Source organism: Lytechinus pictus, chromosome 3, assembly GCF_037042905.1.
Source record: "Lytechinus pictus isolate F3 Inbred chromosome 3, Lp3.0, whole genome shotgun sequence".
NCBI classification, from domain to species: Eukaryota; Metazoa; Echinodermata; class Echinoidea; order Temnopleuroida; family Toxopneustidae; genus Lytechinus; species Lytechinus pictus.
The window spans coordinates 48,535,576-48,679,754 of NC_087247.1; the positions used below are offsets into that span (position 1 = coordinate 48,535,576).

Here is a 144,179-nt window from a genome sequence, read left to right on the forward strand (position 1 = left end):
TTTGTTATTCTTTGTCCGATTTTGATTAAATTTTCAGAGTTTCGTTTGTCAGATTTTTCTCTATCTGTTCAAATCATATTATCCTCAGCCTGGAGTATCCGTTTAAATGCTGAATAAGCACCTCATTTTATTCATAGTGGACCTATATATTTTGAAGTAAAAAAGTAACTCTGGCGTTTATAAAGTTTTTTTTTATTTGATGGTGTCTAGAGATTACCGTTGTCTTTATTTAGACCCTGATGACGATACTTGGTACGAGTATATTGATTATTTCTGCCAAATTGGTGCGTCTTTCATTGTTAAGAAATCTACGTCTAAGTTTATTGATTTAAGTCGTATATCTGCACAATAATGCAGAGCCATAAATTATATACGGTGAATTCATAGACATTGTAGACAAGAGTATAGAGTGAGCAGACATCCATTCCCGGGGAGGAAATGTTATGTTTGGGGTTATTAGTAACAAATTACGAAAATACAGACTTCTCGGGTTTGAGATATGTGGATATAACTCATTGGGAAATTTTAATCAGGAGAAAAGTTTGCAAAACACAATGGAATCCTGTAATATCTAGAGAAATCTTCAGGATCTTCAATGATGTTCTTCTTGATGATATTGACGTATGGCGTCATGACTGTGAACGGCTGGGGAGCGGTAAGGCTTTAGACAGGATAGATTCTGATTCCACATTGCTTCATTCAAGAATTTTTAGACAATTGTATGTCCAATATATTCTGAAGTGACAATATGAATATAAACTACGAAATACATTTGATTTGATCTCATTTCATTGCTCATCTCTAATATTCACTGTAAACAAAAACTGAGTTATTCGACACAGATGCTAAAGTATGCATTCGACTGTAAAATTATTCTACCATAATAGACCCTATACATTTGGCTTTATCTTTCAGAATAATGGAAAATCTAGAATATAGTTTATCAAATTGAAAATGTGTTTAATGAGGCAAACGAAAAATGAAAGTAAAATGAGCTATTCAGGTTTTCTTAATAATCGTATAACCATGAACCCCTTTGTGATTTATGACTTAAAAACTCAAATTTCTTACCACTTGATCCTCTGGGAATCAAGATTATTTTGTATAAACTTCATACATTTTAAGCATTTTGTTGATCCCATATTGAAGAAATATATGTTTATCAAAATTATTCTTCCTCGTCTCCAAATAATTTAATCCAATTCAATCTAGTTCAATCTAAAGTTTATTAAAGCATGAGTCGTAGCCCAACGACCGAATCGGTCATGTATGAACTAATAGACTCATTACATATTTAAAACATAAAAATTATCTACATTAGATACTGAAGTAAAAAATATGCAGTTAATAAGATAAAATTACTAAAGAAACAGCAAAGAACTACATATGAAAATCAGAATGAAGGAGGGGTCGAAATTGAAAAATAGAAATAATGATCAGAGGTCCTTAACACAAAGCTTAGCAATGATCGAAGAACCATTTTCTAATACTGATCATGCTGATCGCATTGACTACAATGTACAATCAATCGTGAAAATTCAGCTTACGATTGATTGCTAACCTTTGTGTACGGGACCCAGATTATGAAAGTCACAAAAAAGTTTGGAAAAGCTTTAACAATATATAGATATTAAGCACTGTAAGATAAAAGTGTTTTTTTTTCTTCCTTATTTAAGCTTGAAAATGCAAGAGTAATTACGATATTGCTTTACAAAGTGTATCTGGACTCCTAAAATTGCCTCGTATTAATAGGTGTCTCTATAATTTGTATTTCAGACATGTTCTCAGGGACCACCGGGACCACCTGGGCCTCCAGGACCATCAGGACCTGCAGGTAGTCCAGGCGATGGGGAACTCCTAGAATATAACAACTGGAAACAGTGTGCCTGGTACTCTAATAACGGAAATGATTATGACACTATTTACGTGAGTAGAATCGTTAGAGCGCTCTTGGTGAATGTAAACATGGTAAAGGTGGAAAGTTAGAGTAGTAGTAGCAGCAGTAGTAGTAGTAGTATAGTAGTAGTAGTAGTACTACTACTAGTAGTAGTACTACTACTAGTAGTACTACTACTACAGTACTACTACTAGTAGTAGTACTACTACTAGTAGTACTACTACTACTACTACTAGTAGTAGTAGTCTGGTAGCAAAAGAAGTAGCAGTAGTTTAATAGCAGGAACAATATTACTACTATTATTATAATCATTATCATCATTATCATTATCACTATTATTATCATTATCAGCATCATCATAATTATCATCATCACGAGTAAGTCTAAAAGCTATCCTGTAAAACCTCTTCACTTTATGAAATTATTGGAATTCAAGCCTTATTTCAAACAAATAGAACTTTGTTATTTCTTGACCGTTTTCTGTGATTTAACGATCAAATTAAAGAGCAGGTATTGAACTTTAAAGAAATGTGATTTTCTTTTTGAAACTCAGATACCGCCCGCCAAGTGACTTTTTGGTTTCCTTTCTTCAAATTGTTTTTGCTCACTCATGCATGAATAAGGAATAATCTAAGTTATTTCAAATGACAGGTCATTTGTCTATTGTATTTGTGATTAAAGCATGATAAATCATCTATAAATCTCGGTTTCGTTTTTTGTGGGACGCACTATATATTCAAGGATTAAACAACCGATATTCATGCTGTGTTTTCATCTGAATAAAAGAGATGGAAGCCTATAAAAGGAATTTGATACCGGTTCTAAAGATACCTAATACGGATATTTAAACATAATTATAAAGTGATATAATATAATTATTTTCTTTCTCGATTTCGGTGTGGTATCACTTACAGACCTGTACTTTTACGAAGAGGCACAGTGACTCTGCTCTCTGGGTCTACTATGGAGGCAACCTTCGTCTTTATGGATGTAGTGGATGCTGTAAAAGATGGTATTTTACTTTCAATGATAATGAATGTTCACCTACACCTATTGATGGTGTGGTCTACCAAGCCAATACGAACAACATGAATCTGCACAGGCACAGAAGTATTTCAGGTAAAGTTGAGCCAGGAATTGGCGTACAAATGTTGCCTTGGGGTCATTGCCCCGCCCCAAAAAAACTTTTTTGAAAGAGAAGATTTAAAAAACGAAAATGAAAGGGCAAAGGGTTAAATATGAGATTTTTGTATATTATGTTGAATCCTGTCATAAGATTAGGTTTTCGCTCCATCGCGCCTATTTCTAAAAAACAAATCACCGTACGTAATGCTCTACCACCGATTTTTAAAAGTCATTATGCCATCAAAAACATTCATAGGTGGGTTATGGTCTTTAAGATTTTCTTCTGTGAATCACATGGTCAAGGATTCGAATCCTGACGCAAAACTTGTTTCCTTTTTATATGGCATTAATCTAATTAATCTGGATGGGTGAATGTATTCCGACAATAATATTTTCTTTATGGGTGTTGTTATAATCATGGAAAGGATATGTGTCGTATCTGATGTGTTGCAAGTAGACACTTAGCGTTTACACACAAAAGAAGTACGAAAAAACACGATTATATCATAATTGACGTCGATTATGGAAACGCTTTTGTCTTTATATAAACTCAGGATATTGTCACACGGTCGGAGCTGGATCAGTAAATGTGAAATTTTTGGTAGGAGACTGCCCGGGATATGGTAACTACGATGCATCCACAGGGTGGAACAGTGCATCACGAATCATCATCAAGGAGGTCCCTAAATCATCATATGGATACTAGCTTGATCGAAACATTCGAAACAATTGAGCATAAACAGCCTAATCAAGATGACGTACCTATATTCAAGGAGCATCAGTCTCAGGCATGATTTATGGCAGGAATGTGGACGCATCTCTTACACTCCAGTATTTGGCATGCTTGAGGAGGTCCCAAAATTGATTTTTTTTTTTGCGTGGACCGGAGAAATTCATGAAATAAAAACTGAATTAAAAAAATTAAAAAGGGGTCCTAGTGATGATTAATAAAGTTACCGAAATTTGCAGTAGACATGGTAACAGATGGAGTTATTCCGTTCTTTTTATGTAACAACATGTACAATGTAAATTGAGAGGGGTGGTAAATGAAAGTCTTAATAATTTTATCAGAGATACTTAGGTGAGTGTTACAAAATATGTCATTGCACTTGCCCTGAACATTTATATCCTCCCATATAAAACATTAGATGGGCTGATGATGTCACCTATTTAGTAAATATGTCATATTTATATATATGTCATATTTAGTAAATAAATGTCCTTTTCTTATGTTATTACATAAAATCATAATTATTTCATATGACATGTCTCCCTTATAATAAAATACGTTACAACAATCAATATTTAATGCATTTAATCAGAGTTGTCAATCCATTTTTAAAGTTCTTAGAAATTTGAATAATAAAATACAAAAGAACAAGTAGGGATATGACAATGCAGTTTTCTCAATGAATTTTCATGAAACCGTTTCACCGAAATAATGCAAATTTTTTAAATGTCATAACTTCATTATTCCTTGTCCAATTTTCAGGAAATTTTCTGTGTTGCGTTTGTCTGATGTTTTTTTATCTGTTCAAATCATATCATGTTCAGCCTGGAGTACCCCTTCAAAGTGATTGAAAAAGTTGAGTTTTTTTTATTGTTTATCATTATATGATTATTTGCTGATTACGTTTTAAATGTCGAAATTGACGAAGAGTTTCAATGAATTAACTCCGATTCGGTTATATTATGGCCAATCTCATTTTCTTTGTAAATATTCACACTATAATTCATGTAGCATGTATATTCCAATATATTTACAAATAGGCCTTAAGACATTGTCGCATAACAATTCAACTGAACACCCACTATGCAGTCACGTGATCATAGATGTATCGATTTAAGGATTAACCATTCGTCTTCGTTTTACACGTATTCCTTCCAACACCAAAATGTCGTATTCTTCCACGTTTCGTATCGATTTCTACACAAAATTACAATATGTGTCCCCTGCTATCACGCTCATCCCAACAATCATTATGTGGTAATAATGCACAAATAAAATGTTGGGTAACATACTGTCCACTGTGTTGGGTATTAATGTATGATGATAAAATATATATACTGGACAATTAATACCCAATTGAGCAAATTTATTACACAGTTATTAGTTTTTATTACCCAATTTGGGCAGATTTTAACCAATAGTTGTGTGGACAGTATGTTGCCCAGGAATGGTTAAAAGTTGATTTAAGAGTGTGTGATTCGGACAGACTTGTAGGCCCTAGTGTATGTTTTATTAATATACCAAAATGGCTAATCATTATGTTCATCCCAATGCCTAGAAAAGTCTTGAATGAATATAAAATTATAAAAAAAATTCAACACTTCTTGATCAAATTCTATATAGTAAATAAATATATGGATTGTTGATTTTATTGCTTGCATTCTGAAATTAATTTCATATTACACACAATGTTAGATTTGGTGTATAATTGATTAAAAGTCAGAAACATATACACCCATGAAACAAAAGTTTGATTGTTTTTATTGTTATTTGTATGACATTATTCATTCACTTTTATAATGTTAACATATTTTGATTTTTTTTCGATAAGAGTATACATTTATCCCAGATCCTTGGACACGCACATTGATCGAACTTGCTATAGTCACATTACGGAGGGGAAATATTTTATTCATAAATAGAACCAATATGATAATCTTTTTCATGGGTACATTACGAAGCATAATCTCATCAAATAATTACTTGTAACGTGCATGCTTTAAATTGCTTTTGGTAATCTATATACTATACCATTTTGCTTTTTCTTCTCCCCCTTTTTAAGGGGGGGGGGTGGTAATGTACGTTTTGGCCCAATTTTTTTTAAAGGGGGCGACTGCATATCCCCCTTCCCTTACCGGTGCTTCTGATTATATCTTTCATAGGATACTTCACTAAATCTACATGACCATTATACCCAAAAATTCATGTATTGTTAAATTGAACTTGATTTTTTAATTGTTTGTATATAAGTATATGTTGCGGTGACTTAATACCACGATCTGAGGTAAAATAAAAAATATATACCGAAAGGTTAATACTATTTTAGTCACAAAAAAATATATATTCAGTGAAAAATCTAAATACATTCGACAACCAGCTATTATTCTACTCATATTAAGATATTTCTAGATAGTGAAAAAAAAATCGTATCATACTTGATTATAATCATGGTATTAACTTAATAAAAATCAACATGACCGTATTGTAAGAAAAATTATTTAAGTCAAGAAACAAATACCGGTAAAAACTTGACAAAATTATTGACAGTAATCAGAGTTCTATATAATCCTTTTCTCTCCCAAAAATCTGATCATAAAGTACCACAAGAGAATCAATGATAAGCATATCTAATGAATAAAAAAAATCATTATCCATCCTCAGCTACTCTGACTTGAATAATTGAGGATAAATTTTGCGGTTTCCTTCAGCAAGAAATTTAAACACATTGTGCTTCACTCAACTCAGGTGAGATGAATGGGTACTCGGTAGGAAGAAATTTCTCGAATGCCAGAGCGCCTTTAGGCAGCACGGCAATAGCCGGGGGTAATAACAATAATAATATTATTGTAGTGCGCAGTTGAGTATATACATATATGTATACCCGTTAGAGTAAAAAAAAAAACTTGACACATCACAAATCCCCTCCTTAAGAAAGAATATGCCATGAACGCATAATCATTATATATGGCTGGAATGAGCACCTTCTCCCTAATAATTTAATACCATATCTATGTGGTATGTCTTCACGCTTGGATAATCCGTAGGTATTCTTTGCAGCGATGTAAATTTTGATTTGTGCCAAAGTAAGGCATAACTTGCAATGAATGAACCCCATATGCCAATGATGTCACCATGCTACATGTGTTAGTAAACACATTTGCAAATCCCCTTTCAATGAAATTAACATGAGGATTGATAGTAAAAAGTGTTTATTAAACCATTTCAATATGAATTACTGAAAATGTGTTTTGAAATGGATTTTAATGCATGCCTTGTAGGATTATGACATTATTGACACCTGGATTCATTCATTGCAGCTATGCCTTACTTTGGTGCAAATACATCACTGCAAAGAATACCTCCTGATCATCCAAGCGTTAACACATACCACATAATTATAGTATCAAATTATTTGGGAGAACATTCTCTTTCAGACCATATATAATGATTATGTGATTGTGACATGTTTTTTTCCTTAAATTTGGGATTTATAAGGTGTCAAGTATTTTAAACAATTTTCACAATTGTTTTCTCTTTTATCATTTGGTATTCACCGAAAAGATATGCTTAACTCCAGGAACATTTTGAATGGTATAGTTGAATTATTAAAGATAAAATGTAAGAATAAAAATGAAAAAAAGAGACATTAAACCTTTGACCAGTTAGTTTTGAAAATATGAAAATGCTCAACTATTTCACCACTAGCGTAGTTTAGTTTGCTTCTGAGGTGATGTTTGTTGTTTATTTATCAATTAATATTGAAAAATTCTTCATTAAAAACTAATAAAATATTATGAGACGCACAGAGCCCTAAAAACACAAAATGGCAAAAATCCTCATTCGACATCACCTCAGAAGCAAACTAAACTACGCTAGTGGTGAAATAGTTGAGCATTTTCATATTTTCAAAACTAACCGGTCAAAGGTTTAATGTCTCTTTTTTTCATTTTTATTCTTACATTTTATCTTTAATAATTCAACTATACCATTCAAAATGTTCCTGGAGTTAAGCATATCTTTTCGGTGAATACCAAACTGGCTCCATGGAAGACCAGCAGCAATGCATTATTGCAGCTGAATATGGACTACCAGCCGTATAATTTACTTTATTTTTTACCTTTTATTATTGTATCTTAATATTGACCTCATCATATCATGTTATATGTATTTGTATGTACTTTGTATCTGTTATTTTATATACGGAAATAAAACAAACAAACAACCAAACTTAAACGGACAGTACACGCCTGAGTACTTTCTGAAACAATTTTTCATCTTTAAAATAAAGTCAGTGTGAAGCCTGATAATTACCCTTTATTTTGATACTAAATGTTTACTGTGTTTGAAAAGTATAAGTGAATTAAATGACTGTAAAAAAAATCAGTTCTGATTACAGGTGTACCCAAAGTTTTGAATGGTACTCTATATATATAAACCCCTCAAAAAAAGTTTGGAAATCTGTGTTTGGCCATTAATTTCTCTCAACTCCCAATTTTACACAATACATATTTCACATCATTCAAACGATCATTTAATTTTCTTTAAAATGATACCATGCTTGTTATGATCATGCCATCACGAAAAGAGCAGGATTCAAAAGTGTTGGATGAGGTCTGAATTGAAAAGCTGCAAAACGAGCAAAAAAAGTTTGGAAATCTGAGTTTGGCCATTAATTTCTTCCAGCTCCCAAATTTACACAATGCATATTTGATATCATTCAATAGATCATTTAATTTTCTTTACAATGATACCATGCTTGTTATGATCATGCCATCAAGAAAAGAGCAGGATTCAAAAGTGTTGGATGAGGTCTGAATTGAAAAGCTGCAAAACGAGCAGAAATAGTCATGAAGGGTCAATACAGAACATGATTCTTTTGTTGTCAATCGAGATGAAAATCCATTCAAATCAAGACTTCTGTAGTGATGGTTCTGTGAGATAACATGGTTTGAGTCTTAGTTTGAAATACCCATGCATTTTTGTTTATTTGTTATGTGTTTGCTTATGCAGAGGTGTGTTTGATTTCATGTTAATGTTGATGTTAATGTGCATGAAAACAATTAAAACAAACCGTTAAGAAACTAACTCATCACCACTGAAAAAAGAACAGTAACTTTCAATATTGTGTCATTTTGAAACTTTTGAAATTTGACCTTGCCCCACATTTCAAGGCACTGCACCTCCATGTGGACCATAATCATATCATGTAGGGTACCATTTTAAAGAAAATTAAATGTTCTACTTATTGATATCAATTACACATTGATATTTACTAAAAACCAATGAGGAATCATCTATCAAATTAAAAAGAAACCGCTGAGAACCTCACTCATCTCCACGGAAAAAAGAACAGTGACTTTCAATATTGTGTCATTTTGAAACTTTTGAATTTTGACCTTACCCCACATTTCAAGGCACTGCACCTCCATGTGAACCATATTTATATCATGTAGGGTATCATTTTTAAGAAAAATAAATGTTCTATTCATTTATATTCATTAAACATTGATATTTACTAAAACCGAGGAGGGATTATCGATCAAAGTCAGATTTCCAAACTTTTTTTGAGGAGTTTATATACAATGTATATATTGGTGTTGAAACAACACCGATGTTTTTCGCATCTGTCGATGTACTGATAAAAAAACGTGGAATTACTAGGATAAAAGGGACGATAGAAAACTATTTTGTTTAAGAAAGCCTGTGCCCCTGATCAATTTATGATCCACAAATGCCTAAACATTTTTAAAATTATTTTTTTTACGTCTACTTTAACATTATTTTTTCTACGTCTACGTGCGTTTTGAATTGTGACCGATCGTGACTGTAAAGATAGGCATTACGTACCCAGTGGGGGAGTCCCTAAGACCACATGTAACTTAGCAACCCGTTTCGCTGTCCTAACAAACTGCAAAAGTGAGGTCTAATAAGAGCGCAACATATCTAATGATATCTTCGGAAGGAATATCATTCTTGTACAAGTTTTTTTCTTCGTAACTTCGTTAAGGCATATTTAATTTCAAGATACTCATGAATAGCGTTCGTCTTTGTATTGGATACACGACACGTGTACACTGTCCATCCGCCCATAAGACACCGTGCTAATTGATATCACAGTCGACACGTTGGCTTTGGATGCATACACATTGCTGTTGTTACTTGGAATAATAATTGTCTACACCAGTAAGTATCGCATTACCTGCGTAAATATGCCTAATGTTTCTTATTTGTGTACATAGTTAAGAGAATCTCTCCAATATGGCACTTGATGTATGGCAGGGCAAACAGAGAAGGTGAAAGGATGACTATTAGAAATACAAAACATTTGTTTAGCATATCCCGGCAGGATTGTGGAGCGTTATAATGTCCTTAATTGTATTTAAACCCCTTCTTCACGCAAAACCGTTACCACCCCATAAACAAACTTTCGAGCATGTCTTTACCATATTAACTTTTATTCATAATTAGACAAGACCCGTGTAATTAATTTACTGTCAATCTTTATTCGTATGTTCTGTAGCTGCTGCAGTATCACCTATCATTGGGGCATGGTTTTGTAAAGAAAAATACCTCACCCACTAACTAACCAATTGGACACTGCATGACCAGTTTCAAACTTAATATGGCAGCAGTATGAAAAGAAATAGTAATACTAGTATTTGGTCATAGTTTTCTTTATTTGAAAATTAAATAATGATTAACTATTTAGTAATTGCAAGAAAAACACTGATTACAGGGGAGGTTGAGAGTGTAAAATAATTTAATCCTTATTGTCCCCCGAGCTTGCGGAGCTATGTTGAAAGCGAAACATTGCAAAATCGTAATTGTAATCATGGGTTGCTATAAACACATAGGTATTTATAATGTTATCTTGTAAATATCAAAGATCAATTCTTATGTGCTGGGTATACAGTATGTATATTGAAATCTCAGCAAGAGAGGCTGAAATAGATCGTTATCAATACCACCCGCCAAGTTCGATGAAATGTGAAATTGGTTAACAAATACACGTACCTACATCGGTACAGTATGATGGTGATTTACCTTGAATAGACACTGTTATAGTCAATTATTTGTATTTTTTCATGCATCACAAAAAAATGCACCTGATCATCGATTACACCATTGACGTACAGATGGTGCAATCGGGGGGGGGGGGGGGCATGGACCCCAACTGTTTTACGAAAAAAGAAAAGAAACGAAGGAATAGGAAAGGGAAAAGGATGAAAATTCTTTAAAATATTATATAGCATGTTATGTTATATATGTATATATATATATATATATATATATTATGAAGGTCAATGCACCACTGGAGTACACCGTACTATATCATGTGTATGGGGCTATTGCAAGAAGTTTAGGAATACAACATATAACAAAGTATATATAGGTCGGCATGTAGGCCAACATCTTTACATTTTTTCTTCAAGAAGGGAATCCATAGACTATGAACCTATAATTTCATCATGACTTCAGAGGTTGTAGACAAATCTAATCCCTTCTCATTCCCGGGCTCATCCCTTATGAAATTTTAAAAAGGTATATTGATATTGTACGGAAATGGGATTTATAGCTCAGGCCCTCAGATGAAATGGGGAAGCAAACTACTTTCCTTTAAACATATTCTTACCGAATGAAATTATCATAGATTTTTTAAATCCAGCTTTTATCTTTTGTGTGTGTGTGTCATTTAGGACATGATGTCAGGACCAAGGAACCGAGCGTTAACGGCTAGGTGCCGCTCTCGAAATTCAACATACAAGGCGGATATTATTGCATCTCAAAAGCAGTATCTACGTCAATGGAATGACGTTGGACTAAAACCAGTTAAGAATGAGATAGAATACGCATTGAGGCAAACAACTGTAGATCACGAGAAGGCAATTAACACCATTAAAGAAGTCAAAGATAAAGCATTTGAGTTGTTGAAATTATTTTTCAGACCATTAGAGGATGCCATCTCAGATAAAAACCGGAAGATTCGTAAGAGTTTGAAGGAAAAGAAGCAAAAGATCGAAAATTACCAAAACCGATTGAAATCCTTCATCCAGCAAATAGAAGAAGGGAAACATTCTTCAGACTTTGACAAAAATAAGTTTGTAGAGAGAGCAGAGCAGTTGAAGTTGGATACAGGTCAACTAGCCATCAAAGAATCTGTTATCTGTGTATCAGGGGTTGAGATCAACATGGTGCAGACGGAGGTCGACAGGTTTCAACAACAGATCCAACAGTTCCTGAAACAGTTCAATCTAGATGACATGTTCGGAGTGGAAGACACTAAGCAGGAGTTCAAAGCTCGTATCACCACTCCTCCAGAGTTATCTTCCTCTCCTGAGCAATCTCTGCCTACGATATCCACTAACAACTTGGAGCTTACTCCACATCCACCCATACATGCTGCGAGAGCGAGGAGTGCCTATTCAATTAACCGACATTCCCAAGTGCCATCGTCTATAACCACTCTGAAATCGATAGAAACAGTGGAAGATTGCCGTTCCAGAAGATCTGACCGGTCTCCACTTCACAGATCTTTGCCATCTGATGCAACAAATGCGGTTAATGGTGGAAAGGTTAAACCAACCATTTCTGTTTCTCCTCGAAAAGCGGTTGCTAACGATGATCAAAAAACGGGGAGGAGACTAGACCATCCCTACAGCGTAGATGTGCTCAATAATGGTAACAAAGTTGTTGTAGAAACAGATGCATTGAAGATCATCGACAGAGATTCAAATGAGATTGTGCAGATTATAACTTTGTACAAACGTGACGAGGCCAAGGCAACTGGGTGTTGCGACCTCACCGTCTTAAAGAATGACAATGTCATCGTATGCGATTCTCAACGAAAGAAACTGCTACTTGTAAGACCAGGCTCTGACGAGTATGAAGTTTTCATGGAGTTTGAGAGAAGAGCGGTTCCGCGAGCTATAACAAATGATGGGGAAATCCTTTACATCTGTCTGTGTATGGAGTCAGGGGATGGTGTCTTGCAGAAGATTGACATTGATTCGAAACGTAAAGTTGGACGCTTACCATTTCCAAGACCCCAAATGACTACAGCAAGTCCAAAGTATGTAGCAATCAATAGTTGTCAGGAGATCCTTGCTAGTGACGCCTTGAATGGAATCATGTGGTTCGTTGATAGGGAGAGCAATGTTCACAGATTTACCAATGCCTGCATCCCTGGCCTTGCAAGGCCTACTGGAATGTGTTGGTTGAGTCCAACTCGGTTCGTTGTAGCTGTCCAGGATGTTCATCATCATCGACTTCTTGTTGTTGACATTACTGATATCAATCACATCCGTGTCATCAATACTTTCGGATGCAGAGGCAACCAACCTAACGAGTTCAACTCTCCTGAAGGAATGATCACGTATCAGGGCTATGGTCATGATCAACTCCTTGTTTGTGATTTGATGAATTCTCGACTTAACCATATTCCCCTATCTTACCTGGAAGACTCATCAATTGTTTAATGTGTCAACCAAAAAGCCCATGTTTGGCAACTAGGGTGTTACTGTATCTCTGCCCAAACAGTGTGAATCTTCCATTTTCTCCTTATATCCACAAATTTCTGGAAATAAATCTGATATCTATTCTGGATTTGAACTGACACATACATGGCATATATAATTGCAAATGTCAATATGCCTTCATCTTTCTCTCTTTAATCATGTTAATGTTTAGTTCTGAGTTTAAGTCTATAATTTTCGGGTGTTTATTCTGGAGTTTATTGTGCTTCGTTCTGTATACTTTTTGTATATCGTGCTTATCTTTTGGTCTATGGCAGAATGCGTTGGACTCTGCTCATGAATTGATCGAGAAAAGACGGCAATACTCATATCATGCTATTGAAGTATATAGACCCAGTTGGTCCGACCTGTCAAATAAGAATGAGTAATGACAAATTGATCTTATTGTTTGTAAAGCATCGATACTAGTTTTGCTTCGTAAAGCTGTCCGTAAGAATGGAATCAAAAGAGGCTTGTCATTATACTTTTAATGATAAATGTCATTAGATAAAATTAAAATATGCATGTATTCTGTTTACATGAACAATAAAACTTTGCTTTAATTTCAATGAGGTTGTTTCAAACTAAAATTGAATTATAATAAACTTTCAAACTCTCGGACTCGTACTTTGGCAATTCATATATTCCAGAAGTTGTTCATCAAGTGTTATGTACAATTGATTACGGAAGGCTTTATAAAAACCCTCCATGTTTAATTTCATATAAAATCGAGCGATAGATGCATGATTGAAGGCTCAATGTAGCGTTACTCCTCTAATAAGGCCTAGTATGCAAATATGTAAAATCTAACATCTTCCCAAAAAGAAAGAAGGGCATATTTTACCACTAAAATGATAAACATATAATAGAAATAAGAAATAAAGATTGCAGGCGAATAATCACGTTTGTTCCTAAGTTATACGAATAAAATTGGAGTAAATTCATTTCCGGTAGAATAACTGTTTTTTCTCGTACTATTTTCATCCTTTTTAGTTGCACACAAACAATTCAATTCTCGTTGTGGTGTCTGTTATGTTTCTTGATATTATATATATTTGCGATGGCTAATAATAAAGACAAATGGCTCGTAGTAAAGACAAATTATATTTATTTTTTCAACTGGAAATATTTTTGTTTTAGCGAATAAATGCAAATTTAATACTTCCATGACAACGGTATAATTGCAAAAAGATATGAAGAGTATATTTACAACAGATATATTTATTCAATACCAATTGGACGCCACTTATTTCAATCCTTTGCTGCATTCGCACTTATTTTTTAAATGTCAGATATTCATAGTGGTAAGGAGTGACACCATACAGGGCCCTGGAAACGATTTCTTTACTGGGGGTGCGTATGTGAATTTGACAAGCAAAACAAAAAAGTTTCACTATCAAATTGAAGGTCATTTTAGTCCCGATAAAAAAGGGTTTCACTGAAAAATGAAGGTCACATTGCTCGAGAACTTTGACAAGCAAATAAAAAGGGGGGTTCACTAAAAAACGTAGGTCATTTTGGTAACATTTATCAATTTTTTCACATCTACCAGAATTCCAGGGGGTGCTGCCTATGGAGAATAATATATGCAGCATCCCGCTTCCTAGGGCCATGATACAGTATAGTGCAGATAAGCATTACGATGCAACGCGATTTAATCATAATGTAAAATCGAACAAATAAAATCTGTTTGCAATTCTCTCTATTTTTTTTCCAATTTCTATTATAAGAAATCTGCTGAAAACTTCTGTTTTCATTATGACAAAGGAAAGGTGAGCAAAATGCATAACGGGTTTGTCTGCTATGGAGTTAGCAATTAAAATGACCAGTATACAGAGAAAAAATATTATAGGATGCACAGGCATGCAATTTGATACTTTGATATAAGATTTAAACTCTTTCCTCCGATATGGGCAGAAAAGGTCTACTTTCATCTAAACTAATGCCATTCCATCTAATAACCAGTTGGTTCAATAGCCATTTAGTCCGTTAAATTGTGCAAAATGAATGAAAATTAAATGGATATTAGACCGACTGGTTATGAGACGAAATGGTCATAGACGAAATGGTGATTAGACGAAGTGATGATTAGACCGAATGATTGTTAGACAAAACGTTGATGGACGGAATGGCATTAGACTAAATGAAAGTAGACCATGTGTGGACGAGTTGGTAGTAGACGAATTGACAATTTACCTTTTCATTCACAAAGTGTGTTTATCTGAAGTTATGGTATTATATTGCCTCGACATTGGACCCTTTGATCCATTATAAAAACCACATTGCTTTGATTTAATGAATAAAGACATCGGCGCACTAGGGTTGTAACATGTATGTGCGAGGTAATGCATTTATACAAGTGTTTGTTTGTGTGGGGGTGGGGCGGAGTTAGGGGCATGTGTATCAATCTGTTGTCTAGTTTGTGGTTACATTATGCTTCCGATGATAGCCTGATTGAGATATTACGACGGGACAATGAGCGAGCGATAAAAAGGCGTTATATTATTACGAAATATATTTTACAATCATGTATATAAACTGTATATTTAATTTTGGTGGACATTGTCCCGTATTATTAGTTGCAATTAATTTGATCAATTACAAATACGTGAAACCAGCGACCCCATGCTTGTCCGTCCAAGGAGTTTTCTTAATCATTGTTAATATATACTTTTGCACACATCAGATGGGCAAGGAAAATAAACATTTTTTCGGTGGTCGAAATGGGATATTTCTTCATAAAACACGCTGCACATGCATACTGAGTAATAATGCACATATAATAAATCAATATTTCTAAATTTGTTTGACTTCTGAAATAGTTTTTCGTCTACCGTCCTGTTTTATCAGGTATGTTTGTACGAGAGAGCGGAGGGAGCGAGGTAAAAATGGAGACTTCAGATGAACAAGCATCATTTAAAACTGTCCTGTTAAAAGTATCGATCATTGTCGGCTCAGTTGATAGAGCGTCCACCTCATTAATAGGTAGGTCGGGAATTCAAGCCCTGGCCGATGCGTCATACCAAAAGACGTTAAAAATTGAAGTTTCTGCTGCCCTGTTTGGCGTTCAAGTCACGATTTAAGGGATAGAGCAACGTCGATTAGGCGCTGCTCAGTGGCTGCCAGACCTACGATCAATTAGGTAAATTGAATTTTCGGACGATTTCTATGTCTGGCTTCTATTTTGAACAATAAAGTATGTGTTTTTTTCAATCACACGTGAATATGTGATATATCCTTATAGTTTCTCTTGTTTCGAAGTGTAGATGGGAGTTTCATGACGCGCCTATTGTCAATTTCCAGTAATGTGTTTATATTATCCTCATCATCATCCTCATCGCTTTCAGCTACTACCATTACTACTACTACTACTACTACTACTACTAGTAGAAGTAGTAGTAGTAGTAGTAGTAGGGGTAGTAGTAGTAGTATTAGTCTACTACTACTACTACTACTACTACTACTACTACTGCTACTACTACTACTACTACTATTACTACTACTACTACTACTACTTCTACTACTACTACTACTACTACTACTACTAACCCTACTACTACTACTTCTACTACTACTACTACTACTACCACTACTCTATTACTACTACTACTACTACTACTACTGCAACTACTACTATACTACTACTACTACTACTACTACTACTACTACTACTACTACTAATACTACTATACTACTACTACTATACTACTACTACTACTACTACTACTACTACTACTACTACTACTACTACTACCCCTACTACTACTACTATTACTACTATATACTACTCTATTACTACTATACTACTACTACTACTATACTACTACTACTACTTCTACTACGACTACACTAATACTTCTGTTATCAACAGTTCATGTCATTATGCCATTTTATATTATATACATTATTGTTATCATCATCATCATCTTCTTCTTCATCATCATTATATGATTCTTCTTCTTTCATAATCACTGCTGCTTTTATCATTAATAAGAATACCAATAGTGGTTTTCGAAGCGGTGTCCTGGAACATATTTCGAGGTATCGATCTGCAGACAGCACTAAACAGTTCCTTCATTTTGTCGGAGATGGCAGTATCACGATACTTTCAAACGTGATGGTGCCATGAGCCTAATTACATCAGGACGGCTAAAGATATTCGTTCGACCCAACCCATTCGAATTGTTTAAATTTGATATTGCTGATTGACAAAAGTGTATGAATATGATTTAAAATCTAACACTGATTCTAGAAATGGTAACTACTGAACTTTCTTTGCCCAAATTGGGAAGATATATCAATGATTTCGAACTATTTTTTGACTGGCGGAAGAATTGGGGCTATTTTACTGTTTCAGTTGATGAATTTGATCCCATCATAGTTATCTTCATAAATGGCGATTTATTTTTAAAATGAGCTGGCTAAGACTGGTCAAATATGGAATGTCAGATATATATCCTATCCAAAGGTAGTAAACATTCGACCCTCTAATTTCACATTTATTTTTTATGAATTTTTCTTAAGTGCCATTTTAACACACACGTTTATGGGGAATGTTTTACGCGCGTGAGACCTATAAGTTTTCAGAATTATTCTGCATCAAGAGAAATACATTGGAGAATGAAAATATTTTGTCCCATGCAGGGGCGTCGATCCATTTTTCAGATTGGGGGGGGGGCAAAATCATGAATCAACTTTCCAAAGGCGCTCGATCACACAAAACAAACAGACTCAAACACACACACATATGCCTATATGTATATATATATAGATTATTATATATATATAGATATATATATATATACACACACACACACATCTCACCAACAAATTAAATTTTAAAAAATGTAAAAAATAATAGATGCGAGCGCGAAGCGCGAGCTGAAAATTTTGATATTTTTATCTTTAAAAAAAAAGAGTTTAATTGACGTTTTTAATAAAGAAATATATCCAACAAAAGATTATTGCAAATCGAAGTGGGAGTTCTTTTGAGGTATAGAACTGAAAACGGGACATTCTATTCACCTATTCAATCATGAAAAGTATGGGTTTTTGCTACAGAAATGATGCGAGCGCGAAGCGCGAGCTGAAATCTTTTTATATTCTAATCTGAAAACCGGACATTTTGAGCACGATTTTAGATGAAGAACGAGTTTCTGTTTTCTGATTTCTGTGTAACATTACAATCTTATTTTATTTTTTGCACATGCGGAATTATTGGGGGGGGGGGGGCAAAACGATATGTTTGCCCCCCAATATTTTCATTGGTGGGGCGGTTGCCCCCCCCCCTGCCCCCCCCCCCCCCCATGATCGACGCCTCTGGCCGGACTCCCATGATTGTTGCTTATAGAATGGTGAAAGAGTGGGGTATTTTTTAGAGTGACCGAATCGGTTTTTTAAACAATCTACCAACTGACACTGCGTTTGGTTGAGTCAGCATACGCAGAATAATTCTGCACACTTCGCTAATTTTATCTACACATGGCTGCCAGGGAGGACACCCAGCAAATCATTCTCTGAATAAAATAAAAGTTCGAACGCATTTTATAGTATTAAATCGTTCAATCAGTATGAGTCATTCACTTAGCTCCCGATAGGGGGGCAAATGGTTGACTGACCAATAATAAAAGCAAAGAAGTATTCCAAGAAGGTGAAATTAGCAAAGACGTTAAACATTCAGAATAGTAATACAAACATTAATAAATCACAACCATAACAGTAATATAATATATGAATCAATTTAAAACATTTCTTTTATTTCAAAGTTTTAACTTTAAAATCAGTGCGGCATTTACACATATTCTTATATATACAAACAATTATTGCAGTGCAAAAATAAAGAAAATATGTACAAGTGAATGCTAGTTTTACTAAAATCTAAGGCCAATATTTTTTAGTAAGACACTACATGACTATATTTAATATATTCTCTGAAAACTTACAGGCACCTATCGGTGATACAGAATTTTCCCATCCCACATCAAAATTACTTCAAATGACAGGTCCGAATGATAACATGACTTAAAGGTCAAGACCATCACACAAAAAGAAAGATTCAGTTGAATAAAATATAACAGACAGAAGATAATAATCATTAAGCATTATGCTGAAATTATCATAAATTTCACAATTTCATCGTAAAATTTGAAAGTTATGACATTTTCAATTTCGCTTATTTTCATAAAACATTTGTATGTTATCATTCAACACATGAAATATTTCAGAATTCCTTCAAATGATGTGTTAATTCCTAGTACATGTAGAACTTTGAAGTCAACGCTACAGTCAGCTTATCGAGAGTCAATGAAGAGCTTCATGATTACCAAAGCTATGGAGTGACAGTCATCATTTGCTCATTACATGCAGACCCAGATGTGCATCATGTTCTGTGGAAAAAAGCTATACATGTAAATTAAAAACTTAATTACTTTTTTTCGTGATTTTAGATCGATCTTTATGATTTTTCTAAGAATATTTTTATCCATTTTTTTTTTCAAACTATGCTCAATTGAGTCAGTAGCGGATGGGGGGGGGGGCATCTGGCCCGTGCCCACTTTTTGATAGCTAGCAATAAACAAATTTGTTTTATTCGGAAAATAGGGGCCTAAGTGAAGACCCATCTTTTTTTTTGCTTGTCAAAATTTTCCTGACGTAAAATTATTAACATTCGGGAATTAAAACATTTTTGCCCACCCCCCCTGGAAAATCCTACATCCGCCCGTGCTTTGAGTCTTCTTAATGTATTAAATTCAAATTATTGTCATAGTGACTTGCCAAAAATGGTCATAAAGATCCCGCGAAATCCAACACAATTCCAGAATAGAAATGCATATGAACCTGATCACATTAATTTTGATAAGATCGACCCCAATCTAAGTTGTATTTACGATGTTATCTTCATGATAATTTACTATATCTTAGATCAACTGATTAAAATGATTAGCATGATTAGATTCTCATTAATAAAACTGACCACATGACTCGCAAATCTAGAAGAAATTTGTTCTATCTATTCTATAAATTTGACTAAATAAAAATAAAACATACTGTAGTCAAAGAGATCAGGTTGGATAAAGAGATCAAGTTGGATTAGATAATAATGCGAAGTTTCCCATTACTGTATAATCACAGCTCTTTGTTTACATTGCTTCATGAAAATTGTGATATGAAAACATGGACAAACCATGTTGCAAGCTTCTGACCATAATTGGGATCCTATAATGTATAGGTTTCTTTGTGCTTATCAAAATATCGAATCCTTTAACAATCTATCCTTACTTTTATATCACAAATTCTGATATCACAGAATCAAATGAGAAGCAAGATAACTTCACTAAAATGTGTGATGTCAGAATTTCTATGTTACATAGAACGAACAGCTAAATATTTTCATAATTCACGAAATTACAAAATGGAATAATGATTGCTTGCCAAAAAGGATTAAAAAATCTAGAAAATGCCACTTATTGGGTCAGTATGAATCACGTTAAAAGTGGGGAAGATGATCCTATAATTCAATTTCAAACTACAGGTATTTCATGTTTCTGGTCCAATAGTGCAATAATTCAGTAACTGACATATATAGGGGGTAGGCTCTTTACACAACAGAGTGAAAAACGTAACCTTTTTATATCAAAATAATAATAGAATACAAAAGTAAACAAGTGGAACGCCTCTGGCAGTCTCGCCTGCATTACGCAATTTAATATAGCAGCAGTGCTAACTTTGAAAACTACTATAAAATAATCATTCACAAAAACATCATTCATATAATGACATAATACCACGTTCATTGACCATAAATTACATTTGAACGGAGACTTAAGACTGTCAACTACACCCATGTCCACATTTCATTCACTCTATCCATAAACTTTCAAAGTTATGATGGCACTTCAACAATTACAACAACATGGCCTAAGTTTATTGACCTTAACTGACCTTTGACTTGGTTTTGTGACCTGAAACTCACAGGGGATGTTCAGTGATGCTTGATTACTCTTATATTCCAAGTTTTATGAACTAGATCCATAAACTTTCAGAGTTAGGATGGTAATTCAACAAATACCCCCAACACGGCCAAAGTTCATTGACCTTTAATGACCTTTGACCATGGTCATGTGACCTGAAACTCGTACAGGATGTTCAGTGATACTTGATTACTCTTATGTCCAAGTTTTATGAACTAGATCCATAAACTTTCAGAGTTAGGATGGTAATTTAACAAATACCCCCAACACGGCCAAAGTTCATTGACCTTAAATGACCATTGACCATGGTCATGTGACCTGAAACTCGCAGAGGATATTCAGTGGTACTTGATTAACCTAATGTCCAAGTTTCATAAACTAGATCCATAAATTTTCAAAGTTATGATGGTAATTCAACAAATACCCCCAACTTGGCCAAAGTTCATTGACCCTAAATGACCTTTGACCTTGGTCATGTGACCTGAAATTCAAGCAGGATGTTCACTAATACTTGATTAACCTTATGTCCAAGTTTCATGGACTAGATCCATATATTTTCAAAGTTATGATAGTAATTCAACAAATACCCCCAACTTGACCAAAATTCATTGACCCTAAATGACCTTTGACCTTGGTCACGTGACCTGAAACTAGAGCAGGATGTTCACTAAGACTTGATCAACCTTATGCCCAAGTTTCATGAACTAGGTCCATATACTTTCTAAGTTATGATGTCATTTCAAAAACTTAACCTTCGGTTAAGATTTTGAAAATAATTTTCCCAACATGGTCTAAGTTCATTGACCCTAAATGACCTTTGACCTTGGTCATGTGACCTGAAACTCGAGCAGGATGTTCAGTAATACTTGATTAACCTTATGTCCAAGTTTCATGAACTAGGTCCATATACTTTCTAAGTCATGATGTCATTTCAAAAACTTAACCTTAGGTTAAGATTTGATGTTGACGCCGCCGCCGCCGCCACCGTCGCCGTCGGAAAAGCGGCGCCCATAGTCTCGCTCTGCTATATGCAGGCGAGACAAAAACCCAAACAACTCTGGGTCATAACTAGATCACTTATTTGCTTCATGAAACAAAAAAAAGTTTTGTCAACCATAGTCGACCCTTCATTCAACTCATTACCACCTTTCTTTTTTTTTTTTTTTGGGGGGGGGTTAATTAGACAAACAAATAAACAAATTAGGCCTAATATGGACCGCGAATAACCACATAACATGTAGCATCTCTTCTGGAGTTGTATTTGCAATTATCTACCTGTAAATCTAACTGAATACGTGAATATCAAGATTGTCTATAATCATATTGCTTATTTCAAAAGAAGCCCACTGGTGTTTCTATACACTTCTAATTCACTGGTAAAAGCGAAAACCATTTTGTTTAAAAGCCCGCTGATCTACAAACATGACAACCAGTCTACATGTTCTGCACGTAAGCATAAAGTGATAGAAATCTATTATACAAATAAGGAGCAAAAGTGAAATTCAAAACGACCTATTTACAGAAATTATAACCAATTTTGACAGTATTTTGTGTTTCACAAATTTATGGCTCATCTGACCATTTGTATAATACAGTGGTGATTATCAGAACGACTTATCCGACATACATAATTATGGACATTTTTTAAGAAATTGCATTTAAAAAGTTGATATATAAATATTCCAGAAAATTTCATGGAAAATGCGAATGTCCATAAGAAACCCGTATGAAATCAAAGTACATTTTCATCATATCCCTTTTTCATTATTGAATTCTTACTCTTGATTGTCGATTAGCGGCTATAACACCAGTAATTTTTATAACGAATGATGAAAATTAAACTTCAACAAAAGTAACAGTGTACAGTTACATCCATTTTAAGCTAACTTGATATAACCATATTTTGAGAATAGCATGTTGTTTAAACCCGTCACTTAAACAAGTTGTTTTAACTTTTAAACGACTTGTTTAAAACTTTAAACAAGATTTGTTAGAATAACAGGCTTAAACAATGTGGTTAAAAATATTGAATAGCGTTTTTACAGTGTACAATGTGATTCAATAGGTCTTATGTATAATACCTGTTTTCAGATGGTAGAGAAAAGCTTAACTTTACACCTAAACATATATGGCTGGTCATCATATTATACCCAAACAATATGCGATTAAAAAATTATTTATAAACCAATCATTAAAAAAATCTTAACATATACGGTCACTCAATAAAAAATACGATCAACGAACTATATCATGTTTAAACCCAGTAAATAAATCTTTACAAATCAATGGATAAAAGATATATTTTAAATATTTATTTCTTCTGCCCCTGGTTAAGACCATAGAGATCTATAATAGCAGTCATTAGTGGTAAATTACTGGAATTTGAAAAAACAATAAACAAATCGATAGCTTAATGAAAGGAACAATTAAATTAACGAATTGAAAAAATAACGTGATTAAGTTTGTTTGGTAATTGTCTTCGAAAATTCGTGAATTATCTTCCAGATTACCACCCACTGCAAGGTCTAGGTGTTAACCTAACCTTAATGATTCGTTAATGAGAATCTGACGAGTATACATTAGCTGGACGAATATTCTAATTTAACATAACTTCAATAAACCTTTATTATAGACAGATAAACAGCTGCTGTGAAATGTGATTAATGATGCAAGAATGTTTTCTTTTTTGTTTCTGTAACATCGCACACACACACACATAATTTGAAGCAATACCCGATTATTGCCGCGAAATGTGCCTCAATGATGAGATGAAGTTCGATGAATTTCTTTGAAAATCCTTTATAAGGCATATAATATCAATTCATATACATTATCAAAAAGCCACAATATCGCAGTAAATAAAACAAATCTTAAATTTAATGTTGTATGTATTATAATAATAAGATTAAGAACATTCGAGGGCCCCGTCGGGCAGTGGCTTATCTAGGAAAAGCGGCGCCCGGGGCAAATGCTAAAATCGCGCCCTTTTCAAAGTCAAGCGAAGCGAGCTGAAAATTATTTCTATTTAGACCTGAAATCGGGACATTTAAAGGAGGAATAAATAATCCTACGATACGTTTCTAACCAAGCAATTAGTGCAAGTACGATCAGTGAGCTGAAATTTTTGATATACTTACATGAAAGGGGAAAATTTTAGGGACTATTGTGGAAATTCATAAATAGGATACGTCCACTAAAAGTAGCGCCCGGGACACGTGTCCCCCTTGCACCCGTTAGATACGCCACTGCCGTCGGATAAATCTTAACATTGGCAGTAACATTGTGTTAAATAGTAAATGTAGTGCAACGGGACCCTGGTCCCACCATACAAACTAAATAGTCTTGTTTTGCAAATGAGTTGATGTGAATCGAGTTGAAACGTAAGGTACTAACATGAATGTTATCTCATACTAATGTACCTTGATCATGGATTGACACTTCTCTGGTCAGACTCTTTGAGCGTCGCATAGGTTGAGTGTAGTGTCCTCCACGGCTATGGGAAGGCAAGTCTGACTTAGTGATTACATGGATTCTGTCGTTTTCAATGTCTGTGATGAGGACTTGACCAGAGGAATCAAGTACCATGCCCTGCAGAGAGATAAACTCTCTCCGTCGGATCACGTGAACCAATGCCATGTCCAGGATATTGACGAGGAGGACTTCCTGGCTGATTCCTTCTACTATGAGGGCGTGGTGGTCGTCCAGCCAGCAGACGCCACGGGGAACAGCGTCATAGTGTGCTGTCGAACAGCGGACACCGTTCCTTGTAATGAACTTCATGGGCAGTCTGCTGATTTCACCAGTGCGCAGAACTAGGTAAAGGCATCGGTTGATGATGTCACTTACAAGAATGTGACCGTTGGGACTGACTGTGATGGACTGTGGACACACCTCGGAGATAGCAGGTGACCGATCTGTTGTGAGATTGTCCAGGTCAATACTACTACAGTGTTTCCCTGTGTGGGTATACACTTGAATACATGCGTTGCCAGCATCACAGACATACATGCAAGCTCCGTCGCTGGTGATGCCGCGAGGAACCATATCGTGTGGCATCCATATCTGTTGAGGTGCACCATAATTGTTGAATTTTTGGAGGAAGATCATCTTTTTAAGACTTGAATCCGTGACGGCGATATCTCCATTAGGAAGTACGGTGAGGTCAAATAGAGCGTGCATTTTGGCTTCGTCGATGTGACCTCTGAATGGTCTGATATTCCTCTTCATCCGGAGAGTTCGGGGATGGGTGAGTCTGATTATACCACTTTTGCGCTCTGCTATCATTAATTCATCATTGGTTGTGATAGCGATTCCGCAGGGCGAATGCAAGGTTGAAGCTGTGACAGCTCTGGGAGGCTTCTGGGGTCCAGGTTGGCCTTGTATCGACGGTGTCCCTGAACTAAAGCTGTTACCAGAACCTGTGGATTTAGTACTATCTGACCGTCTAGGAGCAGATTCAGTCGTTTGTAGTTGAGGAACGACTAGTGGCTCTTCATCTGACTTAGATCTGCGCATTATTCTATTAGCATAGGGAGGAGGGTCACCAAACAAGCTCCTCTTCGCTGAGGTCGTAGGACTGGTGAGTGGTCTTTTCGAAGTGCCAGACGTGGTTGAATTCAAGTCATTTTTCTTTTCGTCATTTACACGATGGTTGTTACTACGTACCATCTGTAGGAAACTATCTACGACAGTACGAACAGGGTCACTTAGCTTCTTGCTATCCACCTTGGGCAGACAAGCTGCTTCTATTGCATCCGGATACGGTTCACTCTTACTTCTCAGTCGATTCAAGGATGGTCTGTTGTGCTTTCCACTCTCCATAGTTCCGATCCTGGGACGATGAGAACGTTTCATTCCATGGACTCGAACGATGTCTCCAAGAGTGGAATCAATCTGCCTCATATGATCTTTATTTTCTGATACATCAATATCATTCCACATGAGATGGGAGTGTTCTGTTGCTATTCTCCTACCACCTCGATTATGTTCGGCGGCATCTCGCAAGAATTCATTTAGGTCCATTATCTCCAAGTCCGTGTAGGATTTCCGCGAGGCTTTTGTGTAAAAGGATTCGATCTTGGCCTTTTCCTTAAGGATCATACTTTGAGCGTTGTCAAAGTATCTAATGGCGACGCCACTACTTTTCTCAATCCCGCTGATGTGTTTCTCCCGCTCTTTTTGAGCATGAGCGATAATACGGTCATACAGCTCATTCACCAACTTGGCCTTTTCTTTCATCTGCTGCTCGGTACCTTTTTTCAATGACGTGATGCTTTGGAGAAGCGGAGTGTGGACAACATCAACAAGGTGTTTCAGATTTTTCACTTCCCTTTTGACAATACCTTGCATTTCTTCAACTTTATTCTTCCTGTTCATGACTTCCTTGAATTTCGGAGATTTAATATCAGTCATGACGTCAACTAGGGCATAGTTGGTGTTGAATCCGTCGACTCCATTGTCTGGGAGTTTATGAACAGTGCTGCAGATGGGGCATGTTATGGTCATGTATCCATCAGCCATCTTTTCAAGACAACTTCGGCAGAATGTGTGGAGACACGGAAGTGCCTTAGGGATACCATACTGCTCGTAGCAGATCGGGCAAGAGAGTGTGTTGTCAAGGTCGTTGTCCATCTTTCCAACAGTGACACCATTTAATCTGCGAAAAAAAAGAGAAAACGATATTATGTACTCATAACGTGGAACGGTTCATTCAACATCAATTGTACTTGTTTAAAACACGATATTTTCCCCAAATGTAGGACTACACTACGTCAGAGAAATCATACAAAGAGAGAAATCATACAAAACATGAACGCGAAATGTTGAGATCAAAAATTATTTGGATTATGACTGGCTATTGGTGCTGTTAAAAAACCATACCAAAAATACACGCATTTGATGATGAGACTTAGCTTTGCGCGAAAAGCTTCTTCATGAAATGGTAGACAGAAAGAAATTGAAAAGAAGAAAAATCGACACTATTGAATGATGTCAGAGTTCAACAGGTAAACCTTTACACACAAAGTATTATGGAAAATGAGTCATAAGACCCCATAAATTGTAGGCATGCATTTGTATGCACAGATGGTGGGTAACTGACAACCCATATACATGTAGTTATAATTGTTTCCATTTTTATGGCCAAGGTAATGTAAAGGCTTTGGTTAACATTGATTTGACTTTAAAAATAAATGATCTGCAACAAGCCATCAACAATGAAATTGAAAAATTCATTCTGTGAGTATAGAGAAATAATTATCATTTGGTAGCGCGTCCAGACGCCATAAAATTTTGCTCATAATCAGCTTCCTGCATGATGGGCAAAATCGTCTGCATTACATGTATGCCGTTTAAAATGTTGTAACAAGAGAGAAATCATACAAGATCGTTCCATTAAGTAGGTTACGACTTAATTTCGCCACTTTTATCCCGCAAACGAGAATAGTGACTGCAAAAGTAATAATTAAAAATCACTCGATGGCCAAGTAATTGGTTGAAATATACTGAGGGTCTACTCAAGTAAATTTGCATATTACTTAGGCTAATACCGAGTGATAGAAACACTTCACTTTATCGAGAAACACCAATATGTAAAACATTATTAAATACAAAAACAAAGAAAAATTCAAATCAAATGCCACTGTGCGTGATAATTTGAGACATCTACCTCGGAACACGGTTTAACCATGTAATAGGTCCATGGTTTAACAGTGCAATCTTCCTCTCAGCATTCTCTGGGTGATAAGCAGATGATTCTGAAGTCCAATTTTCAGATCGGTGATTTATGAGTGAAACCATGACGGGACACTGACTTCCAAAATAAATAAACTACCGTGCATTTGTCAAAATTTTACAAGGAATACTCGTGTGATATCCGATGAAATCCACAATACAAACTGTTGAAATCAAGAGACAAACTGACTGTATGTATCCAAATGATTGGCGATGGATGATTTGAATTGATTACAATGCAGAGTACTATGGAGCTTCATATTACAGTTACTGCCCACGCCTGTATAGTAATAATAAGCCACACTGGCAGCAAAACACGGTGATGACTCATAAAAAAGTCTCTTCCCAACGCCAATATAGAATACATCTAACTCAAATGAACGGCTTTCCTCACGTGGAAAATGGATATGAAACATTCAATGAAGCTTTTTCCCGCTTTTCATTATTAAAAGAAGGGCGTCACCCACTCCTGTTTTGACAACGTGAGGAGAAAGCGATATTGAACAGAAGTACAATACTGATCGTGCTCATGTACGTAGAGTTGCCCTTCTGCTATACACTTCAAATACGGAAAACAAAATTACGAAATGGAAGTTGTGTATGGGGAGTAGTCTTGGCATTTCAAAAAGCACATCCCAATGATCAATGAATATGTGAGGAGATCATTAAAAACAGCAGTGAGGAAAAGAGAGAGAAAATAATGAAGGAATTTTGCTAATTAAAGAAAATCGAGATAAAGATGTAAAATACAGTGATAGGGTGGAAGTGAGGGGATAATGGGAGAAAAAATAAGAGATAGATAGATAATTAGATATACAGATAGAAAGATAGATACATACATACATGTATGTACAGGTTAATAGATAGATATAGAGAGGGGGATATGTTAAAAGAGAGAGAGAGAGGGATGGGTAGGAGATTGTAAAAGATAAAAAATATGACGTTATGTAAGAAAAATTCTGATATACAGTGGGTAAAAAGAAAAGAAAATCAAATTTTCGAGAATATTTTGAATAGCATATTTCAAACTTACCACTTTAATGAAGAAGCAACTTTTTTAATCGATACCCTACTTGTACCTCTTATACCACTCCCGATTCAACTCACGTTAAAGACGTGATAAGGTACGAATTTTATTTTTCCAAGTATTGGCCATTTGGGCCGAGATAAAATTTCCACCGATGCCTCAGCTGAGTGATTTCGTTTTCATTTGACACGATTATACAATGCGTATCAAAAAAGTTTACACTAAGAAATAATGCTTTAAAATTATTTATTTGCAATACCCTGAAGCTTTTTCCACATTCAATCATTGGTACATGTACAGATCTCTTTAATTAAATGACGATATAACTGTCGAAAAATCTTTCCGCTTGAGTGAGCACCACTTAATTTTGAAAAGTTCGTGAAAAATGATTTGCGCAGAACTTGAAAATAGTTATGTAAATAAAAGTAGACGTTAATCATAAACAAGTGGAATGCCTCTGGCCGTCTCACCTGCATCACGCGATTCAATATAGCAGCAGTGCTGATTTTGAAAACTACTATAACTCGCACAAGATGTTCAGTGATACTTGGTTACTCTTATTTCCACGTTTTATGAACTAGACCAATACACTTATAGAGATATGATGGCAATTAAAAAAATACCCCCAACGTGGCCAAAGTTCTTTGACCTTACATGACCTTTGACCTTGATCATGTGACCTGAAACTCGCACAGGATATTCAGTGATACTTGATTACTATTATGTCCAAGTTTTATGAACTAGACCAACACACTTTCAAATTTATGGCTGTAATTCAACAAATACCCCAATTTGGCCAAAGTTCATTGACCCTAAATGACCTTTGACCTTGATCATGTGACCTGAAACTTGCACAGGATGTTCAGTAATACTTGATTACTATTATGTCCAAGTTTCATGAATCAGATCCATAAACTTTCAAAGTTATGATGGTAATTCAACAGATACCCCCCAATTCGGCCAAAGTTCATTGACCCTAAATGACCTTTGACCTTGGTCATGTGACGTGAAACTCATGCAGGATGTTCAGTGATACTTGATTAACCTTATGTATAAGTTTCATGAACTAGGTCCATATATTTTCTAAGTTATGATGACATTTCAAAAACTTAACCTTAGGTTAAGATTTTGATGTTGATTCCCCCAACATGGTCTAAGTTCATTGACCCTAAATGACCTTTGACCTTAGTCATGTGACATGAAACTCAGGCAGGATGTTCAGTAATACTTGATTAACCTTATGGCCAAGTTTCATGAACTAGGTCCATATACTTTCTAAGTTATGCTGTCATTTCAAAAACTTAACCTCAGGTTAAGATTTGGTGTTGACGCCGCCGCCGCCGTCGCCGCCGCCGCCGCCGCCGCCGTCGCCGCCGCCGCCGCCGCCGCCGTCGGAAAAGCGGCGCCTATAGTCTCACTCTGCTATGCAGATGAGACAAAAACACATGACTTAAGCTCGGAAGATTGATTTGAAGATATGTTTTACCTTTTTAACTTGTTTCCTTGCCAAAACACTTCATAGCGCCCCCCCCCCCCCCCCCCCCTTCCCCACACACCGAGGCCATCATGATGATATCTGCTTTACACCATGTACACGGAGCTGTGATTCACATGAAATGGCTAATGCTTGATTTTAGGTTTCTTAATCATTGTCAACCTTGGGAAAAGTGTGGAGAAACAAGTATCAAATGAAATATGAAATGTGGTCCCACGTTAAATGATAAAACTAATAGTGAAAGAATGCTGGCGATGTCTGAAATAGACTTTGTTTGCAATCATTTGTGTCCTCAGATCCAGATGGCATAAAAAGGGTAAAGGTTTTGCTTACGTAGGGTTAAAATGTTAATTTGGGTGGTTCAAAGTGTAAAGTTTTTGTGATACGCACTGTAGTTTGGATTAGCCCTTTATATTGTTGGCTATGTGAAGCGAGGCTGAAGAGGTAGCTTACATCACTTCATCCATTTTACCAACATTTAGGAAAATAGAATCTGTATCTCTTGTCTTCAAAATGAATTATTGAGCCATGCGTGCTGACAGTGGTACAAGTAAGGTAGTAATAACAAGATAAGGAGTTGTTCTTTTATATTCTGATAAATGTATATCGAAATATTTTTAAATATTTCGATATACATCAGAATTATCCCTATAAATTTGGATTACCTTTATTTGGATACGCACCGTAGACTTGTTTATTCAGTGATGCGGACTTACGAACCCGGGGGGGGGGGGGGGGGGGAGGCGGGGGAGGTACACGGCCTCTTTGATATAAGTTTGTCTAACCTAAGTCCACCCAAACAAAAAGTTGATTTGAATAAAAAAGAAAATTCCAAAAAGCATAAAGCTGAGAATTTCATCAAAATCGGGTGTAAAATAAGTTATTACATTTGAAAGTTTCGCTTAATTTTACAAAACAGTTATATGCACATCCTGGTCGGTGTGAAAATGAGAATGATGACGTCATCTACTCCCTATTTCTTTTCTATTTCATTATATGAAATAGGAAACATTCTAATTTCTCCTCATTGTCAAGTGAAACAAAGATTAATTCCTCCCTGAACATGTGAAATTGGCACTGTTATACTACTATATGTTTCAGTCAGGTTGATCCTTATTGTCAAATCTGTAAAAATGAAATATTGTATACACTGTAATTCAAAAAAAAAAAAAAAAAAAAAAAGAGTGGGCGAGAGACATTATCGACTGTATCATTTGCATGTCACTGAGTTGTGCATATATAACTGTTTTGTGAAAAACTATAAGCGAAACTTTAAAATGTCACAACTTTCCTATTTTACATCCGATTTTGGTGAAATTTTTAGCTTTATGCTAGTTTTATTTTTCTCTATTTATTCAAATTAACATTTTTCTGGGGTAGACTTGACCTTTAAAAATCCAAGGGGAGAATCAGTCTAAGGAGAAAGGGTAAAATAAAAGGAAGAATAGAAAAGTTTTATCAAAATTTGTTTTTAAATTATATATGGAGGGTTGGAAAGCCTTGTTGTATTTTCTATGGGAAATCTCAAATTGACAAATGTGCTTCGAGTGGCTGATATTTTTTCGGACAACTATCGTAGAGGAAATCACAAAAAGTCATTTTAGAGAGTGGTGTACATCAGGAAAATAAATCGAAAATATCAGTAAAATACAGTATCTTCTTTGGATAATTGACAATCTATACAACTGTTCGACTCATTTGTTTACTTTTATGTATACTATTTGAGAAGAGAAAAATCTAAACCAGGGTTTAGATTTGTTCAAAATACTATCACCCTTTTCCGGTTTAATTCCACTCATCACATGTCAACATCTCGATGAAGACTGTGTTTTTCTGATGACATCCAATACTTCACAATGTTATTCGAAAACCAAACGAAAAACAAGAAATGAAGACATGATCATGGTATTATTTGTTTATCACAATCAAGATAATTATGATTGTGGTTTCATGCAGCATCCGCTAAACTTTTGTCCATTATAGTTCACCCTGGTATAGTCATGATGAATGAAAATGTTTATTTATATGGTTTATTTCATTCACACCGGGCTGTCTTCAAGAACAAACACAATTCACAAGAATGGTGGACGCTCGATGAGTCATGATCCAAACAATACACTGCGGTTTGCATTGATAGGGTCTGATGGGATAGTGTACCCGTCAGAAGTGCCAATATTCAACAGATATGTCATGATTTAATGTTTGAGCTTTTATGAACTGTTACAAAGTTATTAAGGTTAAAGGGGGGAATCAAACGCCGTTGAAAACACTTACATACCCTCAGTCATGAATATGCAATAGGTGGGCTGATGATGTCCCCACTTTTCCTTTTTTCTTATTCTGTTATATAAAATCATGAGAATTTTCATACTTCTCTGTATAACATGTCTCCCTTGTAATGAAATGAGTTTCAGCAATGATTATGTTACACAGTAAATCAGCAGTCACTCCTATTTCTACATTCTTGGAGAAAAAATTCAAATCAACACAATCCATAAATTATAATAAAATACAAAATGTAAAGTACGGATATGACATAAGTTTGCTCATTGCATATTCATGAGCACACTACTGTTATAACGAAATAATGAATTTGAAATGGCCATAACTTTGTCATTCCCTATTATTCCTTATCCGATTTGAATGATTTTTTTATCGTTTTATTTTGTCTGATCTTTCTCTTTCTGTTCAAATCACATGATCCTTAGTCTGGAGTAACCCTTAGAGTTGTGGCAAGGATATCCATCTTCCCCAAGTTTGCTGTTTCAGAATATATTATACCATTATCATTATGATTTTCACTTTACCTTGTGTGTAACAAAAAATATAAAAATAAAAAATAAACTTTAAATACACTTTTGAAAATAAACACAGACTCGAAAAATTCACAACTTTGTATGTTATAATGACTTCATAGTGGTTTACAATGCTGCTTAAAACATATATTTGCATTGCATACATTAGCCGCCCCCCCCCCCCCAGATCGACGCATCAAACATGAATAATTTTCATACGTATGGACCATGTCCATACGTATGGAAATTATTCATGCTTGAGTGAGTATTGCTCATTTCAAAGGGTATACTGTATTATGAAAAATCAGGTCGTGCAGGAATTTGTGAGAATCGAGTCCTTTTGAGAAAAAAGGGTTCTGATAGTTTCATGATCAATTACGATAAGTCTGGGTTTGATTTTTTTTATTGATCAAGATTATATATGCAACAATGACCATGAACTGCATTTAATATCGTAGCATTGCATTTTCCACGGGTAGATTCAGTTGTGTATTTATTTTGTCATATGAAAGTGAAGTCCAGAAGCTATCCATACCATATAAACCATTCTTTCCAGAATCACGTAATTTGCTATTTGCATGGCAGCAACTTCGAAACTACAGTAAAGGGTTTTTAAATAACGTGAATACTAAATAACATCGTGGTAGATTCGAATGAAAGTTGATTCTATTTCATTAAAATGTAAGAATTCAAGGATTCAGCCGAATATTTGGAGGTAAATAATTTAACATTGCTTTTGCATTGAAATGAAGAAGTATTAAAAAAGGCAAATTGTCATGAAGACAAATTATTAATGTTAATAAAACGTTGCTCTATTTCAGGCGAATTTCGAATATGCCTCCCAAGGGGGGGGGGGGGGGTGTACGTGCCCCCCGGATCCGTCAGTGATCCCGACCACTTTACCCAAAGCACAATAATTTAGCACACTATAATGTTAAATAGAATGCTTATTCAAGTTATTGTACTTATATCCGTTTTTTTTAATAGTAAGTATGGGGAAGTTTAGCGGGGGGGGGGGGGTAATCATGGGAGGCTCAAATACATGTATAATCATCATACTACGTGTAGGGTGTACATGTTATGGCCCTAGTGCTTTTTTTTGGGGGGGGGAGTGGTACATGTATGCGTATATAAACATTAAAAGAATGTGCATACATGGAGAAAATCTAAATATTGGCATTGATCACACTTTGGTAAAAAAAATATAACAAATAAAACAATGAGACCCCTGTACAATTACAATACCGGGATTGATACACAATATGTACACTCTTGAAAAGGGTGCACGGCCAAAAGATAATAAATGTTTTTTATGTTCAAAAGAGCACTTGGTCGAAATCAGTCCAAGTCTTAACTGATAAATAATCGGTCAATCTTTCCAAATAATTGTGGCTGGACATGCATATATTTACGAACTTATTGTATATAATCATTTTACCAATGTATTTAATATCATAGTGGCAGAGCAGGCATGACCGCGCTCGCAGCAACGTGCGAGAGGAATAAGATCAGATTGTGATAAAGTCACAATCCTGAAGAAACCGACTCATTAATAAATAGAACAAAATAATTTAGTCTGCATGACAAATATAACAGATAAAGCAAAGGCAACAATATTAACTCAAGTCAGCTCGGGATATCAGTCGACCTTGATCTGTATAATATTTGCCAAATACATAACATAATGTATGCACGTAACATTTTACACCCAGACCAGACAAACCACCACAACCAACCAAGCACCACAAAGCGTGTATACCAGCAGTAGATACCGCACCCACCTGCTGTAGAGGCTGTAAACTACATTCCAAGCCAACCACTGTACGCGCGAAAAGCCACTAAAATTTTTACATGTAGATGTATCTTCCACGCGTACAACAATAAAAGTAGACTGGAAAGTACTACCCACGAACGCGACAAAAAGCGATGACACAGAGTTTACTTACAACCTTGTTTATATTGGTATGTTAATTAGCTAGGGTGTGCATGACTTACCGTTTCAACTGCTGCAAAATACTGGTAGGAAAGAAGGTTGCTGCTGTACGAGTGAAAAAGCGTCAATTTCAATATCTCAAGCGAAAGTCCAGATTGTGATATAGCTTTCCTAAATTCCAGCCTTCCTTGTTACCCGATTATTTATCTTCATAATAGCAGGGGGTAGACAATGATCCGTGATTTTGTCATTCAATAACGCATCTTGCGCTTCGATGATCATGAAAAGTCACTCGCATACCGCAGACGAAAAATGATAAAAAGGGAGAGAAGAGTAAACAGGATTTTGAGCCTTTAACCATGGATAGGTCCTTAATTTGGGTTTGCAGTCAAAGGTCATGCCGTATCGCTGCTGGTTCAAAACAGGCTGTGATTGGTTAAATATTAGCTCATTGCCTGGGAATTCGATGACAGCATTGAGAGCTGCAACACGTGGATGCTCAACTCTTATCAATTTACATCTCGTTAATGTTCCATGATACTAGTCCAGAATCAGCTTATACAAAGCACAAGTTGTGGATTTGAACGAATTTCTGATTAAATTGTCATAAGCGTTTTCATGAATATTCTGTGGTAAACGTGGCTGTCATGGTGTTTGTAGCCTGTTGTTTATTTGTATTTACTTTGTGTGCCTCACATCACTGCACTGTTCATAAACATGGGAAACCACAACTATAACAATATTAAAAACACACTGAGACCACCCTCTCCCCGAAACAACTTTACTTTATATTGTAAAATTTACGTACTTTTTCAACGATTGCATTATGGTTGTTCGTTGGCTTTAAAAGTGTTAATGAGCTGTAAAAGGAACTAGGAAAAGAATATATGAATTTAGATTAGAAAACTGTGATATCAAGGGTTTACATTGCAAGTATTTTGCTCGCTTATATACTTTGCTACCTGGAATTATCATTCCCTGTAAGTATTTTGTCATTAAACTAACTTTGCAATGGGCTCAGTCGCCAAATGATGTCACTTTGTTGTTCTGGCTGTTGTAGGTTTTCATCTGCTTCTTGCTAAAATGCTGCTCCCCAAGATGACCGGTAATCATTCAATGCTAAAAATGAAATCAGGACAGCCCTTTGAGGGTTAGAAGAAACTAAAAATGTTTTCAGGGTTTAAATCATACAATTTCAAAATGTCTGTCGCATTTTGTTCCCTCGCCACGGGTGTCGATCCCGGATAGGGATAATAATGAAAATAATAATAATAATAATAATGATAACATTAAATAATAACATTCATAATTATAATTATTATGATAATGATCAAAATCATAAACTGTAATAAATAATAAAAAATAATAGTAATAAAGATAACAATGACTATCATGATGATGGTAGCCGTCCTACGCATACATTCGTAATTCCGAAGCTTCGTTATTCCGAAGGTTCGGATATTCCGAAGGTTCGTTATTCCGAAGGTTCGTATTTCCAAAGGTTCGTAATTCCGAAGGTTCGTTAGTCCGAAAACGAAATGAGGTTCGTAATTCCGAAGGTTCGTTAGTCCGAAAACAAAGTGAGGTTCGTAATTCCGAAGGTTCGTTAATCCGAAAAAGAAATGAGGTTCGTAATTCCGAAGGTTCGTTTGTCCGAAAACTAAATGATTAACTAACCTTATTTCGTTTTCGGACTAACGAACCTTCGGAACAATGAACCTTATTTCGTTTTCGGATAAACGAACCTTGAACCTTATTTCGTTTTCGGATTAACGAACCTTCGGAACATCGAACCTTATTTCGTTTTCGGATTATCGAACCTTCGGAATAACGAACCTTCGGAATAACGCCACAAATGTTCGGATTAACGAACCCTTTTACGTTTTCGGATTAACGAACATCGAGGTATAGGCAATTTGCGTGTTTCGGAATTACGAACCTTCGGAATAAAGAACCTTCGGAATTACGAAGCTTCGGAATTACGAAGTGTAACCGTGGTCCTAGAGTTACAAAAAAGGTTGAGAAGCGCTGTGCACACATGGTAACCATTGATATTGCTCTTCTCATAATTTTTATGTTTATTTGCTATTGAATGGAACAATTCATTTCGGAAATTGTTACAAACAGAAGGATGGAGAAGAAAAGTTCAAGAATTGAATAGAATAACATATTCATGTTTTTATATGTGACATTATCTTTTTTGTTTAATTTACCACTCCCTGCAAATAATCGCATGGTGTGGTTTTACCACCATTTTTAATGTTTATTCAGTAAAATAAGTGGAGAACATACAAAATAAATTCAGAAGCGTGTATAAAAGGGAAATACCCATGGAAACCAATAAAAGTCCTCAAATGGCTAGTTTTCATATTATTTTTTTTCAAAAAGTTCTGCTTGCGCTTTGCATATAGGTCTAGTCCTTGAAGTCTTGTTTTGTTGTAGAAATACATTATACGCTTAAACTTCGATTTTAAGGACTACCCTCCCCGAGTCCCAACTGTACAGACAAAGGTCTTGGGGCATAGACCACGAAAAGTTTTCAATACCAAATTATTAAGGGAAAGGAAAATATCATGTAAAAATCTATCAAAAATTAGATTTTGTACGAAAATGACATTTTTTGCTCGCAGATTTAAAAAAAATTCAAAGTCTGCCCTTTACACCATGTCTGGCCGACAAGAAAATTTAGACTCGTAAAGCCATATAGACCCCACCCCTGAAACTAAAAGGAAAAAAACCCTCAGTCACAGAGGATTATGAACACCGATCGACACCCACGTCCCTCGCACTCACTCCTTCCAGAATCCCATCTCCATCACAATACTTTCTAAAGAGATTCAAAATCTGGATAGTTTGATCCTTATGATAACTTTCCGAGTTTTCTCTGCCTCCTTTAACTTAAGAACTTTAGGAAGTGACACATATCGATGGAAACGAATCTTTTAGTTTTGTTTGTACTTACATTTAACCCTAGTAAAATATAGAAAGGGTGAAATAATTGATATTCAATCGCAATAATCTTTAACATGCAATTAATTTCTGAATATCCTGCATGGTTAAAAATACCAAAGATTTTTTTATACAAAATACATTAAAATGAAATGGCGAAGTGCAGGCTAAAAGTTGTGGATGAAGTGATCTTAAAATGGGTAGTTTTAAGGACTTTTTGAAGAAATTTATGAACATGACACGTATTACGTATTTCTATAAATTAATAATGCGAGCTCTAAGCGGAAGCTGGAATTTATGGATAGATAGACATTGTGAACATGTCTCATTAAACAAAATTGTAGCGCAATACGTGAGCCCGGGGGGGGGGGCAGTCAAATGTATTGCTGTACTCATGCGTGACTGAATTATTTCCAAGCACCCCCGAAACGAGTTTTTCTCTGTGTGCAAAATAACGTACCCCTAAACAAGTTTTTTTCCGCGGGCTTCATTTACACATTTTGGCCCCTAAACAAGTTGTCGCCAGAATATACCCCTAAACAAGTTTTGTCTCGGGACCGAACTCTTTTCAGAAACGAGGAGGAAAAAGCCCCGGGGAAAAGGCTTGGGGGGAAAAAGCATACCCTAAACACGTTTGGCTAGTCTTAAAAAAAGCTCTGTAAAAAAATACCCTGAATACGTTTGACCCCGCGATTGACCCTTGACCAGTCTTTAAAAAACACTTTTTTTTTTTAAATCGGTTTTTTATCGATACCCTTTAAATGCACCCGCGGCCCGCGTCCAAAATCTTTAAACGCATTTTTTGGTCACGCGTGTGTACAGCAATATATTTGACTGCCCCCCCCCCCACCGGGTGCGCGAGCTGAAATTTGTAATTGACCCGAAAAGGGGTAAATCCAGGGATGGATCCAGGATTTTCCAAAAGGGGGGACAAGTAAAAAAAATGGTTTTCAACAAAAAATAAGGACATTTCGTCCACGAAAAAAAATCGATAAGTAAAAAAAATATATATAAGAAAGGGGTCTTCACTTTCAGGGGGGTGGCACACTTTTATATTACAAATTTTAATTGTACCTCTCAAGGGGGGGGGGGGGCACGGGCCGGCTTTGCCCCCCCCCCCCCCGGATCCGCCAGTGGGTAAATGTTCATGTTTTAAAGGTATAGCCTACATACTATTTGTTCAAAATTACAGCATGAACCAGTCCCTTATGTAAACCTATTCTACAACATTGTGTATTTCTGTTTAAAACCATGGAGCTAAACACATTATGCAAGCAGCAATACCCCAAAATATGCAGGGTAATAAATCTTGAATAGATCTACTGACCACCTAATTACAAAAATCTTATAATATCTGGACATTTTTTTCAACTACACGCATATATATATATATATATATATATATTACTATACAAATATGCAAGCGCAAAGCGAGAGCTTAAAATTTGTGAGATGCTGATCTGAAAAGGGGACAGCGCTGTTTCCTCCAGACAGCCCCAATCTGGGATAAGGCAGGCTGGGTCTATAGAGTAAAGACTCCGTAACAAATCCTAGGTCAATGGGCCTTTAATTTTGTTAGACCCTTTTTCTTTTTGTCTTACTGTATTACTTTCAAATTGTCCTATTGGCTTGGGAGATCCAACATTATTTTATTAAACGCTTTATCATACGCATTAGACTCCCAACAACTATCTTCTGAACTGTAATACATAGTGCATTGTACTGGCCCTCTGCATGGCATGGGCAGTACCGGGGGCTGTAAATCTAGAATAATATCCCCTTGACTGTCATCACAACCGAAAAGAAATTAAATGAAATACTTATTTTTTTCATTATTATTATTATTATTATTATTTTTTTTTTTTTTTGGGGGGGGGGGCTAGTGTCCCTCAAGACCCAAGCCCCCATGCTTATGCCAGTGGCAATATGCCTCCGTGCCCCCCACCCTAAGTTTCTGGCCACTGCTCTTCTTTCTTTCTTTGTCTCTGCCTTTCTTTTCTAGTCTCCCATCCCCATCTCTCCACCCCAATGTCTATCGAGCTTCTGACGTGCATGGGGCGGGGGTGTGAGGGGTATTAAAATATACGGTAGATCTTCTTGGGGATTTTTTTAAAAAGGAATTGACATTGAACAAAATAGTGAGCAAACAAGAAAGTGGGGAAGGGGGGGGGGGTAGGGGTACGGGGATGGGGCAAACTCACTATGGGTGGGGCTAAGCATAGGTCCGTCCATGAAGTGATCAGGGAACTCTAGCTCTATGTATATGTACCTGTAGGATGGGGGGTCGGGTGTCCGGACACTTTATATTTTTACCTTACCTTACCTTACCGCAAATACTGGAAGAATGCTGAATTAGCAGTCGAGCTTCCAGGTCTATCTTCTAATTTTGTCAGCTTCCTTTTGAAGCCTTCTTTTTTGTCTTTGGATTACACTAAAAAAATATGAATTCAATAGTTGTAATCATCTTCCATTTTGTTCTCTATAATATTTCCTTACATTTTGTACTAAAAATTGATGAAACTTCGCTTGTAAATTTTTCCAAATGACTTTCTCAAATTGATCGTCCGGACACACAACCTGTCCGGACATCGACACACAACAACTGGGTATATTTTATGTATATCTCTATGTCAGGGAATCGCACGAAGACATCATGTCGGCGACTACTGGAACAATCCCTCGACCGAGGTAAATAATGATATTGAGTAATTAATTAATTGCATTTACGAAGGTCACTTTCTGTAAGATGTTACGATGAGTGATATATTCTAATAATTTTATTTAAAAGTGGAATAAATAGTGAGAACGTGCTGTGAATTAATGTTACTTGAAGTGAACGTTAGTACTTAGTTCAGTCCCATATGTACTATTTCGTGTGGGACTTGACAATCATAGACATAGACATTAGTCACCTAGTAATAATAGTATGGGCACTTGTTCACTGCAACCACCCTGCCTGTGGGGAATCTACAGGTTGGACTATGGCATGCCAATGCTGTACAGAGCACACACTTCAAACAATGATTAAAATATCCCTTTTGTGACCAAAATTACTTATTTCCGTACAGTTGCAATTTATTTTTCATTGGATTAGGCTACCACAGGATAACCACTCTAGGCGACACCCCAATACTATACTTACCCGTGCTAATAAACTGGGACTCCACTTACGCGCATTTGGGCCGCCCTAGCTTAGAACTAAGCTTTGTTTTACTAAAAAATAAATCTTGTAATGATTCAATAAATGTTACTTAATAAATTAGTACTGTTAAATCGGTACTCACCGGTTCTTTTCTTGAATTTTCTGGCAATTTCCCACGCTTCTGGCTTCAATTCTGCGGCTGTTCCTGTCGCGGTAGACAGCTACATATGCAACTTTATTTATAAATAGAGCGCCCCTTACGATAGTTGTTAAGAACGCGGCCAAATTGTTAGGTTTTTTGCACTGTGTCCAAGGCGTTTTTATTTTGTTTGATTTTTTATTTTTAATAAATATTTTGTTAAATAGCAATTTTTACGTCAAATATTAAATTCATATCACAAAATATTTTTAATTGTAGAAATATATATAATATCATGCAATTATTCATTCTATATATATTTTATAATAAAATTTATAATTATTGCGGTCTTTAAAAAAGGATAGTCGATTGATCAGGTGATGACCACACGTATCACGTGATCTGAAAATCAGCTTCATACCGCTTTGATCGCACTCGACGGTGACCGGACTGACTGCCAAAAAAAGATCGAAAAATGACTCAAATGTAAGTTTCCCTTTATTTTATTAAATTCAAATTAGGAATAGGAATATATTTAATGGGCAATCTTTTAATAAATGATAAACAAACGAGGACAAAACTCATATTTTGGGAGTAATATCATACTTGGGTGCAGGAAACAGTACGTTTAGAAGTTCTAACCTGTTTTTAACGCATTGTCGCCTATGAGGTCCATACATGTTAATGTTTGGACCTCATTGGTACTAGGAGTGAGGATAACCACTTGCACGGCACTTGCAATTTGCAATGCCTTTCGGGCTATATATTTTAAATTAGCAATATATATGGATTTAAGATCAGATAAGCTTTGGATATGAAACTTACAAAACGATATGAAGCCAATTTCAATTCCTCTCTGTCTTTCTGGTACTTTATATCGATGATTTTTCTTGATGTCGAAGCAGGCATGGCCCCGATTCGCTGGTTCTCTCTATACGCACAGAGAGGGCGCGCGATATTATTTAATAAACTTGCTTGTTTACGTCGTTTACGTCAGATCAGCTGTACTGCTGGCTGCGTTCTAGGTGCTCCGCATTTTTTTCGCTGTTCAGCGTTATTTTATGATGTAGCGCCATCAGCGATTATACGTGACATGCAACCTGTTGATTTTTGGTACAATTTCCTATTATGCGCCGGCGACTTGAATCTAGACTGTTCGATAGGAAAAATTCGCATTTTGATTGTTGTTTGCGTAATTTCCACCGCAGTATGAAGGATGATTAAGGACGGATCGAACGAAGTATCGTGGTTGAGATTTGGAGGTAAGCGATAAAAACACTTTTATAAATAATTTCCAATTCCTTTTTACAATGAACTTAAATCATACGATCAAGATTAACATAGTGGAAAAATATTGAAAGGTTTGGCGTGTTTTAGTCCCTCACATTCGTGTGATGAATTAAAACGTCAAAATGCACTATGAAATCACATGCGTTATGCGAGGTTAGTATACTAACCTCGCATGTTGTGTGAGTGACATTAGTCGGCCATATACATGTATATGATGGGGTGTCCAAACTTCGCGCACTTTTCAAAAATATTCATCAGGCTTAAATTTTTTCACAAAATATTCATAATTTATACAAAACCAATTCAAGAAATAGTAACTACATTGACGGCAAGATCGTAAACTATAAAATCATGGACGAAAATGTAAAGTAGGTCAACGCCATTCGCTGGTATCGCGATCTCAAAATTCTATTCCGATCGGCGAATGCGCGCTGTGCTGGAAAACCGTTCAGAAAAAGTGTGACCTAACTTCGCGGACCAAAGTTTTTGTGGACATTTAAACAAAAACTCAAGCTCAAAAAGTGAAATATTTATATCAGATTGATGGCAAAATGCTATAGAATCGGTTAGTACCACATTTAACTCACATTTTTGATGATTTCTGCTTGCAAAATGGTGATATCGTGATGCTTGTTGAGAATATCAGATTTCTTCAAAATGGGCGCTAACGGTGACAAATTTGCCGATCTTTTGCCAATATTTTCATGAATACTGAACTCATCCTAAAGAAACTTACACCAAAGGGTAATTTTAGGTCGCTTTTCACGTCGATTACGTAAGATTTTAAGGATATTGGCTAGTTTTTTAGATAATGACCGTCCGCGAAGTATGGACACGCGCGAAGTTTGGACTCACTGCCATACTAACCAGGCCAAGAAGAGAGCCCAGAAGCACTCCTAGTAGGATGGGGGGTCGGGTGTCCGGGCACTTTATATTTTAGAAGCCTTCATTTTTGTCTTTGGATTACACTAAAAATATGAATTCAATAGTTGTAATCATCTTCTATTTTGTTCTCAATAATATTTCCTAACATTTTGTACTAAAAATTAATGAAACTTTGCTTGTAAATTTTTCCAAATGACTTTCTAAAATTGATCGTCCGGACACACAACCTGTCCGGACACACAACAACTGGGTATACCAATAATGAATAAAATTTAAAAAAGTAAACTTGTCTTACATTTGAGTCCTATTCCCAGTTTTTCTTGGCATTCCGTCCGGTCACCGTCGAGTGCAATCGAAGCGCTTAAAGTAAACTTAAGCGGTACGAACACTCATCCTAGTATGATGAACGAGGTTATAATTATATAGCCAATAGGCAATATAACCGCGTTCTCGGGTGTATACCGTAGGATGGACAAAAAAACATCGACTATTTTCCTCCCCATCCCTCACCCCAAATATCACAACCTTATCGAACTAGATCAAGTGTGATACTTGACATAACTTTATATTAGAAATATCTAATTGCTGAAAATAATATGAAAAATGAATAAAAACTCACAGATTTTTCCACCTCCGGTGACCGTCACTACTCTTGGTTCGTTGAATGGTGTTTGATCGTGACAAATTGAAAAAGAAAAAAATATCACAAAGCCATAGAGGTTCATCCACCCGGATGGATGAAACACTACTCGTGATGCATTCTGGTAAACATGTCTCGATAGCCTGGCTTGACAGATTGGCAATTTTGTTTCGTCTAGATAAACATGATTAAAGAATAAAAAAGTCAAAATGGCTATTTTTTTTGCTTATCTATAATATTTCTAGTACTATATCCAGAGCATCATTTGTCTGTTTTCCTCTTCCCTTACCCTTTCTTTTTTTCTTCCGAGCGTAATTGAGTTTCTTTTGATTTTTTATTTCTTCCTTTTTTTCTCAGTCTTTGTTCTTTGTTTCTTTTATTCTTTATTTCTTTAGGGGGAACTCTCCCCTCCTGAAATTTAAGGGGTATTGTATGTGTACCCCCCTCCACCGCCTGTAACAACAATAATTCTTGTGTAAGAAAAATAGTGAACAAAATATTGAGTGTCAGGTGAGAAAAAGTCTACAGTCGCTGGATCACGGAGCTTCCTATTATGCTTCACCGGAAATGGGTAGGAGCTTATTTTATCCGGCTCTGTGGTCGCCACTGTTCAGTGGCTAGCTTTCTTTTATTCAGCACAAGAGGGCGTGTTGAGGTACTTACGTAAGAGACTATGGGCCAGACGAGAATAATGAAAAATTTCTTGATGATTTTACGGGATTTTTAAACCAATCTTTACTTCAAGGACGATATTTCACTCATTTGACATTGGAATCCTGTTTAAGTAGAACCGAAATCTACGTTTGGGTCAACACAAGAATTGGTAAGTCAGACTCTTTTACTTCGCGCGTTCCTACGTAGAAATGACAGTGTTAACGGCACTGGTCTCAGATCAGTCCCACCCCGTACCTTTCCCTGTATGGTGAATGGTCGGAGTGAACCAGTGGGTACGAAGCTGATTTTCAGATCACGTGATACGCGTAGCCCGTAGTCGTACTCGATACTCGTCACCTGATTGGTTGTTATCCTTCTTCAACATGTTCAAAAACGTCAATAATTATAAATATTATTATAAAATATATATAGAATAAAATATTGTATGATATTTGATACATCTCTACAATTAAAAAATACTCTGTGCTGTGATATTAATTTCATACTTGATGTAATAAGTGCTATTTAGCAAAATATTTATGAAAAATTAAAAAATTAAACAAAAAAAAAAGGCCTTGAACACAGTGCAGAAAACCCAACGATTTGGCCGCGTTGTTAAAAACTATCGTAAGGGGCGCTCTATTTATAGATAAGTAAGAATGTGCAGCTGTCTACCGCGACAAGGCTAGTCGCAAGAGTTGGGACAAAACCGTGGGAAATTTACAGAAAATACAAGAAAAGAACCGGTGAGTACGGATTAAACATTATTAATTTATTTAGTAGAGTACTTTTAATTAGTACAGTACCGTAAAACAATTTCATGATATTAATGCTTACTTACTAAGCTAGAGCGGCCTAAATGCACGTGAGTGGAGTCTCAGTTTCTCAACACAGGTAAGTATATGGGTGTTGCCTAGAGTGGTTAGATCTAGTCTGATCTAAACTGTGTCGGTGCGCGGCCGTGGGTTGGTGTGCGTCCATTAAGCATACTCAGCACTATACCACTGAAATCACCAACACACTCTAGACATGTAGTTGTACACTACACATTCACTAACTCACAGACTACACTACAAAATCATGTGGCGACATGGGCAAAGTCTCAAGATTTTGCCCATGTCGCCGGATGATTTTGTAGTGTATTTTTCAAGCTCCGTCAGTGCAGCTTGAGCAATTGCTTCATCGCGCTTTTTAATCATGTTTATGCACCCGAGAGAGAACCTAATGGTGTACAGTAGCCTACATGTACATGTTTTCTTCATAGTAGGTGCAAACCAAATGTAAAATACATAAGTTTATTAAAAAGAAACAAGTTAGTTTGACGCAATGTCTAAGGAAAAGATGTTATATGAAAGTAGCGGTAATTTGTACTTCCACTCCTTTGCCTTCGAGTCCTGCCTTTTATGTGAGTTTAGTTCTCACCAGCATGACATGGCTATTGTTGAAACTGCTAGCAATTGCTTTCTGAAGGCAAGAAAATGGGTTATGCATACGAAATAAAGCAATTGCCGAGGCATGATCTTTTGCTTGGATAGCACTTGCTTGTGCTTAAAGCAATTGCTTACCAGCAATTGCCACTTTTTTTGCATCTGACCCAATGTCTCTAAACTGAAGTACATCAGATCTGTTTATATAGCAGACCTAGTAATGTCCTACAGTGTGTGGAGAAAATGAGAATCGATGGAATTCTTGTGGCTTCACTTCCTACATAAAAATTGCTGTATGTTGGATTCAACATGAATATATATTGAGTGTTACATTAAAAAAAAAAATTATTTTGAATTTTTTTTTTAGTATTAAGATTGGAGCAGGAGCGGTAGTGTGTGTCGAAGCAGAACTGAGAGGAGATATTACTATTGGTGAGCACTGCAACATACAATATACCTTAGTGTTTATAATTTTGAACCTTATACTAAGTATGTTAATGGAAAAATTGGGGAAAATCTAAACAGTTATTAAAACGTATATCTTCCTGAAGAATTAATAAATAGAAAGTTTTGGATGGGCATCATGACATACTTACTTCAATATTATAAAAAATAGAGGAATATTTGTACAGCACTGTTCATCATTTTATTATATTTTTCGATACTAGTTCTTATGTGTAAATTGTATTTGCACCTTTTGGGCTGCCATTACTTAATATGATTTCCTGTTGAAATTTGATAGCAACCTCATCCAGTTTATTCAACACCAGCCAAAGATAAACTGAAGATGCCTATCAACCCCCCCCCCCCAAAAAAAAAAAAAAAAAATCCTCCATATTTATAGTGCAATTCAATGCCTCGATGGCTTAATACTGAATTGCTATTCATATATTGAAGAAATAGCATGCAATTTTCCTGCTTCCTTATCTTCTGATCACTGGAATCACTCACTTTACTGGCTACAATTTTAACCACTTCTTATTATCCAGTTATAGTTTTCATTACAAAGTCCTTGTAATTGATTAAACCCTAAGTGTTGATGAGAGAATAACATTTTTTTATATTGAGTAAATAGATCAATCCTTTCATATTTTATGGGGTTTATTTTTTATTGTTTTTACTGTCCAGGTCCAAGAACTGTTATTCATCCCCGAGCCAGGATAATTGCAGAAGCAGGCCCTATTGTGATAGGAGAGAGCAATTTAGTAGAAGACCAAGTAGTCATCATCAATAGGTGAATCATCTTTTTGAAAAAAGAAATGGAAGAAAGTACTGTCCTGTATCTCCAAAAAGGGTTTACGAAAGTATTTTTGTAATGAATTGTAAAATGTGTCTTTGAAAATAAAATAATCATAGGACCGTTTTGAAGGTGAATCCAAATATGTTCATGTGATAAGCTATTGTAATTGTTTTGAATGCAAATGGAGGGGGGTCATTGCAGAAATATAAATATTGATTACAAAATTACAGAATAACAAAAAGAATAGAAACATATTAACCTTCACATTGAGATGTAGGAGAAGAAGTTTGAATAGATGAACATTCAGTTTTATGAGTTAACCCTCTTCATCTTTTGGGTGTCATCTTTTCCTCATGTTCTATCCACACAAAAAAGAAATTAAAAGTGACACTGAAATAAAACAGCTTAATGCAAGCCTGAAGAAATGTTCATGTGGCAAGCTATTGTAATTATAAAGGTGTAAAAGTGATCTCTGAACTTTTCTGAAGTTGCTACAGGTATGAATGGTTTTAAGAAGTCTATAGTAAGGAATCGCAAGAGAAGAAAATCACCAAATGGCTGTAAACATACAGTGGTACTCAAAAGTTAGTGAACCCCACCTGAAATGAGCATAATTAAAGTGATCAAATTCTGCTCTGTTTTAGATATTTAATAGTGAAGTCAGGTGATAAAATATTACATTCAATAAAGTTTGTTTCTCTGGGCTTGCCTAGAATTGTTGTTGTCTACATTCAACACTCAGCATGAAGGAGTGTATTTTGTGGTGGGGTTCACTAATTTTTGGACACGACTGTATACATGTATACAATGTAGTATCAGTTCCATTAATACATTTGATCAATCTTTTTCTTTGTTTTGCATTTTTTCATCAATCATTACATTTATTTCTGTAGTGGTTACAGTGCAGGTTCATACCCAGTGGGTGAGGGCATTAAGGGGCAGCACCCTCCACAGATAATTCAACAGTTACACAACCTTTTCTTTTCTGATTCATGAATTAATACACTTTTCCCCTACATCCTTTCAGTAGCCCACTTTGTCCACATACCACAACCATGATGATACAAACATTTCTCATCAGCAAGTATCGAGCTTCAGGAATAATCTTCTTTTTTATTTTTTTATAAATTAATATACATGTGCTTGAAAGTGTCTGCATTTCACAGGGGAGCACATTCCCTCCCCATTACCTGCGCCTTACATTTCCAAATGTCTTCCACTACTTTGCCCCTCACTAATTATCTGATGATTTTTTTTGCAAGCATATTCCTTGAATATGAAGATACAAGAGTAAACTTGGTGTATTAGTGTGATATAAGCCATTTCTGTTCTTTTAAGTTGTGTGAAAGGGTTAATAATATCCCTCCATTACTCCCTTCCCTGTGCAGCCATCTTCTCCTTTTCTTTGGGCATTCAATATAACTTTTTTTTATTAAAAAAAAAAGTCGATCAGTCTATTAGTTACACAAAACAAACATTGAATTGGTGTACTGGTAGCCTATGCTGCATCTTCCACTTGGTCAAAACTCCTGCACTTCATGTATGAGGGTAAAAGGTTTCTTTCAAGTCACTTAAATTCGTTCCATGACATTTGCTCTGCTGTAAATTCCACTCACTATTGAAAATCATCAAATTCAACCCAGGATTTAACAATATACCCTATCTTAAACCTAACATAAAACCCTATTGTAACCCCAACCCTAACCCTACATGTTAGACAAAATAAAGCCTGGAGCAATTTTAGCCCGAGCAAATGTTGTGTCACCCTTAAATCACACAAAATTAAATTGAATGAGAGTCAATAAAGAAAGCATAGAGAGCAGTTCTTTTGCATGAAACTTTATAGAGAAAATCAAAGCTTTGCTCTTCATGCTTAAAGGGGTACTTGAGGCTGAAAATAAATATGAATTGAACAGATAAAAGAAAAATAAGACAAACTAAACACTGAAAATTTTGTCAAAATCAAACAAGGAATAGCAACATTATGATGTTATAAAGATTTTCATAATTTCAGTAAAACAGTTCTATTCATGTGTTCATGAAAAGTCAATGATCAATTGATGATGCCACATCCCCACTTGTTCTTTTTTTTTGTATGAAATTATGTTTATTCAGATTTGTCCTCCAAGGAAAAAAAATGGATTGACAACTGAGTTAATGCATCAGATATTCATTGCTGCAACTTATTTTTCTTATAAGGGAGACATATCATACACACATGTATGAAAATATGACATAATTATGATTTCATGTAATGATGTCATCAGCCCACCTAATGAATGTTCATGACAAGGTGCGTATAACTTTTTTCACTAAAAAAATTTAGTTCAATAACTTTATTTGTTAAAGGATTTTATGAGATTTGTACATTTTGCCTAGTGAATAATTATTTTCAGCCCGGAGTACCCCTAAAAGTGGAGAGAACACAACATCCATCCCTGCATATCCCTAGGCATTTTGCACACTTAGCATGCTCACTTCTTCCCCCTCAAAAGTAATATCCTCATAATGAACATGTTGAGTGAATAAGTACTGTGATAAGTACTTTCAATGTTTTTTTTTCATTGTTGGCATTATTATTATCAATGCAATCATCATCTTTGTTTGTCGTCTTCAGAAAGCAGCCAGGGCAAGAGGCACCTGTCACCATGACGATAGGAGCAAACAATGTCTTTGAAGTCGGCTCACGTATCCTTCTCAATCTTAAAGAATTTTTTGAATTCTGCCATTTAATCCTACCTCCCTGTAATTAACGATATCAAACCTCGTTGAGAACAATGAAATTAACCCTTTTTCTCACTAGATTGTTCATTCCATTTAATAGTTTTTGTAATGGTTATTTTCTCTGTTGAAACAGATAATATTATCAAAAGATGGTACATGGGTTTGCATGATTATGAGATCTGAACCACCACCCTCTGTAGATTTATTTTGTTTCAATATTTCAATTACAAAGAATGTGAAATCAACAATGATACCTATACATGTACTTCAAATAATAGAAAAAACCTGAGAAAATATAATTATTTTCAAGTAAAATAATGCATGAGCTGACTCCAGCTGACTATCTTTAATACGTCATATATCAACATATATCAATATTGCTAGTATTATCTTGGTATGTTTGACATAAATTAATTAATAAATGTTTACTTTCCTTAATGCCTACATTTATTTTAACAGGGTGTGAAGCTATCCGTGTTGGTAACAATAATGTTGTAGAATCAAAAGGTATGTTACAGACATTTTTTGCATTTTTTTCATTTGATAGAGGGAGACATTTAACCAGTAAGAGCTGCATGTTAGATGTGAAGTAGTGTGGAAAAAGAGTAAATGAAAAATTCACAGAAATTAAAAGGCAGAAATACACTACCACTCTGACAGATGATTAAAGTACCTCTTTGTTTTTTTTTGTTTTTTGCCATATGCTTGTACAGTATCTTTAAACACGTAATTCTGTATTGAAAAAAAAAACCTGGGTTTAAATTGTATTAAATTGAAATAGTCTTTACAAAAATTTAATGGTAGCCATTGGCTGATTTTATTGATAATTTTTTTTTAACTTATAAAGTAAATGATTACAGAAATGACATGTAAAGAGTTATCAAGAAAGGAAATTTGTGATCAATGTTTATTTTTTAATCATCATCGTCATTGGCATTGCAGTGTGAATCCCACAATTTACCACTGATTAGAGTACCAGAATGACAGTAAAAAAAACATGTGAATGTTAGAGTAGAGTTAAAGTAATGTTAGAATACAACTATGTGTATAATAGCCAGAGCTAATAAAGGTGGTTATCAATCCATGATTTGAAATTCTGGTGTATACAGTTATCATGAATGTGTAGAGACTTAATACTTTAGTGCATACACTAGATGGGCCAATAATGAATGCAAACTTTGTCAGAGGGTACTTCACTAATAAATGGTTTGAGATCAATCATCATCTTCATCACCAATCTTTCAATTAATGTGAATAAACTGTGAGCTGATTTGAATTTCTGTAATCTCAAACCATCTCTCGTCCCCTATGAAAGCACTCAATTTTATTCAAAATTTGAAAAGGATTGTCTGTAGGAAAGCAAGACACATTTCAATTTATACCACCAACTTTCAAGGAAGATATACTTTCTTCATATATAATTACTTTGTACGCCTTTGTCCAGTTCTTTAACATTTTATTGAGCATTTGTTTATTTAAAAACAAATTATTTATTACAATTATTATTATTACTAATTATGCTACAGGGTAGGTCCAAGATATCGCGCACCTTACGTATGGGACATTTAGAGATTTTCAACCCCTGAAAAATTTGTTTAAAGCATTTGTATTTTTCTGTGTTATTATACATTAAATACCTATGAAAAGAATACATTTTATTTTATAAGTGAATTTGTTAAGAACCATTTAAAGAGTATAAAAAAAAATCAGTGCATTTGGGCCTTCATGAAGATGAACTTAAACTAACCGTTTTATGCATTTCCCATTCACTTTGTATGTGATGTCTCATACGTGAGGCAATTTTCCCATACTTGAGCACTTTTGAATTAGTTATAAAATAAAACTAATTAAATTTCGACACCTAGTTTTGTTTTTTCAGAAGCCAATGGTAATATAAAATTAGAACTTCATAAAATATGATTGGTCAATGTTTGATATTCAAAGAAAGAAAAAAAAATAATATCCTTATGTAATGGACACATGTTTCAAGGAAACCGCATAATTTGCATAATTAATGAGCTGATCCTATCTTATCATATTGCAAATTATACCAGACCTTAGTGGGTCCATATCCATAAAGGAATTATAAATTAGAAAATATTTTTAACTGATTTTAGGTGAATATTTCTAAAGTGTCCCATACGCTAGGTGCTATTTCAAATTATGCAAATGAGGCATCCATTTTTGCATAAATATGCATAGTTACATGTACACATTACTGAAAATATAATTTTTTAACACTTTGACTACAATATCATATGTAGCAATTGTTTTAACATGAAGTCAAGATGTGTTTTTGTTTACCTTGGACTTGCCCTACATAATCACCATGGTTACCACTATCATTATCATCAATACCACTGACACTACCCATACTTATCTACATGTACCTTCATCATCTTTTATACTTAAATCATCATCATCACCATTATCTTTACCGCCACCATACCACCATTATTATCATCACCATTACCACCGCCATCATCATCGTCATCAACGTCATCATCATCATAATCATCATTGTTGCTCTACTAAATAAACAAGCCTTTTGTTTATGGGTCAATATTTCACCAGGTGTTCAGATTTCTTCCATGAATAGTTTAGTTTACTTTAATTCTCTTATTTACAAGTTTGAATTTTTTCATGTGTAACACAAACATTGGCTAAAACATATATATGCAAAACTGATGGTGTGCATGTAACCTTCTCAGCTAATACAGTTTGTACAGAGACTCTGTTTCCCAAAACTTGATATTGGTAACAAACATGATGTCAAATTGCTCTTGAAAACTCAAATACCAACATATCAGTTGATTCAATAATAGCATGTAACTTGCCATTAATAATACAATTTCTTGAAACTTCAATCTGTTGCTTTTATGAGAACCCACACACTTGTGTTATATTTTGCAGCTTTTATTGGGAGAGATACAGAGATGAGCAACGGCTGTGTTATAGGAGCTTTCTGCAATATCACCAGCCATGAGAGACTACCAGAACACACTGTTATCTTTGGTGATGACTGCAGAAGAAGATTACAGGCTGATAAACCACAGGTATGATGGGTATGGTAGATGAATATTAGATAGGATGATACATTTAAGGACGTTCCACAGTTATGTTTGTGCGCATTATGATCTGCGCATAGTTTACACTCTGCGCGCTGACGTCACAATGGATGAACAGGTGATTAATTAGCTGCAGGTTTGAGCTGATTTTTCTCATCTTCTGCACTTTAACTGCAGATCCGATGTGTTATTTCATGAAACTAAAAAATGGAATTGTTCCATGGACCATTAAAAAAAAATTCTCTACAATTTCAAAATACTTTACTCCGCAGTGCTGCCAAGAATCACGAATATTACCCCGAGTTTGAATAAATGGTAGAGTGGTTTTTATTTTTTCTTCACATAGATACAAAGCATTCGGCGCATTTTTGGTGTTTTAAAAAGCACATTTGCTCTAATAAAAATGCTGATAGTTTAAAAACAAGCACATGAACCCCTATTTTTTAATGTTTGTACCTCTTAGGTATACCTTCCTCTACAACTCTGCAAATTTTGGTGAAAATGACATGGATTTTGAATAAAGTGCATCATATATTGTACGTTTGTAGTTTGTTACTGAAATTTCACATTTTTTAGAATGGGATTTTGTTATCTTTTACGCCATTTTTAAGAACTGGCAGTGCTGTTAAACTTAAAATTGCAAACAAATAGCACTATAAATAGATTCTCCATGCTAACGATACAATTATTAATTCTCTTGCGAAATTTGATGACTTTTTCATGTATTTTGACTGAGTAATAGAGGTTTAAACTCATTGTAGTAATCTTGGGCGGTCTAAAAATGCCAAATTCTTTTGAATGCGCAATTCTTAAGAACATCATTTTGGGTGAACTTTGAAGCTCTTTAGCAAAAAATCAAGCACATGGACCTATGTTAATTTTTGCATATTTCGAATATTAACGTTCTAAAGTATCTATGAGCAAAGTTTTGTGAAAATGACATGGATTTCACTTTAACTGTGGAACGTCCTTAATCGGTTTAAAAGGAATAGGATTTGGAGAGGCAGGAAATTGAGATTTAGGAAATTGAAGAATTTAAAAGAAAAACAATAATCCTTTTCTTCATCTTCAAAATTGGGTCTCATACATATTTCCTTTAATATTAATTTGGGAGAATGGTGAAAGAAAATCTTTAATTCTCAAATTTGTAGCATTTCTTTTTTACCCCTATAGAATTAGACATGTGCTGAAAGTAGAAAGTGACTGTATGGAAATATATAGATTGCAATGCTAACATTTTCCTTTTTTTCTTTTTTATATTTTGAATCTTATTTGTATGTGTGCGAGCTTTGGGGAGCAATTTGACAATCACAATTGTCTTTCAGATCATTGACAAAATGAATTCAGATCATTGACAAAATAAAATGGTGGGAAAGCTACAACATCAGTATCTTGTATATATGCCAGGTTTTGACAATTCAGTTCACTGTATGGTTTAAATCATGGTGAAATCATGGTTCTATCAGACCGTACAAGATCTTGATGTCATGACAATTGTGTCAATATTCAGGGATGCCACTTTTCCGTATTTATACAGAATTCCGGCTTTTTTCCTGCTATCTGTCTTATTTCCGTATTTCCGACTTTTCCTGTTTTCTGTGTATTAAAAAATTGGAAAGTCCTCCTCTTTTCCCCCCTATCTCTCTCGATTGCGATGCATGTCAATCGACCGAGTAAGAGATATTTCCCCGAGATATTTGCTTTTATATACTTACATAATTTATAAACGCGCGCACTGCCTACTACGTTCATTGAGTTATGCTTTTATCAAGGCTTTCTGATTAGAATTCTCGATATCCTGGCCAATCAATGCGAGCGACAAGTTCCGAACGCACGCACATTGACAAGCGCAAAGCAGCGGCACGAATCGCGATATAATAGCGACTGGTAAATACGTCTGGAAAAATAATGACGTCATCCAAGATGGCAACTTACGATGACCAACGAAGGAATCGAGGATGGCTAAGTTTTGATCATCATTTGAAAGGAATTAGCGGTAACTGCGGTCTAAGGTACGATGTTTCTGAATTTTATATATTTTCTCGTAAGTTTGGATGTAATTATTTTTTTATAATGTGACATTTTATGTACCAAAAACGATCCGAAAATCGGGTTTCCGCCGAATGTTAGATCTAACCTTACTGCTGCATGCTGATACAGAACCCAGGGAGCTCCGGCCCGGAAAGTGAGCCGGAGCTCCTTTGGTTACGTATCAGAGCGGGCCGGAGCTCCCTGGGTTAGCTGATACGTTGTCTTTATGTACGGGCCAACAACTCTTCAGTCTATGTATTGGTGAGTGGAGCCAACACGGTTCAGCTGAACAACCAAAATACAGAGACTGAAGCTTTTGGTCTAGCGTTCTATGAGAAACACACAACAACTAACTACTGTCAGTTTTTCAAACCTAATTGACTTCAAAGTCATCGATCACAACGAGGTAAGAAGCCACTTGGTCCTCCCCCCCCCCCCCCCCCCCCGCCCCTAAATTTGAGGTGGGGGCGGACCCCCCCTCCTAATTTTTTTATTTTTTATTTTTTATTTTTTGCTTGTCCAATTTTTTACCATGTCCATCCCAAAATTTAAGGTGGACCCCCCTAAATTTTCTTTTTCTTGGACACTGTCCCGGCCCGCGATAAGTTTCAGTATTTTTGGAGGACACCTAGTGGCATCCCTGAATATTAGAATGTTTTTGATGGAATAATTTCAATGATCAATATGGTTTAAATTGCCAAACATGGTTGCATCAGATTACATGCATTCATACTTTTCACAGTGACATTCTTGCGATCAACCTCGGACATGATGAAAACCATCCTCTGTTCGTCTACAGGTCCCATGACCTCACACTCCTTCACTCATAGCCCAGATTGGACCTTGTTGTTTGGAAGTGCCCTTTCCCAAAGCTAACATAGAGGGCACATGTCTCCCAATCTCTAATCAGCGCCAATCCACTCATCTTCCCTCCCCAACAAGGTCCAGTACAAAACTTTGCTGAACCAGAAAAGCTAGGCATCAATCAAACAAGTTACACGGTAGGGGGTCAGGTGCCCTAGTCTCACACACCAAACAAGACACATTTTTACCCAAAACAACTTCACCTCAAACAGGGTGAAAAATGCAACAACTTGTTGGGGAGGGAAGATGAGTGGATTGGCGCTGATTAGAGATTGGGAGACATGTGCCCTCTATGTTAGCTTTGGGAAAGGGCACTTCCAAACAACAAGGTCCAATCTGGACTTCTTCACTCAGTGTTCATGCACAAAAGTGGTCAAATGCTAAAGTCACACCAGTGAAACACCCAAATTTACCATTGATAACTACATAATATCTTTGATTTGTCTGGAGTCTGTTTGCTGGGCGTGATCATTGCATTAGGTTGCTCTAAATGTGAAGGGCCAAAAATAAACCAAAACAAAGAAATTCCATGATCACCTTCAAATGGGTATATTGGAATTGTGCTTTACGTGTCGTTCTGCAATAGGAGGTTAGCATTAATATAACATGAAACCGATTTGTGTACCTTTGCAAGTTGCAAAAATGATTCCAGTTAAACATGTAGGTAGAAACTACCAGTGCTGTAAGACTTTCCAACTCTAATAGGGGCTTGTGCTTCAGTTAGAACTGTGGTCAAAAGCAGCAAATATTTTCAAGCCTGTTTTCTGAACTTTAAACTGTGTTTTAACTAAAGGAGAGCTAATTGTGAAAAAAATATCTACTTGTATGTTAGGCCATCAAAGTATTCAAAACTTTCTGGATATGATATCTTCAGTAGTTTCCTTTGCTATTTAAGAATTGAACAAGATCCTATTAAACTTAAAAAAAACACAGTTTAATTACATGTTTAACGTATTTAGCATAGAATTAGAACAAGGCTTACATTGTAAGTTGAAACAGAGTTTAGAATACAGGCCTCTGACTTGAAAATGAAATAATTGCCCTATTTGTATACAAAGCCCCTTGCTATTTTTGTTCACTTTGCTCTGGCTGTGTCATGAACATGAACTTGATATTATTGGTGATCATAGTGACCAAATTCTTAGTATTGAAATAATGTTACAATCATGGAAATGTTCAGGACTTGGACCATGGTGCAGACGAAGACGTGGTCAAAGACTCATACTCAAATGGATTGATTATTGGTGATTGAATGGGTTTGTACCACCTGCAGAGAGCAAGGACACTCTGACATTAAAATCATCACTGAAACTTGGCTAAAATTGTATTAAATATGATTAAAATACACAGTTAAATCAACATTTCTTACAAACAAGTGTAGTTAATTATAGAGGATCTCTATTATAAACAGTTAAAGTTATCCTGAAAGTCATTGGAATTGTCTCAATATTAAAGGTTACTTTTGCTTTGCCTGAAGTGATCAAAGCTCAACTGATATCCCAGCATTCAAGTCAAAAGTGCACAAAGATAAAGATGTAACCCATTTCTGCTAGCTGCTAGTGCCTGATTGAAACTTTGATCATTAAGTGGGTCTCCATGCAAAGACTAGTATGGTGCACATTCAGACCCTTCACTTGAGGGTTTGCACAGCAGACTAGCTAGCTGCTGCCAGTAGAGGCAATACAATGAATTACATTATACTGGCTCATCGTACCTAAATACCAGCCACATGCGTTGCTTGATTTTGATTTCCCTCTCTATCTTTGACCTTGTTTATACACTTTTATTCTTAACAATTTCCCCAGACTTGTCTCCTTAATAATAATAATATCTCATATTTACCCAGGATAGCCACTTCAGCTCTTATGAAGCATTGGGCCATGCATAACACAATATTTTATTATTACCCATCTAATATGTTGAGTGCCTAGCTAAATAGCAGAAGGTGATGTTCCTATTTTCAAAAGTCTTCAAATGACTTGGCCAAGGATAGAACCCATGGCCTCCCATGCACGAGGCAGGTGTTCTACCACTGAGCTGCAATATGCTCTACTCAATATGATATTCAAATGTCAATTTATTTTAAATTTACTTTTAAATACGTTTTACATTTTTGCAGTATTATAGTTATTGTACACATGGAAGTGAAGGGTTTTCTTAATTTTTGCTATACTTGTTGATTTTTTTAACGCGTCTGTCAATCTTTTTTGTAAATATCAAATGTAAATTCTAGCTGTGATAACGATGTCAAAATAAGTTATATTTTTTATACATTAACATATTCAACTACTTTGTTTTGTAATAAACATGTGTATGTAATAAATAGTTCTCTACCTATATATAAGAATGATGAAGAATATTTATTTCTCTTTCTTAGTAAAGAAGAAAGCTTGCTGACATTAAGGCCTGGAAAAGAATATTAGCAAGAGATTTGTAGTCTTATTCTAGGTAATAAATCTTTCAAAAAAGCACCCGGGAAACTAGAGTTACAGGTAGCTTGATGTATCTTGTTATCCTGACTAATCTATTTGTGATTAATTACTTATAAAACCCTGGGTTTGGTTTTAGGAAGCAAACAACAGGATATTTAAGCACTTTTTTTCACCACTTATAATGTTTTTATGAAAACCAAAGTGTCTGTATATGAATGATTTAGATGTGAGTTGGCTTACAAGGGCTATATTTCTTTTTTTGTAGGAATTTATGATATGCCGTCAAACAATATTTTAATGTCAGCCATTGCAGAGGAACAACAGTACTGTACTTTGTTCAATACTGCCATCTTGTGGTCATTATGTGTACATTGAATAACCACTTTTCACTATGAAATATTCACTGTTCATATCACATGTTGTGTGAAAGTCTAAGAGGTTTGCCTAGTCTGTATACTGTTCACCAAATAATCTTCCTCTCTTTAATTTCTTTCCCCACATCATATTTCAAAAATTTGATAATGTGTCAAAATGTTAGAGGCATTTTGCATTTTACTGTTTGATTACTTAAGGCCGAAGATAATTAGACAACTGCCATATATCTATATATTTTTCTGGTTTTCCTGAACAAAGTGATGAAAGTCTAATAATCCCCCTTTTTGTGTATCATATCATAGTCAGTATCATTTTGATTGTGGTAATGTAGAATCTAACACTGACAAGTCAAAATATGAATGAAATTAAAAAGAATCAAACAGATGATAAGATTAGATCTAAATATGATTATTGATGAAAATTGGTAACAAAATGGAATTCACAATTTCATCCAAATGTTTCAAGGGTCCCTAGAAAATTAGACTTCAGCACATTCATGCTTTACTCTGATTCTTTTGTAACATTTAGAGTATGTTTTTCTGTTTTGAAGATGATGTGAATATAATAATGAGTATGGAGTATGAATGAATATTTTGCTCAGTGTTGTATTCCTTATCTGATATTTCTATGTAGATCCATTGTTTGTTCAATATTTTTTTTTACATGTCCCTCAGATATTAAATATATTAGTATGAGAATCTTCTTTAATATAAAGTATCTGTTCTTTCTACAATACTAACATTGCAAAGGAGTCTTTTGATATAAAGTAAGTTAAAATGCTTGTAGAATGTCTATATTTCAAAACTCCTCAATACAGAAATTTGCAGGATTGCATTTCCTTAGAAGCAGATCGACTGAAATATCTACAGAAATAGCGGTAATATTCATTTTGATAGTTTAAGGGTGCGAGTCTCTCATTTGATTCTCATTATGCATTCAAATGGAAAGTGAAGTTGTGAAATGCAACTATGCGTCAATGATTTGAGTTGATTGTGGTAAGGCAACTTGATGTTATGAAAGAATTCTTTTTTAACTGTGCCAGATGTAAATGAACATCAAAGCAATAAAAATGGTTGGATTTGAAGTACACATGGCTGAAGCGATGCAATCTTTATATTTCTTTCCATGACCTTGCATGAGTGAACATGCCTTGTAGAGTGGTGGGTTTTATCCTGTAGGCCTGTGCATTGTGGATTTGCAGACATTATATTTTTACCCTATTAATAATATTCTGTATGAGTGCTGAGAAAAAAAATTCTTCGTTTATTTCCTTCCTTTTACCTTTAATACCAGTTCATGTTTCTGTTAAGTTTATGAGAGGATAAAAACACCAAAGCTTAATGACTTACACGTCCATTAATAGATGTTTGATAAAAGAATTATTGCATGAGAAATATATTTTGATTTGTTTTTCTCATATGGGATATAAGTTAATAGATTTTAATTCCAATATCTTGAAGAGACTTTAGTTTGCTTCTTTTTGCAATATTTTTGAGAGATTGTGATATGTAGAACCCCCCCCCCCCAAAAAAAAAAAGAGATTATTTGAAAAAAAATGGCTTTTGATTATGAAGGCAAGAAAACTATAGGGAATCATCAAAACTATGTAACTGAAATGTATTATTGTTTATGTTATTTGATGTTTTTTTCTTCTTTCTTTAATTTATTTTCTTATAGAGTGTTGTCATTAGCACTCTCCAGATTGGAAATTATGAACTATAAAATACATTATATGAAAATTGCTTGTTCTTGAATGAAAGGCTGTGACTCCTTGTGAGATCATTTTCCAACTTGGCATATGCATCCAATCTGATTCACAAGACAATGATCTGATCTGGTCACAAGGTCAAAGATCAAAAGTCATACCTCATGGTCTCAGAAAATTATACTTTCAGATTTAACAGTTGGGTTTAAATTAAACTTGGTTTATAAATGCATATGAGAGTGATGATCTGATTAGACTTTAGAGTATGAAATTTTATAGATGTCAAAACTTGAGCTTGCCATACATTTCAGATCTGGCAATAACAGAAGCAGAGAGTTTGAATGCTTGCAGTTCAGAATCCATTCCTTCATTTTGCTTTTATGGCCAAAATTCCACATACTTTTAAAACTTCACTTCCCTTCACTGTGTATAAAATAATCTTTAAATTTATTTTATTTGATCCCTTCTCCATACATTCCCCTTCATTTGATAGTCCTCTTTATGTAGGTAGTCAATAATTGAACAGACCCCTCCCCCTGTCACTTTGGTTATTTGTGTTTGAAGGGTGCAATCACCCAAGTTCAGTTTCCCCCAGATAAATTTTACTTGAATGAATGATTACATTTATGACTTTGAGCATGATAGAGACTTTTGTAATATGATTGAGTTTGATAGTAAAATCATTCTGCTATGACTTGAATTCTTACAAGCAAATGAAATGTGATACAATATTCTCTAACAGAAATCTTTGCGCACCAAAGTATTTTAGAAACATCTCTGTAGGAGCAGAGCTATTATTGCCAATGCAAGTCATGAGAATATATATTATGAAAATAGACTAAAAAACATCCCCTCTCCTGTCAGTATGGGGCTAATTTATGCTTTTGAATAATGAGGTATGAAGAGTTGCTGTTACAGTTTTATTTCCAAGTTATGTCTCGTAGGCTGAATAATGAAGCCTTTCAGGGGAGATTGCAAGAAACCCGATTACATCTCGACAGCTAATGAGAGGATTTCAAATTCTTCATAGCATGTAATGTTCATCTACATTCTAAATGAACAGTTTCCACAGACTGCTTTTATGTGTGTGCTGTGTATGTTTGTACATATATGTGATAATTAGCTGTAAGAAATTATAGAGTTATTGATTGTTATTTCAGTGGTTGAACATTAAACCCCTCTTTGGTAAATAATCGTAAATCCCCCAGCCCCCACCCCAATGATCTATTCAGTTGTTTTATTTATTTTATATGAACATATGCCCTAATCAATGAATGTAAAAAACAAAAAAACAGAACACAATCACTACACTTTATGATAAGCTATAATTTGGTCACATTGTTGAATCTCTACCAAAGCTTTAAACTTGCTTTTTAGCACTGAATATTATTATTTTGTGAAGTCAAGCAACCTTCAATGTTTATCAACATTTTGATTTCAATCAAAATTTCTGCTCATTTACTTCATTTTATTATTTTTTCTTTATCATCCAGTAAAACTGCACTTCAAATTTCAAAGATTTACATGTAAAATAAACCCATATTTTCTGTGAATAGTGACCAGCCGAACTTTGGTTTTATTTTGAATCCATATGATTTATTTTTAAATCTAAGAGTTCATGTATTTCAATTCATATCTTTTCTAAATTCAAATTCACAAGGTTTGAATCTAAATAAAATGTTCAGCAAGTCACTATTAATATATTTAGGCCTAACCTAAATGACTTGGAATGTAATATGTTGTGTTGAATATGATTTTGTAGTTAAATATTTCTTTTTTTTTTCTTAAAATGATTTTTAGTATTCTTGTACTACTTCATTAATCTCCATTTATTTTCACTATCTAAAAAAACGTCCACAAAATTGCAATTTCAAAAATGTACCAAATGTAAATATATTTCCATTATTCCCTATAGCGAATCATGTAGACATTACTTCAAAACCATGAATAAGGCATTGTCATTACATCCAGGTTTCCTTTTCATAGAATAGAATCCACAACAAAATGAGTACATTGTCTTGTCAAGGAAAATCACATGTAGCTGTTTGTCAAACTGACAATGAAGCTTAACTGATTAAACAGAGATGGGTATTTGTTCTTTTCTTTTACATACTATATTTCCTGGTGCTTGGTTTTTTGTTCTTCTAGGGCTCGGTAGTGAGAGTACTTTATATGAGGCATGAGGAGTGTCACACATCTTCATTGTAAATTTGACAAATTATGTCATTCACTTCCTCATTTGCAGATTCTCAAGAGCAAATGAAGTAGGTGTGTAACATGCAATGCACTAATAATGTTCATTGTAGGTCTCAAACAAAGAAAACACCAGCATCCTTGTATGTAACATGCCAAGTTTGTCCATCTCATTTTCCATTCTTGTGAAAGCTGGAAAACAGCTCATACTTCATCATCAACATCATTGTTTTTCCAGTTTTATGTAGAAAATATTTTCCTCATATCTTCCTTTTTACTGGCCTTTTCTGTATTTTCATTTTTATTTTCTTTTGACAATTTAATTTAGGTTAAAATAGCCACATTTTAATAGTTAATGACTTCAGTATTACAGATTTAGGATAGAGATAAGGAATCCCTCAATTACTTTAATTCGAATTACTTAATGATCCTGTTATTTATTATCAGTTGATAACTTCACTTGCTTCTTGTTTGGTATGACCTTTATGATCATTTCAAATTCATACTTTTTTGATCTAATAAGAGAAAATTATGTTGCCCCAGTGAATTTTCAAAATGTCAGTAAAAGACAATTTAAAAAATCTTCTATGTCTTCACACAAGTCTTGGACACACATTAGATGTAGATGATGCTTAATTATATTTTCCATCAAGCTTCAGAGTGACCTTCTTACAAGGGATATTGTGTGCCATCATCTGCACATAATACAAATTTGACATTGTAATAGTGTTGAAAAGGCCAGCTTTGAATGATTAGTAGCTTAAGATGCAGGAGAGTAATCTTCTTTTTGTGGTATGAAACCATGAACTTTACCTATTAAACTATGGCTTCATAAGTCCTCCTCATAATACGATACATACTGTATACTAAACTGCAAATAGACAAAGAATCCCTTATTGAAATAATTGACAAAACACTGTCATCAAGCAGGAAATAATATTAATTTCCTTAAAGAAATAACTGTCCACAGTGCCCATTTTTGTCTCACCTGCATAGCAGAGTGAGACTATAGGCGCCGCTTTTCCGACGGCGGCGGCGGCGTCAACACCAAATCTTAACCTGAGGTTAAGTTTTTGAAATGACAGCATAACTTAGAAAGTATATGGACCTAGTTCATGAAACTTGGCCATAAGGTTAATCAAGTATTACTAAACATCCTGCCTGAGTTTCATGTCACATGACCAAGGTCAAAGGTCATTTAGGGTCAATGAACTTAGACCATGTTGGGGGAATCAACATCAAAATCTTAACCTAAGGTTAAGTTTTTGAAATGTCATCATAACTTAGAAAATATATGGACCTAGTTCATGAAACTTATACATAAGGTTAATCAAGTATCACTGAACATCCTGCATGAGTTTCACGTCACATGACCAAGGTCAAAGGTCATTTAGGGTCAATGAACTTTGGCCGAATTGGGGGTATCTGTTGAATTACCATCATAACTTTGAATGTTTATGGATCTGATTCATGAAACTTGGACATAATAGTAATCAAGTATTACTGAACATCCTGTGCAAGTTTCAGGTCACATGATCAAGGTCAAAGGTCATTTAGGGTCAATGAACTTTGGCCAAATTGGGGTATTTGTTGAATTACAGCCATAAATTTGAAAGTGTGTTGGTCTAGTTCATAAAACTTGGACATAATAGTAATCAAGTATCACTGAACATCCTGTGCGAGTTTCAGGTCACATGATCAAGGTCAAAGGTCATGTAAGGTCAAAGAACTTTGGCCACGTTGGGGGTATTTGTTGAATTGCCATCATATCTCTATAAGTGTATTGGTCTAGTTCATAAAACGTGGAAATAAGAGTAACCAAGTATCACTGAACATCTTGTGCGAGTTATAGTAGTTTTCAAAATCAGCACTGCTGCTATATTGAATCGCGTGATGCAGGTGAGACGGCCAGAGGCATTCCACTTGTTTATTACCAGTATTTCTTTTTAAAAAGATTTATATATTCTTCATTGCAATGATGTCTTTGGCTTATTTAATCTATTACCTTTATTATCCTTTATTACCTTCTGAGATAATATGCGCATGGAATTCTTTTAAGCATAATGTAGTCATTTCTTTTGGTTAAACCCTCTAGTGTAGTACATGATGTCTATTTTTTCCACTCTAGGTCTATTATTTACACTCTACCTTTCATTTTTATTTTCAATTTGAAAATTTATTGAATTCCTCATGTTAAAAAGCAACATTTTTTCTCAACTGTTTTGAAATGACAAACTCAAGTTATTGAGTGGTAATAAGCGTATACTCCATTTATTGTTTTATTTTTAATGTTATTATTACATGAAGGCCTATGTTAAGAATTTTTATCAAAATTTGGAAGAAATCAGGCGCAGATCCAGGGGTTGATGGGAGGTGCAGGCACACCCCGTAGAGTTTGAAAATATAATAGGCACCATGGACAATGCCTTCATTGGCTTTTGCGCACCCGTATAATGAACGATGACCATTTTTGGGTTTACTAATGTGCTTGTCCAATTATTCTGACAAATTTGCACGGGTCCCTTCAAAATCCGACTCTGGATCCATTCTAAATAGAAATGCCTATCAAAAACCAATTAGGATTGCTTCATATGCACCTGGACCTTCATTAGCTTTCTTATGGCTTCAAAACTTCAAAATTATTTAAATCTAAATTATTTTGTATGTTATCCATGGAACTGTTAAACACCGGGATATGAATACATAGAGACATTTAATTTAAATGTTATTTGCTTTAGTGTAGTCTTTGGTGGTGTATCATAAAGCAAAGGGTAATGAAACCTTTGGAACAACTAGGATTTTGTCGGAACAGAAAAATCAAAGAATATGAACAAAGAAAGTTTGAGAAAGATCGGACAAATAATTAGAAAGTTATGAGCTTTTGAATATTGCAATCACTAATGCTATGGAGATCCTCCCATTGGCAATGCGACAAGGATGTGTGATGTCACATGTGAACAACTTTCCCTTTGATGGACTAAAATACCCCCAAAATGTCTCTTTTTACTTTTTCTTATGGTGATACAAACTCTTTATCCATGATATATTCTTTAAAGATCTGTATTACATGCCCTCCTGTAGAAAGAATATATGCTCTACTGATATATGTGAAAAAAGAGGCAGTTTAAGTGAAATATATACTAAAGTAATGGGGAGAGTTATTCACAAGTGACATCACACATCTTTGTTGCATCGCCAATGTGAGGATCTCCATAGCATTAGTGATCGCAATATTCAGATGCTCATAACTTTCTTATTATTTGTCCAATTTTTCTCAAACTTTCGTTGATCTGTTTCTTTGATTTTTCTGTTTTCACACAAGCTATCTTGTTCCAAAGATTTCATTCTCCTTTATGTTATACACAACTTTTTCTTATGACTAATGACTCTTTCTTGCATGGGTGCTGAATCAAATTATAAATAATTTGTGTCCCATTATGTAAAGTAAAAGCCTGTCTAAAGCTTTGGTAAAGGATCAGTATTGTACTCGAGTATCATCAAACATTACAGTATTACAAAAGCATAGTAGTCAATGAATGCATTTTTTTCATAGTGCAGCCACTATATGTAGTTACTGTGTTCCTATTGCTTTATAAACTACACACTCGAAATGATGATCTTCTTAAAAGCCCCCTCACATCTGACCGAATGTAGGCGGACGAAGGGTGACGAATGGGAAAAATGAACGAAATGCACGCGAATTCAACGAATTCAAATAAAATTTCTGTCAAATCATGAGATCAGTAACTATTGTCAAATTTATCAACGAACGGTAAGCGAAGGATAAATATGACATGCGAACGATATCAATTTTTCGGTTCACCTCTTTGAGAAAATTGCGGCCGAAGGCGAGCGAAGGGTTGATATAACTCAATAAGACGAACGAACAGCGAGCAATGGTTTGATATTTTGAAATCGGTCCACTTTGGCAAAAGCGCGAAGAGGGACTATGCGCGACAAAAACACACGAACGATAAACAAATGATTACTGCAGACTAAATAAGAGATGCGAATTCAAACAGATCACCAACGATTTTTCAATTCGTCGGGAAATTTTAAACGCAAATTTGAATAATCGCAGCTGTTAGTTCAGAAGATGTACGAACCCAAACACGAAGGGTAAATATGATTTACTATCAGTAACTATTGAAAACGATTTGTTTAAAAATGCCTTTCACCAGCCATTGCAAGGCATATTTACGGCAATTCGGTTAGGTGTGAGGGGGTCTTAAAGCCTGTCTTAGCTTTGGTACTGTAAAGGGGCAGTAATGTGAAACATACTTGAGTATCATCTAACAAATTACATTAGTCATGGAATACATTTTTTCCTATTAATAGAACTTAAATTATGCATTTTTCCGGCCGTTGGGATTTAGATTAAAATCTATCTCCCTCTCTAAGTGATGTTTTATTTTTATTTAGAATAGCTGTTAAAGCAATTATATATTTAGTTATCAGATATAAGAAAGCTACCGACATAGATTATATCTTGGAATTTTCAGCCAATTCCATGCCTGAGAAGGTGTCTTATATGAATAAGACAAATGTACACAAATAGTTTATTTAGATCAGGCACCCAATAAAATTGAATTTTTATGTAAATCTGGTAAATTCTTCAGAGATTTTACAAACTGGCTCAAACCCCCTTTTTTTGGGAACAATTAGCAGCTTCTAAAATGCATACATGTTCTTCATTTCAAATATTGAGAGAATGAATACAAATTGCAGACAAAATTCTGCATATTATAAAAATAGATTGTATGCTTTAAATTGGTATGAATAATTGATCTGGTTTCTTTCAAAACGCGATTATCTCGAAATCATGTTTTGGAGACCAGCTGAGGTTTGAGCCAGTACGTAAAATCACTGACAAATTTATCCAATAAAACACATTTTTGGTTATGCATTAATATAATTATAATGTAGTACTGAATTGGAAAAGGGACTTGTACTTTTGGGAGATCTACCAAAAGTAAAGATAGGCTTTTTAATCTTATCTTTGTAGATTAATATTCTCATTTTTTATAATCATTTTTATGGAACATAATTTTATTATTTGATTACAGGTGCAAGAAATGCACTCCCATCATGTTAAGAAATGCAAATTTTTAAAGATCTTTTATGATCAGCTTTTAAAAAAATCATGCCCCAATATGTGTTTCATAAAGCTATAGATTCATAAGTTCCTAGTACGATTGTCTTTTAAGTTGTAAAATCTGGAGCACAAGTTCTGTGGTAATCTCAAAACAGAATAGTGGTATTTCAGTTTGTTACTGCAAATAATGAAATATTTCTAAGATTTTGATTAGTCCATAGCTGTTGTAACCAAACCTCTGTGATTGTGCAACAATTGTATTACCGATATATTGAACGGCTCAGAATGGAATACCAGAAATATTCCAAGAGTTCAGGAAAATATTCCATGAATCGCAGATGAGTGGAATATTGGCCATAACGAGTGGAATATTTCTGGTATTTCATGAAATAAAGCAATCCACTATAATTTTTATCATCTATCCCGACCCCCCACCAAAAAAAAAATAAGAGGGAGCAATTTGATTTTACAAGTCATATCACTTATCACATTATGCCATTATCACTTCATAGGATCAAATTTGGTCATTGACATGTGACTTGCATGTAGTTCATTGTGACACCATTGAGCGTAGTTGTGCTCTATGCTGCGCATCGCATTGCTTTTAATTGTATGCATTGTATATTTCGTGCACACGCCCTAGACTGTTGAATATGCTCTCATATTCAATAGCAAATTTGTACAGGAGCCGTTGGGATATTCGTCAGATTTCGGTCCTTTTTTAGGGATCCGCTCTGATACTGCACGGGCAATTGATGCACACCGAAATACACATTTTAATGCATCGCTAATACACTATATAGATGATAATGCACAATGTTCCATTCAATTTCAATTTCAATTTATTTCATTCAAAATTAAAAACAGTCACAAGGTAAAAATAAATACAATAAAATAGAATGTGGAGACAGCTTGGAAGAACATTGAATACTTTCTAAATGTTGCCACCAGTACACAAACATTTAAAACCAAGTAATTTACAAGAACATATGAAAATAAATCCTACAGACAAGATGATACAGATAAAGATAAATTGAATGTTTAACAAAATCTTACAAACCCTAAACAGACACAACTTAACAAACATAACAAAAATAAAATAATAAAAGAAAATGAAATAAAAATGAGCCTGATAATTTGCATGAAATTTGTATGAGAAGTTTCTTATAATTCTTTTTTAAAAACGTTTAAAGGACTTGACCTCATTTGTTTTGATAGAGTATTCCAAATTTAGGGTCCTTTATAAAAAACTGAATTTATGCCAACATTAGTTTTAGGTCACATGACCAAGGTCAAAGGTCATTTAGGGTCAATGAACTTTGGCCATGTTGAGGGTATTTATTGAATTTGTATCATAACTTAGAAAGTTTAAGGATCTAGTTTATGAAACATGAGGGTAATAAAGTATAAATGATTGTTTTGCACACATCTTAGATCACATGATAATGGTCAAAGGTCATTTTTGGGCAATGGACATAGTATTTTATTAATCACGTAATGCAGGTGAGACTGCCAGAGGCGTTCCACCTGTTGAATATTAAATACATGAAATACAGATGTACTGTATGTATCCATCTTTGCGTAACCTGGTTTACTTTGCTTATGTACATTTGTAAACTACATGCTTACCAGACTTAAGCCAGGTAGGGCGCTGACTTAGATTTAAGAAAAAAAGGCAATTGAATGGCAAAGATGATGAAGCATTTTACTTAGCAAAATACTGAGTGAAACTCTTAAATTGTGGCTAAAGTATAGAATTTAATATTGGCTCTGATGTTCAAGCTTAGTTCCCTTGTACATGTATGGAGCTGAATAGTAGTGTTTCATCTCAAGGTTTGCGTCCATATTGGTAAGATGAAAATGGAATCCTTGGGCAGTGATGTTTTTTACCATGGTGAGTTTGAGCTTCCACAAATTTTTCAACAATACCAAATGAATTCCTCTTTTCTAGACTCACTCTTTTGGCATGCAATAAGGCATTATCATCCAAATAGTCATACTGTTTAGAGGTTATTGTCAGGTGGTCACTGATGTGTTGAAAAGTAGGAGGTGGAACATAGCCTTGCAAGACTCCATAAATTAAAAAGCCGCTAGTATGGACTGCTGTGGCCTGGCCTGACTGGCCATTTTCAGAATGAATCAACAGTTTTAGGTCGTGCTGATTATGAACTGCACAAGTGATGGCCCCATTGTATTTATCAGAAGAACAAAACAAATAAATTTAGCTGGCAATACTTGGACAAAAGTTGTCAACAAAATACCTGTATACTGATATTTGGATCTGTAAACTGGAATAAAAGTTGCAAAGATTCCTTTGATTTACTCATTGTATTCATGATATAGTCAGAAACACAATTTAAGGGGCAGGGAATTGAATGGGTCAACTATCTTGCAACACTCATCTATTGATATTCAGTGGACATAGCTTGTCTTGCATGTAATGCAGGTAAAGAGCAGATAGGGATTCATAATAAATGCCTGCTTATCAGGGTTATCCATTACATGAAATCATTGTGATAATGGAGGAGATTATCATCAGAAATGAACAGCATCATATCCCCGAGCTTCATGAACTGTACCTATATATGAACAGTATTTTCAAAATGTGTTGTTAATAATTCTTCTCTTCTAGTTTCTGAGATGGTTGTGTGTATTTCATAGGTTGGTCACTTTGACTCTGCACTGTGAAAGCCTCAAGCGACCATAGAGACAATTTTTACCTCGGTATTTTTTGTCTTTTCACCAGATGCTTATTTGTATACTTAAAGGTTATGATAGTACCTTCATGTTGGGAGTAGAACTGATGCAATTTTAGAATTTTTGTCTCGCCTGCATAGCAGAGCGAGACTATAGGCGCCGCTTTTCCGACGGCGGCGGCGGCGTCAACATCAAATCTTAACCTAAGGTTAAGTTTTTGAAATGACATCATAACTTAGAAAGTATGTGGACCTAGTTCATGAAACTTGGACATAAGGTTAATCAAGTATTACTGAACATCCTGCCTGAGTTTCAGGTCACATGACTAAGGTCAAAGGTCATTTAGGGTCAATGAACTTAGACCATGTTGGGAGAATTATTTTCAAAATCTTAACCGAAGGTTAAGTTTTTGAAATGACATCATAACTTAAAAAGTATATGGACCTAGTTCATGAAACTGGGGCATAAGGTTAATCAAGTATTAGTGAACATCCTGCACCAGTTTCAGGTCACATGACCAAGGTCAAAGGTCATTTAGGGTCAATGAACTTTGGTCAAGTTGGGGGTATTTTTTGAATTACTATCATAACTTTGAAAATTTATGGATCTAGTTCATGAAACTTAGACATAAGGTTAATCAAGTATTAGTGAACATCCTTCCTGAGTTTCAGGTCACATGACCAAGGTTAAAGGTCATTTAGGGTCAATGAACTTTGGCCAAGTTGGGGGTATTTGTTGAATTACCTTCATAACTTTGAAAATTTATGGATCTAGTTTATGAAACTTGGACATTAGGTTAATCAAGTACCACTGAATATTCTGTGCGAGTTTCAGGTCACATGACCATGGTCAATGGTCATTTAAGGTCAATGAACTTTGGCCGTGTTGGGGGTCTTTGTTAAATTACCATCCTAACTCTGAAGTTTATAGATCTATTTCATAAACTTGGGATATAAGAGTAATCAAGTATCACTGAACATCCCCTGTGAGTTTCAGGTCACAAAACCAAGGTCAAAGGTCAGTTAAACGTAGGCCCTGTTGGGGTAATTGTTGAATTGCCATCATAACTTTGAAAGTTTATATGGATAGAGTGAATGAAATGGACATGGGTGTAGTTGACAAGTCTTAAGTCACCGTTCAAATGTCATCTATGGTCAATGAACGTGGTATTATGTCATTATATGAATGGTGTTTTTGTGAATGATTATTTTATAGTAGTTTTCAAAGTTAGCATTGCTGCTATATTAAATCGCGTAAAGCAGGCGAGACTGCCAGAGGTGTTCCACTTGTTAATAGTTGTATTTCCTTTCCCCCCCCCCTTCATTCCTTTAACATGTATCTGAAGTAGTAATGCTTTGAGTTTCACTGTACTTGTTTGATAATCATCCATGTCATGTTAGAGAGAAAAAGAATGCTGAAAAAAAGTTTTTTGTTCTTTTCTTTATCATCTTTTTTCTCATTGATACTTGTTTATCTATCAATTCCATGTTCAGGAAAAATATTTTTGTTGTAAAATTCAAGCTACTGTGTCTTTTTGTTCATGTTTATAGCCACCTCTTTTCCAATATCCATATATCATACCAGGTCTTAGCATTACTTATGATACCCTTTATATCACCATAGATCTTTTAGATGAAGTCTGATTTACATATAAAATACTTTTTCATCTTTCTCCTGTCTTTTTAATTTTGTCTTCACTTTTTTTTGAAACATTGTAAATTGCACATGCTGTTCTAATGGAATATAACTCTGTAAGTATTCAAAGGCAAGTCCATCTCTCTTAATCCCGTCACAGGCTTACCATTGAATATTTCATTTCTCTCTGCATCAACGTCTCAAAATATAATCTATTTATTCATGAAAATGCCATACTGAGGCTCCTGTTTTCTCTGTAATTTTCCTCTTATCCTCCCACTCAAGAGAAACCTATTTTGTTTTGCCGTGCACTCAGAGCAGTGGAATAGTTGTGCAGTTTACAAATCTGTTTCAAGTATTTATCGAGCTGTCTCTATGTTGTTGTTTGTTCCTGTTTTTTTTTTTGTTGCTGGCATTTTTTGTTTGTAGTCTTGTTTGGCTGTAGACCTGTTTCTTAATTTCAGTTGCTTTGCTTGGGACTTCTTGGTCACCATAATTTTCAGAATTTCTTCATGGTTAATATACATGTAATTTCTATCAATCTAATCAGTCAGATATTGCTCATGATTTTATAGTCCAATATGATTTAATTTTTTTTAAGCTACATCTTGCCTAAGAAAGCTTTGTGAGAGTATTTTTGGGCAATCCAGAATGTACTACTGTTTTGCACTTAAGAAAAAAATGTACTGCCAATGTTTAATTCTTGTATCATGTTGAACTAGTTTGTATTATGTGTAACAAACACTATTACATGTATTTCTTGTAAATATAATTATATACATTGTCAAATTAGAATGTTTTCAATTTGCATGCCTACTTTTTCACTTTTCAAGCTGCTTCTTTGGATTGTTATGTTCATTTTTACAATTTATGTAATATAATATTTGTAGTTTCACCTAAATTGGAACATTATCTATTCAGTAATGGAAATGACAATTTTTTAACGCAAATTGATGTAAGCATGATTTTTCATTGAGTTATTTTTGTCAGAACTTGAATAAGGCAATTGGCTAATTGAAAATTAAATCTTGGAATACAAAAATTTTATTTTCCATTGCCTAGTATTAAATATATATTTTCCATTGTTTCAAACTAAAGAAATGAAAAGAATTAATAAATTGTTCAATGTTTAACAAGCAATATTTTAAAAGACATGTGAGGTGGATTACATTGCTGATGTTCTTTAATTCAAAACAGCATACTTTTAAGAACAGACATAATTTTCCTGAATTGACAAATAATATGGAGCTCCTGCGTCCTTAAGTATGGATCCAGCTTCCTTTTACAATAAGAATGGCCTGCAGTCTATACCTATTTACAATTATATTATTGAAGACACATCTGTATATTAAGGGTAGCATTTAAAGCCTGTATTTAATTTTGGTAATTCCCCCCCCCAAAAAAAAAAAAAAAAAAAAATGTGCATGTCACTATCCACTAGATTTTGCATGTGCCCCAAAGTTGTTGTGGTGTGAAGGATATAAACTAAAAAATGCTTTTTTATTGGATAAATTTTGCTGATTTTACATCACGTGTCCAATAAAAATAAAATATCTGTGTATTTTTGTCATGTTTGTATAAAATAGTTTCTCAAGCATGGAATGGGCTGAACATTTCAGGATGTAATGGTTGTCAGTAGCCTTCTAATATTCAATTGTTAAATCTGTAGAGGAAGTGCTCAAATGGTTATTTTCAATAATTTAATTTAAATCCCAAAGACCATGATACAGCCATATTTAAAGTGTAATTGGTAAAAATGCATTCTTTGACTTAATAGTTAGGTGGTATTCAAGTATGGCTCATATAACTACCCCTTGACCAATGCTAAAGACAGACTTTAAAAAGATCATCATTTTGAGTATGTAGTGTAAGCTATGTACATGTAGTGGCTGCGCTATACAAATTCATCATATTATGATCATTCAGTTTGAGTTAAGTAGTTTCAGTAATGGAGTAGTGATCATCATCATCTTTCTCATCTCTTTCTCCTCATCACCATCTGTGAATGAACATTTAAATGTTAAACAAAATCAATAACACAACAAGATGTAAGAACATTCAATCTTCATAAAATAATGTAAGATATTCATTTTCATTTTCATTGGCAGAGGACAACTTTCTCAAAACTCAAATTTATGATAGCCCTTGTATAGAAACTATATCAAATATTAGGATCGATGCCATCTATAAGTACCGTTTCAATTTATTGTCAAGAGGGATAACATTATTTTTTTAATGACATCGTGTTTATTTTCATTATTGTTATTTTTTTTAATAAAAGTTTTTCCTGTTGAAAGACCTTGTTGATCAGTGTTTAGTTTTGTCTCTTAAGTAATTTTTTTTAACCTCAAAGCCCACATTATTCTAAGTGCCTCCTCACCCCTTGATGATCTTCAACATATTTTTCATTTCATTTACTTTCATCACTTTTACGGGTTCATTATCATTTTCCTATCAATATAATTTGTCTGCTTTTTAAGATGTTGAAGACTTTGAATTTCACGTGAATGAAACGCTGTGCTTCAGAATATATGAGCAAATATGGCTGTTTCATAACAAGAAAATTGTTGGAATTTGTGTATTACATCATAAGAGCTGCAGTTGTTTTTGAAGCTTTTTTTAATGTTCAGTGCTAAATTTACATTTTAGTTTGAAGTATTAATGTTCTATCTCCTTCTGATCAGGGAAAAACAAATACACAGGGGCTTGGTGATGTTGCCCTTGAAATTGAAAAGGTCAAATGAGCCCTGGAAACTGCAAAAAGGAACCAGGCTAGAAAATCCCCATTCATTACAGTGTTAAAGCCTACCTAATGTTGAATTCGGGAAGAAAATTGTGAAAAGTAGCCTCCGGAATTTTTTTTTTTTTTTTGCCTGCTTCTAATGCAATTTGTACTATTGACTACATCTAATTCTCATACTATTTAGAACATAAATGCATGTACTATGACTAAGTACTTTCTTCTATGAATGCTATACAGTGCATTCCAGAAAAAAACTAATCCGAGAATTATCGAAGATCTATCATAATAACCTCATCACAAATATAATAGACAAATTATGACCTATTATAGTAATGCCTCAGTCACATTTTTCCCTCTACAGATGCCGTACAGCAAGTTGAAAACAGCCGTTTTATGTAATTTTCATTCAAACCACCCATATGTAGCTGGTGCAAAAAATGTTAAAACGGCTGTTTTCGACTCACCCTATGGCAGCCATAGAGGAACTGTTACTGAGGTATTGAGCTTAGAATCTACTCTTTCACTTCATATAAATCAGAAAATTCCTGCATGAGTAACATAAAGCAGTTTGAAGAACAATAAAGGATACCCAAAAGTCACTTGGTGGGCGGTATATGAATTTCAAAAAGAAAATTACATGTCTACAAATTTATACATTTTTTTATACTCATAAATTTCATACCTCAGACAAAGAAAACAAAGTTTTGTCTATTTAAAAATAATGATTGAATTCCAATAATTTATCAAATGAAGATGTAATACAGGCTTGGAGTGGACATACTCTACTCAACACCCCGTTTTGTTGATGATCAGCCATGCATAAAGCTTTGCTTTATGTTTGTTTATGTATATTCATTTTATGTTAACCTGGGCGTATTGTAATTGTTTCCCTTTTTATCAATAAAAGGTGATTTTATAAAAAAATTGTTCTCCTTGCGATAGCTACATTGGGGAATCTGTGAAAACATGTCTATTTAAAAGGAAATTCAAGTATGATTTCAAAAAGACAGAATTTGTTATTTCTTAACCGTTTTCTGTGATCAAGGTATCAAATTAAAGAGCAGATATTGAACTGTTTATACATGTGTTTTTATTTTGTAAATTCAGATACGGTCCACCAAGTGACTTTGATGTGTTGGTTTGGGATTGATTTATGATAGTGTTAATAATTCTCAGCTTCATTTTTTGGAGGACCTGCTGTACAGTGAATTCTAGAAATAGAGGTAACCCTTTTTTAAGTTATACATTAAATCATAATAGAAAAAAAAACAATTTCAAATTTGACACTATTAGATATCTTCTTTGATGTGAGATACCTAGTGAATTGTTAATGCATGGCAGAAAGTGAATAAAAAACAAGATTTGTCAGAAACAATCTCCGAAGAACCTTTCTGTGAAACTCGGGGTGAAACTGTGATCTGTCTTTCATTTTTGGTGATTTAATTAAATGAACATAAGAAACTATGAGTCATCCCTTTCTCACAGTTCGGTGTATCCCTTTTCTCAAATACACCTTAAGTCTTAACCAATTATTCTTTATGACTAGATTTTGCTTCTCTTTGCAGCACCCATTCTTATTGTTCTGTGTCAAAATAAGAAAATGAACTTTATGTGGTAAGATATTTTTATCAGACATAAATGCTTATTAAAGCTGATTAAGAATCCTAGTTTCCTTTTGCTGGGATGCACTGTACTCCTACAGCCACCAGTTGCACCAATAGCACCACAACTGTTATTACTACTTAGACCATTAATATGTCTTCTACTACTCCTATCGCGTCTACTGTTGTTTAATGTCTACTACTACTACTACTACTACTACTACTACTACTACTACTACTACTACTACTGCTACAACAATTACTACAACAACAACAACAACTACTACTACTACTACTGCTGCTACTGCTGCTGCTGCTGCTGCTGCTACTACTACTACTACTACTTCTATGACGACTACTAATGCTCGTGTTACTTCTACTGACTTTTTATTTTCATTTACATTATAATGGCCTTTGTACATTATTTTGCGTGTACCTTACTCTGAGTACTGTAATGATTTCAAACATGCATGGATCTTGGTGTGGATGCCAATTATTGTAACAGCAGGTAGTAATTGCCAGTCATCCTACAATTAGGACTATATGGCATTTTGTTTGGATACAAGAAGGTCCTTACCCTGCTTTGAAACACAGCACTAAAGATCTCCATGTAGAAAATGCCAAGGATCTCTCTCATGTGGAAGCAACGATGTTATAAATGGTACTTGAGCATAATTAAAAGCTTGTTTTATTTTTGTTTTAGGTGTCTAGACACAAATTAACATGGATGTGGTACGAGAGTATCCATGTATCCATGGCCAATTTTGCTTAAGTATGCATGTATAATGCTCAAGTAAACATTTTATGATAATGACAGTGATATTGCGAAAAAACAGTAATTTTTATCTTTCATAGGAATATTAATTTGTGCATGAATGCATGTAGTTTATATACAAGTATTTCTGTAGGTAAATAAAACTTTGCCACCATCAACCAGCACATTAAATGTACTGACTAGAGAATCATGATAACAATCAATATGGAGACAGGCTCACTTGTTGCACTTGATTACAATTACAAATTTCTGCTTAATTGTTAACAAACCTCACAGTAAGTAATTTCATGTATAATCAGATAAAATTCAAATTAATTTTCTATATAAAATGTGTTACAACAAGATCAATTTCATTTTCATACATGCAGGTCTGTTTGAAATTCTAGTGTTTATAGTTTTTGACAAATCTCACTGGCATCGATGAATGCTACTCCTCAAAACCCCTCACTTAAACTGAATGAGACATTTTGGAGACCTGTAGAAGACAATACTAAATCCCTAAAAAATCAAACATTGACACACAAGAGATGTTCTAGAGACATCCCAGTAGTATCATATTATCTTTTGGTTCCTTTACTAAGACTCTATCATTATCCTAAATGTTTGATCTCCTACAAGACATTATGAAAATGCTACCATTACGCTGAGACTTGATGTAAAACTAACTGTAAACTAATGGAATATTATGGCTTGCTGGGGAAGTTTGATATTGAAAATTTCTGGCTTGCACCCAGTAAATAAGATGGTAGGCCTATACTCGATCTGAAAGATAGTCTTAAAAATTTTGGAACCAACGGTACCAGCAATTAGTAGATCTATGAGAATTTTAAATCCTACTGGTTCCAAGATATTTTTCTGGCTTACCTTTCAGATCGAGTATAGCATCTTATTTACTAGGTGCAAACCAGAAATTTGAATTTTCAATAGGTGTAAACTAGTCTCCAGTACCCCTTCAGAAAAAAAATCATGTACAGGTAGGTGTTTATTTGTATTTACATGTATGACAACATTACGTGTGCTCAGAATTTTAGAGAAAGTAGATTGAAAAAGGTGTGAACATTGGATGTATTCTATCATGCAATGCTTCTAGTCATTTAGTTCATTTCATCTTTATCATGATACATATAAGTGCTGTAGGTTTCAAAACATTCTGCACATCAAAACTTAGACTATTAATAAAACATTTAATATTTTTCTAACATTTGGATGCCCTTCAATCTATTCAGATGATTTAAGTATAGACAAAGGGTGATAAATTATGATGCTTAGTAATGGTGGTTTTACTCTCATATGTGCTATGGATTTCAGTTTCTAATGCAAACCTCTTATGTTTTCCTTGTAAGTGCAATTTCCCCAGTGTTTACTCTCTTTACTTCCTTATTGTATGTATGTATATCTAAGAAAGTGTAATATAGGGGGTATAGCCATTGTATTTAACTGCAGTTGGGGTCTTTGTCTTTCACAAAATATAGTTCATCTGAATAATTGTATGTTGAGGAATCCATATTGATGCGAAATCCTCTATGATGCGCAAGAGGGGACAAAGTGCTTGTTAATTGTTGTGCAGGGAGTAATTCTACACCCCGAACTGCCTAATCCTCAAGGAGTCATTTTTGCAAAAACTGTTTAAATGTGCTTGGATGATTGCCCTTATTATGGGAATATATTCACACTTTAAAAAAGAGTGATGCAAAGCATTCACACTGTTTTGTGTAATTATAGGTGATTTTATTAAATTGTTCACAATGAATAAGAGGGGGAGAGAGAGATGAGTGCCTTTGATGTGAAAACAAAATGTTTTTGTGAAGCTGTAATGAAGGTAAAAATTAAGTGCATTTGTCATATTTTCCATTTAAAAAAAAAGAAGAAAATTGGGCTAATCAATGGACTGATAGGCTATTTCAAGTTTACAGTGCTCCTTGGGCGAGTGGATTTGGCGCATTACAAATCACATTTATTATTATTATTTATTCTTGTGTAGTGCTTTACTTTTGAATAGAATGGATAAGTAGAAAAATAATTCCTCTTGATTTAGTATTGTATGAATTTATGAAAATGTTCTACTCGAAGTAGTTCCCGTGAGCTAAGCTTTTATGTTTTGAGAATGATGATTTTGCATTGATGAATATGAAAATATAAAATTGTATCTTTTAAATTGTGATATGGATTTTTTTCATTAATGAAAGAGAGGTTTACAGTGTAGAAACATAGCCAACAATACATACATGATATTTGCACTGGTCACAATTGCTCCACTGTAAAAACACCAAAGGTGAAAAGGGTGGAAAATGGCAAAGTAGTTTTCCACCCTTTTTAAAAACCCTTTCATTACTTGGCCCTTTTAAAGGATGATTTACCCCTTTCCACTCTTTTATTTTTTTTGAATGTCACAGGGATCCCAGCAACCCTTTTGAGTACAAAGTTGGTGGGATATTGGGCATGAACAGAAATTTTACAGAGGCCAGAAGCTTTTGGCATGAAGACATACACACATTTTGATCATTTGATTTTAAGAAAAAAAATTAACCACAATATAGACAAGTTATCATGAGATAATGGGCAATATTTTTTCATTATTGAATATGAAAAATTACAGAATAATGAAATATCATTATGACATGATATTACTCATATTACTTTAGTAATGATGTCATAATTATGATGTTTTTATATCATTTGTTTGTCTGCTAAACTTAGGACATTTTTTTCTCCATATCTTGCTCAGCAAAAGTGATAATTTCCTCGTCATTTGTAAGCACAGTAAATAATTGGCTGAGCTTTGTCGCATCATCAGGCCTAAACCAAACAAGAAACATAACATTATTTACATTATTCTGAACCAAAATATGGTATCACAACCATATAACCCTAAACCTATGAGTTCAGATGAATAAACACATGAACAGTAGTAAAAAAATCAGCTTATAATGTCAGTTTATGTACAACTGGGCTAACAAAACAACTTCAATCTAAACATCTTGGATTGAAAGCAACCGTAAGACCCAAATTTATAGTTGTTTTGACATCTATTGTCTTAAACCATGGTTTACAATGAATTTAATCCTTTAATGGCACATGACATGACATGTAAGATAAAAAGCCCCAAAATGAAAGAAGCATTTTATGATGGGTTGCTAAACTCATGCTATAATGTTGCAGCTGTTTATAGAAATTGATAACAGTTGGATCATTTATAAAAAGCAATTGGCTCATCAATGCTGTAACCTATAATGCATTAATTATTGAACTTTTCTCCATATACATTACATGTATGCACATGATAAAGCATAAACAATGCAGAAAATCTGCATAACTTACATTCAGACAGTGGATTGACAGCAAAACTACCTTCATTAATTCAGTTCAGGGAAGTTTATTCAGTTGTAATTTTTGTGTAGACAATTCTGTAGCTCATAAAACAGTTCCGCTCTCATTGAGATTATAAATGTTTGAAACATTTGCTTTTTTTGCAAGCTTGAGTTATTTGTCATCTGTTTGTGAGTCTGCCCTGATGAGGTTTTGAATAAGTCCTTTACTATTTCCTGCTACTCTTTAGCAGTCAGTCTTACGATACAGTGAGGATGTAGATCCTTTACTTGTTTTGGGTAGCTTAAGGACATGTTAAATAATGATTTTCAATCTCTTATCTTCATTCATTGGATTTCCATTACCCCTCCCCCTCTATCTGTCTCTCACTCCTCTTTCTGTCTTTCTCTCATGTCTTCATTGTCAGATCATATCTTACTACTTGACCATTCACTATCTTTTCTTTGTCTCTCTGTGTGTCGATAAGTCTTTTGTATCTCATATCTTCATTGTAAGATCACATCTTACCACTTGACCATTCACTATGTTTTCTTTGTCTCTCTGTGTGTCGATAAGTCTTCTCTCTCTCTTTTTCAACTCATGCCGCATTTTGCCCTATGCGTCATCTCTTTTTCCCTTCACTGTCTTCTACATCTACCTTGCCCTTTCTCTCTTTATGCAGCTGAATGTGTGCAGTATCCAGCTTGTCTCTTTATCCAAGTCGACAACACTGTCTTACCGTCTTTCTTGTATTCTTGCAGGCTCAGACGCTCCAGCTTGATTTTCTGATGAAGATTCTGCCCAATTACCACCATCTCAAGAAGTCCACCAAGACCAAACCAGTTGAGAAGTCTTGAAAGAACCAAAGATCAAGATACTTACAGTGATTATCAAAAGATGACCATTGACTGAAGGGGGGGGGGGCCACTTACATTGATGAGTGGATACCATGCGCAACAAAAAAACATGTAAAAAGGATGTCTCTTTTTCAAGATAGGGCAAGTTACGTACGTAACGTAATAAGGGTGTCAAAAACACTGAAATAATGAAAAAAGGGTATCTATTTCACTAGGAAAGCTACATGTTTACGGTCAAATTTGCGAGGTTATAAAAAAGACTAGAATGTTTCATTAAGGATGTACTTTTTGCCCCAACAGTCAACACTACGTGTTTAGAGTACGATTTGCGCGAGGTGTGGGAGGCGGGGCCGTACTAAATCCAATGATGTAGGTAAAGGTAAAACCGACAACAGACGTCCGTGACATAACAATTAAGATATCACTACTTGTTTAGGGTTCAATTCAGGGAATTGCCAAGAGTATCGCTTTGTTTCCAATACTTATTAAGGGTAGGGTTTCACATGCCAATACTTGTTAAGGGTTGCATTTTCAGAATATGGAAATAATTGTTTAAGTTGCTTTTCGAGACCCCATGGTTGCACATGGAATCCACTCATCAATGGAAGTGCCCCCCCCCCCTGGGTGTATGCGAGATCTTGCCAAAGGTCTGACATTTAGTCACACATAGTGCAGTCCAGAACTTTGGACTCAAGATTTGAAACCTGAAGCCCATATCCTACATAGGCCCAATTCACAAAGGTGGGCTAACCTCATCCTGTGGGTCATTGAAATAATCCTCTCTGAAATGTGTAACAGGTTGAAATAAAACCCGGGTTTAAATTCATACCACCATTATGGAATTTGGTCATACTGCTACAGACCTTGCATACGGTTATTAAAGGAAAATTAAACCTTTGGAATAAGATAGTGTGTGCAAAGACAGACAAATCAAAGAAATAGATCAATGAAAGTTTGAGAAGAATTGAATAAGTAATAAGAAAGTTATGAGCATATTGTAGATCATTATTGTAACATAGATCCTACCATTGGCAATGTGACAAAGACGTGTGTTGACACATGTGAGCAACTTTGCCATTACTTTTGTATATATTTAACTTAAAATGCAATTTTTATCACATCTATCAGTAGATCATGTATTATCACCCGTATCAGACATCTGAGCTGGTAATTAACAAAACCATACTTTCCTAGATTTTCTGAATATCGGGAAGGGATATGTATATTGTTTGTATTTTGCTTGGTCTCATGTGCATATTGACTTTGCATCAAACTTTGCATGCAGAGTTGACGCAAAATATACCTTTGTATTTTCCCTGGTCTCACATCCGGGCATTTGAGGATGCGTAGAAAGAGATACGCTTCATAATGATCCGTGCAGCAACAATATATGTCATAATGAAGACAACGCTGGATCCGAGTGTTGGATATGCGTCCCTAGGGATGCAATCTTATAATTACAAGTACGTCATAATGGTAAAGTGCAGAGCCTGGCCCCTGGTATAAACATGACACACTAGAACCAAATTCTTGAAAGAAATATATAAATTTTCATGATTTTTGCTCTAGATGTCTGATTTGGATGATAATATAAATATTGACTGGCTTTGCTATCAGGAAACATCAATTATAATGCCCTTAAAAGAACTGTATTGCCCTAAAGACTCAGGCTAATATGGTTCTTTTGTGGGCAATATATGTGATGTTCCCCTCAAGGCCAGTCAATATTGAATAATTCTTTCTATAGGAGGACATGTAATGCTGCAGTCACATTTCCCCTATGCCAAAAAAGCAGTTTTAACATTTTTTTCTACCAGCTACATATAGATGGTTTGAATAAAAATGAATAAAACGGCTGTTTTGGACTTGTCGTATGGCTGCCGTAGGGAAAATGTGACTGCAGCATGATACAGATTTTCATAGAATACAAAAAAGGGATATATAGTTTGTATCACCATAAGAGCAAAAAGAGACATTTTGGGGACATTTTATAGTCTATCAAAGGGAAAGTCTTTCACATGTGACATCACGCATCTTTGTCGCATCGCCAATGGGAGGATTTCCATAGCATTAGTGATCATAATATTCAAATGCTCATAACTTTCTCATTATTTGTCAGACTTTCTCAAACCTTCTTTGATTTTTCTTTTTCCACACAAGTCCACTTGTTCAAAAGGTTTCATTTCCCTTTAACTCACTTGGTCTACTTTCAATTTGGTCCGATTGCCTCTTGTTCCAAGCATCACATGGTCTTTTACTCACTTTATGTCATTTAGTATGATGCCCAGAGAGTATAATGTCCACTTTGTATTCTTACATCATTACACTTTGTCAAATGAAAATTGGTCCATGAACAGTTGATCTTATCATATAGACTTAGTGGTTTTAGATCAAGTTTGTTATGGGTATAGCGTAATGTGCTAAATGTTAAATAGACCAAATAGCAGACACACTGGATGTAGAAGAACTAGGATTAGAGCATGTAGAAAAGACACAAGGGGAAAGTAACAGAAGTTGGTGTAGGCCATGTGGCAGTTTTTTTTGCCAGTCTCTGCAGTCAGTCTGCAAGCCCCTGTGTTAATGAGCAAATGAGCAAGATTTATCCAAGTCCTCTCGTGGCTGAATTCATGTCCCTGCAAAATCTCGTGAATAGTGAGACTTTCTTTCTCAGAGAATTTAACCACTTTCTCCTTGAGTAATATTGATTATTTTTGTACCATGGGAAAGAGTTAATGTTACTATTGGTTATTTCTTTTGAATAAAATATTTTGATAAATAAGTGATTTTTTTATCTGAAAAGATGCATCAAACAGAATTTTCTTCCTCTGTTTTCACTTGCAAATTGTGCAACATTTTGTATTTTAGGCACAAACATTATTTATATCATCAGAAAGCTCACACTATACTTTCTTACAATGTCACTCTTGATATGTGGCATCTTTTAGATGGGTCAGCAGCCAGCTTTTTCCATCAAGATGCAAGACAAGATTTCTGAAATTTCTAAAATCCAGAGTTCTGATTGGCTGAATGTTTTCAAAACAACAGGCGTGGGTAATTTGTAGAGATTACCACATGATGAGTGTGACATTGCAGAGGCCCAGTGTGGGGAACACTGGAATTTGCATGGGTGTGTGGTCTCTATGACCAATCAGAGCGCAGTATTCTTGTTTTTTTTTAGCTGCTAAATGTACTTGGCCTTTGAAAAGCTGGCTGCTGACCCATCTAAAATACATCTTCTTATAAAAATTATATCATATTAAAGCTTAGATCTTCAGCTTTATCATGATCTAAAAATCATTTGTGCTCAAACAGAAATTAAGTGTGGAAACAACAACTTTTGTTGCATGAAAAAAATATGTTGTTTCATGTTTTAGATCAAAAGTTTCCCCTATATTACAAAATCTTTTTAAAAACCCAAACACATGACCTGAAAGAATGATTCTTCTTCTTTACAAAGATACCAAAAACATGAAATTTGGTCAATATTTAGAGCAGCAATGGCCGAATAAAAAGCGGTGTTTTGGTCCACACCAAGCTCATTAACTATGCAAAAACCCTCTAGTCATGAATATCACTTGGATAAAAGAAGGTACTTTTTCAGGGCTTGCCGACTGACTGACTTGTACTCCCAGGATAGTGACCCTTGAGGACTCCCAACACAATTTATTTTCAAAATGCAACATTTGCTTTGGGCCACGGCCATACATGCAGGCCATACCATGCGATGGGAGAAAACATTCATACTGTGCAGGAACTGGGTCTAAGGCCATATTTTTGATAGACCTAAGATTAATTGTCCTATGTCATTTAAACTTGCCAGGTCCACTTTTTTTCATAGGCTTACAGAAGGAGACTCTCCTGTAATAATAATATGTAATATAATATGTATAGAATGTACATATGCAACATAATGTGCTGTTTGAGACTACTATTTAAAAGTTCCATAATTATTGTATGTACAAGTAGGCCTATAATTATGATATTCATTAAAAAGATAATTCATGTGGATATATAACCATCTTTAATAAATTGGGGCTGATAATTCTTAATTTTATTCATCCTGACTTCAAATTATGCATTTGTTTGCTAGAAGTTTGTTAGATGCACTATTTCTTTTGATTAATTTTGGTTATAGATACTTTGTATGCAGCAATGGAATTACAGACCCGTTAAAAAACTTGGAGTGAGAAAACTTGGAGTGATTTCACTCTTTATCATTTGTTATATTGACTTCTTAACTTAACAGGTATTGAAAGTCATGGTTTGAAATTACTTATTTTCATGCATGTATGGGAAGAGTCAGTTTATCAAATCACAGTTTTAATATTGTTTAACTCCATTATGGCTTCAACTTCTTAGAATATTATAAATTAGAATTCTGTCTACTAATTTTGTATAGCTTTTATATTTTCTCAATAATTCCTTTTGTCAATAATTCTTTTTCTAGAGAGATGTTCATTTAGACTTGTACTGATATTTGCCCTGTGATGTAAGCATTATGACGCTAACTATGAAGGTTGTGCAATATTTGGTCTAACTCTTGTAGAGCATAGCTGTGCTATATGTCATGTAGAAAGCAAGAATACATTCTCACTTGCTTTCCTGGAGTGATCAGCTCTAAACATTGCAGATCAAATGATTATTCTTAACATTAAGCATTTGAATTCAAAGTTTCTTTTTTATCAAAATTTGATCAGGGTTATAGGACATCCATTGGCGGCGGAAGCCAAACAATTTAGGGGGGCCAAATTTTTTTGACAAGCAAAAAAAAAAGAAAAGGTTATTTTCCTAAATTTTAGGAGGGGACCAACACAATTTTATGACAAGCCAAAAAAAAAAAAGGTTATCAACAAAAAATTTATGGGGATCACCCCCCCCCCCACCTCAAATTTAGGGGGACAGGTCCCCCGCTTCCGCCTATGAGGACATCCAGTCCCACTTTGTTAAAACACCAGGGAGACTTGAGCACAAGTATGTGATCCAGTCATTTGTAAAGCTATGATTGGGTGTATCATGATTAGCTTTATGAAACTGTCCCTAAGTTCTTTCCACAACTATATGCTTGATGAATATGATTGGTCTTACTTGGGTTCTGTCCCATAGCTTAGTGCAAAGTAGGTCATTATTAGGCTCATTAGGTAGTTTCTGTTTCAAGTCCACAATTAAAAAGATAGCTTAATTATGGTAATAAAAATAAATGACTAGTGTGAAAAGAGCAAAATGAGAAACACAAAGTGGTGAAAGTTTGGAAGAAATTAGAATATGGAAAGAAAGCATTGGCTGTTAAAAATAATGATTGCTGTAAGACAATTTCAATCACAAATTGGCAATTTTGGTAGTAACTTATGACAGTGGTAAGGACAACTCACACATTTGTCATGTACTTAATATTCAGGTAATTTGTGTGTTTTCTTCTTATAACCTATTCCCTAAGGAATGTTGTAAACAAGTAGCATAGATATAACATATATCCTTATAAAGCAATATATTGTTTTGCGTAAAACTGCTGTAACATGTTACATTTTGTCATTTTCTGTAATGGAGTGAATTTGGGAGTTTTCTCTACCCTCCATCACACCACTGATCTGATATTACTTGCGCTGCCAATTTGAAATCCCATAAATGTAGTGATTATAGATTTTTGAAATTGAAAAAAACCTATTTTAGTATTTCAATTTTCTTTTTGTTTTCATTCACTTTTGTTCAAATTGCATGGCTTTAATTTTCTGTAGTTTTTATTTTAGTATTGTTTCATTTGGGTTGGACTCCCCTTCAAGAAGTATAGATCATTATTGAGGGAATTTTTTTTTCTCCAAATCTGATGTAGAACTTCATTAAAAAATGAATTTTTTTCTAATTTCACAAGTATATTTACAATGGGAAGTATATTTCAATAAAGTATTAACACTCTTATCCATGTGTTGATCTTAAAAAAATCACTTGATTTCTAGACAATTCATCACAATACGAGCAAGTATTTTTCTTGCATAAATTTTCTTGATGTGATCAATATTTCATTTTCTTACCAATTTATTTATCAGTTCTAGTTAAGATGTATTTGTTTGATACGTTTTATTTTTTTCATTTTATAAAGATGTAGATTACACAATCCTTGCTATTTTGTGTAGAAATCTTGTAAACATGTGATAATTTAAAATGCAAATAGACTGTATCATATAATGAAATAAATTATCAAATCGACGGTACGGCTCTTACAGACTGATTCTCTTTGAAGCGTTTAATTCAAGAATTAACATATAGCATTTCTCCCTCATTAGATTTTTTTCACGGTCCCTGAAAATATCCAACTTTGTTCTCTGTCTTTTCATCGCCTCCTTTCCTTTATCTTTCTCAATGGAAAATGAAAGAGTAATGTATGAGCTGAGTTGAGCTGAATGATTGTTACGTCCAGTTTTGCCAAAGTGATTTGAAAATTGGGAAGAGTTCGGAAGAGTTTATGGATCAACCATAATTAAATATTATAACGTCTGATTTCTAAGAAAGGATACATTCACTCCTTGGGATTATATATATTCCTGTTTGATCTATTATTGTTTTTAGAATGATAAATTATGAGAGAAAGTAAATAAAGGGTCGTGAAGTGATACCGGAGAGAGAAAGAAATGAAGGAAGGTAAAGGTGTAGACAGATGAGGCAGACGAAATAGGATAAAGAAGAGATAGAAAGAGGGAACGATGACCGACATTTAAAAACAGTAGGCAAGTGACAATACAATATTTTGTTTGAATCTGAAAATTGAATTACCATCGCTGGTCATCTGACCTTACATGAAGTACAGTAATCGGTTACTAGGCAACGATGTGGAGAAAATTTGTACGTTTTAGAAGAGGTTTGATCTGGAGATTTGGCAAAATTATTTGTGTTTATTATCTATTATTACCAACTTGATATTGTATGAATGGTAAAGACTGATTTATTTGGCATCGCACGTCTTATTTCTGAGTCTTTAGAGCATCAAAATTGAGAAGCAGACCATTTATGTGACATAAGATTTGTTAAAATCAATTTGCAAACTTTCGCACATTAACAATGAGAGAGACACGAACTCTACAATCTACATGTACGTGTAAGTACCATGTTTTGGAGGAAATTTCATGTATTCTAAGAACTTCTGTGATTATTAACAGGATGCACATCTCATCAATAATGCGAACGCGGAGTGCGACCCTAAATTTCCGATAACCTCTTTGGATATACTAAAGAAAAGGGGTCAATCTAAAGAACCAGTCCACCCCAACAAAAAGTTAAATTGAATAAAAAGAGAAAAATCCAACAAGCATAACACTGAAAATTTCATCAAAGTGTTCTTTCCCTCTTCTTTTTAAGCCGCCAAGAAGGGGGCGGAGTACCAAGGATCCACCCATTTAAAGGGGTACTCCAGGCTGAAAATAGTATTTGAACAGATTAAGACAAGGCATAAGCGATATTGTGTCTCGCCCACTTGTGAAAATGACCAGAAATATCGTAATTTGCAAGGGCAGCAGCAGAATTGTATCAAAAGTCTATTGTGAAATAACTGGGATGGAATAACATTTGTCGTAAGAGTCTTGCATGTAAACTTTATAATGTTGACTTCAAAATGATCTTTGACCTTACCATGAGACCTCCGAACACAATAACATGCAGGTCCCCTATTTAAGTACAGCTACAACCCAAGTTTGATTTGAAAATGACTTATGGTTGCAGAGTTATGTATCAGAGTCTTGCATGTAAATACTATTGTTGAGCTTTGACCTTACCATATGACCTCCGATTGCAGCATGACATGCAGGTCCCTTAAGTACATCTACCATCAAAGTTTTATTGAAAAGTGACTTACAGTTGAAGAGTTATGTGTCATATGAAAGTCTTGCATGTAAACTTTAACGTTGACCTGAAAATGACCTTTGACCTTACCATGTGATCTCCGACTGCAGCATAACATGCAGGTCCCCTAAGTACATCTACCATCAAAGTTTTATTGAAAAGTGACTTACGGTTGAAGAGTTATGTGTCATATGAAAGTCTTGCATGTAAACTTTAACGTTGACCTGAAAATGACCTTTGACCTTATTGTGACCTTATGTTACTTTTAATCTTATTTTGCTTTTATGAGGACATATTTCATCTACAAGTTATATTTTGATTATCACTCGAAGGAAATACGTGTTTATGATCTTTACTCATTGCAACTTCACACACTTGTTTCATCTAAATAATGCAAAATGTAATTTAAAATTCAATAACCGATATGTCATGTATGTGTTTTACCTGTTTAATTCTACTCTATTCAAATTCATATCATTTTCATTCTCACGAGTAACATGACCTTTCTATATTTTCTCTATACATACTAGGATGCATATTCACAGGAAGAGCGCAAGATTGGTATACAAATATTAGAAACTTAAATTTGTTGATTTGTCATTGGAGTTTCACAATGTCTTCCAGAATATCACACTTTCGCTAAAATATAACGTATTTATGAAAAATACATTTTTCTCGCTTTTTAATTCTTTTGTTGCTTTTCAATATGAAATATGTCCTCGAGCGATTTCTTCAAAGATTACCCTGACTATAGGGTATCATTTTATAAATGTGGATAAATTGGCTTCAGGGTGCGTTAGGGAATTACTAATTAGCGATTTTTTTCGTCCAATTTGCCTTTTTCCCTTTCTTTTCTTAGATTTATTCTCATTAGCAATACGACAAGGCCTTCCTTGGTTTCTAGGCAACCCATCACATTAATAACCACATAAGTGGTTGTACTCCCATTTCTTGAATCTTCAAGTATACTATACTGTCGACATAACAATACCTACTTTACGTCTTTGGAACACTGTAAATATCATATCTCCTTCTTACATCTTTGTTTCCATTGACAGGATTTTCAGGGATTTTAAGAATCAATATCATTGAATCATTCCGCTGTACTTATTGTCATCATTCTCTGATCGATTTTTATCAAAATCCAACATGCTATTGTTGGACTGTCATTCAATGTACCACACTCCTACTGAAGATATGGCATTAATGCTGTAGAGATTGTATTAAAATTTCACAATTTTCTTCTGATATACTATAATATCTAATAAAATGTTACTTTTGATTAGTTATTTTCAGGATTAGTCATGTATTTAATTTGATATACATGTACTTAACACGTTAACAAAATAAGAATTACGAGTATGATAATTGGGGAAGAAGGAAGAAGAATCTGCATGCATACTGGATAACTGGGGCCGGCTACCTTGACGACAAGATAAGGAAGCCGGAGGAAGGGAGGAGTGTTTCGATTAATTTGCAGATTGTCTGCAATGATGGAAAATTATTTGAATCAGAATCTGATCTGAATTAGAGAGCAATGATTATGCAATCATTATTTTGATAAGACTAGAATTATATACCGACGTTGTCGGTTTCAACAGCTTTGCTTCCCGTCAACTTTTTTTGAGAAAGAATAGGAAGATGCCACGAGTACTCTTTAAGTATCTACTTAATCTGGAGTGGATCTGCTGATTTCAATTTCCCAAGAACGATCTAACCAGGAAGCTAAAAAGAGTTTTACACCACTAACCACTCTCTCCCCCTCTCTCTCGTCTTTAACTCTCCCTTCTCTTCTTACTCTGTCTCTGCATTGTCTTTATGCTTTATCCCACACTGTCGAATTTGTCTACTAAATAAGCATCTTCCTAAGATACCTGTTTCTATTTCAGTGATAATTATAATGATATTAATTACAAAAGGTTTATTGAATTTGCTAATCTTTCAACCACCTCTGCAAAAGGATATTTTATTTTAGTTTTTATCTATATGTTGCAACCCCCCTCCCTATCTCTCTCTTACACTCTTAAAGATGGTTTGTTGCTTTCTTGAATGGTAAGGTACATACGGTTAGGTACATAAGGTACACGTGGAGGAGCCGCCGCTGTCATGGCTGTATATAATGGTTCTGATTCTCGTCTTGTAAATCGAGGGTCGTGTGTTCGAATCCTACCACGGTCTGGCGTCCTTTGGCAAGGCATTAATCCACACTTTGCCACTCTCGACCCAGGTACTATGTGGGTACCCGATAGGATGTGAAAGTCATTGTAGCTTGTCCAGTACTGTGTGTGCATCACCAGCGACCAACTGGAATACTTCCCAGGAAGTGGAGGATGTGCGAGAATGACTGTTTGAAATCAATGACAGGGTAATAATATATCTGTAAACCGCTTAGACGCGTCGTTCCGATGTATTAAGCGTTGTATAAAAGCGAATTGTAAATATCACATACTATCATATGCATAAAACAATCATTAAAAAAAGGAAAATGATCTCTCACTTTCTTGTCAGAACTCCATGGGAGCAGATAATCAACAAATATTTTTCATTTTTGAGAAAGCAAAGGAGCTGTGTCACATTAGAGATGGCTTGAAAAAGCTGATCAAAATTGCCATTGATAATGAAATGTATTTTATCTCTACTTGGTTGATATTTCTTATGCTTTATGAGACAGGAAATACCACCGATTTCATGTAGAGTGTATAACAAGCCGCATATTCGTTCTTTTAAGATTTTCTTTTAATATTCAGGAGATTTCTCCTCATCGTTTTGCAGAAGAGGAATAGAGCAGAGATATATGGTTCATAAGCTGTTGAATTAGCATATAGATGACATGCTTAATAATCATTATTGCCCATGCAGATAGAGATTATTATTCCAGGAATACTAAGAAGCCGTACAGTAGAGAATGTGGCGAAAGAATATAATGCAGATTGAACCATGTCGTATGGATGATGGTGATGATGATGATGGTGATGATGATGATGATGGTGATGCTGATGATGATGATGATCATACGGTTGGTGGTGATTGGAGGTGTCTATGGTTAACACAACGATGCTCGTGGTGAAACTAACTCGGACTCAGCAGGTCGGACAAACTATGCACTGTTAGAAAATTTCTTCTTAAAAAAACAAAAATTCCTGCAGAAGAGTCTCGAGAACACCTGTAATCTTACTGCACTGTGTAATCTTACATGATTTTGTGCAAAATTACAGGAAATAGATATTTGGTGTATGTAACCTTACAAATTTATTGTAATAAAACTGTTCCCCCCCCCCTTTTTTTTTTAAACAGACCTGTTCTGTAAAATTCCATAAAAATTATATAAAATCTTTCCTGTTTTAACAATTTACAGAATGATTTGGTTACTTCTGTCTGTAAAGTCTGTTTTTTAATTTTTCTTCTGTAAAATCTAGCTATTTTTTTTAACAGTGTGTGTCATAAAATAACGTCTCTTTTATTGATGAATATATGCTTGTAGGTTGTTGTGTGGTTAAGTTTACATAGATTTAAGTGGTATATAGATCAACAACATAAGATATGAATAAAAATTACGCATTATCGGGTAAAAATAGCAAAAATATTTGACAAAGAAATATTTCACAAAAACATCAAAACATTGCGTAACATATACATGTGATTTCGTGTTATTTTATCGAATGGTATGCATGCTCGTTCTTTATCCCAATATTGGATTATTATTTTGAAAGACGGTGCATTACCCCCCCCCCCCCTAACATTGTGAGTCCTTAGATTTTTAGTTCTGGTATGAGACAAATGTATATTGAACTGATTAACTCCATTAACTATGGAATGTCACACTATCTGTACGAAATTAAACCATGAGAAGTAGAAAGGTGAACAGGGAAAGGGAATAAGGGTAATGTTCGCCATCGTAATGCAAATGGTATGGTTAAGCAGGGTAGAAAGTAGACAGCTGGCAGCCGTCTGTTTCGAGGAGTTTTAAAAAAAATGATTTTGTTTTAAATTTCTCCTCGTATACCATGTATACACAGACGGCTCGCTATCGTGCCGCCGCCATTAGGGGACTTACAATTCAAAATCCCCCCGACGGGGCTCTTCGATTTTTGTCTTTATTTCATAAAAATATATAAAAAGAACTGTACCAAAATAAAGATTATTATTCTGTTTTGGCCTGAAATGCACCAAAACGGGGAAAAATTAACTTAAAAGGGGGAAAAACAGTGACTTACTTCGGCTGTCGCGCAACTTCACTTCCCTGTTTTATCCGAACTTAATACATAAACATATGGCCATTGAGTCCCTTTACATATCGAGCTAGAACTTCGGTCTTTGTATTTGGTGAGGTGGAGCCAACGGAGTTCAGCGGATCAACCAAAATAACAGAGACCGAAGCCTTTGGTCTAGGTAGAAAGTTGCCCAAGCTATTGTGATGAGCACTAAGAAACCGTCGTTGTCCGTCCGTGAGTAAGAAAGGACATACGGCTTTATAAGGCCCTTTCCGAAGAATTTGATTACACGATAGTAATGCCTAATTACAGAGCACTGTCAATTTGCAAGGTGCACTTTCATGAAAGGGTTTTTCAAAACAGTATTTCCAGGGCATTGTTAGTGAGAATTCCCAGGTCTTTCATATCGTTGGTTCATTATGATACACCGCGTATATAAAGGCAACTCTTCTTAAAGTCACAATCACCCTAAATTGTATGAAATTATTTAATTTTATGACAAATCATTATGTACAAACAATATCTATTTCATGGTCTATATCTATGAATAATTATATGTCAAAAGGTTGATGGACGGACAAACACGGACGATATCATCAGCGACAAGAATGACGATGATTGCAAACTTCTACCACTGGACAGACTGACGGAAAATGTTCCCTTTAAAGCGGGCGCGTCGTGGTCTAGTGGTTCTGACTCTCGCCTTTCAAACAGAGGGTCGTGGGTTCGAATCCTAACCATGGTGTGTTTTCCTTCAGCAAGAAATTTATCCGCACTGTGCTGCACTCGACCCAGGTGAGGTGAATGGGTACCCGGCATGATTAATTCCTTGCATGCACTGAGCGCCGGTGATGGTAGCTCGAGCTACAGCCGGGGTAATAATAGCAGCGCTTTGTATCCTCAGGCAAAATGCGCTTTATAAATACAGCTATTATTGTTATTATTATTTTTTCTATTTGATATCATGGAAGCATGTAACCTATAATAATCGGTGTTTAGAATCATCTCAAAACGGTAAAATCCAAAGAAACATAAACAAAGATCCGATGAAGGCCCCATGGTGACATGAATTATTTTGGTTAATAAAAGATACCATACCAAACAAAGTTTCCCCTTTTCCATAGCCGTTATAACGAGCATCACATGTATTATTCATCTCACTCCATTATAATGCACTATGTACATGATGTATGAATATTATTCCTTCGCAACTGGGGTCGCAATACAGCTAATACAAATCGAATACAGATTTCCTCCTATTTTTTCTTTCCATATATCTCCCCTGCCTGCCGTCTCGTGTGCCATTAAAATATTTTCTATGGAGACTTTTAATGATCTTTTTGTACCCTTTTAGGAATCGATTTAGCCAGTTTCCTCACGCTACCTATGGATTAAGAAGGATAAAAACCTGATGCATTTTCTCCTCCTTGCACGACGCAAGTAGGACATAAATTGACAAGTAATTTCTAGATTTGCATTTCTTAAAAAAATATAAGATATGGCGATTTCCGTTCCTATCTATCTGTATCTGTCCTTTCCCTCTTTCTTACTTTCTTTCTTTGCTCATTTCTCCTCATATTTTCTTTATATTTGTCTTTATCCATTCTCTGTCACACTCCTCTTCTCCACACAATATTCGCCATATTCTTGTTGTACCCTTCTCCTTTTCTTCCTGTCTCTATACCTCCAACTCCCCCACCCCCGCATCCCCCTCCCCAGATCTTTCCATATTCTCCGCCTCTTTTTCTCTAAATACTTGTTTCCCTTGTTTTCGCCTGAGGGGTGTGGATTGAAGGCTTTTCCCCTGTCTATCACGTTACATACATATTCTATTATGTTGATGGTGTATAGGGGAAGATTAAGATTCCTCATCACCGAGTTTTTCATTTCTTCCAATAGACGAGTTAAAAATGACATTTAGGGTGGGAGATAGATGCGAACGTCTTAACGCGGTAGATCTACCGGGCTCAGTGTACGAAGAATTTACAAGGAAAAATATCGCTGCTATCTCTCTTTTCTACATCTTTCTTTAATTCCATGCCTGTAGGATTTTTTTCTTCAGTTAGAATATGGATATTACTCCAGCTCCAAAGCAAATCTGGTTCGATATGATTAATAGATGAAGATAAAAGAGGAAGAGCAAAACCGACGAGAAAATCCACACAAGAGCTGTGTTTTTCCACCCCGTAAGAAATCGAAACTGCAAACTAAGAGGTGTAATGTTATTTGATAATTGTCTTACATTGTATCGTTTTTCGTTATGACTATCATTAACATTATCGTTAATAATATTTTATTCATAGTGATTCTTTATCATTATCACTGTGTGTCATCATCATCATCATCATCATCATCATCATCATCATAACCACCACCACCACCCTCATTATCATCAGAGCAGCATCATCATCATCATCATCATCATAACCACCACCACCACCCTCATTATCATCAGAGCAGCATCATCATCATCATCCTAACTTCATTCTCTGTTCCCCTCACTCCCCTCTCTCTCTCTTTCTCACTCTCTCTTCGTCTATCTGGTTTATATTTTTATAGGACTTACATATTATTTGATTTGTCTTACTATCTACAATTTTTTTCTTATATACATATTTTTCTAGTTTTAAATATGCATGACTTTTAATCATGATATTTTAAAAGTGTAAATGTTAATTAATATATGCTTTTAATACTCGCAACTTTGCTGATTTAATTTTGACAATGATAGTTTTACAATGTTATAATTTCAATCAATTTTAATCTTTTTTTTTTTTGAGATTGTCCAAAATTATTTTTTTTCTGGCTTTATTTGTCTAGCACTAGAATTGTGATATATTGTAATCTTTTAATAAAATACATGTACATTTTTACTTTGTAAATATGATAATATGAGTCTTCGGACTTTTGTCATGTATACCATTTTCACAATAAAACCATAATTTAATTGAATTGAATTGAATCTCCCATTTCCTTCTTTTTAGCTATTTTCCCATCTTCTTTTCTCCTCATATTTATTTTGTTTTTGTTAATTCTCTCTACAGTATAGGCCTATCACCATCACTGCAATGATCTCTGTCGCTCTCCTTTTCATCTTCATCCATTATTATATTACCCTTCTCCCATTCCTATTATTTTGTATTATACCATTATTATCATTATCAATGACAATAACACTATCATTAGTAGTGATGCTTTTTTTTATTGTTATCATTCGGTGGTGTTTTGAGTTTCAGCGTGATGTTTTTCAGTGATCATCGTAACCTCCATTTTTTTATTGAGTACTCGTGTCATCGTATTGGACCTTTTTGCAATATATTTCATAGGTAAGCTAGTTGCCGCGAAGCTAATGATATTTTGATAGTGCTATCATAATACATGTATGTTAGATACCAAGAAAGAATGTATTACGAATCTGTCTATATCTTATGTCGTTAATTAAGTTATTGGAATTCATTAATTTGAAAGGCTCCGAGGTAAGGGATGTACATTCAGTGGCGTACCGTGGGTCACGGTATTGGGGGGGGGGGGGCACCAGCAACAATTTTGAGTCACTTAGTGAGCGCGCGAAGCGCTCCGTTGCCAGGTATACTGACCTAATAGAGACATTTTAAGGACAGTGCCAGTAAACGAATATGTATCTCACTAATGAAATAATGCGAGAGCGAAGCGCGAGCTGAAAATATTTGATATTCAGACACAAGAAGGGACATTATAAGCAAATATTTGTAATCATGATACGTACCTGTCTCACTAAACAAACAATGCGAGCGCCAAGCGCGAGCTGAAATTTTTGTATATATTGACCCCAAACAGGGACATTTTAAGGACTATATTTTAGGAATCCATTAAGAGTATACATATCTCAGCATAGTCATCTATTGCGAGTGCCATGTGCTTGCTGGTTTTGTTAGAATTACATCTAAACACATGAAGCAATTGTAATCGTGATCTGAACAAACGTATCTCACTAATCAAATATTGCTAGCGCGAAGCGCGAGCTGAAAATTTAGGAAATTCAGACCTAAAGAGGGGCATTTTAAGGCTTGTTTGTAGGAATTCACGAAGACCATACGTATTTCCCCAATCAAATGATGTGAGCGCGAAGTGCGAGCTGAAATTTTTTTATATTCAGATCAGAAAAAGGACATTTTAAGGACTGATTTTAGAAATTCATGAAGAGCAGACATATCTCACCAATCCACTAATGCGAATGTAAACACGGACAGGAAATGTTTTATATTATGACCTTAAAATGGGGCAATCACTTTAAGTAGTCATGAAAAAGAAGCATATGTCACTATATAAAACAATAATAACTCGAAGTGCGAGGAAATATATTTGGTGTATATTGACTTGAAAACGGGAGGTTTTAGTACAACAGGATTATATATCTCGTTAAACGAGACAATGTGAGCACCAGGAACAATGAAGACATAGGCAATGAGCAAATCATGTTTCATAAAGTTACGAAACAAATATTTCTTATGTTATATAACATAACATAATTATTATATGATATAACATTATAATGAACAATAATTTCTTATTTCACACTACGTTTCTCTTCCTCTTTTTCTCCTTTCCCCCGTTTTTTTTTGCCTGCAGATTGGGGGGGGGGGGGCACGTGCCCCCCATGCCCCCGTAGTTACGCCACTGTGTACATTGATAAATCTCTAGTTGGAACAGATATGAAGAAAAGAGAAGGTGAAAGAAACATTTCAAGAATGTCCATGGATGTGGCGTACCGGAAAACCTTGCCAGGAGGGGGAAATATTTTTTGACAATAAAAAAAAAGTGGAAGGATGTCAAAGGTCACTGCAATTCCCGGAAGCACTTTCCCCTAAAAAAATTCTGAGAGATATAATAAATCTGTATTATAGAGACTTAAAACAAACAAAAGAGAGACATGATACGCGGTAAAGGAATTAGCATCATCTCCACGTTCATGGACTTTATTCATTTTTGACAGACACTCTGTCAAAGTTTAATTGCAATTGGACTTAAACTCACCGAAAAGGGAGATAGTTATTGTTTCAACCATTCAATCAACATCGACTGACCCACCCCTCCATCTCTCTCTTCTCTTTCTTTCTCCCTCTCTCTCTACCTCTCCCTGTTCCTTTCTCTCATATTTTTTTAATATTTATATATACTTTTATCTCCTAGGTTTTTCCCCCATTTCATTTTACTTCCGTCGATACTCTTTTTTTTCTTGTAATTTCACATCACCCTTCATGATGTCTTGATTTAAATGGGAGAGCTATTTGTTCTTTTTATTTTTCTTTCAAGCTTTTGTACATGATGTGATGAAGCCTCGTTGTAAAATACTTTATTTTCCCCTAATGTTACACCTGTATTTTCGCGAATACCACCGCCACCACTGCTCATCATCATCATCGTCGTCGTCGTCGTCGCCATCATCATACTCATCATCAACATTGTCTGTATCATCAGTCAACATCACCATCATTTTTGTCGTCGTCACCATAATCTATTATTTTTTTCACCTTAATAATGTCGTTTTGCTGAGATGGGAGGAGCTCTTGTCATTGCGCTTGTTCATGTTGTGTTTTCCAGTCTTCCTTTTCTTTATCTTATTATAATTTTCACAATTTTCGTCATAATCATCATCATTGTCACTACTACTACTGTCGCTGCTGCTGCTGCTTCATTTTCCTCTTCCTCCTCCTGTATTTCGTTTCTTCTCCAACCTTGTCTATTTGATTATCACAAATAACATTTCGCTTAATTTCATGACACAAACAAATTGCAAATATTCTACCCTTTCATCCGCCTTTTATCTTGGCAACTCCGCATAAAAAAGAAAGGCTAACAATAATGTCCAGTATATGCACAATTATGTTTAATTCCATTTTGCCCCCCCCCCTCCTCTCTATTTCCCAATGTCTCTCATGCTTCTATTCTCTTGTATATACTCTCAATTTTGTCCTTACCCTCTCTCTTTCATTATCTCTCTTCTCAAGATAAGAAGCCATTTAAATGCAGTCTCCAAGAGAGAACAGTATACGCCACGTAACAAACATGCGCAGTCGTTGGCTCTTAACAGTCTTTACGTCTCTCTCCCTACCAAATAGGCGCCACCAGCAATGAAAGTACACGCCCACTGCCATGGCGTAACTCCCCTGAAAGAAACATAACCGCGAAGCTTAGAATCGTTGGCAATCACTCTCACAACTTACAACCACCAACCACCATCTTAACGAGCTGTCACGTTTACTGTACCTTCACTGCGGACACAACACCTAGCACTTTGGCAACCAATCTTCTTAAAAAATCAAATCTTACAATTCGAATTTTACGTCCTTTGTAACAATCATATACTTTTTTAAAGTATAGACCTATTGTGTCATCGTCTTCGCTTTCATTGTCCTAGTCATCGAAGCATCCTCCTTCAGAGACTAGTTCGTCCCTTGGCCAGGCAAGAAAACAACTCAAACTTCACTTCCTCACCCTCGATTCCACGCTTGTTTACAGGTGAGAAACTACATTCTAAATTTACAATTATCATACCAGTTCAAACCAGAATATTGACGTCAAAAGCTTTATTTCTCATCATGTTCTACTCTTCAAGATACTAGTATTCAAATGAATTATTTGGTAGTGAATGCATCTAAGATGCTAGTTCGAAGATGTAATCCAAATAAAATTGGCCTACTCAGTAAATAAAGAGAAGAAAATGAAACTGAGGTCGATAATGACCGAATGATAGAATAAAAATGAAGATCTATCTATCATGAAAAATAGAATACTGCATGTGCTTGCCTCTAACCTATATAAATCTGGACGGAGGTGCAGTTATTGTCTTTGATTTTTACGATAGTAATACGTCTGATGCGGAAGACTATGCATAGTGGCGGCGACTGATAAAGCTGCAGTCTCTACCTATAGGCCACCTTGCCTCTGGTCTTTGCATGCTTTTAACCGTCAAATTTTTCATTTTTTCGATCAATGTTGTTTGAGCATTTTGCAAATAAAGTAGACATGGACAAAAATCGATTGATTCTTTTGAAATACGGCAAACCACTTGAAGATGACTTTACATTTTTTTTTTCAGACTTATAATGGAAATACCGCGAAAAAATACATTTTTTATCAGTTGGTATATTATTTAATATCATTACGATTATACAAATTCGAAGTATATTGTGGGAATTTAGTGTAATAATATTAACAACTTTAATTGTTGTGATTTTCTTTCATTGGCATGTACATAGTAGGCCTGCCTATTGAAGATTTCAGGACAATAAGATATTGTATTCAAATATGAAGGAGTACAGTCACACAAAGTTATATTTTCTTCCTTTTTACATATGGTTTACACATGATAAATGTACTAAAATCACATACATCTCAGACACCTTTTTCCAAATGATACCCGACTCTCTTTTCTATTCCTCCTTCCCATTCTTCATTCACTCTAGTTCCTTCACTTGTTTCTAAACTATATATTTTTTCGTCTTTTTCTTCTTGTAGTTTTAACTTAAGAACACAGACTCCTTTTTACTTCATTAATGATTACGATTGATTTAATTATGTTTAAGTTTTTACTGCGTAAAAGAAAAAAGACAGTGACTAAGTAAGTGCTGCTACAGTGTACAGAGAACGTAGCAAAAAGTTTAATTTACGTGCTGGCATACTCTGCATGAACTTCGTGGACTTAATATCGAAAGTCCACGTATCTTGAGCGCGATGTGAACAGAGTATAATCACAGTATAGTCAGTATAACAAATATCTTTCTACATCTTCATCGACGTCGTATAGGCGTCGCGGACACAAAAGAACGTAGCAACAACTCAGTTCATTCCCAGTGAACTGCCTGCACAGTCTTCACACATTCAGACATCACTACGTTCAAACGATGTCGCAGCGGAACCGTTTCGATGCGGCATGCGCGCACGAAAAACTTAGTAGGAACACCACTAAAAACGTGACATACAGTGAAGTTTACACATTTCGACAAACAACGGAGTTGGCGCAATTTCTCTGTTTTATTTTTTCTTCTAAATTTCAGCTACGCGTAGAGGGAACTTCATTCAGTTTATAGGAGCACCCCCCAAAAAGGTTTACCCAATAGTGGGTAAAATGGGAACATGCAGGCGCGGATCCAGGGAGGGCACAGGAGGCACGTGCTCCCCCTTGAGAAGCAAAATGAATTAAAATTTGTAATTCAAAAATGCCATTAAAACAGAGGTGTGTCCCGTCTTTCGAAATTGAAGACCTTTTTTTTTTTTTTTTTTTTGCTTGTCAAATTTTTTCGGTTACGAAATATCACCGAAAAATATGCCCCCCCCTTTTGGAAAATTCTGGATCCGCCCCTGGGAACATGCATGTTGGTTGGGTAAAAAGATTTTACGCAATGTTGCGTTGAAATAGCCGAAGCGTTGAAATAGCCGAATATCCCCCAAAAGTATTTTTTTCGGACGGTATGTGTATATCTAAATTAAATTCTCATGCCTATAATGTTTCATATATGCCCTTTGATACCACCAATCAAAGATAATGACCAAAGAATTGCACAGTTCTTTGAAATGATACTTCTGTTTCCGTAATTTAATGAAACAATGCAACTTTAAAAATAAAAAAAATAATTCAATAAAAAATAATGATAATGGTCGCAATGGCATAGTTAACGAAATACTTTGTAAGTATGGCTGATCGTCAACAAAGCATACTTTTGGGTTAAGTCTGACATTTAGCCTTTAAACTGTCTTCGTTTGATAATATTATGGATAGTGTAATTTTTTTTCATTTTTTGCAAAGAGATATGAATATACTCCATTTTCTTTTCGTGATTTTTTAAATATCAACATTTGGCACGTTTGGGTTTCAGTGTATGGGATAAATTCATCCAGCTTTGGAAAGATAGCTGCATCCAACTCACTTAAAAAAACAAGTTTAAGTCCCTTATCTGCTTTCACCAATGGTAATTACTTGCTGAGTAAACTATGTTTATTTATACAACTGCACATTATCTGTATATGAAGAGTTTGGTTGCAAAAGGGGTTAGGTCCACTTTGGACCATTCCGAGAAAAACCATGTGTTTTATTCTCACTTATTGCAATATTCCTATGAGAAATAATTGTCATGATGTACTACCCTATCATGTGAACATAAAATTGGGTATAAAAGAACTCTACCTATCTTCAATTTTTTTCAATGTATTTTTTCAAAAATTTTCATTGTGGACCTAACCACTTTTGCAAGCAAACTAAAATGAATCCAATCTCTTTTGATTAAAAAAGTTATTTTTCTTTGCCACTTTTATTCACGTTTTCAAGTGAATTTCAAATTTTCTTTGGTGTCATCAGAGCGACTAAAAATTTAGAGGTTTTGAGACAGAAAACAATAAAATGTATGAAAAATGAACCTAACCCCTTTTGACAAATGAGCTCTTCAGAAGAGTTTGGTTGCAAAAGGGGTTAGGTCCACTCGAAAAAAATCATATTTTTAATTCTCCCATATTGCAATATTCTTATGCGAAACTAAATTTTCATGATACCCTACCGTGAGAACATAAAATTGGGTATAAAAGAAATCTACCCGTCTTCATACTTTTTAGAATATTCTTTTCCAAAAAAAATCTGTGTGGACCTAACCCCTTTTGCAACCAAACTGAAATGGACCTAACCCGTTTGGAAAAAAAGTGATTTTTTTCTTTGCCATTTTAGTTCACTTTTCAATGGAAATTTCAACTTTTCTTTGGTATCGTCTTAAAGGACAAGTCCACCCCCAGGAAAATTGATTTGGATAAAAAGAGAAAAATCCAACAAGCACAGCACTGAAAATTTCATCAAAATCGGATGTAAAATAAGAAAGTTATGACAGTTTAAATTTTCGCTTAATTTCACAAAACTGTTATATGCACATCCTGGTTGGTATGCAAATGAGGAGAGTGATGACGTCATGCACTCACTATTTCTTTTGTATTTTATTATATGAAATATGAAATATTCTAACTATCTCCTCATTGTCAAGTGAAACATTGATTATTTCCTCCCTGAACATGTGGAATTAGCATTGTTTAATACTATACTATATGATTTAGGAAAGTCGGTCCCTATGGTCAAATCTGTAAAAAATGAAATATTGTATAATTCAAACAATAAAAAACAAAATAATTTGGACATCATCGACTGACTCATTTCAGGGGCGATAGGGGGGCCGAAAATTTGTTACCCATATTTTCCCCGATCGGTCACTCAAAGTTGATTTTTTAAAATTTTCTTTGAAGGGGTAGTCGTAACAGTCACTTCTTTGCTTTATTTTCACAAAACAAATAAATAATAATCTCATATAAGCCCTAATTGAATAGTAAGAGCGCGAAGCACGAGCTAAATTTTTAGGAAATTTCATGTATTTTGTCCTGAAAAATGAACATTCTGGTGAGCGTTTCATGAAAGGACTTGTCAGACGTTTTATCCGACAAGTTCTGTTTTATCCGACAGTTACCATAGTAACAATGCCTCTCAGCCAATCAGAATCAAGGAAAGATGTCAGATCTGACAACTTGTCGGATAGAAATGTTGATGAAACGCTCCCCAGGGGAGCAATGATTGTGAACAAGATGTGTATGTAACTAAATAATTACTGCGAGTGCGAATCGCGAGCAGAAATTTTTAATACACTTTCTGGCCTGATGGAAAGCAGACCTTAAGGACTGTTTGCAGTTACCCATCAAAACAATACATATTTCAACAATCAAAGTATGCGAGGGCGAAGCGCGAGCTGAAAATTTTTGACATTTTGACCTTAAAAAGTGGACATTCTAAACACTTTTTGTAAATATAAACAGGATAGGTATATAACTAAACATTTCATGCGAGCGCGAAGCGCGAGTGAAAAAAATGAAATTGAGACCTGAAAACGCAATACACTATTCATGTTTCGTATATCACGAAAAGGATTACTAATTGGGTATCTTCCTACATTAATAATGCGAGCGCGGAGCGCGAGAGAATTTTTTTGGTATTCTGATATGAAACTAGTCAGGCCTAATTCAAGAACGTTTTGAATAAAGAACAAACTGAGTATCTATTGTGTGCACGTGTTTTGTAGATTTAGACCTAGAATCTGGGCATTCTAAATAGGGCCTAAATTTCTTTTCTTATGAAAATCAATGATGCGCGAGCGCGAGCTGGAAAAATTGATGGCGATCTGAAGAGGTTCAATTTAAGCACTATTTCAAGCATCGTAGGAAAATTGCAGATATGGATCGTACTTCACAAATGATGCGAGCGCGAAGCGCGAGCCGAGTTTTTTAAATTGTTATTTAGACCAAGCACCCGGGGAAATTGTAAGGCCATTTTGTCATCATATGAACATGACTGTTTTTGTATTCCTCTTCCTAAGTGCGAGATGAAACTTGTCGATATCGATATTCTATTCTGAAAAAAGGGACAATTTCATTCTTAGGAATGCATGAAACTACCTTATTTATTAATCTAATATTAATGAGAGCTCGAAATCTGTTGATATTAAGGCCTGAAAACCGGACATTTTATGCATTTTTAAAATATTGTTTACGGCCTACTTTTACGCATATGGTAATACTCCTATAATCGGCCGTTGATGGAGTGCAGAAGATGTGCAGGTCTGAGAATGTCTTGATGGGCGCGCAGTTGCGGTAGCGTGGTTTGCCTATTTATTGTGAACCAACATAATGCGGTGCCACTGCGAGTAGGACTGTGGGGATCGGGCCGGCCGTTACGAGGCCGTAAATTAATCTTTTTCTTTTCTTTCTGTTTGCGCGTTTCAATTATTCAATTCCAACATAAAACAATTGAAATTATTGGGTAGTTTACATTCGGTATCATAACTGAGAGAGAGAGAAAAACAACAACAATATATAGCCTGTCTGAATGGCGTATCTAGGCTTTGCATTATGACATCCAGGGAAGACATCCAGTCCGCCCCTCATCCCTTCTAGACTGTGCTATAACATCCATTATGATAATCAAAGGGTGTAGTGCGTGACCAAGGGGTAAAATCAAAATTGAATATGACAAATACATTTTCTTGAGCATTTTATCCATGAAACAAAACATTTTTTTAAGGATTTTAAATATTGTGAGTAAAATAGGTGATATCCTGGAAACTCGATGCATAATTATTACAAGAAAAACAATAGCAAATATTCCGTATGATATTAGAAATCTCATGCCACCTTGATACAGCACTGGACTGTCTAAAAAGATTTGGTGGAATGCACCCACATTCAACCTCTTTGGAATGAAGTGATTAAATCTATAAATATGAAAATGCATAACATCAAATTTACACCCTTTGAAAGAATGTTTGGATACAAAGACGATAGATTTGTGACTTATATTTTTCTTTTACTGAAATATTTTATTTATATTTGTAAATTCCAAAATAACTCTCCCACCTACCAATCTTTTAAAGTTTATTTGAATGTTAATAGAGAAACAGAGTATAGGATAGCCGCAAAGCAAAATAAACTAACTCTTCATTTCCGCAAATGGAGATTTGAGCTGTAATTTGCTGTGAATGTTCACGGTTATCTTTATTAATCTCTATGTATTGGAATTCACGTCGCTCCTTTATTCCTTATTTTATTCTTTTCTATTCAATTTTTGTTGATATTGTATTGTATGTGTGATATTTCATGTAATTGTTTTTTTACTGTTGTATAAATATTTTATCAATAAAAACTGAATTTAAAAAAAGATTTGATGGGTGTTTCTATGAACGAGTAACATACCCCTTTTAATCCCAATATTGTCTAAATTATACCAAATTTATTTTAGAAATGGTACATTTTCATTCTGTAAGGCGCTTAATACCTAAAATGTTTCTAAGCGGACAGTCATCTCCAAACTTGTAAGTTGTCTGGCACATCTTTGCAAATACTCTTGTAGTTTGTTTTGGTAAAAGCCTCCTCCCAAATTGATCTAATTTACGTCATTTCCTAACCGTAAATGTTGTCGCCTGATAACCAGTCTTTTCATTATGTCTGTCAATGATAAACATGGTAAATAGGGATTGTGTTTAGATGTGTAAGTAGAGATAGCTCAGGCAAAGTCAGATGATCAGATTCAAGTATAAATCTGTCTATATACATGATTATAGCTTCGGTCAAGACTATCAATCGAATCATATTTTGTTCCTCGTTTCAAGTTGATCTGGGATATTTTATTACACACAGTATAGTCAATTCAATACAGGACTACATGTTGTTTTTATAAAATTTTTTGATGGTATCCATTAAAAGTCTATCTGTCATCCACTTGCAAACTCCAAGTTCTAAATAATTCACGACATTACAATTTTCCCCCAAATCGTTTCCAAGGAACGCAACGAACCCCTCATATCCGACGCAAATTGAATTCCAGCCCATCTTTATTGATGTAATGAATAGCTATAAACCTCTAATAGTAACAATATCTAATAAGACTTGGTGTAATGCATTCACACGGCGAATCTCAATTCAATGTGGCGTAGATTAATTCTTTTGATTGAATATAGTTTTAGTTCATTTATTTCCTATATATTGGAATTAAGATCTGTCCTATCGATGAATGTAATTTGAAGACACCCTAAGTGTGTTTGTTGGGGATTTTTTTCACAATCTTGTTTCTTTCTATGCAAATCTGAAATATTGTGTTTTATTCCACTCTTCGAATTGCAAATTATACTGAATATACTTTATCAAGAATGTTATCTGAAATTACTCCCCTTCTCCATGCAGTCCCCAGCCATGTTCTCTGTCCAATACCCCAATTCTGTTGGACATAATTGTTTTATTGTGAATTCCTATACATATGCAGTGGATAATATCGGCCCAAAGTTTTCCAAGGAGAGGTTTTCTTAATACATTTACATGATTTGTGTAACTGTGTTAATGTTGAACAAACATAAATAAGTTTTGGTCTAATTTGTAAACAAGATTTCGCAATCTTATTGAATTGAATCATACGAAAGTAATAGAATCTACAAGAATATGAACTGCATTATATTTTAATATGAAAGAATGAAAAGAAAAACTCTTAAAAATAAAGCGGGGAAGGTCTATATACAAAGTAATACAAGTAATATAATGATAATTTTAATATGATAGTATGCATGAGAGCAAAACATCGGAAAATCATCATAATACTATTCAAACACCGACAGTCCAAACAACATTCCTGATGATGTAGAAGGATACATGAGTAACATCCTACCATCAATCAAAGACTTGAATTGAAGAGACTACATGAAATAAATTAAAAATAAAAATATCTTGACATACATTAATACTAATAAAAGATGAATCGCTGTATTCAGAGCCTCTTTCTAGAGGTCTCAAATTACATTGCTATCGATTTGATTATTTGATCATTTTAACTTGTTTTTTCTTAAAGTGCAGAAAGGGGAAAATATAAATTGTCGCACTGCTTCAATAAACCATAAAATGCTTCATTAAGATGATAGTTATTTACATTACAGGGGCCGCGGAAACGGGGGGGGGGGGTACTGCAAGGGCTTCAGCCCCCGCACATTTTTTTTTCCAAAACCATGTACAAAAAAGTAAAATTACCATATGATTGTGATTGTTTACATAGTCAGCCCCCCCCCCCCCACTTTTGGTTCAGCCCCCCACTTCAAAACCGTTCAGCGGCCCCTGCATTATCAGTCAGTGCTATGAAATGGATTAGTTTCTAGGAGAGTAAAATTTGCCATCATTAAAGCGTTAGAAGGAATTAACTTGTGATATTTATTTGAAAGAAAAAATAATAATGCAAAGACGAAAACTTTAAAAATAGATTGCTCTTGGTTCTAGTTTTGTTTTGTTTATTCAGACTCTATCACGGTCAAATGGACACATTGTTTAAGAGAGGTATTAAGTAAACCGAATCAGATTGGTATACAGACTGTACAACGTCTAACGTGCACATAAATAAAAAAAATCAATGCATATAAGGGCATACACTTTTTTGTAATATTTAATACTAAACATGATACAGTTTTGTAATGGCTGATTATACGACAATCCCCGAAATAAAATCCAGTTGTCAAGTGAGATCACCCCTTTCCTGGTGGCACCATATACTACGTGCCCTATAATCCGGGCCTATAACAAGTGTTCCAAACAGCATGTCCAATCGAATAAAAAGAGTAAATCAAACAAGCATAATTATTACAAATTCACAAGAAACTGAAGTATGATACGCTTAAATTCGCAATTAGCAGTTATGTGCTTGGTCGTAGACAAATCAGAAACCTGATGACGTCACGTATCCACTACTAAAATTATTATATGAACTTAGATTTTTCGTTCTAAAAATTAAATCACGGTCTGACTGCATTTTAAAGTGGAATACTTTATGTTGTATGTGATAAATACAAAGCAAACAGTAAATGTTTGACATTATCAGCGGGCTCATTAATTTTGCATATCATATGGGTATGCATATTTATAACAGTACTGTTTTGGGATATTAAACAATATGTCAAAATATGATAACTCCTAATATCCGATTTGGATTAGATAATCTGAGTTATGCACATGCCCAATATGAAGTGTTACTATATATTCACGGTATCCGAACTGAACACGCAATACTAAGTCAATATCAGCACTAGTAATTGCAATCCACTGTCAAGCTCCGATCAGACTCATCTTAAAAATGTGGGAGGAAAAACGCACATTCATGTTTATGCCAATGTGATGTCACATAACTTATCAATACAGGATACACCAACACTTGAAAATGATAATAATAGATAATACAAAGTATTTTGTACATTCTCACAATATAGATAAGAAATATAATAATAATGATGAAGTCTTGTTTTTTTAAGGGGGGGTGTTGAAACAAATTATGTTGAAAATGGTTATGTCGCGCTTAAAATTCCCGTTGATTAAATATAATTCAATATAACACAATAAACGGATTCATACAAACTGTAATCTCTCATAGATCTCTGTAATGAATTGAAAATTAATGACTTGGAATGCATTTTACCGTGCCAAATTGGGAAAGAATTAAGTCTCTGTCGACAGTACCTTATTAATCATGCAGCTGTGGTTTGATTCTTAGCTCATTGTTTCCAAGATACACGATAAAAAAGTATTTTTCTTACCACCACAGCCCACAAAATTTACGAGGAAGACGTTCTATTTAAAGAAGGTATCGTTCAATCAGTAGACATTTAGAATTAAAAGTAAAGTTAGACTTAACTATGCCTTATTAATACTTGGACGATAGATAAACACAATGTGGTAGTCATCAGAGAAATAATACAAACTTAAGAAAGCAGTCAATTTCCTTTTCTGTTTGCCAAGTGTTGCGATAAACATTACCAGTGGCAAACGATAGAGCAGTTTGCTTAAGACGATAGGGGAAAATAATTAAAAAGATACCTGCACACATTAATTCCTGAGTTCCGCAATTCTCTTTGACGTCTTCTCAAGACTAGGCCCCTTATTCATAATAGGCTTACTTGTTTTTGTGGGTTTTTACAGGGGCGGAAATCTCTCCCAAAAGGTAGGGGGGACACAGGGGCGGATCCAGCCTTCGCCAATAGGGGGGGGGGGGCGGAAATTTGTTTCAGCCATATTTTCCCCGATCGGCAGCTCGAAGATGATTTGTGTTTGTTTCTTTGAAGGGGGAGTCCTCATTAGTCACTTCTTAGCTTTATTTTTATAAATTCATATATAATATCATAATCCTCATTAATATGATGCGAGTGCGAAACGCGAGCTAATTTTTTGGAAATGTTATGTATTTTTTCGTAAAATTTGAACATTCTGGGCAATGTTTGTTATCCTGAAAAGATGTGTATGCAACTTAATAATTACTACAAACGCAAAGCGCGAGCAGAAATGAACTGATGGAAAAGATACCTATTAAAGACTGCGTGCAGTTAGCATTTAACAATCAAATAATGCGAGCGCGAAGCGCGAGCTTATTTTTTTTGGTGACATTTTCACCTAAAGAATGGAAATTCTAAGCACTTTTTGTAACTCAAGCAGAATAGGTATATAAGTAGACAATTGATGTGAGCGCGAAGCGCGAGCGGAAATTTCGAGATTTAGTCCTATAATATTTACTGAACGAGACACTCTATTCATGTTTTGTAAATCATGAAAAGGATGAGTATTAATAATGCGAGCGCAAAGCGCGAGCAGAAAATTTTTATATACGTTTTGAACTGGTACCTGTTGAAAAGGTACCTGTTAAGGACTGCTTGCACTTAGCCATGAAGGTGTTACATATTTCAACAATCAAAAAATGCGAGTGCGAAGCGCGAGCTGAAAATTTGTGAAAATTTCTAAAGAAAGAATGGAAAATTTTTATCAATTTTTGTAATCGTGAACAGGATAGCTATATAATTCAACAATTGATGCGAGCGCGAAGCGCGAGCAGAAAAAAAAATCGAGATTTAGACCTAAAAATGGGCCACTCTGTTCATGTTTTGTAAACAGCCATAGGCTGATCGAGGGCATTTTACCGTGTTTAAATAAAATAAATCAATCAAAATCAATGTTTTGTAAATCATGAAAAGGATGAGTAATAGGGGGTCTTCCTACCCCGGGCTTCCTACATTAATAATGCGAGCACAAAGCGCGAGCAGAAAAATTTTGATATTGTGATCTGAAACTGGATAATGATTTAAATAGAGAACAAGTTGAGTATTTGAATAAACATGCGCGCGCGTGTTTCATATTTAGACCTAGAATCTAGGCATTCTAAATACATCTTTAATCATGAAACTTTGATATTCCGATCTGAAAAAAAGAGTCAATTACAACTTTATATTTCAAGCATTTTGGAGGAAAATTGTAAGGTAGATATGGATCGCACTTAAAAAAAAGAGCTAAAATTTTCATTATTATTACTTTGAGTTTTGACATAGGACCGGGACATCCTTACGACATGTAAGGGTCGTGTGGTCCAGTGGTTAGAGGCAGAGCATTGGACTCATAATCGCAAGGTTGTGAGTTTGAATCCCAACTCTGCCATTGTCTCCACTTTGATACAAAGGCCCATGCAAGAGTGATATCTGTCGTCTATTACGTCAGCCACTATGACTGATTAACCTAGACGTAAAATGTTTCCAAGGTAATTGGTTATATACCAGCTTGGCGTTTACCAGCAAAAAATGCTGTCCTGCCGAGTTCCTACGGGAGTTACCATAAACAGAAACAGAAACATGTCATGAAAATTCCTCTTGCTAAGCGCGAGATAAAACAAAAGGGACAATTTAATTATTAAATTAATATCATATTTATTAATGCCTAATGAGGGCGCGAAATCTGATGATATTATGGCATAAAAACAAGACATATCACCTTTGTATTTATTAATAGGATGCATCAGTTAATATATTTTTAACCATTAATGCGAGCGCAAATCGCGAGCTAAAATTTTTGATAAACTGTCGTGAAAAGGGGATTTTAAGTAGTTTGTTGTATAATCAATATTGAAACATACATAACTCGCCAATCAAAATGCCAGCGTGCAGCGCTAGCTGATACGTCTTGACAATCAGACCTGAAAAGGGATATTTTTGAAAACTTTATGGAATACCCGAAAATAATAGGTACCTGATAAATCAAAATTTGCGAGCAAGCAGCAAATGTTGATAAAATTATTCAGACCATAAAAGTGACATTTTTACAGAGCACTTTTTAAAATCAATTTGTAAATCACACAAAATAATGAAAGTTCGATTTCCGAGGTGAAATATGTTTTGTATATTGACTTCCAAACTTGATATTTGAGCTCCATATTGAACAAGATATGTAAATCACCTAACAGGCAATGCGAGCGCGAAGCGCGAGCGAAAATTTTATATAGTGGCACGAAAGATTCTTTTTATTTTCCAAGTCTTCCCCTCATTTATTTTATGCACGCGTCGTCCTTTTATTATTTTCTCCTCTCTTTTCCCTCCCTTTTCCCTTCTTTCTTTCCCTTTTTTTTCTTTTTTTTGCTCCGCCAATAGGGGGGGGGGGGGGGGGGGGCCTTGGCCCCCCTGGATCCGCCTATGGGGACAACGGGCGGGAAAATTTGACAAGGAAAAAAAAGGTCATCATCCCAAAAGTTCGGTCATCTCGTCCCAACTCGTCTCAAAATACATGTTTTATTTCGATTTAGAATGATGTATTTCTTACCATCATAAAAGACAAAAAATAGTAGGGGGGACATTTGATATTGTGTCCCCCCTACTATTTTGAGTAGGGGGGACACGTCCCCCCTGTCCCCCCTGGGATTTCCGCCCATGGGTTTTTATGATGGTTTTATAACATGCCAGAAAATATCATACCATGCAAAATATCCTTATCATGACGTTGCATTTTTTGGGTTCTTATCATTATTCTAATTGGCAATCGTGTCTCACGGACGAGCAGTTTTATTTATGAAACAAGAAAATATTTCGATCTTTATAATTTCCTCTTTGGATTCATGTGGCGTTCGCAGGATGTATGATCCTGCGTGTGAGGGTGGAGTCTATCCTCCAACCTCCCGATGTCACATTGAAAGGCTAAAGAAGTCGAACATTGTAGAATACATGCTGTAGAAATATAGTTATTATAGTGATAACACCAATGAGAGTAATAACAATGGTAATTGTTGATAGAAATAATAATTATACATAATATGATGTGGATATTAATTATTATGATGATGCTGATGACAATGATAACATCACACAAAAGTTGTTTTCTGCAAAATAACGTTCGTTGATAGTTTATGAGTGAACAACGCTTCTCTGTAATGAAAATGATCTGCATTCTCTATAATTTTGCTAATATTAAAATGATAAAATGCATTTGTAGTAAATATCACTTCTCGCGATAGAAGTGTTACCGTACTTCGACAGCTAATCAACGCGATAGACAAGGGTATATAGTGTCTATGATCGCCAGACTCGATGGCCTGAGCCCTAATTCTTAGTAGTTGATGGTTTCATAACGGAGATGTACTTCCTGCATGGTTATATTTTTTTCCTTTGTCTTTTTGTAACCCTTGCATGAAAGCTAAAAGAAAGGATGATTTAAAAACATATTGAATTTATAAGGAAACAGGAAGCAGCACATGCTTTGAATATTTGGACCCACGCAAGACCTTCCATTATGTCCCTATTTTGAAATATCATTCAATGTGAGCTCCGCTAATGAACCTTTTCGGATATTTAATTTCAATTATTTTGATAAAATTGAAATCAAACAATATTCCAGATTAAAAAAACCCCTCTAATTCGATGATTATTCATTTTCTGCTTTGTCTTACTGTGAAATCATGCGTCATTTATTCCCATGAAATCAGACGTTTAATTACTCTTTAACACGATTTGGGTTTTGCGCTAAATACACCTTATTTATTATTCTGAAATTCCAATTCACCTGAATAAACTTTTCCCAACTGCAATAGAAAGCCTTTCATTAAACAAAATGACATAGGCCTCTGATTCAAATATAATTTAAACTTGAAAGGTTTACAAAAAACAGAAACAAAGCTTCATAATGTAAATAAGGCTTCTGCTTTCATGACCGTCCATCGATAATTCATATCAATTTTTAAAAAGAATGAATGCTGATCATTGGAGAATATCAATGTTGGCATTAAGTCTCACGTCCTTTCTTTAGATTTAGGCTTATCCTAGTAATTGTCTTCTGGTACTCGTTGTGTATATAATACACGATTTTATCTTCATACCCATCATCTTTATTAATTATCACTTTCACTGGACAGATTCACTTTATGTTCAGAAACCGAAACACATTATGATGCTGGGGCGAGTATTAACTTAAAGGGATGGTCCGGGCTGTGAGTATTTATAGCTTAATAAATAGAGTAGAATTCACTGAGCAAAATGCCGAAAATTTCATCAAAATCGGATAACAAATAACAAAGTTATTGAATTTTACAGTTTAGCAATATTTTATAAATACAGTCGTCATGAATATTCATTAGGTGGGCTGATGATGTCACATCTCAAATTGTTCTTTTGTATTTTATTATATGAAATTAGGTTTATTCAAATTTTTCCTCCAAGAACTAGAAAAATTGGACTGACAAATGATTTAGTGCATTAGATATTTATTGCTACAACTTATTTCATTATAAGGGAGACATATTATTCACACAAGTATGAAATTATGAAATAATTATGATTTTATGTAATAACATAAGAAAACGGAAAGTGGGGATGTGACATCATCAGCCCACCTAATGAATATTCATGACGACTCTTCACAAAATATTGCTAAACTTTAAAGTTCGATAACTTTATTATTTGTTATCCGATTTTGATGAAATTTTCGGCATTTTGCTCAGTGAATTCTACTCTATGTATTAAGATATAAATATTTTCAGCCCGGACCATCCCTTTAAAAAACAGCATGAGGGGGAAACTTATTCACAATTAGGGGGAAATACTCAGCAGCCTTATCCGATTTGAAAGTAAAATTTTAACAGGAAATGAAAGAACACAAAATATATATGAACAGACTTGAAACCAGAAGATTTAGGATTGCTTATAAAAGAATAGAATTACAATGTCATGGTGTATTCGAAATTCACAACCATTCTAGAATGGAGCTATTTATAAGCTATACTATATGGTGTTAAGTCGTGGCGACCTGGACGGGGACCTGGATTGCTCTGAGATGAACCATCGAATCCAGTCTAGTTAAAAAAATTCCGATACTTAATAAACAGATACCGCTTGACTCCGTAAAATTTGTGAGTATTCCTCTGATTAATTTGTATTTCTATACACCTTTTTATGAAGTAGAGATCAATTGACCTTGACTTTCAAATCATTGACGATTTATCACCATAGTGGGTAAAGGAATTGTGTATTTTATAAAGTCTTCAATACCTTCATTGATATCTTGACTACAGTCATTTTCTCAAGTGCGGGTGGAAATAATCCTTCTAGCTTCGGCGGAATTGACAGCGATATTTAGTATTTCTACCCCGTCGTGAGTTCGCTGACATGTTCCCCGCTAGAGCTGCGAGAGGGGAAGCGGTGAAATACTCTGCAGAACAATAGCCGCAGAAATCAATTCAATAATGGTAGGAGCCACGCACTTCTTCCTCTTTATTGTACCTCCTCAATTCTCTCGCTTGGATTATCATCAATTCACAAATCAAATACGGAAATTTCTAGCCGCCGATATTTCTCCTACTATTCCCCTCAGTTATGAATCTATATTGTTATTAATATTGTTATTAATATCAAGTGCGATCGCAGTTAATTTCACATAATTTTTTTCTCCTGTTCCAAGTTTTATTTGACCGGTGTGTTTTCCCCCCACACTCCCGATGGTTTTCGGCCTCTACTCGTACAGTGAAGCTTGACATCCCGATGTTTTGTGACAATTTCCCGACTTATTTGAAATAATTATGTGTATCTTCTAATTATTAAAACATCTAGCTCATTGTCAAATACATTAAAGTGTCAAAATGTTATCATGTACATTATTCGTTGGCAAAATATGTATAAAAATAACATTGTCTAATATTCATTACAGACACATTTATTACAAAGAACAACACGATAATAACAATTAGAATGAATGAAACACACTATTAAATAATCGGAACATGATTCAAGGTGGTCAAATCTCTTCCCTAGTCTGAAAATTATTTACAGAATCATTGGTAAATACTTTGGATATCAAATACTTTTTAACGGAACAATCGTACATGAATGTACGCCCACCAATCTTAATATGATGAAACGAAAGGTCTAATAGGAAAATAAAACGGCAAAAGAAAGCCTATGTAAGTTCACCCGTCTTATTTCTTTAACACATAACCGACTTGGGTCATTTTACCACCCTCGCTCCCCCTCACGAATATGTGTTCGTCGCGAAACCACCCAATGTTGCTCCACATCGTTGTATCAGACGGGTTTCTTTCAAGTCTTGCACATCTTTTGGTACAAAGTTTTCTTATCTTCGTGACTTACTCAAACACTGCCAATTTCACATCGAAGGCAAATTGATAACAAAATCTAATTCTGGACATATAGTCATGCTAGCTTTTATGTATGAAATTGTTAAGAATAATACAACAAAGAATAACCTGAAGTTAGGCACTTTCCGTAAATGATGGATGTACTTTCAGCCAAGATTGAAGAAAAATGGAATCAAAACTCTTGGTTCTGAAGACTATATAGAAAAACATGCATTCCGATCATTGCATGATTCAATAAAATGAAATACAAGACAATTCGTCTGGCGAAAAACAATTACTCACAGTAGCATTATTTGAATGTGTGTATGACAATGAAACCCTGTTTTTGTTCATTATAAAATATTATATAATTTGTACCTTTCTCCGACAGGTATTTTATATTTTACTCATTGCAATTTTCATTGTCGTTTTGATCAATATCACAATATTTGCTTAAATACAATATTGAACGCATAAACACGACGAATAAGGAAGGTTGGAGACAACAAGATATTGAGACGGGAGAAAGAGAAGATATCTAATTATATACCCTTTTGCAGACGGAAACTGAATGGAGGGGATGGGGTAGAAGGAGAAAGAGACTAGCGATAGGAAAACACTGACGAATGGCTAAAAATGCTAATGTCATTACAGCTACTGATGACAATTCCTCCAACTTCCAATGTACTGTTTCAAACGTAGATGGGGTACTTGCAAGTAAAGATGCAACTCGAGCGTTGTACAATGCTAATGTTTGGAACTCGAGAGTACATCCATGTAGATACTGCTCTATATATGGCACTCCAATATTTCTTATTTTACTCATATTTTGCAGGTCTGCGAGCCAAGTAAAATTTTCAATACCAATCAAATTTTAATGAATTTTATTTATTGATATAACTATAGTTTAAATGAATTATCTTAAAGGTGTGATTATAATTATGCAACTATTTTAAATTCCGGTTTTATTTGGATTTAGGGGACCAATAATAATCAGATATTGGTATTATCAGTCATTGCCTGCTCATGCTTGGACAAATTCCTTTATATTATTTTCCAGCGATATGACTTCTAAAGTATATTCCTAGATTTACACTTTAAAGCTCTTTCAGCATCCCTTGTCACGCATTATCAATAACAATGCTATTTTTATTTTGTGGCTGGTTACCATGGTAAACGTAACCTTATCATAATTTAAACATTTATTTAAACTTTACTTACCAACATTATTGAAATATATATAAAATTTATACATATACATGCATATTATTTTCAAATGATTGAATAAAACGAATTTAATTGGAATTAATCAAAATGAAAAGAAATTTCTTTTATTTTCCTACCGGTTATTTTTTTTTCATCAGGAATATAGGGGGGCGTCTTGTTTAATAAGTTATAGTCATACACTTCTTTAACATTGCCATTAAAATGTTCAAATAAACTGCACATGGATAAAATGTGATTGGATGAATTTAAATGCCTGTAAACTACATTGATATTTTGATGACCTTTTGAGTGGATGAGATTCCAAGAGTTCGTTGACTCACGACATCATCTCACCCTTTGTCTTTCAACTATTCCGTTTCCTAGCAACGCGTCGTCTGTGCACCTCTTATTGCTTTATGAGCGGGATTCAGGCAACGTAATCGTGTTATTCATGATGTTTGCCCGGTGTGTATTTTCGAAGGTTTTGTTTATAATCATGAAGTTAAGACCATGCAGGCCTAGCTACATTGACGTCTATTTTGGCCTTATATGGATGATATAATAAATAAAGGTGAATCGACTTAATCGTAACGATACTACTACTACTACTACTTGAATAAGAAGAAGAAAAAAAAGAAGAAGAAGAAGAAGGGGGAAGAAGAAGAAGAATAAGGAATAAGCAGAAGAAGAAGAAGAAGATTAAGGAGAAGAATAAGCAGAAGAAGAAGAAGATTAAGAAGAAGAAAAAAAAAAGAAGAAAAAGTGGAATACTGTCTTACTAACATAGCTTTTGCCAAAAATTATCATAGAATCTATAGATTTTGAAATAAGGTCAAGTGATTTGTCAAAACATCTTTGATCGTTTGTATATATTTTTTTTACCGTAATAGAAGTTGTAACCAATCGTTATACTTGTAACGTCTATTTCGTCTGAATTCTTAAAGTGAAATGAATGTGTTTTGTCTTACTCCGGTGTTGTCAGACACTTTTTCTCTCCTCCCTTCTTCTTTGTCCTCGTCACCAATGATTGTCATCATACTCCGTCCTCCTCCCTTCTTTTGTGTAAATATTTCTTTTCGTCTCTTCTTGTCACTTCTTCTCGTCATCTCACCTTTTCTCTTCATCATCTTGCTTCTTAAAAAAAAATCTTAACTCTTATTCATTTCTTCTGAACCTACTCTTCTTTAATTCCCTTCTTTCTATACCAGCATTCATGTGAAACGATTCAACATACATTCATCATGCTAATTACTATGAATAAGAAATAGAATTCGTGTTTCTATTTAGTATATTCTTATTGCACTGTATATTCCTAAGGAAGTCTTCAAAGTTAAAGGCGAATGGGTGTAAAAACATCTTTGTTCTTGAGGCGCGCAGTACTGTTCATTAATGGCACACAACAATTTATTTTGTAGATGGCATATTTAAAGTGTCTATTTCAGGGATACATTTTCACTCCTCTCCTCAAAGTCTTCATAAAGGCATGGTGTCCTCTACGTTGTAATCGGTTGCCTCCCGCGCCTCTGGAGAACACGGTAGTCACCAGGCTAAAATGATCCTATTGACAAAGAAACTGTGTTTTCATGTAGTGGCCTCTACAGATTGGGGCATGGTCCGATATGGGGTCACCCCACCCCCCGAAAAAGAATAATAATGATTTAAAAATAAGTTAGAAACATTCCACGACCAAACCAATACCAACGAATAAAAAAGAGACACATTAAAGGAATGAAGAAAAGAGGGTGCAATATTATATAATTTTCTTAATACTTGGTCAAATTATATGAAGAACTCGTGAGTTTACGACCATGTCACACATGGTTCGTTCCATTTTCTTAGGGCCATGTTCTTCTGACGTGAAATAAATTGACTGTAATTACTAATTCCAAATCCTTTAAACGTCTATACACTCTTTTTTTTGTTAGATCATCCGTTTAAATTAAAGCAGGATTGTTTTAATTTGCTTTAAAACAAATAATCATCAATCCAATGGATTATTTGGATGATAGCAGGGGAAAGAGAAATGCAAGTGAAACAGCGGATCAGATATAACAAAATGATCAAAAGAATAATAAAAGATGAATCGCTTGACCATCGTTCGTTCATTCATTCCCTTCATTAATTAATTAATTCATTCATTCACTCACTCATTCTTCCATATTATCAGTCCATCTTTATTAATTAGTCAATCAATTAATCTACCCATCTATCCGTTAATTCATGCAATCATTTGTTCATTTACTTGTTCATTCATTCATTCATTCATTCATCCATCGATCCGTTCATTCATTCATCCATCCATTCATTCATTCATTCAAATTCGTTCACTTCTCTATTCGTTATCATTCGAGTTTTGAATACAGCATCTTATTTTCACTGGTGAAAGAAATCATTGAAACTACAGGTTCCACGATATTTACTCTGGCGACAACTGCCCCGATGAAAAATCTGCAGGTTAAGCTAAATATAAATCCAAACCTCCGAAACTAAATAAACCCAATTATTTATCTTTTCGTTATTCTGGACCAAAAATTATATTACAGTTCTAACTCTAATCCTATGACCTCTGATACACTGTAAAAAATGAAGTGCTAATTTAGCACTTGAAGTGCTTGTATAGTGACTGCACTACGAGTGCTGATTTTCTAGTTTAAATTTGAACTAAAAAATCAGCACTCTTAGTGCAGTCACTATACAAGCACTGTCAGTGCTAAATTAGCACTTCATTTTTTACAGTGTATAGATTAAAGGTCAAGTCCACCTCAGAAAAATGTTGATTTGAATTGATAGAGAAAAATCAGACAAGCATAATGCTGAAAATTTCATCACAATCGGGTGTAAAATAAGAAAGTTATGATATTTTAAAGTTTCGCTTATTTTTCACAAAATAGTTACATGCACAATTTAGTCACATGCAAATGAGAGAATCGATGACGTCACTCACTCACTATTTGTTTTGTTTTTTATTGTTTGAATTATACAATATTTCAATTTTTACAGATTTGACAATAAGGACCAACTTGACTGAACCATAAAATGTTAAACAATGGTAATTCCACATGTCCAGGGAGAAATAAAACTTTGTTCCACAGGACAATGCGGAGAAAATTAGAATATTTCGTATTTCATATAATGAAATACAACAGAAATAGTGAGTGAGTGATGTCATCAGTTCCCTCATTTGCATACCAACCGGTATGTGCATTTAACTGTTTTGTGAAATTAAGCAAAACTTAAAAATATCATAACTTTCTTATTTTACATCCGATTTTGATGAAATTTTCAGCATTATGCTGGTTGGATTTTTCTCTTTTTATTCAAATCAACTTTTTATTGGGGTGGACTTGTCCTATATAGACCGGAGCTAATGTCGTGTCACTACAATGGATGACATAATGATAACCATGAGTCTCTATTGTGATTGTAATTGACGATATTTCATACACAAATACAACAATAAAAATTATTGGAGGCCACACATCTCTAATATATCAGAAAGATAATCATTGAAGAATCTGTTGACTTCGACCCCCAAGAAGTAAATTTTATAATCAGCGATTGCACTCGCCCAATGTATTGTAATCCATCCATGGCATGGTTGAAAATAATCATTTTATTTGGAATTGAGAGGAATTGAGAAATCATTTAAAGTTTTCATGAACAAAATATCACACGAATATACGCTTAATAAGTTGACCTTTGCCGCAAAATTAATAATAGACCTTAATTTTGAATTTATAGGTACTTACAACATTTTCTTATCAGACATAAAATATGTTAGTATTTTTCTTTTAATATGAATTTCTTTCAAAAGTCCACTCTCTTGCTCACAGAAGTGTCATCTCACTCACTATACTGAATTTTATAATGCTGGTCTAGTAAGGATCAAGTATCTGCTTCAATTTCGATTACATCTATCAGAAAACTCACAGAAATAAGAAAAAATAAAATTTTATAAGAACAAAAACAAAACCCTTCAGAAATATCTGCTCCTAAAAAAAATCAGAAGTTCAACATGACTGTAGTTGGCCTATGCGGGTGTTTTTGTAAATGGGGGAATGCATTTTATGTAAAGCTGTTCTAAAACTTTTGTAAGGAACCAATAATGTGAATTATATTTGAGTATCAATAATCATCTTTCATTCCAATCATAGAAAAGTGATTCGTGTTTTTCTTATCTCTTTATGAAACCATTGATTTTTGTGGAAATTTTAATTTTGAATTTTTTAGGTATCTAGTGCCATTAATTTCTCGTTAATGTTTTAATTTTCATCTAAAGACGATATGTACTAATGCTGCAAACTTAGACAGAGGCAGTGTCATATAGGGACAGGGTGACGTAGATCAAGTAGAGGGGGAAGACAAAAGAGATACGAGGGAAAATGGAAGAAATAATCAAAATGTATAAAAAGGAGGGGTCAATTTATATTTAAACAAGAGGGAAATATGACGTCATCTTAATCAAAATTTCCTGGCATCGTGCCTTCTTAAAGAAATGATATCAAAGAGTCATAGACAAAGATTATCCTCAACTTTTCGGACAAGTCAGTGCTTGAGAAATTTGTTTACATTACAAATAGTTAACTTGTGATAAAATGAAACAGCACAATATTTTGATTACAATAATGGAAGCATCCACCAAGTAAGTGGCTCATCACTCAGATCAAAGTTATCAAATTAATAGCAATTCTCCTATTGAGTGCTGTACTAAGTATTCATAACTCTAAAATCAAACAAGCAAACAAATAAAATAGAAAACCAATCAAAATCCAAAGAGGGAGAAAGAAATATAGAAACAGTCAACATTATGAATATCCAACATTGTTGACGAAATTTATATCAGAAAAATGTAAATTAGTTGGCGGGAGCCTATATATAGGCCTTTAATAATACCGACAACTATTTATTTGGAAACAAAAAGGTAGGCCATAAAAGCGCAGTTTCAATGCTAATTTTTGTAATTCCTGACATCTATAGAATCACTGGGCCGCCATTGTATTCTTTTTTTTTTTAATTTGAAATAAACATGATAAATGCAGTAAAAATGCACTCGTTGCCAGTACGCGAAAAGACGATACGTTTCATTGAAACAGGATAAATTACAACCATGGCATCTCCATATATTCAGAGAGGATTCAAACTTGGCATGGCTGTACGCAGCGGGGGGGGGGGGGGGGAATTGCCCCCCAAATTTTTTTGAAAGCTTATAAAAATTTACTAAAAATTTTCACACAATTCACCAAAAGTATGCACCAAATCCTTTAATTTTACTTGACAAACTGCAAAATGCCCCAATGACAAGCTTGGTTGCTTTGCTCCCTCGGTTTTGATTTTTGTCCAAAAAGTTTACGCATGCTGCCCCTAGCGAAAAAATTCTGCGTAAGGCCATGAAACCTTGTCTCACGTTATGAAGGGAAATCTGAAATATTTCGCATTTCTTATAACAAAATACAAAAGAACCCTCATTACAGTACCAACCAGGTTGTGCATAATTATAACTGTTATGTGAAATTTCAATGACGTTTTCAGCATTATTCTTGTTTGATTTTTTTTCTTCTAATTTTGATCAAATTAACTTTTTGGTTGGAGTAGGCTTGCCCTTTCTGCTGCTTTGAAAGGTCCATCGGCTGCATGCAGGCGGGTAGAGCCCATATCTTTACATTGACTGAATTCTTTGACGGAAAACCGTCACACTTTGCATAACGATGTCGGGGAACTATTTTTGCATTCATACAAAATCATAGTTCATCTATTATCGTCATTAATGGAAGAAATTTAGTACTGCCTCTATTTTTTATTTCTTCGTGAACATGGATGGATTTTACATATTATTTGCTTTGTAAGTTGTTTTTATTTTGTTTCTTACCGGGTATTTTGCTTTGAAGTCGTGCATCAAATCTAAAACAAATAAAGAGTTCAACAATACACTTGGAAACGTGAAAGATTCTTGTATCATTTTGTTCAGCGATGCGATACTTCTTATAGGTGACGTCACGTCATCATACCCCCTTCCCTATTCGGTTCACAGCTAACCAGCTGGGAAGAGTGGTAGATTGACATGCTAGCATTGATCAGTAGTGCGCATATACGGTACACAATGATGTCGTCATGCATGTACTCAACAGGCGAAAGTGAGCGATCCGCCAAAATTGCTTGATGCTTGGGTAGGGAGAGAGAAAGAGAGATACGGCGGCGCGACTCTATACCTTGCAGATCGTAAATTATCACCATTCAAGCAACGCACGCGCACCATTCACACCATCTCAAAATAAACGTCTCAGCATCGCAACTGATTTATTGTCACCAGTGTCTGTTGTGTGCTCCGCACCGCATATATAGCCGTAGACATGAGCACATAGCTAAGCACGGCAATTTATTTTTTTGTTTGTTTTTATTTTTGACTGCATTTCACTGAAATGATACAGAAAGAAATGATGCACGCATGCTTGTTTACACACCTTGGCGCTTTCAAGAGCTTATAGTCACCATCACATCTTCATCCGTCACCTACGGGAAACTCTCCCGGCAGTGTGAGGCGAGTCCCACGGCTCGCACTTGAACCGAAGGTGCACATAATTGCTAGCACAGCACTCCATGGTACATGCTCTCCAAGACTTTTTAGTATTCGGGATGACTTATACCTTTTTTTCTGATGAATGATAGCGAATACCAGCAATAGATGATATTTTCTCCTTGCATTCCTTCGCAGACGAACTGCTTGACGCTCGCCGTGTATCTCGGTTGAACAAACTCCGGGTTCTTACGGCGTATCTTCTCAGCAGTCTTAATCCTCTTACATCAATCTAGAGGTCATCATCTGTGTCTTGAAAACACACAAGTACAGTCCTTTCAACAACGAAAACTGAAGAAAATCTGCTGTCGTCTACTGTTAAGTAGGAGACAGCGTGAGGGAGCCTTTTTCAACCATTTCGCCAACTGGAGCAGTAAAACTGAAGCGGGAGCAGCCAGACACCAGCGGGACCGAGCTCCTGTCGTCCTCCCATCCGCATCACTTGGAAGTGGCCACCGTGGGAAGCTACGCTGAGCTAGAGGCAGGGGACCCTCAGGCTTTGGACGAGCCCAGTAGGAAGCGACTTAAAATGTCCACCGTTAGCATGGATTCGGGAAGCACCACTGGAGAAGAAGAGGTAACTCAAATTTTCTTTTCTTGTTTTGCTCCTTCTACAGTCTTTATGATTTCAATCTTACCTCTAGTGCTAAAAAAAAATAATAACACGGGAGCCCCCAACTTGGCAGCCCCCAACTTGGCAGCCCCATCATAGTTATACATTTCTGTTTATTTCTGCCACCCTGATATTAATTTCAACTTAATATTTCTTGAATATCATTCATATATGTTTGAAATATAATTTTTAATGTCTTTTTAATAAAAAAAAGATAAAATTTTTGACAATTCATCATGTGTGCTTCTCTATCTTTTTAGGAAGATTTCTTTTCCATTTCATTATTTTTGTTTCAATGAACTTGTACGTCTTGCTGTTAAATTCATGGAAATAAGAATATATGTTTAACAAATATCATGAAGATATTATCTTCATGGTACTGCATAATCACGATCATTAGCGGAGAACTTGATTATTCTAAAATAAAACGAACATCAAGCAATTGCAATGAAATTCTTATTTACCATCATTCATTTGTCTGCGTGCGTGTGCGTTGCGTTTCTTTTGTTTTTACCATTTCTAAATAAATATATTATAGCATTGTAAATGTTTACTCGAGTTGATGTTCATGTATGATAATGAGATGAATTTTTCACGGTATTGTATTTCATGAATAATTCTGTAAATTATGCATCCCTGGTGTCGATTACAATAATTTGGCTATTGTGCGGCGTACCTCAGGCACGTGGATCGGTAGATTTCTATCTGCTAATGCACCTGTTGTGCCCTCGTATCGTATTCATAATCGCTCGGCAAATATTTGGATATCAAAATAGATACGATCGGTTTCACTTTCTGTAGCCGTTTTTTGCCTAAAAGATGATTTTTAGTGGTAATAACACAGCTGTATATTAGTAGCTTTATTATCTTGTTTTGGGAAAATATTCAGTCAATTTGCAACAGGTTATAAACCTCGTTCGTCTAGAGTACCGGTAGTTTTGCTGTAAACTCCCCGCGTTGCTCCCGGGGTTGCTCCGGTCCGATAATTGTTTATTTTTTGATAGGCCTATCCCGGATTGATATGTATGGTGTTCAGTTTCCTGAAGTGATTAATTTGTAATTTATCATTTATTTGTCAGTTTTCTCTCAAGAAACGTTTTAAAGCATGCAAGCTTATTGAGAAGCAGTATGATCGCATGCAGTGTGTTTCCCTGTGAGAACGCGGAACTACAAACACAATGCAATAATTATACTCTTGTCTCAAGTTCTATACAAGTACAGAATACAAGGAAGTTTACAGACTTATGAAACTGATCACAGTTTCGAATGACATGTCTGTGAATCATCACAAGTTGTCATTAGGACCGGCCGTTAATCGCCCTTTTCATATACACGAGAATATTCTTGTACATTGTACAGTGTCGTTTGTTAAAGGGAAACGCAATTCCATGCCCGAAGGGTAGTGAAGCCTCTCAAGCTTCAATCTTTTGTTATATATTCATTGAAGCGACAGGGTCTTAGCCGATTAGTGAAGCGGTTTAATGAAAGTAAGAAGATTCGCGCGACTAAGTAACAGAGAACACGATTAATACAAACATTTCATTCTACGCTATTTCTATATACAGCGGCATTTTTTCAACATGATGGCCACTTGAAAAGAAACATGATTGCATTCTGTTGCAACTAATTAATGACAAAGGCAAATTGGTCTCTGAAATTATCGCGAGCAACTCCTAGCCACGTGGCTGTCTATAGATGGAGGCATAAAACGTTGTTCCTCCATCTTTCGTGGGAAAATTTAGACACTCCATTCCTACATCTAAATGATAATCAGCTATATTTAGTATTTTCATTTATTTAGCATGGTCACATTGGCTCGAAAGCCGAGATGGTCACTTTTACGCACCAGCCATTCTTAGGTCTTTTGTAAAACAAAACAAAAAAAGAAACATATAGGCGTAAACCCTATATAATTTTATTTTACGTTCTATTGCCCATAATTATAAAATAATGATAGGGTCGCGGTAATCGTATTATCAATATTCAAATGGTCGTTTCGGCTGTTAAAAATCTACTGAATTTGCCACGTGTACTGTTTTGCGAAAACACAGTACCTTAACCTCGACGTAAAGTTAGATGGATTGATTGGGATTCCGAAGCTTCCATATCTTGAAAATTACGTGGCGCGAGATTGATCCTTATAAGAGTACACCTTGAAAATTTTACAAAACATGTTGTCTTGCTATAATCTCTCAATTTTGCACCCCATTACGCGCCTTCGCGCCATTTTCTTGATGGACTTTTTACCAGATGCATTTTCCGATAGCGTGCTTAAGAGGCACATTGCAGGCACTTATCAATGGCTCTTAGATGTAAATGGCAGGTATATTAGACACGATTTTCATGTAATATCCTTCCTTAAAAGCGCACTCTGAATTCATGCTGATGCTGCCAAAATGACATGACCATCGCCCATCGGCATTACCCGTCTTTTGATTGGCATTCGGACCCTCAAAAGAGTGCATATCAAAGCCTTGTGATATTTTCAGGAAATTGCCCCGTGTCTACATACATTACTTCATGTCACCATTACGCGTTTTATGGAATCGAAGTCGAATCAATTCTTCACGCTAGAATTTCGCGTTTTTAAAAGCGGTGCATTTCGGTTGGAAACACGATTCTGGCTTGCATACCAAAGAGGTTGTTTTGGCGCCACGTAGCTCCGCACGCGATCCTGTCTCGTTGATTTCATGGTTCGCGCGTCCAAGAAGATTTTGCTCGCGCATATATTCCAATGCTTGCGACTTTCATGGTAGGTAGAAGTCTTTAGAAGCCGGCGCCCATTTCCTTGTGAATTTGGGTGCGCTTGTCTGTTTTCAGGTCAGTGAGAAAGAATCCGCCTGAGGGCATGAAAACGGAGCTCTATTTTTGGACGTGACAGGTGAACTTCAAAACTTTTCTTTCAGAAGGAAATTGGGAAAAGCATTATTTTCCATATATTGGCGGAGTTAAGTTAAAACGTTTTTTTTAATAAATAAAACAAAGCTCTTTGGTTGATATGTTTTAAATTAGTAATTGACAATTTTTACTGCTTATACTGATGATGATGATGAAAATCATGATGATTGTGAAGTTAATAATAACATGATAAAAACATGAATATAAATGATATCAATAATTTCAAATTATTAATATTGGAATCAAATAAAAGGTCATGCAAAAAAATGTTAGAAGGGAAGCTAATTTCACTTCAAGAATCAAATAGGGTTTTATTCTTTGTTTATACTATTATCATATATTTCAGTTAGAAATTTTATATATTAGCAGGGGCCGTAGAAATGGGGGAGGGGCTTGGGCTTCAACCCCCTACTTTTTTTCCAAAAAATTGAGTACAAAAATATGAAAATGGTCATCTGATTGTCATTTTTTTGCATGGTCAGCCCGCCCTTTCAAAATCGTTCCTCAGCTCCTGTTAAGCATTAATTTGACAATATTGAAGTCTACAGTAACACAATAATAACACACCTGACAAACTACAGGACATGCATCCACATAAAATAATGATACCGATATATGGTATACTTAGTAATGAATTTTAATTAATAATTTAATATTTTGTCACTATTAATTCTGGTCATGATATGCTTTTCAACTGTCAGAGATTAATGGCAACTCATGTATTGCATGTCTCATCTTATCAAAATGTTTGATTTAAACACTGTAGTTGAAGAGCAATGTACTCTGTGTCTGAAGGAGGCAGGCAACCATAAACTTGTCCATCTTCATTTACCAGCTCCCTGTTTATGCTTCTCCCTGCCTGCACATTTATCCAGGTATCCATTAAAGGAGACAGAATATATTTGAAAATCTAATGTGCCTGTTTTGTCAGCAATATCACATGCTTGGACACCCAGATTTGCATGCCAGCATTTGCATGGCTTTCTGAGTCCTCGTCTTCGACTTTTGGTGTGAATTATTCAGTAGTGATGAGGGTCAGGAGGATTGAGACAAGATGAAGGAGAAATCTTGAGGCAGATTTTGATCCTTTCTTTTTATTTGAGTCTAGTGACCAATCAGGAGGCTATCCATTGGTCCCTTAAAGTCCTTTTATGTTTTGGAAAATCTAATTATTGTTTGCCAGTACATGTATTCAAATTTATAAGAAAGAAATGAGAAGAAGAGGGGACAAATGAAGAAAATATAGAAGAAGAAAAATGATGGGGTTAGAATGAGGAGGGGAGGAAGACTTAGAAAAAAAGAAAAAAAAGAATGCAAAGGAGATCACTTAAGCTTGTGAACTTACCTTTCTTGGATGTTTTGAATTCTGACATATATATTTGATACATTAAGTGTCTGTTTGAATATTATCTGAACATTTTAGTAGTCATTTCAAATGCAAAATATATTGTATGCTCCAAAACATTTTTTTTACTCTACCCTTCCTTTTAAAAGACAAAACAAAACTGGATGACCCTTGAGAGAAGATATTTCAAGAGAAATTTGCATACTGCCAGTGATTCCTGATATTATGGGATTAATATATTATGTAAGTTGATCTCTATGTCCACTGTATGTTGTATTGATTGAAAGGAAGGGATTGTCACAGATCTTTAAACTTAAATCTATGTAGGAATAGAAAGGGTTCCCATATAGGTCAGGTAAGAGGATCATAGAATAATGGTGGAAAAGGCTGAAAAGAAGCTAATACAAGATTAAAGTGGTTGTTAAGATGCGCACTGTATATGGATGAGCATGTAGGCCTATAAATGATGTATGGAAAGTGAAGGAAACATGGCTGCACTTGCTTACAGTAGATCATGCTGTATTGCCTTTTTGTTAAGGAAATACAAAGCAGAACATTTATTACTTGATGAATGTGAGGCTAAGCAGCTTAAAGCATGGAATTTCCATCATCTTTCTTGAACGAAATGATAGAGAGAATGTTTTTAAAAATGATAAGATGAAAAATTAATTGTCTATTCTAATGTTCACACATTTTTATTGTAATAACATTGCTTCTGTTTTAGTTCTTGATTCTTCAATTCTTTGGCCAGTAAGTCTGGTAATAACGATTTTACTGCCACTAATGACATCCCTACTTCCATCTAACGACATCCATACGTCCATCTTAAAACCATTCTCAAAGATTTATGGCTTGGTTGTTAATACAGGCTATAATCACTCCTGCCATCAAAGAAATAGAAAATGAAATATCCAGTATATATATGAATATGAGAATTAAGCAGGATTTAAAATGCAAATCTTTGTAGGAAGTGAACGCCTGATGGGATGGTTGGTCTTCCATCTTGCATCTGCCGCTTGCTGTCATGTAGCTTACCTTCTAGTGCCTTACATCTTTTCCCCAGTGCTTTTCTTATGAATCTTAATGTCCTTCTGAGACAAGCAAATGGGGGAGGAGATTAGAGGTCCACCGCATTCAACTTTGTGCTGGCTTTCCTCATCTTTCCTATACTGGTGTTATCTTGTTAGATCTTGATGGAGGTATGGACATGAAAATTTGATGCCTTATTCTTCTGAGAAGAAAGTTGCTAATGAGCCATTGCAGAAAGAAAAAAGTTTACAAGCTAGTATATTATTACTAAAGAACTGTATATCCATCATTTTGAAATGAAGGCAATAACCTGTTACCCATGTGTCAAGAAAGAGTTTTCCCCTTGGATTTATTCAGATAAATTTACTTTATTATTTTCTGATTTTGAAGTATATGCATTTAAAGAAATTAGTAGACATGGTAGCTATACTTGCAAATGATAGGGGAGTAAATCTACATATTAAAACCTAACATAATTTGAAACAGTAATCCCAAATTGCATGGAAACCTGTCAAGTGATTGCCAGTCATATCAACAAATAGGCCCTACATGCAAGTAGATTCATAATTTTCGTATTTCATTTAGTGATAATGTGTTAATAGATACCTTCTTTTCAGAACCAAAGGAAAACAATATTGATAATTTTTTGGAATATCATATCTTGTAATGAACATCTTTATCAGCATTGCCATATTCCTTATATTGCAGAATGAGGCATGCAACAAACTTAAACAAAAGTAGGTTCAGAGAAAAATAGATCACATGTAGTATTGTATTTACCTAGGAAGTACATTTCATTTCATTTATTTCATTTTCAACAAAATATAAATCAAATAAATTCAATCATAACAAGTCCTACCCCATCCTACAAATCATAAAACAAATACAATCACAACAAATAAATACAATCATACATGCAGTATACCGGATTTTCTTTCCTGAAATATTAAGAACTAAAAATTGTAGTATCACCAAAAATATCAGATCCTAAAGGTTCATGGGAATGAGGACAAAGGATATATGATACTTGTTTTCCTTGTTTGACTACAATATAAACAGTTTGATGAAATATATTTCTACTCATTTATAACAATTCTAAGATATTTGTAGAAAATCTTCAACTTCTTTCCTCCTTACAGGTGTTCAATGTCAATTTAATTTGATTGGTCTGATTTTATTACACTGTATAGGTGTGTTTACACATGTAGTCCAAGACATTTCTAAACCATTGCTTCAACAACACAATGAGTGAACAATAGATTAGCTGTGTTTACACTACACTGGTCCCTAAGAGTCTGCTATGAGTTGAGCACTTATTATTGGTGTTAACGATATGCTAACTCTATTTACACTCTCCATAATCAACTCTAATTGAGTGTTAATGATGTGAAGAGTGTACAATAAAATCCATTTCGGACAGACATCCTCTGTCTTTAACATCATGTTTTCAACAATTATTATTCGCTTAAGTAAAATGATCTTCATGACAAGATTTGGTTTGCCTTTTTGATTTGTTGGTCTTTTGTTTTGGGCTATAGGGGGCTATACAGGTGAGGTTTATTTTGTGTTTATTTATAAACACTCCTCATTCAGTAAGACATGAAAGGGGAGTCTTTGTAAGAAGATGGTCATAATTTATAGGCTTTATTTGGTCATTGCTTCACCCGCTTCTTTTGATTTGTCCTTTGATCAGGACCTGGGGGGGGGGGGGGGGGGAATCAGGAAAACCTAGTAGTAAGTTACATTTCCTTGGTGTTTCAACTTGGTTTTCCTCAGAGCAGTAAGGATGTTGAACATCAATCAATTTATCAATTCAGCACATTTTAAAGTTTTCATGGGAGAATGGTAACCTATATCTATACTCCATATAGATGCATTGTGATTATGACTGTACTTTACTTAATTTTGATCGCAAGGCATTTTCAAGAAGCTTTATTCTCTTTTATAGTCATAATATAAATGCTATCCTATGTTATAGGGAAGAGGTTTGCTGAAGAATTTTAATGTTGCCAATATTCATCTCATAGTCAAATATCAAATTACTATTCTAATTATAAATACAAATGATAGTTGGTCTTTTGAAATAATTTTCTTATATTTCCTGACTCTTTCAATAAGTCTAATGGAATATGATATATTTGTGTAGGAGTGATAATGACTCTATTTACTCTTCTGAAACGGAAAGAGACATGAGTGGAAATTTGTCTTAATTTCATTTTCTCTAAAATTCTGCATTCATTTTACAGGTGTTGTAAAGCTATTGCTGAGCTATACAGCAATGCTTATTGAAATGAGATTGTAAATTAAATATTACAGTGCATAATGAAGGATCTATTTCCTCTACTTCACATGTCTGAGTGAGCAAACATTATTGATACAAGGAAGTTATCTTTGGCTTTGTTACATGAAATTAACTATCTTTCCTTGTGCTCTGATGCCATATAATACACATAAATGATGTCATAATATTCTATTCAGGCTTTCATATTACAACATGATCTTTTGGTAGTTTGAAGAACGTGCGAATGGTGAAGTCATGTGTTAAATTGCGGTAGTGCATGTATATGGGGTCTTCATTTGCCCACCCCCCCCCCCCAAAAAAAAAAGGCCAGACAGAATGAACATAAACGATACATTTGCAACTTGATGTCAATAAGTCAAACTTGTGACTTAATAGTTATGATGCAAAGGCAATGATAAGAAATTACTGATTCTCCCAATGCTTAGAATATTCTGGCACTTTTCTTCACTTGTTTCTTTTTTTTCCCTTTAGATTATGATGATATATATAGAATCCCACACATATACAGTTTCCATTCACATATAGAAATCTTGAACAAAAGATGCAGTATAAATTACACATTATACACAGTGGTATTGGGTGTCCAGCATTGCTAGTGGTTGTTGTCTGCAGGCTTACACTTATCCATGAAAGGACCTCTTCTCACTTCATATTCCTTAAAAAAGAAGAAAGTATAGTGGACCCTTTTGGTTGTTTGTGTGAATGTGTGTATATAAACATGACTGTGGCATGGGGCAAATGTTTGCTTAATAGCAAGTGCAGTTTAGTTGTGGAGCAGAAGCTAGTTTAAGGTTTAAGGGGCACATTAATATTCATGTAGTGCTAGAGTTGTACCCCTTGTGGGGAAGAAACTTGAGTCCGAGTAGAATCCCCTTGAATAAGTGGTGGCCCTCAAGGGCGCTCAAGGCCTACGGTTGTCCGTTTATAACCAGACCAGGGATGGCAGCCTGAATCATTGAGGATGGGTAGAAATCTGGATTTAGAACATACATGTTTAAAAGGTGATTGCAAAAGATCAGCATTTTAATTGGTGCATATTGTTAGATTGTATGGTTCAGGTATTGATATTCATTCATGAGAAAGTCTAAGTGAAATTTGAATTCAAAAGTTTGATTAACGTCACCTAAGAATTAGGTCCTATAGAATTTGAAATTGTTGAAGTATTGTAATTGTAACGTTAAGTATTCAACCTGCTCCCTACATGCCATGTAATTAGAATATTGTAAAGTTCCATACAACCAGACACATTGCTTTTTTAATCCTCCATAAAGGTCATGATATAAAAGTGGAAATGCATGGGATTTATAGTTATAGATGAAAATATGTACATGTAAGGATTAATTGGGAGTGCTACACTAGCGTACCTAAGGGGGGGGGGGCAGACTGCCCCCCCTGACGAGTCATAACTGAAACGGGATGTGCCCCCCCTTTTGAGAAGCCAAATTAATAATTTGTAATGTAAAAATGCAATAAAAACAGACATGTACCCCCTCTTTTGAACCTGAAGACCTTTTTTTTGTCAATTTTTTGTGTGGTAAGAAATCCTTTATTTGTGGTTGAAGACCTTTTTTTTTCTTTTTTTCGCGGACGAAATATCCTCCAAAAAATTTGCCCCCCTTCTGGAAAATCCTAGGTACGCCAGTGGAGTGCTACATTCCTTCTTGCAGTTATGTTCATTTGCGCTGTTGTTATTCTTGTTGACAATAGATCGATATGAAACAATTTCATGGATGATATTTATAAAAAAGAATTGAATGTAGATTTCAGAAGGTGCTTCTAAAAGACTGTTTTGACTTGTTTGATATAGATCTATATTAATACAGCTTCCAAATTATGTATAATTTCAAAATATTATTCACTGACTATATACCATTTTTATATCAATTATTTGAATAGGAACCCCTCTTAGTTATAAAGGACATTGCTCTTTTGCAATTCTCTGTTTTCCATCTGCACATAAGGGATAAGGAACCAAATTGTTCCTTTGTGACATCACTACCGACACCACCCTTGGAGCTTGTAACCAGCAGAAATAGGTCTAATATCATTATTATAACACCCGGCATAGTGCAAATTACAAAATATGCATGCAACGTGTCTATGGGCAAGAAATATTTTCTGTCTTTTATACACTGGTATGCATCTCCAAATGGTTTCCCTATGGTGGGCAAATTGATTTGATTAAGTTTACCGTTTTAGCACACGATTGGCAATGTGGTATATCTTTAGACCTACTGCCATCGTAATTTAAGCTAATTTTTGATCCCTACAACTAAGAATTAGGGCAGCAAAAATGCAATGACATTCTACCAGTAGCTGCAATCTGAGCAACTGCTATGAATTATATTTGTAGATGACTTGCTTCATTTAGAATTGCAATCAATTTGATATATTAGGAAAAATATACTTGTAAGAACTATCATATAAAAATATATATTTGACCTCTGTGTGCATGACAGCATGTGATAAGAATTTTATTAATAAATAAGGTTCTGAAGTTTCTCTGAAACTCTTATCTATACCTTTTTCCAAGAACTCTGAAGAAAACTTCCTCTAATGTTTCACTAAAAATTATTTGGGCCCTGTAAAGTATTTCCAAGAATAGAAAGGGGGTTGGCTGCATGTGCATTGTTTTCAATAAAAAATAAAATATATTTATTTCTTCATTCTTTAATGGCATGAATGCATAGCTGTTAACTGAGCTTGTCAATTTTTTAAAAGTAGTTTTAAATGGAGATATGTCATGTGTTCCATTAGTTCACTATTATCAAATGAACCAACTTTCTTGGAATTCATAGTCTACAAACATTATTTGTTGCCTTGTCTTGCTAGGATCTTGAGTTTGAGAAAACTTTCTGTTTAAATAAAAAGTACAAGATTGAATATGCCCGTAAGATGGTCTATTGCTACCACCCTTTACTCCTTATTTTGAATAAAACAAAGTAAATAAAGATAGGGACATTCCTGTTTATGCCCAAAATGATTTTCTATGAATTTTTCTTACTTAATATGACACAGATCTCAACTCTTCCAATTTCCAATCTGCAGTTAATTCCATGAATGTGAACCTGACCCGACTCTATTGTTGACGCGATGCAAATTGAGCCATTTGTCAAACCTATTTTGTTCTTAATCCCAATACGTGAAAAGAGGTCCCCCTTGGCCCAGTTCTCATTTTCTTCATGGGTTGGGGTTGCTCACTGATTTTCTGTGAGCTTTGATTCTTGGAGCTAGAAAATAGGAATTTTAAAGGGTCAAATCTGATTTTTCTTATGAGTTTTATCTTTAAGTAACCCAAAATAGAACAATTTTTATGCAACACTAATTTTATAATGAGATTGAGACTAATTCGACAGGGGATGAAAACCTATTACAGACTGATACAACACTCAGTCACAGAGTTTAGCAACAAAGGTAGTTATTCTTTACATAATTAGTGGGATATTAGGAATAGATTGGCAGGAGACACTTATTTGTTGTTAAGTTTGAAATATGACCAACGTCAGCAATCAAAAACTGTTTTCAATTTAAAAACAAACAATTTTGTTTAAATTTGAGTGGACATATTAATATCTGAACTAGATGCTACAAAACTCTGTTATGCTCTGCTTTCTGAAAAAGAATATCAATATGTGGGTGGGTTACCTGTTACTATGTCATAATGTGACTGTTGATTGTTAGGAAAAGTTACACTTTAGAGTCATAGAAAACACATTTGTTGCGATGTTGGACTTGTGTTTTAAATTAGAAATGATTTTAAACCCCTCACAGAGCCATGATGTGGCTATTTCCCACTGCTGTATTAGCTTCTCAAGATATGTTTGTGAATATCTATGATGGGAGGTCATTAAAGAACAATAATTAATGGACTGGGTATGGCTATTTTGGTGTCAACTCTGCCTGAGATCCGCACAGTCTGTATGAGATAGCATAAAATCATGTCAAATTAAAATGGTTTCAAAGTCCAGTAAAAAAAAGACAACAAAACAAAACATATAGATATTAACTATTGTGTTTTTAGCTTCATATATGTACATTTTTCTTTAGTATTGATATCTTAGCATTTACCTTTGGAGGTCAATATAGATTATAGTTTCACTCCTTCTTTTCATTGCTGTTTTTTATTCTTTAGGATGGTTATAAATCTTTTGAGTTCCAAAATATTTTTCAGACATTATAAATATGATTTGAAGTTTAGTGTCTTGAGTATGATATACTTTGACCAAGTGGAGGGGGAGGGGAGGAAAGAAAGAAATAAACAACACACACCCACACACACACACACCCACACACAAACAATATAGAGGCTTAAATCTAGCTGTTCATGTATTATATGCTTGATATTGTTGAAATCTATAATTTGGTAAAGACATAACTGTGATTTGATAGCCTTCCTTGGGATCACATCCCCACCAAATAACCTGTCTGAAAATCAATAGCATGGAAATCCAGGACCAGGCTATGCTGATTTGTAGCTGAAAAAAACATCCAGAAATCAATGCAAATTCATCCAAAGATATCCTTTCCATGATCATTTCTTTAATAAAGATGTATTATTTTCTCTGAATTTTCCATAAACAAGGATAGATTTATGGATTTCTATAATTTGATTGTCTTGTATCAAGTTTGATCTTGATATTTTCCTGCGCAAGGAAAAAAAGTTACTTCAAGCAAAATTTGTTCTTATATAAAATCAACACTATTTGTTTTTGCTTTTCTTAATGCATTCATACAACAATTTGTTCTATATTCTAAGGCTTATGTCTCATCAAATTTGTTGATTTTCATATTGTAAGTGTTGGAACGAACCACAATTTGTCACTTTGTGTGATAATGTGTATGATAGAAGTGATGGCTACCCACCACAGGCTATGAAATCAATGCATCTTTATCTTAATGCCATGCACACAATCCCTAATAATGTATAAAAAAAACCAAAAACCCGGAGAGTCATCCTGCTGTATTTAAAATAATACTGGGTTAAGTATTTACAGAAGTTAAATCAAAGGGGAATTCAATCAGTTCAAATATATTCAATTCCTTATAAGAATAGTAAACTTTACTTGCAATATACACATTTATACATTCATGGTTAGTATTTTACATTACAATATTAAAAGTAATGACAATGATATGGTTTATAAAGGGGTAATTATTGTCAATTTGTCACTATGAATGAAAAGTGTACGTAAAATAGAAATTGACACAATATTATGAAATTAAATTAGATTCCTTTCATTTTTCTTTGAACGTTTTATGACCGTGAGATTACTCAATTTCTGTAGGTATAACAACCAAATCACTTCTTTCAAGCTGCTTCTAAATACGATGATATATCTTTATCTCCAACATTAGGATTTCAAGGAGGTGCTAAGTTTTCCCTCCTAATGTTAAGATGCGTTGAAAACAATACTATGTAATGAAGAATGTCAATGAAGACTGGCTTTATGTGGGAGTTTGTCCGTCTGTCCGGGGTCATTGAATTGTGGCTGATAGATTGATCAATTAGCATCTGATTTCTTGTAACCAACTGAAGATGATCTATCCAGATGGTTTACAAATAGGTCTACAACATCTTGTACCACACACTGCATCTATACAATCTATCTTCTGTCAGTTTTTCAGGGATCTCAGGATTAGGATTAAGGATTAGAGTGTAAGGTGATTCTTTTGATAGGTGTATGAAGTAGGGATTTGGGAGTAACTCCCTTTATGAACTTGTTTTTAACTGGAACAAGTAATCATGCTAATTTCTATTAATATTTCTATAACTCAGTGTCATATATCCATCTTCCATGACATGGCACAAAAATGCATATGCAACAATGATGTTGAGCGGCCATTGTCAATTCGCGACTGATAACAAATTATTGTGTTACAGAGCCCATTGGTCTTGTATCACAAAGCTTAGCGATCGATCGTAGGGATGATTTTAATGATCGATACCATTAATCAGTATGTACAATCAATTATACAAATAACTTTACAATTAATTGCTAAGCTTGGTGTTACTGGTTCTTAAGAGTCACCAGCTGTATCGCAATATATATTTCAATTGTAAAAGTATTGTAAAACAATACATTTTTCATATAAAACAGCGAAGGCATTAGGTGGTTAATATGCAGGCCTTACTCTCATGAGTTTCTCCCAGGTTCAGTACGTCTCATCCTAAACATGCTAAAAGATCAATTGTGACGAAAGCCCTTTGGCATCATACTATTTATCTCAAACCAGGATGATATGTATACCTTGGTGTGATGTATTGCTTTGCTATTTGCTTGGAGAGATCCGATCAATTTAGGCTGCATGGTCTGTGACAGTAAACCTTTGTCTGATGCTAGCTAAAAGTCAAAGGGAAAGGAATATTCAGGACATAAATATCTTTGACTAATTTTTGAAAACAATGCTTCGAGTCTAAGCTTGGTTCACGCTATCCATGAAATTAAAGAAGTGTTAAGCTGCATCAATTTACCAACTGCTCTACCTATTATAAATTCTACTTAGTACCCTTTTGAAGTGTTAAGCTTCATTGTGTGCAAAATATAAATGAAATGCTAGCAGGCCTCTATTTTGCAAGATGTGATCTTATTCTGATATTTGATTATAAAGATTGTTTCAGCTCACTATATTACCATGGTAAAGGTGTTAGTATTGTCCATAATTATTTATAAGCAATTTTTTTAATAGAAGTTTACCCAAAAATCAACTTTTTGGAAAGAATTTTGAAAGATGAAAAATAAAAATCCAGCTGATATCATTTGAAGCATGAATGATATTTCCATGTATACATTTCCAAAGATATTACTGATATGAATGAAAAGGGATACAAAAGGGTATATACACAGATTCTATACAGTGTGTGCCTCATACATCATGAAGGGGCTTAGAAGGGACCTCTTGGGAATTCACAGCATGCTAAAAATCATCTTTCCAGGCATACTCATGTTTCAGCCCGCTATGAATGAAATCGCATGTTGCTGGGCTTTCAACAATTGCAAGTATGCCCATCCTGTCGATGATGGTGCGCATTAGGTAGATCGGGCAGCTAGAGGAAGATAGTGAAAGAATAGCTATGTTGTTTTGATGGAGGATAGAGTGGAGTTAAGACAGCCAGTGATTTTGATGATGATGATGATTATTAATGGCTGGCATCCTTTGATGTGTCAGAAACAAGGTCATCTAGTCTCCTCCAGCTTGAACTCTAGCTCAAGGTATATACAGTACCACACTCTCCTACATCACATGTAGGATGGTCTACAGTGTGGATGTACAGTGATTGCACTAAAGACAAAGTCCACAATAGCCAAATTTAGCATATGTTGTCAAGGCACTCTGTTGGTAATATTCACACTTGAGTTCAACACAATTTGGATAACTTTCTTGTTGAAGGAAATTACGCCATGGCTGGGATTTGAACCCCCGACCCTCTGTTTCAAATTCAGAAGACTAATCCACTGGGCCACAACGCTGATGGAGTTTTAATCTGAACGCTTTATGCGATTAATAGGGTTCATAATTGCACATGCCATGTTTAAGGCCCCATTTGTATTGGTGTCTAGGAAAAGAACGTTGATTTGACAATTAGAGCTTTCTCCAATTAAACAACCTTCAGTTGATTGTTACATTTTGCTTCTGTCAAGTTCTGAACATATCCTATTTAAAGATTTAATTATTTTTCCTTATATTATTATTTTTTTTTTGGGGGGTGGGGAGGTCAGTATTTGACTATATTGATTTTCGATGTACGGGCATAAAACATGATTTTGCCTAGATCAGTCTTCATATCAATGATTTAAAAAAAAATTCAGATGCTGTCTTGCATGGAATCAAATCTAGGTTGATGATGAACCAAGTGATTATATTAGCTTCAGCTTGATATTTATTGTTTTTTCTGTTAATTTTGTATAACACCATACAAGTAAGATATCAAGATTGAAATAAATGGGAAAATTACCCATTTGTCTTGACTTATTCTATAATCTCAGATTTCACTGGTGACTTTGTCCCAAGTTTGGAAATAAATGTGGACTGATGGTAATGACTGTTTATCACTAGATGATTACTCCTGTCCTTTTCCATTAAAAAATGAGAACAGATCAAACTCTTTAAAAAATCTGAAAGTGCCTACCTTACACCTGTTATTCATTTTTTTTCTTCTAATGAACTCACCCATACACATCTAAGGTAGTCAGTGACCATGGGGCAGTCATTAATAATTTGAACAGACAATAGAGCAGATAATGAAGCACTAATCAGTGGGAGAGGGGCACTAATTATCCCCTGCTTCTCACTTAAGGACTTGTCATTATTATTAAGCCATCTATTGTCATGGCAGAGCTTATAACTATAGTACAAGCATTATGTACGAGTGAGACCTAAACAGCTGCTAATAAGTCTCTTCTCTAAGGAAGGGCTTCCCAATCCATCTGCCCCTTTAGATAGTCTCTAATTGGTATGTTCTTGATCCCAGGGGTCATACCCTAAGCTCCAAAAGGCATTCTCCCATCATTCTGCAGCTGTCCTATACGTCCTTAGAATTTCATGTCTCTAACCATGTAGGCAAGTATGATTATTTTGTTCCATAATTTTTCATTTAATTCAGAATACAATGCAAAGGTTTTGTATTGTTTCATATCAGTATTAGTCAGTGTCAGATATAGGACTTTATAAGTTTCAGGGCCCGTGAGGGGGCCAGGAAAAAAAGGTTGACCATGGTGGTAGAACAGATTTGCTTACAGCAGTAGTGGTACGAGGCTCACTAGGTCTATTGCTTGACTGAAATGCGCACATTTGCTTCTACCATTGAGGATAATCAATATATTTTTGAAGTATTATGTTACTTTGTCATATTCTGGAGAAATGATATGTAACAATGAAAAAAAAATGTACAAATTAGCAAATATAGACATTTACACTAACACACACAAAAAAATCCCCTCACTTTTTCAAAAGGTCATTTTAAAATTCACAAGATTTTACATGATTACATTGTGAACAATATGGTCAATGTATAATAGAATAAATGCAGAATTGCAGAACAAGTAAAAACAAAATTTACAATTTTCTCTTGTTTCCTGCCTCTGTTTATAAAACAGAAAATCTCTACCTACATTGAAAGTTTAATTGGAGGATGGTTCACGAGATTTCAGGACTGGCTTTCTTGTTTTGACACCGGTCTCTCAGAAGACAGATTCTCATTACTTCTTAATGAAGGGCTGACTTGCAGATGTGCACACCTACACATGCTGCTTAAATCTTTAGGGATGGTGGATTTGACAAGAGGGGGAAAACACATATCTACATCAACAGATTGAGTAATCGAGTTTGTTTCCATTGCTGCAGAGCTGTGATATACAAAATCAAAACAAGGAATTGCAGTCCATACTGATTTTTTTTCTTATCATATTTTTGATACAATAGTAACTTTGAAAATTGATATGAAATTATAAAATGTTTACAATTTTGGCATTTAAGGTGATTTATGTTCTAGGGATGATTCTTTTATAGGAACGACATGTTCCCTTGTTTGCTTTATTGCACCTTTCTTATTGTAGTGAAACTAATATCACCACAAATCGTACATACATATACAGATCAGTCTTGCAATAATTTATTAAAGTTTGGTTGATATATGCTTTATGTCAATGTATACCTTTTTATGATGCAACATTTTGTTTTTTTATTCGTATTTTATACTTGTAAGCAAATCTGACACAGATGGGTGAACCAACATGTTTTAGGTTCAAGATAATATTCATTATTAACTACCTTTTAAGGTTATTGCTGGGATGTTCATTGATCATTCATTCTCATTGCAGTCCTGTAGCAAATAATTCCCACTCCAAAAGCCTGTTCGCTTTCCAACTTGTTGAATTGATCTTGTGCTAACGTAAGCATACCCCTTTGAAAAGGTCAAGACGTCTTTGCTCGGCCCAGAATCATTTCCTTGCCTTGTCCTCCTGATTTCATCCCAATGTTTGATGATTTCATTCCTTAGTCTTTCAAATTAGATTTTACATCATGTGTGTTTCAGACGTTCCACATTTACTGGGGGTCATGCAGAAAAAGCTCTGTTTTTTCCAAAGTAATGTCTATCATTGACATACATGTAGTTCCACCCTCATTTCATATTATTGAGTAACAGTTATCAGTAGGAATTCAGAAATGATTAAGTTTTGTGAAATTTCTATCTAAAAAAATTATCTTTATTAAATTCAATGTCTAATTTCATAACAACTTCCTGTATGAGCTTGTTTTTACTGGAACAAGTAATAATGCTAATTTTTAATAATATTTCTATAACTCAGTGTCATATCCTTCTTCTTGTATATCAGTTTTCTCAAAATTTATTGAAATTATGCTTGTAACAAGAACTCTTCTTTACACTGCATTATTCCGATGAGTTCTTACATTAAATTTTTTCAAGTTACAACCAAAATTGACAAATTTAATAAAATTTTCCATCCAGTTAAGAATGCTTCAACTTCAAAGATCAAAGAGAAGCATACATGCGTGCTTACCACCTAACACTCAAATTTAACTCCAAGCACACACATATTTATCACTGTCAGAATTCATCAAGACAAAGCACCGGTGATAAATGCCATCTTATTCGCATTTGAACTTGGACACAAAATACCCCAAACTGCATTTTCAGTGGACAGGCTGTGGCTGTGGAACAGTAGCCATGCAAGCAGATAGAATGTTGATGTAGATTCAGTGAATGGTAGAATTCATCATTGAAATCCTGACTGCCCTGTGCAGACATATAACTGTCAAGATCTATTACTTGAGATCTACTGAAGATCTTCCGTTGGCTATGAGCTACCCCTATGGTGCTTTCTTCTCTTTCCCTTGTGACTTATTTGTGTTCTTCCTTTCTCTGGATGGCAACAGAGTGAGGTCACACATGTGCCTTACATATTTGAGTATAACTGGCCAATAAAGTAGCCTTGAGGACATCCCATCTCATGATCAAAGTCATGGGTTGAGGGTTGTAGTCTTGAAGCAAGTATTAACTGTGTTCCAATAAAAAACAATATTCAGTCATTTCATCGTAAAGACACATACAAAATATACACAATTAGCTCCTGTATGTTCTTCATCCTTTTTTGCTGTTTATGTCTTCTTTCATTCAAATTGAAAGCTAATATCTTGATAATGTATATAGGATTATGCAGTAAACTTATTTAGACCTATACTAATTGTATATATTGGTATTTTACATGTAGATGCAAGTTATTCTGTAATATTACTAATTCATAAGCCTTCTTGTATTTGAATATACAATGCATTTTTTGAAGGGATCTCTGTCTGCACGTTGAATGTTACTGCAAAGAGAAATCACCCTGACCATCACACAGTTTCCACCTACCCTGAATGTCCAAAAAAGCATATTTGTCATGAATGAAAAAAATGAAATCATTGAAATATTTTGCTACTTTGGGATCTAATCTCATCCATGTATAAAACCTATACAATGTAATACATGTATGACAGAAATAATAAGCCACATAGCTTTATAACATTTTGTAAAGCCTATATACTTTTTT

At 34.9% G+C, this 144,179-nt stretch overlaps 4 protein-coding genes across 5 annotated transcripts; 3 read left to right on the top strand and 1 right to left on the bottom strand.

The window, feature by feature from the left end:
- Nucleotides 1–346: 346 nt before the first annotated feature.
- LOC129257102 (collagen triple helix repeat-containing protein 1-like) lies at nucleotides 347–7,359 on the top strand. Its single transcript, XM_064097245.1, has 4 exons — nucleotides 347–655; nucleotides 1,777–1,926; nucleotides 2,812–3,016; nucleotides 3,577–7,359. The coding sequence occupies exons 1-4, from the start codon at nucleotides 596–598 to the stop codon at nucleotides 3,726–3,728; spliced, it is 567 nt and encodes a 188-aa protein (XP_063953315.1). The 5' UTR covers nucleotides 347–595; the 3' UTR covers nucleotides 3,729–7,359.
- A 2,198-nt stretch (nucleotides 7,360–9,557) lies between these two features.
- Nucleotides 9,558–16,495, top strand: LOC135153624 (uncharacterized). Its single transcript, XM_064097247.1, has 2 exons — nucleotides 9,558–9,935; nucleotides 11,450–16,495. Exon 2 carries the CDS (start codon nucleotides 11,453–11,455, stop codon nucleotides 13,226–13,228), a length of 1,776 nt encoding a protein of 591 aa, XP_063953317.1. The 5' UTR covers nucleotides 9,558–9,935; nucleotides 11,450–11,452; the 3' UTR covers nucleotides 13,229–16,495.
- Nucleotides 16,496–22,379: 5,884 nt separating this feature from the next.
- On the bottom strand, nucleotides 22,380–35,594 carry LOC129257101 (uncharacterized). 2 transcript variants are annotated; one of them, XM_054895357.2, is made up of 2 exons: nucleotides 35,279–35,594; nucleotides 22,380–26,890 (listed from the first exon to the last, which is right to left on the bottom strand). In XM_054895357.2, the coding sequence occupies exon 2, from the start codon at nucleotides 26,863–26,865 to the stop codon at nucleotides 24,640–24,642; it is 2,226 nt and encodes a 741-aa protein (XP_054751332.2). In that variant the 5' UTR covers nucleotides 26,866–26,890; nucleotides 35,279–35,594; the 3' UTR covers nucleotides 22,380–24,639. The 2 variants fall into 2 exon arrangements, with proteins under 2 accessions (XP_054751332.2, XP_063953318.1); XM_064097248.1 differs by lacking the exon at nucleotides 35,279–35,594 and adding an exon at nucleotides 35,065–35,165.
- Nucleotides 35,595–40,748: 5,154 nt separating this feature from the next.
- LOC129256261 (dynactin subunit 6-like) lies at nucleotides 40,749–60,158 on the top strand. Its single transcript, XM_054894510.2, has 7 exons — nucleotides 40,749–40,853; nucleotides 46,710–46,774; nucleotides 47,471–47,576; nucleotides 50,200–50,270; nucleotides 50,766–50,813; nucleotides 53,220–53,362; nucleotides 57,450–60,158. Exons 1-7 carry the CDS (start codon nucleotides 40,819–40,821, stop codon nucleotides 57,519–57,521), a joined length of 540 nt encoding a protein of 179 aa, XP_054750485.2. The 5' UTR covers nucleotides 40,749–40,818; the 3' UTR covers nucleotides 57,522–60,158.
- Nucleotides 60,159–144,179: the final 84,021 nt, after the last annotated feature.

Bases quoted from the DNA above. Each gene is read 5' to 3' on its own strand.
- LOC129257102 (XM_064097245.1), top strand. From the start codon at position 596: ATGATGTTCTTCTTGATGATATTGACGTATGGCGTCATGACTGTGAAC. The intron at 656-1,776 runs GTAAGGCTTTAG...TTTGTATTTCAG, and splicing joins CTGTGAACGGCTGGGGAGCG to ACATGTTCTCAGGGACCACC. The intron at 3,017-3,576 runs GTAAAGTTGAGC...ATATAAACTCAG, and splicing joins CAGGCACAGAAGTATTTCAG to GATATTGTCACACGGTCGGA.
- LOC135153624 (XM_064097247.1), top strand. From the start codon at position 11,453: ATGATGTCAGGACCAAGGAACCGAGCGTTAACGGCTAGGTGCCGCTCT.
- LOC129257101 (XM_054895357.2), bottom strand. From the start codon at position 26,865: ATGGACAACGACCTTGACAACACACTCTCTTGCCCGATCTGCTACGAG.
- LOC129256261 (XM_054894510.2), top strand. From the start codon at position 40,819: ATGTCGGCGACTACTGGAACAATCCCTCGACCGAG. The intron at 47,577-50,199 runs GTGAATCATCTT...TGTCGTCTTCAG, and splicing joins CAAGTAGTCATCATCAATAG to AAAGCAGCCAGGGCAAGAGG. The intron at 50,271-50,765 runs GTATCCTTCTCA...TTATTTTAACAG, and splicing joins TGTCTTTGAAGTCGGCTCAC to GGTGTGAAGCTATCCGTGTT.